Source organism: Littorina saxatilis, linkage group LG12, assembly GCF_037325665.1.
Source record: "Littorina saxatilis isolate snail1 linkage group LG12, US_GU_Lsax_2.0, whole genome shotgun sequence".
Taxonomy (NCBI): Eukaryota; Metazoa; Mollusca; class Gastropoda; order Littorinimorpha; family Littorinidae; genus Littorina; species Littorina saxatilis.
Genome location: NC_090256.1, coordinates 19,437,131 through 19,574,275, shown reverse-complemented (window position 1 = coordinate 19,574,275; position 137,145 = coordinate 19,437,131). Strand labels below are relative to the sequence as shown.

General features: G+C 42.7%; 5 protein-coding genes across 8 annotated transcripts in view; 2 read left to right on the top strand and 3 right to left on the bottom strand.

The window, feature by feature from the left end:
- Positions 1 to 10,883, top strand: part of LOC138981440 (3-ketoacyl-CoA thiolase A, peroxisomal-like) — a 29,208-nt gene extending 18,325 nt beyond the window's left edge. The window contains exons 11-12 of the mRNA XM_070354356.1: positions 7,896 to 8,097; positions 9,215 to 10,883. Of these exons, the coding sequence (XP_070210457.1) occupies positions 7,896 to 8,097; positions 9,215 to 9,293 (281 nt within the window). The 3' untranslated portion in view covers positions 9,294 to 10,883. The remainder of the gene's footprint in view (positions 1 to 7,895; positions 8,098 to 9,214) is intronic.
- Positions 10,884 to 15,463: 4,580 nt separating this feature from the next.
- LOC138981436 (protein AF-10-like) lies at positions 15,464 to 83,659 on the bottom strand. Of its 4 annotated transcripts, none has more exons than XM_070354351.1 (17): positions 83,447 to 83,659; positions 83,256 to 83,335; positions 80,870 to 80,924; positions 79,515 to 79,624; positions 77,874 to 77,980; positions 69,579 to 69,672; positions 68,147 to 68,230; positions 67,089 to 67,223; positions 63,863 to 64,581; positions 58,273 to 58,428; positions 56,389 to 56,471; positions 47,207 to 47,297; positions 45,973 to 46,058; positions 44,116 to 44,291; positions 21,920 to 22,025; positions 19,871 to 19,968; positions 15,464 to 18,131 (listed from the first exon to the last, which is right to left on the bottom strand). In XM_070354351.1, exons 1-17 carry the CDS (start codon positions 83,553 to 83,555, stop codon positions 17,997 to 17,999), a joined length of 2,424 nt encoding a protein of 807 aa, XP_070210452.1. In that variant the 5' UTR covers positions 83,556 to 83,659; the 3' UTR covers positions 15,464 to 17,996. The 4 variants fall into 4 exon arrangements, with proteins under 4 accessions (XP_070210452.1, XP_070210453.1, XP_070210455.1 ...); XM_070354352.1 differs by having other exon boundaries at positions 63,863 to 64,578; XM_070354354.1 differs by lacking the exon at positions 19,871 to 19,968.
- On the bottom strand, positions 37,571 to 40,549 carry LOC138981435 (uncharacterized). The gene is made up of 2 exons (XM_070354350.1): positions 39,958 to 40,549; positions 37,571 to 39,120 (listed from the first exon to the last, which is right to left on the bottom strand). Exons 1-2 carry the CDS (start codon positions 40,437 to 40,439, stop codon positions 38,910 to 38,912), a joined length of 693 nt encoding a protein of 230 aa, XP_070210451.1. The 5' UTR covers positions 40,440 to 40,549; the 3' UTR covers positions 37,571 to 38,909.
- A 7,962-nt stretch (positions 83,660 to 91,621) lies between the features above and the next one.
- Positions 91,622 to 124,743, bottom strand: LOC138981433 (protein C-mannosyl-transferase DPY19L1-like). Its single transcript, XM_070354348.1, has 22 exons — positions 124,587 to 124,743; positions 123,517 to 123,541; positions 123,047 to 123,134; positions 122,638 to 122,775; positions 122,007 to 122,127; positions 121,383 to 121,476; positions 117,888 to 117,945; positions 117,316 to 117,407; positions 115,378 to 115,450; positions 110,378 to 110,482; positions 109,359 to 109,445; positions 108,741 to 108,797; positions 107,535 to 107,615; positions 105,787 to 105,888; positions 102,993 to 103,064; positions 102,684 to 102,748; positions 102,229 to 102,262; positions 101,632 to 101,751; positions 100,810 to 100,990; positions 98,046 to 98,145; positions 96,342 to 96,467; positions 91,622 to 95,845 (listed from the first exon to the last, which is right to left on the bottom strand). Exons 1-22 carry the CDS (start codon positions 124,690 to 124,692, stop codon positions 95,692 to 95,694), a joined length of 2,079 nt encoding a protein of 692 aa, XP_070210449.1. The 5' UTR covers positions 124,693 to 124,743; the 3' UTR covers positions 91,622 to 95,691.
- A 234-nt stretch (positions 124,744 to 124,977) lies between these two features.
- Positions 124,978 to 136,590, top strand: LOC138981432 (protein SPMIP7-like). Its single transcript, XM_070354347.1, has 10 exons — positions 124,978 to 125,302; positions 125,719 to 126,031; positions 127,447 to 127,502; positions 128,005 to 128,096; positions 129,374 to 129,512; positions 130,382 to 130,449; positions 131,069 to 131,110; positions 131,358 to 131,465; positions 133,111 to 133,227; positions 134,284 to 136,590. Exons 1-10 carry the CDS (start codon positions 125,084 to 125,086, stop codon positions 134,405 to 134,407), a joined length of 1,278 nt encoding a protein of 425 aa, XP_070210448.1. The 5' UTR covers positions 124,978 to 125,083; the 3' UTR covers positions 134,408 to 136,590.
- The last annotated feature ends 555 nt before the right edge of the window (positions 136,591 to 137,145 follow it).

Below are 137,145 nucleotides of genomic sequence, written 5' to 3'. Positions count from 1 at the left end.
GGAAAGACCCTTTTGTCAATCGTGGGATCTTTAACGTGCACACCCAATGTAGTATACACGGGGGGTGGTTCGGACACCGAAGAGAGTCTGCACACAAAGTTGACTCTGTGAAATAAATTTCCGCCGAACCTGGGATCGAACTCGCGCTGACAGCGGCCAACTGAATACAAATCCAGCGCGCTACCAACTGAGCTATATCCCCGCCCCTGAATCACCTGTCAGGAGTGTGTCAATATTAACAAATTCTGGAGCTAATGTACCGATTGTTGCGGTTCTTGCATCATTAAACAGGGGACATGATAGCAAATAGTGATGAACAGTTTCAGCAAAATAACCAAAAATACAACTGTCCCCTTATGCCAATAGCGTATAACTTTTTCATCAAACCCTTATGCCAAACTCTGTCGAAAGCTTTTGACACGTCAAAGAAAATCGCCTGTGATGTTATCTTATCATCAAAAGCTTTGCATATATCATTATACAAACAAATGAGTTGGTATACAGTTGAATCACATGGAATAAAACCGGACTGAACTGGTGTTAACAGGTTATACTCCTTCAAATAAGCAAACACGTGACATTGTACACACCTTTCCATAACTTTCCATAACTTTACCTACACAGCTAAGAAGTGATATTGGTCGGTAATTTGAACATAATTCCTTTTCACCTTTTTTATATATCGGAATTACATTAGCTATCTTCCATATTGCAGGAACTGTGGCTTCTTCGAGAGATCTGTTGAATAATGCAGTGAGTGGCATCGCAATAATATCTGCACATGCAGCCAGAACTCTATTTGAAACAGAATCAGGACCAGAGGCTTTGCGTACATCAAGATTCCTTCATACCAGTCATACCGGCTGCATTAACTGATTGATCTATCAGGTCCCAATAACCAACATTTGCAGAAGGCGGTCTATAAAAAGTTCCAACTAATAAGCTTTCCTGTTGTATCTTAGTTTCAATCCTAATGGCCTCTAGATCGGGAATGGAGAGATCACTTCTCGTTTTACAATACAAATTATCTTTTACATATACTGCAACGCCTCCATGGGGGTTATTTGGTCTATCTTGCCTTATCGGTAAATTAAACCCTGACAAATACAAATCATCATTATTTACTATATTAGACAGCCATGTTTCCGATAATGTCACAATATCAAAATCTTGAACCTGAACTTCTAAAATGTCTAATTTATTTCTAAGGCTTCGTACGTTTAAGTGAATGATAGATAATTTCTTAAACTTTTCCTTGACCGGCCCGGGGTTCACATGAACATCGCCTGCTAAGATCAACATAATTTCTATTATACACATTATTCCAAAACACATGAAAAATGAACAATCTCCAGAACGTTCTGATATACAGACGCGTTTACCTTTAAGCTCTGCATTCACTTCTTTTAACAATACTCCACACCTTCGCATATTTGAAGAATAATCGTTTTTACATTTCATACACACATAAAGGAATAAGGCCAACTTTAAGTATTTATATCCACAAACAAACAACACAAAAAACGGAACAACTAAATCAGCAGCGAGGAAAAATAATTTTCTATTTGACAGTTGAACCGCCTTGGGCTGGAACATACCCACGCTGGCTCTATACTGTGTTACACTACTACCACTCATTCAGGTTACAGATCTCTGTAAAACTTCAAAAAGAAAAGAGACCAGCGCCGGCAGTTCCATGTTCGCATATATTACAGTTGGGGGGTCCCAGAACATTGTCACAAAAAATGAAGGAAAATGTTGATTCATTAAAAGTAATGTAACAAATAGAAGAAACTGACGAGGGAATAAAGAAAAAGCCAAAATATTATGGCTTGAATTCAAGGAAAACACTTGAAAATGTGTAGTGCTGTGCATATGTGAATAGACAACATGTTTTTCAAAAAATCATGACGTGACTCTTTATCTGATTAGAATATGTTGTGCTGGAGAACAAGGGAAAAAAAACAAAGAAAAACACACTACAAAACGCACTGAGACAGATATGGCAATCCGTTTGTAAAGAAATTACGTGTTTTCCTGTTGATCTAAATAATGAATTATTTAACTAAATAATTCATTATATAGCTAAATAATTCATTATTTAACTAAATAATTCATTATTTACACAAAAGTAAAAAGTGTGATTGTTGTAATTAAAGAAATCTTTTATTTACTAAACAATTCATTATTTAATAAAAAAATCCATTATTTACTATATAATGCATTATATACTATAGAATGCATTGTATACTATAGAATGCATTGTATACTATAGAATGCATTCTATAGTATACAATGCATTCTATATTATAGAATGCATTCTATATTATAGAATGCATTCTATATATATTATAGAATGCATTCTATAGTATACAATGCATTCTATAGTATACAATACAGTAACACAGAGAGAGAGAGAGAGAGAGAGAGAGAGAGAGAGAGAGAGAGAGAGAGAGAGAGAGACAATGACAATGACAATGACAATGACAATGACAAATCTTTATTTTTCGAGGGTGACAAGAATAAGCATAGATATGCTTTTTTGCATCTGGCCCTCGCCCTAAAGAGGGACTAAACTATTTTACTATAACTATGACTAGAAAAAGGTTACAATAAAAACATTAATGGTAGAACATATAAGTTTATGTACATGAAGCGCATTATGTAGAAGCATTGTAGATCATAAGGTAGTGTTCAAAATTGGGTGTAAAGCAATGAAGATAAACGGAAAGTAACCCAACAATACATTAGCTCAGCAAAACAATGTATTACAGAGCCAAATCTTCGTGATTTTGTCACAATAAACCATAATTCCGATAATGAACAACTGTATACAAAGAAAACATACCAACCAATCAAGTTTATTTGTTCATAGAGTTCATTAAATGGAAAGAATATTTGGTTCTAAAAGAATCCGTGTTGGTGGATTGCCGCAGGGCGTCCGGAAGAGCGTTCCAGAGGCTGCTTCCTGAATAAACAAGACTTGATTTAAATAGGTCTATCCTAGGAAGAGGAGTGTTTAGTTTTATAAAGTGGTGCGAATTCTTCAAGGAGAACTTTGAGCAAATGGTTTCGGGTGCATTTTCTGTCATAATTTTATGCATCATTATTCCTTTGTTGTAATTCATTCTTGACTTTAGAGGTAGGACCCCTATGTTGATGTAGTCTGAGTCGGTGAGAGTAGTCTGTTTGAGTAATACTACTTTTAGCGCTCTTTTGTGTAATCTGCTGAGTAGCTTTAGGGAATTATCACTTGCAGAGTCCCATAGAGTGGATGCGTAATCAATAAGAGACTGAATATGAGCAGTGAAAAATAACTTCCTGGCTTGACAATTAAGGAAGTGTTTAATTCTAGATAAGAGGTACACTTTCTTTGACACTAATTTACTAAGTTGTTCAATGTGAGTTGACCAAGACAGGTTGTTATCGATGTGGACACCTAGAACTTTGTGATGGTCGACTTTTTCCACTATATTGCCGCCAATCATTAAATCGGGACCAGTTGAGGTAAAATTCTGTCGTTTTTGTCTAGTTGTAATTATCATATATTTGGTTTTCTTTGGGTTAAGAGACATGTGATTTAGGTCAGTCCATTCTGTCAGCTGGTTTAGACTTCCTTGGAGGGATTCTGATAAGCGAGTTAAATTTTTGTTACTGGAGTGAATTGTGGTATCATCTGCAAAAAGTTCACATAAATGTTGAATATAAAGGGGGAGGTCATTAACATATATTGAGAAGAGCAGAGGTCCTAATACCGATCCTTGTGGTACACCGTAATCTACAGCTTGCATGCTCGATGCTCTAGTGTTTGTAAGAACTGTCTGTTGTCTGTCAGAGAGGAATGAACTAACAAGATTGATAGTATCATATCCGACGCCATACAAACCGAATTTTCTAAGCAATAATGTGTGATCAATTACATCAAAGGCTTTTGCAAAGTCTACGAAAATGGCACCACAGAATTCATTATCGTTTATTTTGTCCAACCACTGATCAACAAGAGAGATTAAGGCAGTGTGGCAGGAATGCTTAGCTCTAAATCCTGATTGTTTAGGATGGAATAAGTTGTTTTGGTTGAAATGTGTTAGGATGTGTTTGTTGATATGCTTTTCCAGTGGTTTTGATAACACAGACAAAATGGAAATTGGCCTATAATTTGAGGGGTCTCTTTTGTCACCTGATTTAAACAGAGGAATGACTTTAGCCTGTTTCAGGGCGACTGGAAAATATTTTTTGTCTAAACAGAGATTGTAAATGTAGGTAAGTGTTTCAGAAATTACGGGGGCTGACAATTTAAGAATCCTACCATCAAGCCCATCGAGCCCCCGGGTGCCTGTTTGCTTGAGGTGTGTAAGTGCGTGAAAAACTTCAGGTACTGTAAGAAGGGGAATTTTTGCTTGACATGAAATTTGTTTTGATTTGCAAAATTCTTCTAAAACTTTCAAATTATTTAATTTGGACTTGTCATTTTTAATCACATTTTCAGCAATTTTGGAAAAATGTGTGTTTAAATCATCGGGAGATATGTCCTTGATACAACTCGGATGACTGGCAGCCTTTTTATTCGTAAGTTCATTTATTGCCTTCCATATATTCTTTGAGTTTTGCTTTGAACTTGATGCTAGGTCACGAAAATATTTTATCTTTTTTGTTCGTTTAAGTGAATTTACCTTATTTCTCTGTTCTCTGTATTCCTCTTCCTTGCCAACCGACTTTAAAAAATCGCGATGGTCAATGGCATGTTGTAAATCATTATCAAACCATTTAGGTTTTACAATGTGCCTAACTCTCTTTATTCTCCACGGAGCATGTTTATCGTATATGTCATTGAAGGCACTAAGCCAATGTGTTAGGGCTTCGTCCGGATCCGTAAAATTGTAAGTATCAGATAGTGGGGAATTCCAAAGTTCATGTAGAAAGGTGTCTTCGTTAAATTTAGAGAGAGAGAGAGAGAGAGAGAGAGAGAGAGAGAGAGAGAGAGAGAGAGAGAGAGAGAGAGAGAGAGAGGGAGAGAGAGAGGGAGAGAGAAACAGAGAGAGTCAGAGACACAGAGAGACAGAGAAAGACACACACAGAGAGACAGAGAGAGACAGAAACAGAGAGAGAGAAACGGAGAGAGAGAGAGAGAGGGAGAGAGAGAGAGAGGGAGAGAGAGAGAAACAGAGAGAGACAGAGACACAGAGAGACAGAGAGAGAGAGAGAGAGAGACACACAGAGAGACAGAGAGAGACAGAAACAGAGAGAGAGAAACGGAGAGAGAGAGAGGGAGAGAGACAGACAGACAGACAGAGACAGACGGAGAGAGACAGAGACAGAGAGAGACAGAGAGAGACAGAGAGAGACAGAGACACTGACACAGTTTAATTGAATAGAGAGAAAGAGAGAGAGAGAGAGAGAGGGAGAGAGAGAGGGAGAGAGAGAGAGAGAGAGAGAGAGAGAGAGAGAGAGAGAGAGAAACATAGAGAGACAGAGACACAGAGAGTAGTTTCGTAACGTTATAGAATGCATTCTATATTATAGAATGCATTCTATATTATAGAATGCATTCTATATTATAGAATGCATTCTATAGTATAGAATGCATTCTATATTATAGAATGCATTCTATAGTATAGAATGCATTCTATATTATAGAATGCATTCTATATTATAGAATGCATTCTATATTATAGAATGCATTCTGTATTATAGAATGCATTCTATAGTATACAATGCATTCTATATTATAGAATGCATTCTATATTATAGAATGCATTCTATTGTATACAATGCATTCTATAGTATACAATGCATTCTATAGTATATAATGCATTATATAGTAAATAATGGATTTTTTTTTATTAAATAATGATTTGTTTAGTAAATAAAAGATTTCTTTAATTACAACAATCACACTTTTTACTTTTGTGTAAATAATAAATTATTTAGTTAAATAATGAATTATTTAGCTATATAATGAATTATTTAGTTAAATAATTTATTATTTAGATCAACAGGAAAAAACGTAATTTCTTTACAAACGGATTGCCATAGGCCCAGGCTAGTTTGCTAGTACAACAGATAAGACTGCCTATTGTTGGTAACTTTACAATGAGTCAGCATAAACAAGCAGAACGAGAATCAGCATATAAACGGCGATTGCTGAATCTCAATACAAACCGCACAAAACACAAGCATAAACATGCAGTCCACACGCACGCATCGTCCTCACTCACAGTTCACCGAGCTTGTTTTGGCAGAGTACATGTTTTGATGCAGCCCGGTACAGCTGTACCCTTGTCCACTGACACAGCTGCAGACCAGCACACACCACTTTAGCTTGACAACGCATGCTTCGTAGCCAGAGTTCATATGCACGCAGTCCTATATTATATCAAGGCCACTTCACGTGCAATCCTAACCTCAAGGATGTGTACTGGCAATAACAGTTCGCATGTACCCGTAGCAAATATTGACACAGGGGTTAGAGGCAGTTGACATGTTTATAACAATGCATGTTTGCAAATTTTACGCGACGGAGATTTCCAGTTCTCGTTTGGTCGTTATCTTTGAAATTCTGTCATCCTTCTTCAAAAAAATGATACCGTCTCTCGTCCAGGTGTCACTTATTTTGCCCTCTCTTTTGCTTTGCCGGGCCGCCGCAGCGACTTCAGCCCTCACTTTGGTGAGATCTTCATTCAGGTACACTCTCGGGGTTGATCCCTGCCTGCGGTTGGGGGGAAGGGCCCAGGGAAGGTTGGGGAAGGTTTTGGATAAATCGACTTCAGCTAGCTTTTTCTTCGCTCCCATGAGCGCGTGCTTCTGTCTGTAAGAGGACAGTTTGACCAAGATCGGCCGACAGGCCTGCCAGACCCCACCTCCCTCCTGCCTACACGGTGCGACCTCTCGATGGTCACGTCATCCAGGGGAACACCGATCTCGTGGCCGATTTTCTTTGCGATCGAGTCTGTGTCCTCCCTTGGTAATTCGGGAATGTTGCTGATTCTGATCGAAGTTCTACGACCATATTGTTCCAACTCGTCGACCTTGTCTTGGAGACGTAAGATGTCCCTGTCCTTCTGTTCAAGAGCTTTTTTCAGGCTAGTAATCTCATTACGTAGCTGGTGAGAGACTTGGGCTGCAATAGCTTTTGACAACAGTTCCAATACTTCGGGATCACTGAGCGCTAACTTGACCTGTTCTTTCACAGACCTACCTGCGTCACTGTCGATTACTGTGCTGCTAAGGAAATCACTGGCTTCAGACAAGCTATTGTCACCAAAGCAAGAGCGTTTGGAGTCATCCTGCAAGGGAGAGCTTGCTTCTCGCTTTTCAGCCATGGCGACAGAAGAGCTCCGAATAAAACAAAACTCAAGGGTGCTTGTGCAGAGCAAGACAAGGCAGATGTACTTAATATTTCGTGTGCCTGTTGTAACCCACTGTTAAGCTAAGTCACGGTTTGCTGAAGCTGGCGATACAGCACACTGAGGTCGCATGGGGTCAAGAGAGAAAAACACGAGAAAACACGAGCGCATGCTGGAACAGGTAACACCAGGTAAAGTCCTATCACTGTAGCAGTCTCAAAAAAGCAATGTCACCCATTCAGAAAAAGGAAAATCAGCTACTTACTAATCACACACGATGTCTCATCAGACCATATTGATGTTGGACACAAAGCAGACCATTACCAACCGAATGACTGAAGAAAACACCTCACATAATGCACAGCCAGACACTATAGGTCAGATATACCGGAGCCACACACACACCGAGCTCGAGCGGTCCGCCATCTCTGCATGTGTATATTTGTGAGTGCACATGTGCGAGTGCTTGCTTGCTTGGTTCCACACAGAAATTAGATCTAGTCCTTCCTCAGATTGTAGCTATCTAACACATTCAGGCTTGTACATTCTTAGGATTGAAAATCGATGACATCGACGTCTACGAGATCAACGAAGCGTTTGCCAGCCAGGCGCGATACTGTGTGGAGAAACTGGGCATTCCCTTTGAGCGTGTCAACCCCAAGGGCGGGGCCATCGCTCTGGGCCACCCCCTGGGCTGCACGGGGGCGCGCATGATTGCAACGCTGCTGCACGAACTGAAGCGACGGGGAAAGAGGTGAGGAATGGAGCCACACGTTTCTTTCTGTTTTATGTCAGTGTCAATGCTACTTTGTTGTCCTCAATAGATGAATTCTGAAAATATATGTCGGGTTTGTGTGGGGTGTTACAGAGTGAATGCCCTTTACTTGGACAAACATTGGAGAGGCCAATCATCAATGCGAGGGGTGTGTCAAAAACATGTGGACAGGAGCACATGTGAAGTTAGTTGTCAGAGGAAAAGCAAGGGTATTCAGAAAAGTATATGTATACTGTCAGTAATATGCATTAGCTTCATAAATTTTGTAATATTGTCTCATTTTTTGTTTTAACCACTTGCCTGCCTTAGGACGGGTATACCCGTCCTGCGCTTGTGCAGCCGCAGCGCCTTAGGACGGGTTTACCCGTCTTGACGGTTCCGGGATTTTCCAGAAGTGCGATGTCACTGCTGACACAAAAATAGCAGCCAATGGCTTGGTAGGATACCTCATTCTCATGAATAAACATAAATGGTGACGCGGTTTTGCGTCTGAAGGCTATTTTCGGCCTTGGCGACAGGATAGGGGAGAGAAATCTCGACTCGTCAAAATGGCTAACGGTGACAGTCAACCGGGCCACGGTAGGGAAAAACAAAGCCGGACTGACGCTACAGGCGGTGCAAATGACTATGGATACTGACAGGGGAAGGGGGAGATCTTCTTTCGGACGATTCGTTGCAAACAGGTAGATGATAGTGATTATAATCCTTTCTTGGAGCGAGCAAAACAGCCACCTGTGTTTGATCCACAGGCACCGGAAGATGCGCCGGACTGATTTTTCAAAAGTTCATATTTAAACATCATTATAAGCCAAACTAATTATTATTTCCATGATTAGACACTAAAAACAGATTCTTGGTTCAATTTCCCTTAAAAATAACATAGGTTTTACTTACCTACCTACTGCCAGTTTGGAACTAGAATTTTTTGTGAATTATTACACCCCGAACTCCAATATTCCCTGGCAGTCAGGAATGCACATACGCAAGTTTTGATTGGCAGCGTAAGGGTTAAAGAGTAGTTGACATGACAAGGACATGACGACATGAAAAAATAGATATTGTAATCATATTTCTGATATTATTTGTCTTTTTGAAGGAGCATGGGTATTGTGTCGATGTGCATGGGTACTGGCATGGGAGCTGCCGCTGTGTTCGAGTACGAAGGTGCAAACTGATCTTCTCTGCACTGCATTCCTGCTGCCACAACGACACTAAAGAACAGTCATTATGTGTGAACATACCCAGGGCAGCTGTTCGTCTAATCAGATTGATGCTGTGAGGAACAACGTGCGTATCTGTGAGAAATGAGAACACTGAAGCTTCCTCACTACTGTGTGCAAAGCAAGTGATATGCACTACTCAACAAATGTTGCACGTTGTGAGTTGAGTATCAATGAATATGCTTTAATCAGTTGTTGATCTTTGTGAGATTCTTGCCTGTATGGTGTGATTGATTGCAATGACTGAATCAAGGGTTACACATTAGCAAGTGAATCAAGCTCAAGGAATATATGCATTTATTAATCAGAGTGAAAGGAGTGTTATTGATATTTTTGTGTGATTTCGGCCTGTTAATGAATCAGATTTGCAATGAGTAAATGAACTTGTTACACATTGCAGTGTGACTTTTATGTTCATATGAACTCTTAGTGTATGATGACAAAAGAGTTTCTCTTGTCTCATGTTTCAGATGTTGCCAATGAGATGAGTTTTTCTTAGAGTTGGTTTAATTATCATTTTTGAGTCACTTGAGAAAAAGTGACTCTATGTAATCGGTCAGTGTTAGTCTGTCCGGCCGTCCGGCCGGCCGTCCGTAGACACCACCTTAACGTTGGACTTTTCTCGGAAACTATCAAAGCGATCCGGCTCATATTTTGTTTAGTCGTGACCTCCAATGACCTCTACACTTTAACGATGGTTTCGTTGACCTTTGACCTTTTTCAAGGTCACAGGTCAGCGTCAAAGGAAAAATTAGACATTTTATATCTTTGACAAAGTTCATCGGATGTGATTGAAACTTTGTAGGATTATTCTTTACATCAAAGTATTTACATCTGTAGCCTTTTACGAACGTTATCAGAAAAACAAGGGAGATAACTAGCCTTTTCTGTTCGGCAACACACAACTTAACGTTGGGCTTTTCTCGGAAACTATAAAAGTGACCGGGCTCAAATTTTATGTGAACGTGACTCCCAGTGACCTCTACACTTTGACGTCTGCTTTGGTGACCTTTGACCTTTTCAAGGTCACAGGTATGTCTTGAAGGAAAAAAATTGAAATATCATATCTCTGAAACTATTCATCGGATTTGATTCAAACTTTATAGGATTATTCTTTACATCAAATTATTTACATCTGTATTGTGTTGTGAATAGCAATTTCTTCCTGTCCATCATATAATATTCAGAACTGCGAAAGTGACTCGATCGAGCGTTTGCTCTTCTTGTATGTGATTGTGATGATCTTGAATTTGTGTACAATGTATGAAAGAGCTTTGATGAAAATTTGCTTTGAGTTTGTGTACGACTGTATGATTACAGTGGAAGACACTTTCAGGAAATCTTGCTTTTCTTTAACTGTTATCACTTTTTCAGTTTATACATATATCTGTGATCATTTTCTTTAAGTTCTTCTATGTGTATATGTTCATCAAATATGAGATGTTCAAAATATAATTTATGATGTATGTCAAAATGATTAATTCTATGTATGCTTTTTCACCATGTTGTGCCTGCCTTTTGCAATAAAAAAAATCACATTCCAAAGTCTCACGGAGTCACAAAATAGAACAGGTTGTAAACGGATAGAAATTTATTTGTCAATATCATTCAACACATTCAAGAAAACATGCACACATTCAGAAAAAACATCTGAAACCTAATTGTACACCTAATTTGAATTTGTGCACAAAAATATACAACCATAAACAAAGGCGAGCAACTCACCTTCGTTATAAGTAATAGAAATCAGAAATTACCCGACACTCTAGCTCCATATAATTATAAGTGTGAAATATCTAAGCTCCTGCTTCAAAAATGTTGAAGAAATTGATAATTTTTCTATATTTTGCTTTTAACCATTTCTCCGCTGTGACCTTGAAATTTGACAAAGGTCAACACAATTTGCGTCATGTCTAGAGGTCAATAAACACCGAATAAGTTTCAAAGCTATTGATTTAATAACATCTGAGAAATTCTCATTATTTAAGTTTTCTGTGTAGGGATAACAAGCCTGGTGAACTGATAACTGGCAAACTGCTCATTACTAAAGACTCTCCTGATTACTCACATGAGTCAACAAAAACAAGTGTCCTCTCTTCTTTGCTGTCCTCTCTCTCTCTTATAGTACATGTAATTGACGAACATGACCCATCTCGTTGGTGACATATTTATGAATAATTTATATCAACAGAGCTGTGAAGCAGAATATATTGCTTGCAGCACTTGCTTATAAGAGCAGTTGTCGCACAACTCATTTTTGACTCACATGCGAAGCAAAAGTGAGTCTATGTACTCACCCGAGTCGTCCGTCCGTCCGTCCGTCCGGAAAACTTTAACGTTGGATATTTCTTGGACACTATTCAGTCTATCAGTACCAAATTTGGCAAGATGGTGTATGATGACAAGGCCCCAAAAAACATACATAGCATCTTGACCTTGCTTCAAGGTCAAGGTCGCAGGGGCCATAAATGTTGCCTAAAAAACAGCTATTTTTCACATTTTTCCCATTTTCTCTGAAGTTTTTGAGATTGAATACCTCACCTATATATGATATATAGGGCAAAGTAAGCCCCATCTTTTGATACCAGTTTGGTTTACCTTGCTTCAAGGTCAAGGTCACAGGAGCTCTTCAAAGTTGGATTGTATACATATTTTGAAGTGACCTTGACCCTGAACTATGGAAGATAACTGTTTCAAACTTAAAAATTATGTGGGGCACATGTTATGCTTTCATCATGAGACACATTTGGTCACATATGATCAAGGTCAAGGTCACTTTGACCCTTATGAAATGTGACCAAAATAAGGTAGTGAACCACTAAAAGTGACCATATCTCATGGTAGAAAGAGCCAATAAGCACCATTGTACTTCCTATGTCTTGAATTAACAGCTTTGTGTTGCATGACCTTGGATGACCTTGACCTTGGGTCAAGGTCACATGTATTTTGGTAGGAAAAATGTGTAAAGCATGTGAGTCGTATGGGCTTTGCCCTTCTTGTTTTTCACAGTTGTGCATCATTGAGTTAATCTCTCCTCAGAGCTGACCCTCGCCCCAATAAAACCTTCCCCTGGATTTGGTCCTGTGTGAAATGTGACTTTTCTCACACACTATGATTACTTGTGTGATTACTGGTCAGGTGAATTGATTACTGGTGAATTATGCAGAAAAGCACAACCCCAGTCATTTTTCCCACCCAAATCTTTGATTGCATGCTGACTTTCTATCATTTTTTTATCATGGAAAAAAGTCAATGTTTTCAGTGCACCAAACAGTTTATAGCACTGCCGTGACCCTGCATCTATGATGCCATTTAACTGTACTTTCACTCCACACTCACTCTGTATTACTGTGTACTGCATTGCAATATTGGTAAATGAAAAATATGAAAATCCCTGTGGAAGATGAACATGGATACACAAACACAGCAACAGTAAAAGTACTGTGAGCAGCATACACAAACAAACACAAATTAAAGAAGGAAAACAGTAAAAACCACAAAGGTATTCCTAACAGATCAACTTTTTTGTGCCACAAAAAAAAACCCCATACAAGCAACAATGGAAAAAAAAGAACTTAACAAGTCACGTAAGGCGACAATACAACATTTAGTCAAGCTGTCGAACTCACAGACAGAATGATACTGAACGCACTGCATTTTTTTCAGCAAGACCGTATACTAGTAGCATCGTCAGTCCACCACTCGTGGCAAAGGCAATGAAATTGACAATCCAGAATAGCGCGGTAGTGTTTGCGCTGAGCAGGATAGCACGCTTTTCTGTATCTCTATTCTTTTTAACTTTCTGAGCTTGTTTTTATATGGAATCAGGAACCGACAAGGAATAAGATGAAATTGTTTTTAGATCGATTTCGGAAATTTAAAATTAATAATAATTTTCATATTTTTAATTTTCAGAGCTTGTTTTTAATCCAAATATAACATATTTATATGTTTTTGGAATCAGAAAATGATGAAGAACAAGAAAAAATTGTTTTTGGATCGTTTTATAAAAAAATAATTTTGATTACAATTTTCAGATTTGTAATGATCTAAGTCATTAATTAATTTGTAAGCCTCCAAGCTGAAATGCAATACCAACGTCCGGCCTTTGTCGTAGATTGCTTGACCAAAATTTCAATCAATTTCATTGCAAAATGAGGGTGTGACAGTGCCGCCTCAACTTTTACAACAAGCCGGATATTACGTCATCAAAGACATTTATCGAAATAATGAAGTCTGGGAATATCATTCCCAGGAACTCTCATGTAAAATTTCATAAAGATCGGTCCAGTAGTTTACTCTGAATCGTTCTACATACACACAGACACAGACATACACCACGACCCTCGTCTCGATTCCCCCTCTATGTTAAAACATTTAGTCAAAACTTGACTAAATGTAAAAACTAGCATCTCACCAGTACATGTTTCAGCATAAAAACTCAAGACTGCTCAATGAACAAAATTAACACTTTTAATGCTCACCCGTCCACAGCATAGCACTGTAGAAGCACTACTGACATGAAAATTACAGCCATGCTAAAGGTAATTCATAACATTTCTGTCTGGTCAGCTCAGTTCTAACAAAACAGACTTGGCAGACAACTAATTGCACATTATCCTAATTGTTACTAGCATGGCGGGCACAGTAAAATACCACCTATCCCCAGGGTCTACTCTACTATCGCGAGTCCCCCATTTGAATAAAAGAACAAGTGTTTTCTGGTTAAAGGTCCCGTTGTTCTAAAGTTACAAAGTTAAGAAGCAAGTGACTTTGATTTTGTATTGAAAAAACACGTCCAAGAAAACATAAGGTGTCCAGTTTTCTAAGTACATTGTGTACAGAAGCAATAAAAGTTGGACAAGGCAACTACTGTGTAATTAAAAAAGCTCTGCTGATAAAAATTCCACGTTAAAACAAAGAGAGAGACGTAAAGAGCTCAGAAAACTAACTGCAGAACCCATCAATAGACCCTTTTTGTTGAAAGAAGAAATGCATCCACCTCTTTACGGTATGGGGAAAACATTTTCTGCCTGATCATTGGCAAAAGAAAGAGTATTGGTTACTGTTTTACGTTTCACCAGAAAATCTACCTGCCATCAGCACCAAGAATGATACACACAATTAAAAAGCTTATACCAGTCAACCGTATGCACTTCAATTTGTTCAAATCTTTGTCAAAACTTCCCATTCAAAAAAATTCATGATATATTCAACGATAACTGTTATTAGATATATGTATTCAAGTCATACAAAATACTGCCCAACTATGTTCAGTGAACATGACAATTTGGAATGCTCTCTTCTCATTAGTAACTTAACAGTGAAAACAAAAAATATATGTGCGTTCAGACAGCCTATTACAGTAAATCATTGAATCCAGGAACCTTCCGACACTTGCACAAGAAATATCAGAATTCTAACATCATTATCATTATATTTACAACTTTATGAGTTGGCTTTTGTTCTCTTGCTGGTAGTAGTATGGTGTTTCTGTTCAACTTCAAGAGTACTCCACAGCATATTCGCACTATTATGCATCACCAAAAAAGTGAAAGAGCAACTGGTGGCTTTCAATTTGTGCACAACAAAGTGGCCAAGTCAATGCACACAGAATCAGCTTTTCCTTCACAATTAAAAGAAAGACCATATTCTCTCATAATATCCGATAACAGTAGCGATTGATGACAAATCTCCAACTCAACCTGTTCCGTGAAAACATTTCTAACGATTCATTCCTGGCAGATCTGTTTACCCCAAAAACTTGACAAGAGTAATGGTCAAGCCAAAAATAGTAATCTCATGACCAAATAGTAACCCAGGAGTTGCAAATGCCAACATTAGCAATATAAATCTAAGTTGAAGCACGTTTGAAAATCGTAATCCGGACTCAAATGGGAGTATTTTTTCCCAAAATCCTACAAAAAATTAGTAATAAATTACTCCAAAATAGTACGGGTAAACAGGTCTGTCCTAGCCATTTATACAGTGGAACCCCCTTTTCAGACCCCCCCCCCCCCCCCCCCAATTTAAGACTCCCTATTAAGACCCCTTTTTCTCAGACATTTTCTTTTTTTCTTTTCTTTTTATATTTAGTCAAGTTTTGACTAAATATTTTAACATCGTTTAACCTCAGTTGCATGCAGGTTTGCTACTCAGAAATTTTCTTGATAACCTCTGTAATGTTACCCCCATTTTAAGACTCCCTCCTTATAAAGACCTGATTTCTCAGATTTGTGGAGGTCTTTGAAGGGGGTTCCACTGTAGTACAAGTACTTTACAAGCACATGTTCAACAAATAGATGTGCAATAAACAAAATTTGGCCATCAGCGTCAGCTGCCTCTCCAGTCCTTCCAAGACTTACTTTCTTTCTTTATTTGGTGTTTAACGTTGTTTTCAACCACGAAGGTTATATCGCGACGGGGAAAGAGGGGGAGATGGAATAGGGGAAAGAGGGGGAGATGGGATAGAGCCACTTGTTAATTGTTTCTTGTTCACAAAAGCACTAATCAAAAAATTGTTCCAGGGGCTTGTAACGTAGTACAATATATTACCTTACTGGGAGAATGCAACTTTCCAGTACAAAGGACTTAACATTTCTTACATACTGCTTGACTAAAATCTTTACAAACATTGACTATATTCTATACAAGAAACACTTAACAAGGGTAAAAGGAGAAACAGAATCCGTTAGTCGCCTCTTACGACATGCTGGGGAGCATCGGGTAAATTCTTCCCCCTAACCCGCGGGGGGTCCTTCCAAGACCAACACGCACATACCTCAAAGCCTGCGGGTCAACGGTAATACTGCTACTGACCATCTCTGAGTTCACTTCTTCAACAAGCCATTTCATAACAGAAAAAAAAAAATCAACATCATAACAAACATTCTGTACAAACTGTTGAAGAATCACACCTGCTTTCGCTGTGGGCCTGCTAGATTTTCTACAAATGTGTTGTGAAATTTGAGATCAGAACAGATCTTGCATGAACCTTTGTTCTGTCTATGTTCAACATGCTTCTTAAAATTCCACGCAGTATTTTTTTTTAACAGTAAACAGCAGCTTCTGAACCATGCACTGGATTTCAGTATCCCACTTTCTCCATCCTTCATTCCAACTGTCCTTCACTGACCATTTACAGGAGTGGGGGTGGGGGTGGGGGTGGGGGGGATGGGAGAACCCATACAATTCCACCAAACCGGGCAAATTTTACTGAAATACCAAGACTTTTCAACTTTCCCTCTGAGGCTCTGTCTCATTAACTGTCACTAAAACAAAAATGTCACCGTAGGTAACAGCCACATCTCTTCCAAAAGAGAACAATATCTATAACAATCAGAGCTGTTTATTATATATATCTACTAAAACAAAAATGTCACCGTAGGTAACAGCCACATCTCTTCCAAAAAGGAACAATATCTATAACAATCAGAGGTGTTCATTATATCTATCTACAGCTTTCTGTGACACCTAACACCTGGTTGAACGTTGTTTTGCCTCCTCGGTTTACGGTAAGCATCATCAATACAATAAAACACAACGGAGTGAATAAAGTTTTGCATTAACATTAAACACAGACGAATGTATATGTATGAAAACAAACTTGATACAACCCGTAACTTGCACACACACCCACTCAGACACTGACCAACATTAATGGCTGAAATTCTTAACCATTTCTCCTCATGACACGCTGACAAAAAATGTACTGCACTTTGAGTCCTGCACAAAGCCTGACAATGATGAGGCTAGATCTGTGACCAGATTCTTACATGACTACAATGAAATTCAATGACTGAAATATTGTAAGGTATGACCGAATCATAGGAACATTAAAAGGACGACATTGGCAGGATCATGTCACTGAGATCAAAATACCGTGGTCAGAAAATAGTCAAATTCAGTCGGAATGACTCCAAACCTACCTTTCCTTCCCTTTTCCGAACCCATAAAAATATTGTTTCACTCTTTAAATTGTAAGGCCTCATAACAAGCTTTCCACACACCGATGCACACACATCTTAACACACTGAAAATATTACAGTAAAAAAACACCTTTTAAGACCTTGCTTTTTCAAATTGTGTGTTCATAACCTCTGTAAATGTACCATTATTTTAAAACTCCCTCCTTTTTAAGACCTCATTTTCTCAGATGTTGTTATGTCTTAAAAGGGGGGTTCCACTGTACCCCAGTCAGGCTCATCTCCCAGATATTTTTAAGGGGGATGCCTACCTTGACTGCATGGCTTTCCATTTTTTAAAGCTTAAACTGCAGATCTTGCAGTCTAAGTACATGGCACAAGTAATCTGTCACTACAAATACACATACATGAAAATCTAATAGAACTCCTCATACAAAATCTCTGAGGTTATTGTTGTTTTTGCATGTGGCTCCACTAAACAGGTCTTCATAGGGGTGGAAAATCAGCCATCTCGGTAGGCATCACCCTTATCCCCCCCCCCCCCCCCCCCCCCCAATACCAGTTTGTCTCTTCTTCTACCTTGGACTGTCCTCACACAAACAAGAAGAGAGAAAAAAGTACTTTCCTCACACGTCAACCTCAAAACACAGCCCCCCTCTCAAACCCAGAACACAAAAACCGCACATTGTTTATATTAGCAGACACTATTAGACCCAGCCAAGTGAAGGCTAGGTCAGGTCTTGTCTTTACTTTTGCTGTCGGAAACCTTTGTGCCTGCTGTCTGTACTAGCTGCTGAAAGGCTGGCAGAGGCACGTGAGGGGGAGGGGGGTGAACCACGGAGTACATCACCTGCTGGCCGTGGAGCTCCTGTAACAGATGCACACACACTTAAATAAAAAGAAAACACACCAGTAACCAGGTTAGGTACGTTTATATCTATAATCAATATTTCGGCACGTTACTGCCTTCTTCGGGATGGTAAGCTTATGGAAAAAAGCACACACTGTAAGACGCTTGTAACACAAGTCCACACCTTGAAGACAAAACAGTCACCCTTACTTGCACTTGTAAACACACACCTACAACAGAGTTTCACAATCACACACACAAAGTTAGACATATAGATAGTGGTTACCATAGATAGTCATACCTGTATATTTACTGGGGCACTGTTTATTTTAATGATTCAAAATAACTTTATAACTCTGCATTTGATCAATGATTACAGCTTTTGTCATTAAACATTGAAAGAAGCATTCGTTCTAAATGTATTGGTAAACTTTATAAATGGTTTGTTTGTTTGTTTGCTTAATGCCCAGCCGACCACGAAGGGCCATATCAGGGCGGTGCTGCTTTGACATATAACGTGCGCCACACACAAGACAGAAGTCGCAGCACAGGCTTCATGTCTCACCCAGTCACATTATTCTGACACCGGACCAACCAGTCCTAGCACTAACCCCATAATGCCAGACGCCAGGCGGAGCAGCCACTAGATTGCCAATTTTAAAGTCTTAGGTATGACCCGGCCGGGGTTCGAACCAACGACCTCCCGATCACGGGGCAGATGCCTTACCACTAGGCCAACCATGCCGCTTTATAAACGGTGCAACGGACGCGTGCAAAGCATGTTTGAATCATCAATGTTCAAATGTTGTGTGGAGCACACTCATTTGTCTGAAAATACGCTTGGTTGGTTGAGAATACTCTAAGTGCAAAACAGGGGTTCCCAGGTCTGCAATTGCTAACTTAAAATTTTCATTTTGCACCAATTTTATTAATAAAGTGAACTCATCTCAAAGATGACACGCTCCTAGTCCTAAGGCCTGGCGCTCACCTATGTAACTTCAGCAGGACCGACGACGCACTGCAGATTATCTCAGCCCGCTACACGTTGCGTGAAAGAAAAACGGGCCAAGTACTCGTCATAATCCCTATCGCAGCATCAATAATAGGAAGTGCGTCGTCTGTGCCGCTGAAACTGCGCAGGTATAATCTGCCCCTAACAGTGTTGGACTTGTTTCACTGAACTCTGTATAACCCTTTCGACCCTTTGCCTGACAGAAAAAGATCCTTTTTATGGCATAAGTTTACAAGCACTCATGAGTGGCCAGGCTCAGGTCATGGTGTCTGTGACCTGTGTGTAAAGCTCCTTTCACTTCCCTCTTAGCTTACCTTTCGGCCACTTACAAGGTCTGTCATACTTGTTTCCTAACCTTGTTCCTTTCGCAGCTCCAGACCATCCGAGTTCCAGACTATTGGTGCTAATTTAAATGTGTAATCAGAGACACTGTACATTAACACCCCCCCCCCCCCCCTCTTCCTGCAAGGAAAGTAACTCCATTAAGTTCAAACTTGAAAAAAATCGTGGCAAAGTAACTACTGCGAGTTTTCCAACATTACAATTGCTCAACCATCACAGAAAGCCAGTAGAAATGTAAACAGATATGAGTCATATATATTTATATATATGAAACACCCGCTATATACAATGCTACTTAGACATTGTGTATAGTGGGTGTTTCAGGGTTCTGAATATGGGAGCCCGGGAGGGCGGTATTGGGCACTCTCAGGGGCGAAAAGGGTCAAGACAGGAGCAGACTCACTGGCAGTGCAGGATTGTTTGCCATGGATGAGACTTGCCCAAAGCACATGGAGTCTGGCATCCGTAACGGCAGTGACACCGACAGAGGGCTCATAGTCTCTGCACAGGCACAGACACAGACACAGGTCATAATTGACTTACCACAATCAAGTCTGGCCTACTTTTTGTTTGTACCCCCCATTTGTTATCAAATACAGGGGAAATTGATCTGCCAAAACAGCACATCTCAAGAGAAGGCTAATGAACAGTGGAGAAAATCCTACCTGAAGGACCTGTGACCTTTTTTCCGCTGATACTGGAGAGTTTCTGCGAAATCCAGTGGAAGTGAATTCCAACCCTGACATAGAGTACTCATACAGCAGTCCCTCTCATGAACGGACACCCTTGGGCCATAGCAAAACTGTCCGTACATTGCAGGTGTCCGGTCACGGCAGGGGTGACCACACCACCCCCTCCCCCATACACTCACACAGACGGAGACACACAAACAAGAGGATTGAGTCTATGCTAATCACTTCTTGTGGCTACTAAACAATAATAAACTCCTAATACTTCTTTAAACGTTCTGTAAAAATGATTTGTATGAAAAGTGTTGAAAGGAAGAGATAAAATAAATCCTCAAGGCAGTGAACACACTCACCATGCACTGACATACGAAAGCAGCCACACAAACACAGCACAGAGGAGCGTGTGCAGATGCTTTGCAAGAATAAGCTTGAAAACCAGTTTGAATAAATAGCAGCAGATAGAGCTGCATGTCATAATCATGTAATTTATTTTCTTCTTGTCTGGCTTTATTGACTGCATGCCGATCATGTGGCATGGCAGTGACTTTTCACTCTTCAGTCGGAAATACACTGTACATAACACAGCTCCCACTCTCCCTCACTAATGCCTACCCCAAGCCGTGACAACTGATGCTTGGAAATTGTGTGGAAGAGTACACCTCTCTATTTCTCTCCAATGCTCTTCCTGCGGACATGCAGTGACACCGGACACCCCACAGAGCTTAGCCAGCTACCCCTCCACCCCCCCTCCCTCTCTCTCACCCCCTCCAGCCATGTACTGTTTGGGGCTGTGGCCAGAGAGGCCAGCTGCACTGTTCACTCAGAGCAAAACCAGTTGACTGTCGTAACTTTTGACAAAGCAAGACAACTGAAGGGTTCACAGATTAGGCAACCGACTCACTGGTCAAGGCTGAGGGGAAACAAGAGTATCTTGTCAATGAAAGAGGTTACACACAGATCGACACACGATGCTGAGAACTGTGGCCGCTTTTTTATTCTCTTTCGCTCAGGACCTTCATCGACTGTGGTTTCTGTTGTTTACGTCCAACAGACAAGAATAAAGAGCACAGTGCAGTTTCATGTTGGCATCTTCGCATGTACTCCACTCCTGACCAAAACTACCCCCCCCCTCGATCCTGATGGGTACACGTGCACTCAAGTTATCAGTGACTGTCATCACGCCATTGCGGCTGTGATCTTTGTACCAAGAGCCGGACTGCTCTGTTATCGATTTTGTTGTGGTGAAAATTTGACGATGGTCTGTCCGTACATTGGAGGTATGACCTGCTGTTGGGACCGAAAATGAGTGTCCGCGTCCACGTTTTGCAGGTGTCCGTTTAAGGGGGGGAAAATATAGAAGGAAAACACTCCGTGCCGAGCAAATGTGTCCGTACATGTCAGGTGTCCACTCATGCCGGGGGCCGTACATTGCAGGGACTGCTGTAGTATCATACCTTTCTTTTGGAAGATGAAGCCAAGATGTTGATGCAGCGAGACTGACAGTCACAAAACACTTACCACTCTTAGACTTTAGCCTTCTTCCACCCAAGGTAAACAAAGTGATGATAGAACTGACTGATTATTAAAATAGTACAGGGGGACCCAATACAGGCAGACTTGTTGACCATGCTTTCTCAATGGCACTAAGACAGCAGACAGGAGTTCACAACTGTATCCATAATCTACTCCATCATAGCCACACTTATCAAATGACTGGCACTAACAAGTTTCCAGCCTATGGAAGAGTTACTGCAGGTACCTACCAACAGGGCTGTTAATCTGTTCCACCATGGGCAGATGAGATGGACACGGAATGGAGAGATTGTTCAGGTGATGGGACTTGCTTTGTGGTCCCGTTTCCATCGGACTCTGCAGCATCAGAAAAATATTTCTCTCAAACACAGTCATAATCATAGTAACAAAAAGAACTATTTTGCAGTGTAACAGACTTGAGCACCACAAGTAAATGTCTTAACCATAAGCATTGACACCAAGTGCTAGCAACAATTATTATTACCCAAAGGTAGATCATAGAAATTACTGGGACTCATCCTTCCAGTAATGTTTCCGCAAATTGTGTGATTCGTATTTCGTTAATAGATTAAAACAAAGCAACAAACTGAGCAATGCAATGGAAGGGGGACATAACATTTAACAATTTTAAAGGCTCTTAAACGAAATGAGGCAATAACAAGCATTGAAATGAACGAGCGACTTTCATCCTCAAAAAAAGATACTCGCCGCAAGCTCATATGCTCATCATTCTCAAAGGCACTCCAACTAACAATTACGTACACAGTCATACACAAGAACCAGCTTTTATTCTCGACCTGACATAGTCCTTAGATCAAGGCTGGTTTTTAAACAGAACAAACACACACATTGTTACAGGGTCGACTCGAAAGTGTCAGTAAGAATCTTAAACGAAATGAGGCAGAGCGTTGTTAAGATATCAAATAACCAAAGGGAAGTAATCGAAAATTTTAAGAATAAATTTTCATTTGATTAATATCAGGGTTCGACACTAGCGGGGGCGGGGGGCGGAACGTCCCAGAGTTTTGTGTTCCGCCCCAAACATTGCCGAAGCTTGGGGCCCACTCCGCCCCAGGATAAATTCCAACAATGACAAACCGAAAATTCTAATGCCAGAGCCAATCAATAAAAATCGCCAGTCAAAGTCGTCACTGAAATTTGCGTTACGATCAATGCCGCAGTCAAGAAAAAAAACCATTGAAATCGTCGAAGGACAATGCCACAAGGGAAATAACTCCCAGATTGCGCTCTTTAGCGTGAGAGATAAGTATCGCCTTCAAATGCCAAACGCAAAATGTGGCGACACATCCCTGGTGTAAAAAGACATGGAAATGAAGATGAAGAACAGGGTGGAGAGAAACGGAAAAAGGAGACCGACGCAGCCAAAAGCGCGAAGCGCTGTCGTAATTTCAATCTCAAATGGTTGAAAGAATTTCCCTGGCTTCAGTACGATGAAGAAAAACAGACAATGCATTGCTGCACGTGAATACTGAGAGTGGGCCCCAGATTTTTTTTTTCCGCCCCAGCAATTTCCATACTGGCCCCAGGCCAAATAAGTTAGTGTCAACCCCTGAATATACTTACCCGAATCACATATAAGCATATAAGCATTGACGTAGTCAGAGATGCTAAGGTCTGAAAATCGCTACCCGTCTAACAATTTAAAAGCGAAGCTACCCCACAACAAAAAGTGTAAGAGGAAGCGTAGCCATGTACACCTGCCATGGGGGTTACCTCCCATTGGTGTGTACTACGTCAGTACCGCTTCCCGAGCACGTGGTAGAACTCATACGACTTTACAGAATACTTAGAAACTATAATGCGGGGAAGGTGGGAGGGAATTAACTATGTGATTCGGGTAAGTATATTAATCAAATAAAAATTTATTCTTAAAATTTTCAATTAAATTACATATTTTTACTCCGAATCACATATAAGCAGATAACTCCAACAAGGTGGTGGGAAAGATACAAATTCAAACTCACTTGTAAGTCCTGGAAAGGAACTGGCCCGCTGCCAACAAGGCAGGGAGGGACCGAGAACCATCCTGACGGACAGCCGCGATGTCTCTCAGATAAAAGTTGATAAAGACATCGTCCGAGCGCCAGTAAGCTGTGCGCAGTACATCATCCAATCTCCTGGACCGTAAAACGGCCAAGGAGGCCCAAGCCCTGGATTCATGGACTCGGGCCGAGTCAAGGGGGAAGACAGGCTGCGCCCCCCCCCCCCCCCCTATTGGAAAGGCTCCATTTGTATGCCTGCCTAATGAGAGCCGACACCCACCGGGCCAACGTCGTCTTAGAAATGTCCTTATTCCTTGCTGTGTTAAGGGATATGAACAGGAGCTTTTGCGAGCTTGATCTAACTGGCTGCGTACGGGCAAGGTAAGTATCAAGGGCTCTGACAGGACAATTAACCAGATCTGGATCTCCGGGAGCCAGGATGTTGGTAAGGGGTTTGACCTGAACCAGCGGGGAAGCTTGATCTGGCACCTGATTCTTTGCCAGAAAATCAGGGCAAAATCTCAACGAAACAGAGCCGTCCGGCTCACGAGAAATGTCCTCCGGAATTCCGGAGAGGGCATGTATCTCGCTCCCTCTACGTGCTGTAGCTAAGAGCAACAGAAAAAGAGCCTTGCGAGTCAGATTGGAAAGGCTAGCATCCCGCAAAGGTTCAAAGTCCGCTGTGCGCAAAAACTCAAGGACCAGAAAGAGATCCCACTTGGGGATGGGAGTGCGGGTCTTAACTTCTTTAAGGGCTGCGCCCTTAATGACTCCCGAAATGACCCCGCTGACCCTGATAGAATGCCCTATCTGTCTCAAAGTAGAGGAGATCGCCGATCTCCGGACCTTCAGAGAGGAGGTGGAGGCTCCAGGCATGAAAACAACCGGAGGTGAAAAAAGAGGAAAATAAAGTGGGGGCCTGGGGGCCGCAGTAGGCCCCCAGTGGGGTCGAGGGGCAACGCCCCTTGTGGGGGCCAGGGGGCTTTGCCCCCTAAAGCTGAAGGGGTTTCAGCATTTCTGAGCCTTAAAATGGGCATATTTATATATACACAAGCTTTATAAGGCCCCCTGAAACTGAAGGGGCTGTAGGCATTTCAAAATCTGAAATTGGCATTAAATAACCATACATACGAACAACCTTGCATGGGGCCCTTGAAAATATAGGGGCTCTAGCTTTTCAAAATATTGAAATGGGTATTAAATTGTTAGCTTGTATGAGGACCCCTTTGAAAACTTTAACACTAAATTGGAATCTAAAAAGATTATAAAGAATATCAGTATTATTGACACACAATTCTCACAGAAATTTAAGCAAGACAAAGACATGCTCAAACATAGCATTTTGTTGTTCATGTCTGTCATAACATACACACGATTGTTAGTACAGCAGTCCCTCTCATGAACGGACACCCTTGGGCCATAGCAAAACTGTCCGTACATTGCAGGTGTCCGGTCACGGGAGGTGTGACCACACCACCCCCTCCCCCATACACTCACACAGAGACACACAAACAAGAGGATTGAGTCTATGCTAATCACTTCTTGTGGCTACTAAACAATAAACTCCTAATACTTCTTTAAACGTTCTGTAAAAATGATTTGTATGAAAAGTGTTGAAAAGAAGAGATAAAATAAATCCTCAAGGCAGTGAACACACTCACCATGCACTGACATACGAAAGCAGCCACACAAACACAGCACAGAGGAGCGTGTGCAGATGCTTTGCAAGAATAAGCTTGAAAACCAGTTTGAATAAATAGCAGCAGATAGAGCTGCATGTCATAATCATGTAATTTATTTTCATCTTGTCTGGCTTTATTGACTGCATGCCGATCATGTGGCATGGCAGTGACTTTTCACTCTTCAGTCGGAAATACACTGTACATAACACAGCTCCTACTCTCCCTCACTAATGCCTACCCCAAGCCGTGACAACTGATGCTTGGAAATTGTGTGGAAGAGTACACCTCTCTATTTCTCTCCAATGCTCTTCCTGCTGACATGCACTGACACCGGACACCCCACAGAGTTTAGCCAGCTACCCCTCCACCCCCCCCCCCCTCCCTCTCTCTCTCACTCCCTCCAGCCATGTACTGTTTGGGGCTGTGGCCAGAGAGGTCAGCTCCAACTGTTCACTCAGAGCAAAACCAGTTGACTGTGTCGTAACTTTTGACAAAGCAAGACAACTGAAGGGTTCACAGATTAGGCAACCGACTCACTGGTCAAGGCTGAGGGGAAACAAGAGTATCTTGTCAATGAAAGAGGTTACACACAGACACACTATGCTGAGAACTATGACCGGTTTTTCACTCTCTTTCGCTCAGGACCTTCATTGACTGTGGTTTCTGTTGTTTACGTCCAACAGACAAGAATAAAGAGCACAGTGCAGTTTCATGTTGGCATCTTCGCATGTACTCCACTCCTGACCAAAACTACCCCCCCCCCCCCCCCTCCTGATGGGTACAGGTGCATTCAAGTTACTAGTGACTGTCGTCACGCCATTGCGGCTGTGATCTTTGCACCAAGAGCCGGACTGCTCTGTTATCGATTTTGTTGTGGTGAACATTTGACGATGGTCTGTCCGTACATTGGAGGTATGACCTGCTGTTGGGACCGAAAATGAGTGTCCGCGTCCACGTTTTGCAGGTGTCCGTTTAAGGGGGGGCAAATATAGAAGGAAAACACTCCGTGCCGAACAAATGTGTCCGTACATGTCAGGTGTCCGCTCACGCCGGGGGCCGTACATTGCAGGAACTGCTGTAAGTATTTTAACACACAAACAGTGATGACAACACATATAATCATGCAATTTACTTTGCACAATGCAGCTCCCTTGTAGCTTAATATATCCTCACTTTCATATCCTCAGTCCAATTGATCCAGGGTAGAAATCAGGCTATTTTCAAAAGTTTCATCCAGTCTAGTAAATGTACAATGCAAGGAAGTTCCGCTTGTGGCACTTTGTGTCAAGGTGTGCCTGAAGTGCCACGAACCCACGACTGCCGTACTTCAATGTCTTCGTACATGTATTACGACACAGAATGCCTTGCCTCTCACCTCCACTTTCCTGATAACGTCGCCAATACGACAGCCATCGTATTCTCGGTCAAGCCAGTTCCACCTCCAATCGTTCTTCAGTCCTTCTATGATCCGATTCGCGGCCCCACGCTGTTGAAATCGCCACATTTCATCTGTTAGAGGGTCATCGCAAACTTTGGAAACCTCCGAATTTCCAAGAGAAAAATTTGTTCAAGCGCGGCAGGAAGTGAAGAAAGGCTCGAATCGATCCGTTTGCGGACTCGGCAATTTACGGTTTATCCAATTGTCTGTTGAGCAGTGGCGGGGGTAACGCTTGCCACGTCTTTCGTTTTGCCTCTTTCTTTGGGGGGTCTTCTTTTTTTTCCGGCGGAAATTAAAAAAAAAAAGCGAAAGTGTGACAAAAAAACGGCGGAAATTCCGCTGAAAAGAGAAAGTTTTCATGCCTGAGGCTCCTTGAGAGGACAGGTAAGAAAGGTGGTTGGCCACATGCATAGAGCATGGGGCCACGTCATTCAGACCATGAGCCTGACACCAGGTGGCCCAGGCCTTCCAATGTGATGCGTATACAGACGAGGTGGAGGCTCTGTGGGAGCGCTGTACCAAGTCCAAAGTCAGTTCTGATGCCCCAGAACGCCTCAGCAAGGACCGAACAACCTCCACACGTGAAGATTCAGTGACTGAGGCTCCTCGTGTGGAACGCCGGTTCAAGGCTGCACGAGCTCCCCTCTCACCAGAGAGAGAGGGATGGGAGGGCCGTGAGCAAGTCTCAGTAGGTCCGGGAACCAAGCCTGAGAGGGCCAAAGGGGGGCGACCAGCAGCAGTGACGGCCCCTCCAGATCCGCTTTTCTGATTACTCGGCCGAGCAACTGGTAAGGAGGAAACGCGTAAGCCTCCAAGCCCGTCCAGGGAATGTCTAATGCGTTCATCTGCCAAGCCTCCGGGTCGGGGAAGGGCGAGACGAAGATCGGAAGACGCCTTGAGAATCTGGTGGCCGGGGTCAGGCTATCTCCAATTAGGTGGCGGGGCGACCATCCCCAACCCGGCGGGTCCCCAGGTGGCGGATAGGGGGTGTCCCTTAGATATAAGGGATTGCAGCGATATAAGTCGGGCTTGCCCGGACGAATAAGCTGTCCTGGACCAACTGGCGGTGTTCCTATCAGAGCGGGGTGGTTAACAGGTGGCACTGTTGACCAGTAAATACCCTATGTGCTCATACGGGTTCATCACGCGGGTAAGAGGCGCGTTAAACCCCCTGCTACCTGTGCTCCCAGGTAAGGTCCCTGACCAGGAGCTAAGGGTGGGGTAACCCCGACAGAAACCTCTAGTGCTGAAGTCGGCGGTACTGAGCGAGACAGCGCACTTTAACGGATCACAGTACCACGCACACCATCGCCATGAATACACGCAGAGACCAAACCAATCGAAATGGTGCTCGCCCTGTGAGGACCCCCCAGGCAAGTGCAGCGCCGGGCTCCGTGCCTCAAAGGAGCCCACCCTCAGCTACTGGAGGTCCCTTCGTCTTGTCCTGTGGAGCCAGGGGACGAGCAAGGAGAGCGACTGGCCGAAAACCAAGCAAGGTCAAGGAGACCCCTGACATCAACATCATGCAATGGAATGCAGAAGGGGTCAGCAACAAGAAGGAAGAACTCGAACACTTTCTTCATAAGAACAGTATCAACATCTGCTGCCTACAGGAAACACACCTGCAAGAGGGGAAGCCGTTCAAGATCAGAGGCTACCAGGTGTTTTCAAATGGACGGAAAGGGAGAGCAAAGGGAGGAGTGATGACACTGGTGAGAAACAACATCAACGCCACTGAAGTCAAGAAACTTACAGGCGAAGCTGAGTACATAGAAGTCAAGGTCATTATCCAAGTTAGCACATTTAACATCGTCAACTACTATTGCCCCGATGACAAGATGCTGTCCCTTGACACTATCCAGGTCCCAGACAGCGGCTTCCTCATCGCTGGAGACTTCAACAGCCGGTCCCAGAGTTGGGGATACAGCAACATGGACAACAGAGGAGAAGAAGTTGAAGCCTGGCAAGATGAACACCACCTTATCCTTGCAAATGACCCAACTGACACACATACCTTCTACTCGCGCCGCTGGCACACCACCACAACTCCAGACCTGGCCTTCTGCACCGATGACATCCACAGAAAGATCAGCAGAAAAGTAGAAGAACAGCTCGGAGGTAGTGACCATCGCCCAGTTGTCCTTACCATGCGTGCTAAAGCACCAGAACACTCGCAACACCCGCGATGGAACTACAAAAAGGCCCAGTGGGGCTTGTTCAGCGTACGCACCAACGAGCTGACAAAGGGCATAGAAGTTACAGAGAGGAACATCAACAATGTAGTCAAAGACTTCAACAACAGTATTTCCCAGGCAGCCAAGGAGTGCATACCCAATGGCGCAAGAAAAGACTACACCCCTTATTGGACAAGTGAGCTGCAGAAGGCGCATGATGCTCTGACAGAAGCAAGAAGAGAGGCTGAAACCAACCCCAGCCAGGAGAACAACATCAAGCTCCAAGAAAGAAAAGCAAAGTTCTTGCGAACCAAACTGGAGAGCAAAAGAAGAAGTTGGAGAGAAAAAACAGCAAGCCTCAACATGGAGAAAGACACAACAAAGCTTTGGAAACTGACAAAGGCCCTGAACGACGAAAGCACCAAAGGCCAGAAGATCACCCTGGAAAATGAAGGAAACACTCTTACAGGAAGGGCTGCCGCCAACAATTTTGCAACAGCATATGCAGCAGAAAGTAATACCACCATACCCCAGCACCGCCAGAAAGAGATACGACAGGAAGAGAAGGAAAGAACAGCAGGAGAAAATGAGGTACCAGACGCCATGCATACTGACATCAGCCTGGCAGAAATGAAGAAGGCCATCAGGAAGTTGAAGAAAAAGAAGTCTCCAGGACCTGACAACATCACAAACGAAATGCTTCAACATCTAGGAAACACCGCGCTTCAGAAGCTACTAGATATATACAACCTCAGCTGGAAGCAAGGCCAGGTACCGCAGTGCTGGAGAGAAGCCACAATGATTCCCATCCTCAAACGTGGCAAAAACAAAAGCAAAGCCCAAAGCTACCGTCCCATCAGCTTAACAAGTTGTGTCTGTAAGACCATGGAGCGCATCATCAATCAGCGCCTACAACTCTACCTGGAGACACAGAGCATCATTGCCCCAGAGCAAGCTGGCTTCAGACAGGACAGAAGCACAGAAGATCAAACGACCCACCTCTCACAGGTCATAGAGGATGCTTTTCAGGCCAAGAAGGCTGTCCTGGCAGTGTTTATTGATCTACAGAAGGCATTCGACAAGGTCTGGAAGGATGGTCTTCTAGTAAAACTCCTACGGTGTGGCATCAGAGGCAACATGTTCCAGTGGACCAAGTCCTACCTTCACAACCGAAGAGCCAGAGTGTCGGTAGATGGTCGCTGTGGCCAGAAGGTGTTACTGAGGCAGGGAGTTCCCCAGGGAGGCGTCCTCTCCCCCTCTTTGTTCATACTCTTCATCAACGACATTGTAGCAGAACTATCAAGAGGTGTCCACGCAGCGCTTTACGCAGACGACCTGGTACTCTAGTGCAGCGAGGAGTATGCAACCACAGCAACATACAGAATACAGATCGCCCTAGAGAGTGTTGCAGCATGGGCTGAAAGCTGGTGCGTAACAATCAACAGGGAGAAGTCCACCGCCACTCTTTTCACACTGTCAACAAAAGCCAAACCTGGAAAACTTACCCTGGGAAATACCACACTAAAGTACGAAGACCAACAGACGTACCTTGGTGTCACCTATGACAAGAAAATGACCTGGAAACCTCACATCAACCAGGCAGAGGGAAAAGCCAGAAGGAAGCTCAACATCTTAAGGAAACTGGCAGGAACTACATGGGGCGCAACTGACAAGATTCTGAAATCAGTTTACCAAGGTACTGTAAGACCACACCTCGAGTACGGGTCCAACTCTTGGATGACAGCTGCCAAGACGCATCTACAGACCCTGGACAAAGTCCAAAACCAGGCACTTCGAATAATCAAAGGTGCCATGAAGACAACACCTATAGTGAAGATGGAAGAAACATCTAGCATCCCACCACTTGCCAAGAGAAGAGAGCAGAAGGCAATGCTTCAGGCCAACAAATTCAGATGCTCAGAGAACCACCCAATGAAAGAAAGGCTCCAAACGCTATCATCAGGCAGACTAAAAAGATCAAGCTTTGCTGTGGAGGCCAGAGCACTGAACAGGAAGCACCAAGAAACCCTCCCTAACCAGGTCATTCCCATCTCCTTCTCCCTCGACGCCCCACCTTGGGAAGATAGAGAAGAAACTGTCACTGTCCAAACAACAATACCCCACATCAACAACAAAGGTGAACATAGCGACCAAGCCTTGAAAGCCCTGACGTTGGCAACGCTTGAGGAAAGATACCCTGATGATGCCTGGATCCGCGTGTATACGGACGGCTCAGCCACAAATGCCGTCAAAAGTGGAGGAGCTGGGGTCCACATCCAATACCCCGGTGGAGAACGGACGGAAGAGACGCTTCCGACCGGCCTTAACTGCACCAACTACAAGGCAGAGGTAGACGCTCTCATTCAGGCAGCACACACCATCGCGACAAGAGCAGACCAGAACACAAATGTCGTCTTCCTAACAGATGCCCTCTCTGTACTGCAAGCCTATAACAGTGACAGTCAACCCTCATTGAAGAAGGCCCTCAACAACATCAAGAGCCTACGGACAGTGCTTCAGTGGATCCCCTCACACTGCGGCATAGAGGGAAATGAGAAAGCCGATGTCCTGGCAAAATCCGGTGCAGAAAAAGAACAAGAAGACAACGCTGTGAGCCTTGCCGAGCTAAATACCATCACTAAAGCCCTGTTCCGAACCCCGGCTCAAAAAGACAGCCTTCACCTGCTCACAAGACCAGAGCAGGTTACCATCTTTAGGCTGCGAACAGGGCACAACAGGCTGAACAAACACCTCCACTCAAAGCTGAAAGTTGTGCCGTCCCCGATGTGTCCCTGTGGAGAAGCAGAGCAGGACACCCACCACATCCTACAAGACTGCGGGAACTTCCAGTTGTTGAGAAGAAAGATGTGGCCGGAGCCGACCCCCATCCAGGATAAGCTGTACGGCACGGCGGCGTCCCTGCAGATGACCACTACATTTCTAAATTGGACTGGTCTCCACGTGTAGCGGCAACAAGAAGAAGAAGAAGAAGAATCTGGTGGCAAAAAGATCCACCAGAGGCTTCTGGACAAGGGCCCAAAGGCGTAGCAGCGCCCCATGAGTGATCGTCCACTCTGATTGAAGCACCTTGTCGGAGCGACTGAGCGCGTCCGCAAGAGTGTTCAGACTCCCCGGCAGGTACCTGGCTGTGAGGGTGATCTGGTGTTGGGCGCACCAAGTCAAGATCTCGCAGGTCCTGCGCGAGAGAGAGGGGGACCGAGAACCTCCCTGCTCGTTCACATAGGTTGCCACTGTAGTGTTGTCTGTGAAAAGACAAACGTGTTTGGCCTGGAGTGAAGGGAGGAACTCGGCCAGAGCTAGAGCCACTGCCTCTAGCTCCAGAGAGTTTATGTGCCACCGGCTCTGTTCTGCCGACCACAGACCGGACGCTGTGAGCCGGTCCGTGTGTGCACCCCACCCCACCAGGGACGCATCTGTAAAGAGGTCCGTGTCTGGGAGGGGCAAGGCGATCGGTACACCCCTGCAGACCCAACCCGTGTCCAGCCACGGAAGGGTTGCAGCCTGGAACCATCCCCCGAGAGGGACAAGGGCGTTCCAGTCCACGCAAGGAGAGTCCACAAACGGTTTCAGCGCAAGCTGAAACGGTCGCTTGTGAACTCTCCCCAGGTGTGAACAGAGCCATGGACTCCATCTGCCCCAGGATGGAGGCCAGAGTCCTGAGGGAAGCCCGCAGGAGAGGCAAAGAGGAGCGAATGAGAGCTTGGAGCTTGTCCACCCGCTTCCGCGAGGGCTGGGCAGACCAAGAGACCGTGTTGAACGACATCCCCTAGTAGGTGAACATCTGGGACGGTACTAGCTCCGACTTAGTTCGGTTGATCGAAAACCCCAGCAAGCTGCCCTTTTGAAGAACCAATGGATATGCTGCGAACAGAGTGTCTCGCTTTGACTCATAATCAGCCAGTCGTCGAGATACGCCCGCAGTCGAATACCCTGCGACCTTACCAGCGCGCAGAACTGTCTCACCACCATGGTAAAAATCCATGGAGCGAGAGACAGCCCAAACGGGAGAGCGCGGAACTGGTAGATCTGATCGCCCCACCGGAAACGAAGCCATTTCCGGTCGGCCGGATGCACAAGAATGTGGAAATATGCGTCCGTCAGATCTATAGAGGTCGCCCAGTCTCCTGGGTGGAGAGCGTCTCGGACCGAGGCTGGCGTCTCCATCTTGAATCTTGTTCTCAAGAACGTATTGAGAAACGATAGATCCAGGACGGGGCGCCAAGCTCCTGAGGCCTTGGGAACGGCGAAGAGCCGCCCGTAGAACCCCGGAGAGCTGTGGTCGGAGACATCCTCCACCGCGCCCTTCTCTAGCAGAGAGGCAACTTCTGTCTGGAGGACGGCCTTTGCCTCTTGCGAGAAGGGGGGCTTGAAAGCCGGAGGACGCCTGGAAAGCGGGGCCTTCTCTTCCAGCCAAAGTAAGCGGAAGCCCGACCTCACCACTCCCACTATCCATTGGCTGTGCGTAGAAGCCTGCCAATGAGACAGTGCCCAGGAGGGGCCCCCCGCCATCACCAAAGTGGAGGGCGGGAGGGGGTGAGATCGGGAGCGCTTCATTGGGGGTGAGGCTTGCCGCGAGAGCCGCCTCTACCCCTGCCCGTCGAAGACCTCTTGTTCGATCCTCTGGAAGGAGCACGAGGTCTCTTCTGGGAAGCCGGCTTGGCCTTGTGCTGAGGCGGCTTGGTCTGCTTTAACCCTTGCAAAGCGAATGTAGAGAACTGCTGATCTCTATTGGTTTCTATCTCCTGCCTTCTGGCGTCGAGCGCCAGATGGCCGAAGAGAGAACCATCAACAAAGGGTGAAGACCTCAGGGTGTTTCTCGTCGCTTCCTCAGTAAACTGAGAATGAGAGAGAAACAAGTCCCTCCTACACATGACCGAGTGGGCAGAGTGTAAGGAGGACAGCCTTATGTGCTCCTCGTTCACCCTGGCAAGGGAGGACAGGAGGGTAGCAACATCCTCGGAGTCCTGCTCTTTACTGAGAGTAAAGGTGTCCAGGGACTCCTTCAGAACCCGAGAAAGCGCTCTGAGGATTGTCTCGGAGATGGAAGCCAGCTCCAAAAGTTGCCGTCCAAGCTCCTCCGAAGAGGAAAGAGTCAGCTCAGAGAGCAGAAAGCCCGAGTCCCTCTTCAGCGGTTTAGCCAGAAGAGGGAGAAGCTCCTGCGACACAGGCAAAGGCGGGAGGGCATAGGACGACAACAAGTTCGGACACGCCTTGGGCAAAGAAAGCTTCTCCTGCGCGGAGGGCACAAAAGTCGAAGCCAGGGCGGGAGAGGCTAGCCAAGGTTGTGCCTGTTCCGGAGCTGAGCCATGTGGCAACAAGCAGCGGAACCGGAACTTGAGGCAGACCGCTGCCGGAAGGAGCGGGTTTGGCCAAAATGTGAGAGAGGTGGAAAGCCACCGAAGGAGACTCCTCAAAACGGAAGTAGGAGTCCTCCTCTTTCTCAGACCGGAAGTCAGCCATCGCCGACGGAGCGACCGAAGAGGAAGTCACCGAAGACGAAGCCCCTTCAGGAAAATATCTGGAAGTAACTTTCGCCGCAGCTTCAAGCGCCACCTTGAGACTGGTCGGAAATCCAGAACGTGTCTGCTCATCGTCGAAGGACTGAGAGTCCGACGCGGCAAGCGAAGGGCATGGCTCAAAGCCGTAGTTGCCTGTGGTAGAACGCTGAGAGGGGCAACCAGAAGCTGGAAACCCTCCCTGCCGGAAATCGTCCCGCCTCGCCCCATGACTAAGATGAGGGTGAGAGGAAGAGGCATCGAAAACTGAAGGCACAGGGACTGAGGAGACAGTAGTCCCCACCGCGGACGGGTGGAGGGACTGCTGCCCCAACTGAGGCTGGAAGCCTGCATGCCCGTAAGCCAGTCCATGGTCCGCACTCACCGACGTCCAAGAGGAAGCATTGGGAAGAGGACCGGAAATTCCGGACAGAGCCGGAAGTGCGACAGAAGCAGCGGCGTCATGCCGAAGCGGGTGATGCACGGACTGAGGGCGGAAGCCCGAAGGCCCGTAGGCCAGCCCTAGATCCGAACCGGATGGGACTATTACATGTCAGCTAGCCGGTGGACCTATGCTTCCGGTGAAAACCGGAAGCGCAGCTGCCGAGAACGGCTGCTGCTTCTGCCCCGAAACTCCCGAGAACTGGTTACCAACAGGAGAAGGGGCAGACGTACCTGGCAGGGGGTGATCCTGCGATGACCGTATCCCCGAAGGGACGTGCGTACCTGCGCTCCCGCAAGCGAGAGACAGAGTATGCCGGTCATGACGAGAACCGTCTCCTAAAAGGGAATGTCCTATAGCGTCACGAGCGCTGACGGACCGGTTCGAAGGGCCAGGGACTCCAGGAGAGGAGGGCGAAGGCGGAGAACCAGGGAGATCCCCTCTGGAAAATGTAGCCGACGGCTTCCTAATAGCAGCCAAGGAACACGTGCCCCCCACGCCTGAGGGGAGGACGGAGCTGGTAGACGGCGCAGAACGCTTCATCTCCTCCCGCACAAAGCTGCGTATCTCTGGAATCAAAGAACTAATCAGGGCAGACACCAAAGCCCTAGGCTCTGGTGCCGAAACGGGAGGCCGAGGACAAACTAACGGTAGGCTGTGCCGCAGAGCGAACATTTTCAGGGGCAGAAATGGGCACAGAAAGCACGGTACAGTAGAGCCTCCCTATTAAGACCTTCCTTATTACGACTTCCTCTAAGTTAGGACTTTAAATTTCATGACCGATCCTTTTTACTCTGTTTACATCCTCTGTACTACGACTACCTCCTTAACCCGACATACGACTGACAAATCATGGTCAAATGCGACTTTGTTATTCCCAAGAAGAAGTTCAAAACTTGTGCAAACCTTGATATTGTTTTGGAAATTGAGCAAACAGTTGACGAGCACATCGCAACTGCGATGTCGTCTGCTCAAATAGGCTCCATTCTCTGCAAGCGTTATTTCCCCTGTTGACATATTCGCGACTGTACTTTATTTTGAATAGATAAAGGTCATTGGCCAGATATCTGTTTCATTTAGCAAAGAACTGTGCAGGAACTCCTACCTTTTAAACACGCAAAGTTACAGAAACGTTATGAAAGCAATCCGATCATCGAACCAAAACCGAAAGTTGTGGTGACGTCATGTCATTTTGCGATGTACGTATGCAAAGCGTGTGTAACATTTTCGGTCTAGCTAACAATGGCGGCCGACGAACATGGGTTTTGAAATCTGGAATTGTTCTTGGTTTTCCCCGATCCGTGACCGAATGACGCGATATACAACCACGCGGCGTTCGTTTGAATCAATAAATTCTCAGAATCCCGTCAGTGAAGTTTGAAGGTGAGTAGTGGAGTACGTGTCCTAAATTACTCAACTCTGTGGACAGTCCGTAGTGCAGTTGTCCCCAAGTTGAATGAGTGAGTCAAGTTTCATCGTGAAAACTGACGCTTTTGGCTACAATTTTACATCAGTTTCAACACACTGCCGCGGTTCTTATTCGTTTTGTTCCTTGCGTTTGGGACACTTTTCTTTTTCAACCAAATCGTTGCTGGGTATCGTATGACTATGATTAGTAGCTGGTATCGACATCGATGTGCATGTTTTGGGACCGCTGCTTTCGTTCGACCTCAGTTTGTTTATTAAACAAGCAAGAAAACTGTTCAAATGCAATAATGTGTTGAGCTGGCAATCGTGGCATTAAAAAAGAACTGAAACATCATTAAGGAGTTTTATTTACATTTTACACTAGCTGTCTGTCCTTCAGGTTTTGGTTCAGCCTCCCTATTAAGACCCCTCCCTATTAAGACCTGATTTTGTCAGATTTTGGGAGGTCTTAATAGGGAGGTTCTACTGTATTGCGTGCTTGATCAGAAACAACAACAACCACAGGAGGTTTGGAAGCCGAAGCCGAAGATATAGGCTTCGACGGACCCTTGCCCTTAGCCTTCGAATTACGTTTCTTTTCATTGTCGGCCATGCTGCCCAAAATGGCTACCAAAATGGCGACCAACAACAAACTACTGACAAAATTTCAAAGTCCAGAAAACGGACGAAACCTCAGTAGAAACAACAAAAACGCTAGTCGAAACGACTAACTGGAAAGAGCTCACAAACTACGAAGCAGCAAGCAAGAAGACGGGTAAGTGGCCGGTGGGTGCCAAGCAAACAGCAAGCAGACAGCCACGAGAGCGAAAGAAAATGCGACCTTCTCCTCTGAGCTGAAAAAGTCGTATGAGTTCTACCACGTGCTCGGGAAGCGGTAGTGACGTAGTACACACCAATGGGAGGTAACCCCCATGGCAAGCGTACATGGCTACGCTTCCTCTTACACTTTTTGTTGTGGGGTTGCTTCCCTTTAAAATTGTTAGACGGGTAGCAATTTTCAGACCTTAGCATCTCTGACTACGTCAATGCTTATATGCTCATATGTGATTCGGAGTAAGAATATGTAATTTAATCGCTCTTTATCCATACGACATGTGTAATGGAGTAAGTGAAAGTTGTACGGAACCTTTTTCCTGGCACCTGAGAGAATAACAAGTGGCGATCATCCTTTTTTGAGGATGAAAGTCGCTTGTTCATTAAGGGGAGAGGTGGCACGAAAAATGAAATCTGAGTATTTGTTAGTTTTCTTTGAAGTTTTGGGGTACTTTATAAAAAGAAAGCATAAAAAAGCACCTGCATGCCCATTTTTTGACCAAGCAAGTAATATTTTCACAAAAAAATACCAATTTCTTCAAAAAAATACGAAAATTACACACCACGCCCCATGAAATTCAAAAGACATTTTTGAAGCTACAGGCTTCAAATGCAGTGAAAATTACTCCCAGATATCAGTTTCAGACTTATACAGAGCCATTTTGACCAAATTACCCCAGTTCGAATTCAGCAGCATAAATTGAGAGATATAAATTTTTGCCCCCAAAATACCCAATCAGGCTTATATTATATTCTCTAAAAAAAAATGTTGATGGGTTTTACAAAAACCGCTCTGTAAGAGTCTGGCAAAATCAAATCTTACTCCTGTAAAAAAAAAATTATAACTCTACCACAAGTAGTTCTGACGAAATATCATTTCCCGCGTTGATACCGTCCTTGAAAACCCACATTCAGAGAAAATTGCATTTGAAAGTTTGTAAAGTGTTTCTTTACACATTATGAAGACACATTGCCGAAAAAAGAGTCTGGGTGTGTTCATGTATTGTTCCGAGTCTTCTTCAAATGATGTTGGTACTTATTCCCCTCCATCCCCCATCAGTCCAGCACCGTACACCTCCCCCTCCTGGTCTTCTCGCTGCTCCAGCTGACGTTGACGACCAGCACATCTTGCCCTACGAGCTGCTACAGCGGCCACATCTGTTGCTCTCTCCGCCTTCTGGACCCTCACCTTGTCTTTTTTGGCCAAAGCAGAATGAGTAAGCTCAGTAATTGGCAAGCTCATGTGGTCCATGACCTGTGCCAGTGCAAAGTTGCCTCTGTTGAACTTTGCGACAGCCTCAGCGGTGGCGCGGCTGCTTCCACCCGGTCTTTCCCAACAAAGACTTCTTTGGGGCAGTGTCCCCACATGACATTGTGGAGAGACTCATTACTGTTCTGAGTCTTGCCATGGGCCGCGCGCTTGAGAAGAATGGGATTTGTCATTCTCCTGTAGATGGGCAGAACAGCATGTGATACTTCCCTGGACAAGGCAGTGCCGTTGTGCCCTGCGTGTGGAGGTGGTGGTTGCCCTTCTGCCCTGGCTCTTTGAAAAAAGCACCATGAGGCTGGCCCGGCTGGACATCTGTCGTGGTGAGGGTCCTCGTCAGTTGAAGTCACATGGAAGAAAGTGGCCCAGATCGCCTGCTCCATGGCTCGCTGATCTTCAAGGTTGTTGAGGATCGCGCTACGGAAGTAGTTTTGCAAGCGTTGACACTTTTTCTTGGTTAGTCGCCCCTCCCCTCTTCCACCAAGCCTTCCATCCTTTGATGCCTTGCGGAGAGCTGTGCCCATTCTCTTGGGGAGGTGGTTGGTACATTCCAGCTTGTGATGGGACGTGTGGGACCGTAGGGCTCAGCTGCAGCCAGAGCATTGAACGCTGTGGAATCTCCGTCCGACAGCATAGTTCTGTACCTGAGGTTGTGACGCTCAACAGACCTGCAGCATAGAAAAATTAAAAAAACTTAGTGTAAAGTACTGGCTGGATAACTACTGTCTTGAAAAAATATATGAAAAAGACTGGGGTTCATGGGCCAACAAGGTCCTGGTGAGATACAGACGCAGACCCACGAATGAAAATGATTTTGGATATTACTTTAGTGAAGAGTATCAGGAGGCCTCTCCTAGCAGAAAATACATACATGTATTATTATTACTGGAAAGTGTGCCAATTTACATTGGCTTGTTTACTAAGTCTGTATTAAAGTGATCTTTTCATAGAGGGTGAACATTTAACTTGTACTTGTTAGAATATATACATACACACATCTCTCTCCCTCTCTCACACACACACACACACACACACACACACACACACACACACACACACACACACACACACACACACATACACACACACACACACACACACACACTGACAATGAGTTTGATCCCAACTTGTTTGGGACACTTTTTCTTTTCAATAGAAAAGTTGTCAGGTTTCCTCTGAAATTTGCAGATTCAATAAAAAAAATGTCCCAGCCTAGCTGATCCTTTAGGACATTGTGAACATTTAATGATTATCAACAAAAGAAAATGTATTTGTGAAGGGTTTGTGGACAGTGTTTTGTTGCAAAAATATGTGCTTCTGTGTTGTGTTTTGTTGGTCTTCATCTTTCTTTGTAAAGAAAAACAAACACCCACAATGTACCATGCTTTATACAATTTTAAATAAAATTTACTTTTTAGCGCAACCTTATTCATGTTGTCTTATTCTGTATTTGAAAATAAAGGATATAGGGAAGAGTGTATAGGCTATTAGAACAATATTCTTACCTTCCCCACAACTCCAAGGCTGCATCCCTCTCCATAGACTTGGCAGATCCCTCATGGTTAATGCTGCAGTCAGGCTGGTGAAGCTGCTTCCACTGTAGTTGCTCGGCAGCGGTCATCCCCTCTAGTTTTTCTTTGTTCATCGCACATGTGTGACAGTATGTGGATTTCACACAGAAGTCCAGCACATACCCAGTCAGAACATCAACAACAACGCCAACTCCATAGTGTGAGGAAAATCCTCTCTTGTGCCATGTACCATCAAAGGCCACATCCACCCAGAGAATGCCATCATCATCTTCCCAAGCACCGTCTTCCTCACCATCATCATTCACAGCATTCACTCTGCCTTGAGGAAATGTTTCCCTGTGGGCTTCCCTCACAAACTCCACTGTTTCGTTAAGTGTGGCATCTGTAGCTTCCACAATGCTGGCATTGACTCGTTTGTCTATGCGATGATAGGAACTCTTGTTCATCGCTGGCATTCCAAAGACTGTGCACAGTTTGTCCACACTGGAGTAGCCACTACCTACCTATATAGCACAATCTCTTTGTTCACTTCAAAGGGAACATTTTGTCTGTGGTTGAGGTTGTTTTCTCTTGGTGACGAATACTCTGTGCGTGAATACTGGCAGCTGTCGCAACACAGCACTAGTTCTTGTGACAAGCCCATCGAGTCACCAACTCGAATTGTCACATGTCCTGCCTCGCACTCCGGGCACTTCACATCAGAGAGAAGCGAGTTCTCAGTTCAACTGACTGCACTCGGCAAAACACCACGAACGGCGATTTAGCTCAGCTGGTGGTTGAGCATTCGGGTCGATGCCTGCACCACTAAATCTCCTCAGTTTCGTCGCCGAAGCAGAAATACCTTCGATTTGAGGCTGATTACGGTTCACATCGCCCAAAACTGGCCGAGGTTTGACTCCGAGTCGATTCGAAACATCCGCGTCACCACTATCTCTCAAAACAACTGTCTCTGCTCTGCCAACTTCAGGCGCGTTCTCGTCGCCTGCTGGTTTTTCCTTCCTCGTTGTTCGAGCATCTGAAAGCTGATTCTTCCTTTTGCGTTGGGAAGATCCTTGCGAATTTCGGAGTAGACATTGCTGGTTGATAGTTGATATTGAGTTACGTGGAATCGACACTGTGTTTACAACGGATAAGGCAGTTTGCGCATGCGCGTCACTGTGGTCATTGACAACGACCAACCAGAGAAGTTTCTCAAAGGTTAGAGGTTGTTCTCATGAATATTCATATTACTGTCTGAAAAAGTTGATGCGCGATCCGGCCGTTGTACGGAAATAACGGACTGTTCATGTCTATTTTTAACGTTCACAGAAAACGGGAATTCCCGCTCAACCGTTCGATGTGTTACTGCCAAGCTTATTCGGGGAATCGTGGTTGTTGCAAGGACTTGAAAACATAGATTGTTCAGCAATTTCTCACACTTGCAGCACTCACACATGTACACATACTTTGAAAATCACCACTTTATTGCAAAATAAACGAGGAAATTGACAAAATAAACAACACACAGTGATTCTATGATGTTCAAAGTACCTAAAAAAAACAAAAACCCAAAACACGTTTTTGAACAAATGTTTGCTAAAATTCCGTGCCACCTCTGCCCTTAAGGCAAGCTACACGTAACATTGTGGGCCAATCACAATCAAGCGTCGTGGCTATGCATGTGGTCAGTGATCTGTGCCAGCGAAATCATGCGAATGACTCAGTGTTTCCAAGGTAAAGCATCTCATTCACAGACCCATAACGACCCAAGTTATTTCCAGAATTCGTCTATATGGTAGCCTGTCCTACCAGCTAGAACATACAGAGAATGTAATGTAATCGGAAGTGGACTTGAACAGATTGCTCCATAATTTTCTTTAAGGAAATGTTATTCAGCTGGCAAAAATTGTTCTCACTCAAAAGTCAAAAAGACAGTCCATGGTAAAAATTTTCTCACTCAAAAAGACAGTCCACTTTCCTTGGAAAATCACAAATTTAAGGAGAGTTTTCCAGCATGGTAAACATTTTCTCACTCAAAAAGACAGTCCACTTTCCTTGGAAAATCACAAATTTAAGGAGAGTTTTCCAGCATGGTAAACATTTTCTCACTCAAAAAGACAGTACACTTTCCTTGGAAAATCACGAATTCAAGGCGAGTTTTCCAGCATGGTAAACATTTTCTCACTCAAAAAGACAGTCCACTTTCCTTGGAAAATCACGAATTCAAGGCGAGTTTTCCAGCATGATAATAAACTTTTCTGAAATAACCGTGGCAACAATGTGCAGATTATTGAAAAAATAAGACATCATATTGAGCGAACACTGCACAACCTACACATCAGCGTCAGTTATTTTAAAGAGCAATACATAATTCTGGGACACATTTATCTTCTTTCTCAGTGCTTATTTACTTCAAACACGTGTTGGCCAGAAGTCTAAATATTTGTCCTTGATTCAAGCGGGATAACTTTTCCGAATGTTCATTTTGCAGTGACAGAGTTGTTTCTGAACATCGTCTACTGTAAAGGTACTTGAGACAGTGACCAGACCTGTTTACCCCCCAAATGAAAATCAGGAATGCAGCTGGTACTTTTCCGTAATTTGAGGCATCTTTGGGTAATCTTTTTTATCAACCATAAACCAGCTCGAAAACGATTAAACGACACGTGTATTCGCGCGCTACCATGCAAAACAAGTACAAAATTGATAACCATGTTTAACAGTATTGTACTACACAGACAGAAGCTCGATGACACACACACACAAACACACGACACCTGATATATAATATGCAAGTTAACTAAGACAAGTTTACTTTATCTAAAAAAACAAAACCCCACAGTAGGAGCAAGAGAGCTAGAGGGTGGGGGGGGGTACAACCTGGGGTCCAGGGGTTGGGGGGGTCTGGCTGAAGAATTTTAGCTATTTTATTAACGATTTGTAGCTTGTCCTTGATTTTAAACATGATAAATTGGTGTCAGCAGCCACTCATTATTTCTTTTAAAGTTAGTATTAAATAATGGCAATTTATCTTCATTGATATCTGCTCCCGACAACAACAATTTCACAGACAGAAAATGTCTTTAGTTTTTTTTCCCACAGACTGAATTTTGTTTTGTTTTTTTGCTTTTTTGACAGCAAGGGGGGGGGGCGTCCGGAACCCCTGTAACATCCCCCACCCCTCCGCCCTTGGACTATTTACAGTCACTTGAAGATGCATGTGAACAAAACCACCTTACATTCTGTCACATCAGACATCCTGCATTAAAACCAGTCATGATAACTCTCTCCAGAAGCTACCTTTAATCAGTTTTAGAGGACCGATCGATTCGTTTATTTCATTTAAACATTATTTTTGTTGTAAGTTTTTCGATTCAAAGAACTGTGATCTTTGCTATATTGGAGAAATATTAATGGAGATCAGTTTTAGGCTCAGAAAGACTTGAATTTCGGCAACAGCCAAGTAACTGATGAGCGCGACCATAGACCTACACATCTATGTCTCTGGCGCGACTGACCGTAGTGAGAGATCGGTTCGCAGGTCTGAGAGATTCTGTGGAAGTAGAGACCTAGGTCAAATAAACTCGATGCGAAGCAGGCTCATGTTTTGCCAAACATAATTTCGTGTTTTTGTTTGTTTCCATGTTCATTTGTGTACTGCATTTTGTTAAAACTAATGCTGCGTCTAACCTCGGGACACGTGCCGCGACGTGACTCGTAACTGACTAGCTTTGTTGGTGCACTGATCTCAAGTTGATCACCAAAATGAATGTGGTTCGCTCTTCTTAAACTTCACCAGACACCGCCACTTGACTTAATAGTTTTGCCGATATTTCTGTACAACTTTCGCTTTTTTGGTTGGCATTTCGTCCCCACAGAGATCGGCCTTATATTACCCTTCGGACCAATGTCGATCTCAAATCCACGGAATCCGACAAATACCTTGCTATGCACATGAGCAGAAAAGGCTGTTTCGGTCAGCCTTGAAATCACAGTCCTGGTGACTACCACAATTTCGACTTCGAATTTTCACGCACGAAAAAGGTTCTCTCACCGGAATTTCCGGTAGTATTCCGTAATACCGGAATTTAGCCCCCAAATCCGTAATAATTCCGGACAATCCGGGAGGGTAAACAGGTCTGAGTGACTCACCTGTGATTTCTCATGTGTAGACAGGAGGACGTCTTCAGGCCCTAAGGTGAAGGGAATGGCCAGACGGGCGTTGGTCGATAGCAGGTGATCCCGGTGAGACTGAAGCTGCTTTACATGTTTCTCTAACCTCTCGTTCTCTGTCTTCAGGTGGTTCATTTGATTCAAAAGTGTTGCCACTGAAACCGCAAGGGAAAAGACACGTAAGAAACTACCATCATATTCTGAAATCAAAATGCTGTGCTCTGCCTTTTTTTGAGCACTTCCTGTGACGCCAAACTTTTCTTCCCCTTAAAAAAACAACAACATACTTATGCAGCTATATCAGCACAAGCTAAAGCAAGATACATGACGGTCCCGCATAGCCAAATAGGTTGAAGGGACCATAAAAACCAACTACATACATGTGTGTGTGTTTGAGTGTATGTGTGTGTGTGCACATGTGTGTCTGTGCACGCCTGCACATGCTCACAAGTGCTTGCATGTGTGTGTGTGTGTGTGTGTGTGTGTGTGTGTGTGTGTGTGTGTGTGTGTGTGTGTGTGTGTGTGTGTGTGTGTGTGTGTGTGTGTGTGTGTGTGTGTGTGCAAGGATGTGGTTGTGAATCAGCCTGTGCTTTCAGAGTTCTATGGTTCCAACCATCCTTCATTTATACCTCCTGCTAAAAAGAAACAACAAGAACAAAACAAAACAACAAAGCAAAAAACACAAGCAAAATAAACACAGAAAAAACAGATGGCTGCCATGCGTGTGTGTGCATAACATTCTTTTGTCATTAAAGCCCTAGTTTGCTTGGTGTTTTATTCCAGTTATTTGTATGCTTTGTATGCTCGTTAAATGTTTGCTCGTTTGTTTTAGAATGAAATTGTAAAGCGCCTGGAGCCAATTGCCGGGACTCTCACTTATAGAAAAGCTATTCTTCTTCTTCTTCGTTCATGGGCTGAAACTCCCACGTTCACTCACAATTTTGCACGAGTGGGTTTTTACGTGTATGACCGTTTTTACCCCGCCATTCAGGCAGCCAATTGCTGGGACTCACGCAATAGAAAAGCTATTTATTATTGTAATTGAATCGAGTTGGCGTTTTAATGAAACAGATCCTGTGATTGGTCAGAATGCCCCAACTCATTAAAAATTACCGGTCATTAATTGTCGATAACCACTCGCTAAAAAAGCCATTAACAACCTGCTGGTGAGGCGCATTGATACAATCTCAACTAGTCTCGGTTAGCTTTGAGGGTCATTTTACAAGTAGGAAATATGAAGTACCAACGAAATACCGAGACCATAAGGTATGCGAAATGATGACGTCGAATACGTGACGTAAGTTGATGCATGAATTCTTTCGGACTACGTCAGTCAATTCCAAAGATCGCTTTTGTGATGAAAAGAATTTGTTTTGAGTTTGCTGTCCAGAAACCCATCAAAAAAGAAGGGAAAATGTGTGTGAAAGAAAACAAAACAGGAGGAGAGTGATACGATAGGAATACAGAGACATATTTCTTGGGACTTGACCCTTGCAGGTAGGTGGACTGAAAGTAGTGTGTGAACAGAACAGAAATAATTCTGTCTGTTTACCATCGCATGAAAGCAGGAAAGAGATCGTCGTCAGATTGAATTACAATAACATTAACACGCTTCAATTTGAAACTTCTCGGTCTTCATCGTGGATTGACGCCCTCCCAAAGTCTAATTGAAGCCCTCCGTCACGCTTTGGTCGGGCGTCAATCCACGATGACGACCTCAAAGTTTCAAATGGAAGCATGTTAATGTGTAATTATCATTATTATAATCTTCTTCTTCTTCTTGTCGATCACTGTTATTATAATGAAGGGTAAGAAACACCAGCCCTACAAGCTTACCATCAAAGTGCTGGCTCTGCTCCATCAGAAACTTGGCGCTATGCTCCCACTGCTGTTCCAACAGCTCTTCCATGGAGAATGGCATCCTAAAAAGATCAAGCAGAGAATAGTACATAAACCGCACACACAGGCGATGAAATGTGTTGTCTTTTACTCTAACATTGTGTTGTTAGTAACAACAATCTTTTTATAAAATTAATAAAAAACACACAAATAAAAACATACAAGAAAACTTCTTACTACTCAGTCAAGTTCCAGTGGAAAGGTAGACTTAACTAATTCGCTACGTGTCTGAACTGGAATTCCGACAGCTGTGCTTAGCGTTGCCGACACGTCTGAAGTTTAGTTCCAACGGATATTACGAATTTTTAACGGTGTGAACGGCCCCGCTGACCAAGGGAAACAACCCCCGCAATAAACTTCTGCCTGTCTACAGTGGAACCATTCACTGTAAACAGTTCCTTCCCTTCAACTGTTGGGAATAATTTGATTTTTTTGACGGTGTGCGACCCACGTGTTTTGACTTTTCCAAGATGGCGGATCGTTCTGCCACAAGACGTATTAACTTGAAAAGAGTGCTAGAACTTGTTATTCAGGACCGTTCTGATCTTGACCTTAGTGATGATGATAGTGGAGATGATATTTTAGATTCTGATGACGAGTTTGTGCCAATGGACGATGATTTGGGCGATGATTCGGACAATGAAAGTGTTGATCATGACATTGTGTATGAATCTTGATGAACCCATGACGTAGAAATTGTTTTTGTTTTTTTGCTGCAAAGAGGTAGTTTGACTGGATGTGAAGACAACAAAAGGTATGTTCTTTCAAATGTTTCATATATTTTTTAAAAGAGCAAGTTTCAAACTTTGCAAAAATGTAAGGTAGGTAAGGTTATTTTGTGTTGTTGATTTTCAAATTTTTTTTTTAAATGGGTCAAAATCGTGCGCTGGGAGGGAACACGAGGGACAAATTAGACGCGTCCCGAATGAGTTAATGCGCTTGCAGCATGTAAAGGCCTGGACGGACCTGCGATGGTTTAACATTGCATGTACCATGATTGAGGAGACCTAGTTAAAACCGAACAGAATACATATCTTTTAATAATGGTGCATACATGGCTGTTAAAATCAGTGATTCTGATGATGTCCTTTATCTAACACAGATGACATGTATGAAGGAAAAAAGAAGAAAAATCCAAAACAGAAGCAAAACACAATTATTAAAAGCTCACCCTCCATGAATATCCTCTGGCTTGTTGTGTAGACTGGGGAAGATTCTTGGAGGTGGCACAAAGGCAGAGGTACCGTTCACCATCTCTCCATCTGCAAACAAACAGCATGATTTCATAAACAAGCTGCACAAATCTGCACTATAGGGACACAATGCATAACAAGGGTTATTGACCTTTCCACTGGACAAGTGCCATCACAAACATCTGAAAGAGCAAAGACGCAACAACAACAAAAGGCTTGGTCTCCAATGCTGTCCCCACTCCAAAAACTTTCATGCTCTTCTGGTCTGCAAAATACATCCAATTGTGATTGAAAACATCACACTGAATAATAACTCTAATTCTAAACACTGGATTTACCAGCAGCTGGACTTGGCCAAGAACAGACACAGATATAAAATTATTGCAAAGCAGCAATCCAGCATAAGTGAGTTATGTTATGTTATATGGAGTCTTATATCGCGCGCGTATCTCCAGACTCGGACTCAAGGCGCAGGGATCTATTTATGCCGTGTGAGATGGAATTTTTTTTACACAATACATCACGCATTCACATCGGCCAGCAGATCGCAGCCATTTCGGCGCATATCCTACTTTTCACAGCCTATTATTCCAAGTCACACGGGTATTTTGGTGGACATTTTTTATCTATGCCTATACAATTTTGCCAGTAAAGACCCTTTTGTCAATCGTGGGATCTTTAACGTGCACACCCCAATGTAGTGTACACGAAGGGACCTCGGTTTTTCGTCTCATCCGAAAGACCAGCACTTGAACCTACCACCTAGGTTAGGAAAGGGGGGAGAAAATTGCTATCGCAACCTCTTGCTTCCGAGCGCAAGTGCGTTACCACTCGGCCACCCAGTCTTTGAGTGAGTGAGAAGATGTTTCTCTGTGCCATGTTGATGATGTTCGGCAAATGACTTCACTATTAGAACTGGTTTTTGCAAGAAGTATCTTAGGTCACTAAAGACATCAATACCGAATACTGTGCCATCTGAGAATATGAAATTGAAAGTGCTTATGCATTCCACTACTTGATTCTATTTGTTAAAAAATGTTCATGTAGTTTCCACTTCTTATTCCAGATTCACTGAAAAATGTCGGCCTTTATCATTCACTGCCATTGTGCCAAATCTACAACTGGCAAAACCAGTTGATTAGGCCAAAAAGAAAAATATGTCCGTTTCCGGTAACATCGCCGAAAAAAATAGGGTCGGTCGTTCTTTTTTTATATTTTTTTTAACCTTTTTCTTACGTTTTGTTAACGTCTTTTTACGTGGGTTTTTTTTGCCGGCGTCATTGGCCGCCATGGTTTTTTTGCATGACGACGGAAACGGGAGGTAAGTCTCTTCGATTGTGAAGTCTCATTGACCGATTACCTCCCGTTTTGTTTTGTTTTTGTTTTGTGTTTTTTGGTGCGAAAAGCGAAAAAAAAACTTTAGGGTCGCCGCTTAAAATTAGGGTCGGTCGGGTTACCGGAAACAGACATATTTTTCTTTTTGGCCTTAATGACAATTAAGAATAATAACATACATCATTACATGTGACACTGAAAGTGAAGAAACCACAGCCCAAAGAGTATACATGCATGTGCAGCAACACCACATCAATTTCACACTGAAAACGTAGGCAACGATTGACTGAATCATCATGCTATGATGTAGGAATGCAGCACTTGACATTTTCTAAATTCCCTCTTCCCTATCAATTTTTTTCACTTATACATGCGTGAAAACATCAACAGTGTTGTCGGAAGTCAAAAACAATTTCCATCCTGTATTTAGAGAAATGCCTTTCCCTGCAACAGTACATAAGCCTGCTACATGTACTATCATTCATAACAAACCATACCCACAAAATGAAATTATTGTGCAGCTTTTTTTTTTTTTTAAACAAAGACAGCAATTCAAATCTTGTGCATTTATACCAAAGACATTACATTCACCAAAGAACCCAATTGGTGCAATTTGGTGTCATCTGAGCTCCAAGTTTGCCATTAAATTCAGTTTTCAGAAACCATTTTTGCCTCCCCCATTTATTTTTTCGGCGGACACTTGCTTTTTCGGCGGAACAAAATAAAAAAATCGGCGGATATTTGCCTTTCGGTGGACAATTCCCATGCCTGCATGTGTCTACACACAACAGAAACTTTTTGTCGTGAAAGTTTCAGTGGCATGCAGTAAGTCACAACACTTAGTGATGCATCAGGACAAACCAACCATTTATTCAACATAAAATCTACAACTGAAAGGGGTGCTGTCAAACAAACACAACTGTTGTAAGTACATGTATTGTATAAGCCACCTCCAAAAGGTCCTAAATTAATCTCAGCTTCTGAATAATTAAAAATTTTAAGAGTAAATTTTCATTTAATTAATATACTTACCCAACTCACAAATAGCAATTAACTCTAGTTCAGTGCTGGTAACGCTGTACGCGTCCCCTTGGTAACCAAGGGAGACCACTCTAAAAAAGAAAGTGATCCATCCCATAATGCCAGACTATCAACAGTCCGACATCCGTATGCGCGCGCATACGCCGCCATCTTATCATTCCAAAACGAAGCCCAACTCACTCTTTTTTAGACCCCAGTACCAACCACAGCGGGGAGGTGGGAGGGAATAAACGTTGTGAGTTGGGTAAGTATATTAATTAAATGAAAATTTACTCTTAAAATTTTTAATTAAATTACATATCCATACCCAACTCACAAATAGCAGATTGCTACTATAGGTGGCGGGTACTCACCAAAAATCAACGTAGAAGGGCTTGTCCTGCTGCCACCATAGAAGGTAGTGCAAAACTGCCGTCTTGACGCAAGGAGGAGATGTCTCTCAGATAAAAATTCATGAAGACATCCTCCGATTTCCAATAGGCAGCCTCCAAAACATCAGCCAGACGGCCTGAACGGAGCACCGCCACAGAAGAGGCCCATGCTCTCGCCTCATGGGTTCTTGCCGAAGTCAGGGGGAGTACTGCCCTAACCTCTCCGGACTGAGTATGCCACCAGGCGTAAGCTTGCCTGATTAACGTGGAAACCCACTTGGTCAAAGTCACCTTAGCAATATCTTTGTCCCTTGCCGTATTGGGAGAAATAAAAAGCAACTTTTGATTTTCAGAACGAATGAACTTTGTTCGAGACAGGTAAACGCTGAGCGTTCTGACCGGACAGTTAACTATGTCAGGGTCTCCAGGAGCAAGGATGTTGCTCAAGGCAGGAACGTTAATGACAGGAGAAATATGGCCTGGTTTCTGATTCTTAGCTAAGAATTCTGGCCTGAATTTAAAGAGATATGGAACCATCCTTTTCGGCTGCAATATCTTTAGCTAAGCCGGATAAAGCATGAACCTCACTCCCTCTACGCGACGTAGCGAGCAAAGTTAGAAAAACGGCCTTGCGCGTCAAGTTAGCCAAACTAGATGACTGTAACGGTTCAAACTCGTTAGAGGCCAAAAATCTCAACACAAGCATCAAATCCCAAGCAGGGAGTGGAGACTTCACACGCGCGGCCTTAAGGGAGGCGCCCTTAATAACGCTAGCAACAACCCCGTCAAGAGTAATCTTATGGCCCAGCTGCCTAAGTGTTGACGAAATTGCGGACCTTCTAACACGAAGGGAAGAAGCCGAACCCCCCTGTCCAGCTAGCCAGGCTAAATGATTTGCTACCTGCATGGACCTTGGTGCCAAAGGCTTAACTCTGTTAAGACCACACCATTTCACCCAAGAAGCCCAGTGAGACGAGTAGACCGAACTGGTCGACTTCCTATGGGCATGCTTCACAAAGTCTATAGTGGCAGAAGAGGCCCCTGCCTTGAGCATAGCGCTTCTGACAGAATCCACCCTTGAAGGTTGAGGGCCTGAGGGTTCTCGTGAGGGATGCCGGACCTGGGTTGTAGGAGTTCTCCCTTTCTTACTGCGATGGGGATAGGCGGTCGAACCGCCAGTCGCAGCAAGTCCGGGAACCAGTGCTGGCTTGGCCAAAGTGGGGCAACCAGAACCAGCGCTGGCTTTTCCAGGTCGACCTTCCTGAGCACTTTGCCCAACAAGCAAAAAGGAGGGAAGGCGTAAGCCGTCAGCCCTGTCCAATCCAGTTCTAGCGCATTCACGCCCCACGCCAGAGGATCCGGGAAGGGGGATACAAACAGAGGAAGCCTCGCTGAATACCGAGTTGCGAACAAATCGATCTGAGGCTTCTCTATCTGCTCCCAAAGACGGTGCAGGGACTGGTGCGACAGAGTCCACTCTGAATGGACCACCTTGTCCCCCCTGCTCAGCGCATCTGCAAGGACGTTCAAGCTGCCCTTCAGAAAGATGGCTGACAGCAGAATATGATGCGAAGCGCACCACTTTAGAATGAGGCACGCGCTGTCTGAGAGGCTGAGGGATCTCGTTCCGCCCTGCCTGTTCACGTAAGCCGCGACAGTCCTGTTGTCGGTGTGCAACCTGACATGACTGTTCTGAACGAACGGCAGAAAAGCTTGGAGGGCCAAGGCAACAGCCTCCAACTCCAGAGCATTGATATGGCGCGTGGGAAGAGACAGGTCCCACGCCCCCGAAGCCACATGCTCCCCCAGGTGAGCTCCCCACCCCGTCAGAGAAGCATCGGTGAACAGCTCGTTCTCTGGCGCCGGGCACACTATCGGGACCCCCTGTGAGACCCAGGGAAGGAGCCAGACCTGCGTGGTCGCGAAAAACCAGGCTCCCAGAGAAATCTGGGTGTCCCACCCCTGGGTTGACTGATCCCACCGGGCCTGAAGAGCTGCCTGAAACGGCCTCTTGTGTACCCTGCCCAGTGGGATAAGAGTAGCCATAGACTCCATCTGGCCTAGTACTGATGTCAGAACCCGTACACTGGCCAGATTCTCTCCGTGAAGCGCACGGAGCAAGTCCTGAAGTTTGGCCACCCTCTTCTGAGACGGGCGGACCGACCAACTGAGCGTATCGAACTCCATCCCCAAGTAAGTGAACGTCTGGGATGGAACCAGTTCTGATTTGCCCAGGTTCACAGAGAACCCGAGCTGGGCAGCCTGACTGAGCACCATGCGAGTATGGACGTGGCACAACTCCCTGTTCTGATGCAGGATAAGCCAATCGTCTAAATAAGCTCGCAGACGCACGCCCTCCTTGCGCACAAGAGCGCAGAGCTGACGCACCACGATGGTGAATATCCATGGCGCGAGAGAAAGGCCGAACGGCAGAGCCCTGAACTGATAGGCCTTGGCTCCCCAGCGGAAGCGCAACCACTTCCTGTCCGTAACGTGCATCATGACGTGGAAGTATGCGTCTGTAAGGTCCACCAAGGTAGCCCAATCGCCTGGACGAAGCGCCTCTCGCACAGAGGCCGGCGTCTCCATGGTGAACTTCACCGTCCGGAGATACAAGTTCAGAGTAGACAAGTCCAGAACTGGTCTCCAAGCCCCCGAGGCTTTCGGTACAACAAACAGTCTGCCGTAAAACCCCGGGGACCGTAAGTCCAAGACCTCCTCTATCGCCCCTTTCGAGAGAAGGGCTGTCACCTCCCCTTGCACCGCGGCTCTCGCCTCCGGATCCCTGGGGGGTTTGCAAAGCGGGATTATCCTGGTCAGAGGTGCTTTTTCCCCTGACCAGAGAAGTCTGAACCCCGAACGAACGATCCCGGTAACCCACTTGCTGTCCACTAGCTGCAGCCAGGAAGATAGGGCCCTGGACGGGCCGCCCGCCACAACCAGTGCGGGGGCTACCGGGAAGGCCTGTTCGGGGGAGTTTCATTGGGGGTGGGGCTTGCGCCCCGACCCCCTAGAACCACCAAAGGACTGACCCCTCTTAGGGTAGGGCGCACCGCGACCTCTACCCCCTGAAGAGAACGACTGTTTCTGAGCCTTACCGCCACCACCAGACGAGGATGTCTGAGGTTTGGCCGTAGACTGCGTCTGAGTCCGTGACTGAGACTGAAACTGAGGTTTGCCCTGAGCCTTAGGCAAACCCTGAAAGGCAATGCGGGCTATAGCGAGATCCCTCGCGTCCGCTGTCTCCTTCTGGAGAGCATCCAAAGAGGCCTGACCCAACAACGATCCCTCTAAAAACGGGGACACTTTCAAGGACTCAATCGTGGACTTATCACAAATCCTCGATCCCGTTAAAAACGCCGACCTCCTTGAGTGCACTGCATGTGCGTAAAGGTTGGCTGAAAACGACATCTGTTCCCTTGTCACCTTGGCCAAAGTGGCCAGAAGGGTAGACACGTCAAGCGCCGAAGCGTCGAACCTGAATTCAAAGGGGTCCAGCGAGGTCGCAATCGACCTCCCTGCTTCTTCAAGAGCCATCATCGAAGCCTCCGTACACGGAAGCGCAGTGCTAGAACCGTAACCGACTTCACGCAGCGAAGCAAGCTCAGGCGTCACCGGCAACACAGCCGTAGGCAACGCGAAATGCTCAATCAGCTTAACAGGCCGGGGAGCAAGCTTCAACTTCTGAATACCAGAAACAGCCCGATCCCCCGCCTTAGCCAACCACGGGAGAACGTCCTCAGGTGCATCGCCACGTTGCGACAACAACGGCACCTCCGGTCCGTTCCTCCCCTTGAAAACCTTTGCCATAACATACGCAACAGAGGAAGATTCTTTAAACCGGAACTGACCAGAATCATTCTTGGCAGACCGGAAATCGTCAAAAGCCGACCTGGGTGGCAGAAGTCTCTCCTTGCTTCTCACCACCCCTTCCGGAAAGTATTTGGAAGCCGTCTCCGCTGCCAGAGCCACCGCGCTCGACAGCTTCGCCGGCAGGTTGAGAAGGGTGTCATCCACGGCCGTGGCATTGCCCTCCTCCAACCCTCCTTCCTGGTCGCTATCACAGCCAGGTGGGTCAACGCCAGAGAGACTTGCAAAGTCCTCGGAGTCACACCCACCATCCGTCCCCCGGGACGGAAATAGAACCGGCATACCCGACACTGAATCAGAGGTATATGCAGAGTTCATACGATTCACAGGGCTCCCTGCAACTGCTGGACCGGCGCGATGCCATTGGCCAGAAATTGCAGGAGGGCTTTCACCACGCACGTGGCTTACTCTCTCCTGTGATCGCACCCCACCGTCACCAGAGAACCTGGTAACTTGTGGGGAAGACATACCTTTAGAGCGCACCGGCTCATGCAGAAGGGACACCAGTCGACCATCACCATGCTGAGACGCATGCGCTTCCGCCCGAACCACGGTAGGAGCAGCCACAGCGGAAGCCGCAGCGGAAGCTGAAGCGAAACCGGAAGTGGAAGGAGTCGGTGAGGACCTGACTCTACCCAACGAAGAGACATCAAAGACGCCAGCCGGAAGTGCGCGAATCTCTGCTTTCGTCGACCACAAATTGGCCGCCAAAGTAGAAACCTGTGTACTTAAAGTCAAAAGCAATGACGCAATATCGGCGGGAGACACACCTGAATCACCAGGAGCCCCCGACGAAACAACCGGTTTAACAACATCCTTATCCTTATCACTACGTGTGACCTTGTCCTTCTTCGCGGACAAAATGGCGGACGAAGGCTTGTCAACAACAACATCAACATCACATCCTACATTTCCCGGTTCTATCTGAGAAGTGGCGGAAATTCCATCACTCTTTCTTCTAGACGAAGAACTTCTCTTAGAGGAAGAAGTACTAGCAGCCGGAGAAGCTGAAGCAGCAGCCTGTCTCGAACTAGTTCTATTCTTGGCGCACTCCGCCATGTCAAAGCGAACTCACAAAAATTTTTCGAAACTGAAAAATTTTACAAGTTCACAAACGTGCGACAGAAACGTCGCCAAAGTTACATAAAACAAGAAAGCTCTCACCCAAAAACAGCCAGGGTATTGACAAAGCTCGGCGGCAGACCAAGGGGCGAAGTCAAAGTCAGGAAACAAAGACCAAGGCTGAACACAGCCGGAGCGTACAACAAAACGCGACCAGACACGTCGCTCGCTGAGAGTGGAATGATAAGATGGCGGCGTATGCGCGCGCATACGGATGTCGGACTGTTGATAGTCTGGCATTATGGGATGATTCACTTTCTTTTTTAGAGTGGTCTCCCTTGGTTACCAAGGGGACGCGTACAGCGTTACCAGCACTGAACTAGAGTTAATTGCTATTTGTGAGTTGGGTATGGATATGTAATTTAATGTAATACATGCAGACCCCAGCTAAACAGTTATCATTAGAAAAAGGCCAACACCACAAACACTGCATAAACAAAATTACAAATAAACTACATAAACCCAGCATTCAACCCAAATGTTTCAGTTTTACACCGATCAAAATCGGACCAAACGTAAAAACAAAAAAAAGTTAACCCCCTTAATAAAAGACACACACAATGACACACAAACAGCATGCTTCTCCTCAACCGTACCCAGGCAATGTTAAATAGTCTCCTTCCCAAAGCAATAAGTAAATTATGCATGCCCACAGTCACTAAGTCTTGCTAAACAAAGCCTTTTCTAAATTCTAGTTTTCAATGTCATGACTACTGCAAAATAGCCAAAGGTCAATTCACTAGTTCAAATTATCAAGGTCCTGACACTTCAAAACTGTTCACACCAAGAAGTTCCATGCCAAATTGATGAGGTCACCACAGAAACAAGACCGTAAAATCATGCCACCAGCCAACGACATCTAGAAAGTGGCATATAATACATGTCACATACCATGGTGGTAGAGAGAAGGTATACTGGGGTAATACTGAGAGTGAGACAGCCCATAGGACCCAGACCCATGAATATTGTTTTCATACGCTGCAATGAATATATAACAAAATATCACATTTTCACAGTCTGGAACTTTAACAGTTTAAGATCCTGTTCATGTAGACAAACATGTGAGTACTAGACTACAAACTCTCTGAAGAGAACTGTGCATTTTCCAGAAAGAAGAAACTCAAGAACTAATCATGGTAATTCAAGTAGTTCAGAAAGGATGGAGGCCACTGTTGCATCACTTGGTAATTTTCCAAACTTATATCCATTTCCAGCAACTTTAACTTGTTTAAGGTAAAAAAAAAAAAAGTGTTAAAACTTGCATTACTATTCTCCGCCAACTACACTCCGGCACTTTCATGCGGAGCTTCAACAGTCTTTTGTACAGATTGCAGATAAAATTTAAAATATGTACACATCATTGCAAAAACCACACAACTCGAGGGCATTGCTATAACAGTAAGATTACGTAGTGTACATACCAGGTGGTGAGAAGTTGGTGAGCGAGACAGGACTCTGGAAACAAGGTCCACCGCCAAACACACTGCTAGCGTAATTGTGGTGGCTGCAACAATAGCACATAATCATTTGAGGTTACATGTATCTTCAGTGTGCACTGATTCTGTCAATTGCCATGCTGACAGTTTTCATCAACAATCAAAATTAAAGCTGAAGAATAACAATAAAACTAAGAATTTGGGTTTTTGAGAAAAAATGAAGCGGGGGACACAATGCAGCTCCGATCTATCTATAAATAGCGTGGATAGTGTTCCCCGATGTGTGTGTGTGTGTGTGTGGTGTGTGTGTGTGTGTGTGTGTGTGTGTGTGTGTGTGTGTGTGTGTGTGTGTGTGTGTGTATGTATGTGTGTGTGTGTCCTAATTCACTGTCCTCCGCAAGTCTCCCAATGCGAGCCCCTATAAAAAGCCTGAGCAGTGGAACCAGTGCTCCGTCTGACTGCTCACCTTGAACTCGTCACGTCTATCAAAAGAAAGCCACGATGAAACTTTCTTTTGTGCATTGCACAGCACAGCTGCTCTGGTGTTTTATAGGGGTGCACAGTTGGAAACTTGGGGAAGACAGTTGGGACACACACACGCACATCAGGGGACACTTTCCACACTGGTCATAATCTCATATAGGCCTGTACCTGCATTGTGTCCCCTCTGTTTTAAAATGCAAATTGGTGAATTATTTAAGTTTTATCTGTATTCTTCAGCTTTAACATTCACATATTATGATATTTGACAGTCAAATCTGAGTTGCCAGCTTTTCAAGTTACATTAACACTGCAGTAAACCAAACAATTACTTTGCCATGCAACAGCACAACACTGAACATGCTCACTGGAACTGGAAGCTAGAGGTATGATCTCCCTCAACAAAAGTTTGGAACCAAGGACAAGCTTACACTACCCTTGAGTATCCAAGTAACATTAACACAAATACATGTAGAAAGCAACACAGAGATACTAGTGTATATCGTTATGAGCTCATAATACTAAGGCAAAAAAAAAAAAATTGTCTGTTTCTGTTCACCCAACCGACCCTAAATTTCGGCGCCGACCCTAAACTTTTTTTTTCCAAACTCAAATTTTTTTTTTTTTTTTTTTGGTGGTAAAGGACAGGGTGAGAAAATGAACAACAAAAACGTGTGAAAACGAAAGTCCGCTGACGATTTGTAAATGTGTTGAGTGTCTTGTCTCTATGTATAGTGAATCCAGTCTCTTTGCGCGATTTTTAAAGTTAGTTTTATTGGTCTACATTTGGGGTAAAAAAAAATTAAAAAAAATAAAATAAAATAAAAAATCCCTTCCTACCTACCCTACTTTTTTTTAGCCATGTTACCAGAAACAGACAAATTTTTTTTTTTGGCCTAATAATGATTAAACAACAACACAAAACTGAAAGTAAAAAGAAGCCCTACACAACAGTGAAAAGTTCTGTTTATGAATAAAATTAAGATCATAATTTAAATTTGATCAGCTGCTTCTGAGGGAATCTTCTTCAATTCTGTTGAAGACTTTGTTTTTTTTTACTATTATGTTAAACTGCACTGAATTACTACAAGTACAACTCACACGTGTACACAAAACCCTGATGATCATTGATGATTTGCAATAACAAGAGATTTCAGACAGTATAATCACAAACAAAACTGCGGTGATGAATCACCCTTGATAAATAGTAAAGTACTGTATGTTCAAATATGAACTCCTTTCTTGTTTTAGAGTTTGATCGTCTTTTACCTTCAGTTTTACATTGTTGTTAATGTTAGTATATTTGTTAGCTTTTGTTTTTAATAAAACCGTTAAACCAAAGAGCTCTACTAGTAATAGTGGTAATACTCAAAGGGGTCAAATCCTCACCCTAAAGCAGTGCCCGTTACTGAACGTCCCTGGGTTGCATCCTTCTTGCCTCTGTTGCTACTGCCGGTCTTGTGGCCAGCACGGGAACCTTTGCTCTTCACTTCCCCACTGGGCTTTCGCGGCTTCTTCTCCTTCTTGTCTTTACGATCCACAGATCTAATCACCAAATATAGGGCCTTATGTTATCACAAACTGGGTCAGATGTGTATTCAGTTTCTTTCTTTCTTTATTTGGTGTTTAACGTCGTTTTCAACCGTTCAAGGTTATATCGCGACGGGGAAAGGGGGGAGATGGGATAGAGCCACTTGTTAATTGTTTCTTGTTCACAAAAGCACTAATCCAAAAATTGCTCCAGGGGCTTGCAACGTAGTACAATATATGTATGACCTTACTGGGAGAATGCAAGTTTCCAGTACAAAGGACTTAACATTTCTTACATACTGCTTGACTAAAATCTTTACAAACATGGACTATATTCTATACAAGAAACACTTAACAAGGGTAAATGGAGAAACAGAATCCGTTAGTCGCCTCTTACGACATGCTAGGGAGCATCGGGTAAATTCTTCCCCCTAACCCGCGGGGGGAGTGTATTCAGTTCAGATGTATACATTATAGTTAGTTTACAACTTACATCTATAGATGTAAGGGGTTGAGACCTAAACTGGGCTAAAGCAATATATATTATATGAACAATATTTGTCATTTAGAGAACTTGCCTTTGGAGCAAAACAAAAAGCAATGAACTCTTTTTTACACTTGGAATCGTACATTAAAGGCTAATGTAAGCTAAATTGTATGCACTCACCATTCCACATGCTTCATTACAATACAAGGACTGGAAATTGAATAAACCAAAGCAAAATAAAACTATTACTACTAAAACAACAACAACAAAGCCACCAAGATAGTTAAAAAACAAGAGAACTGGTATTTAATCAAGCTCACAGTAATTAAGTAAAGTAAGCAATGAAAAAAGCCCTTTCTTGCTTTCATCAAATTCATTTACCGTATTTTCCGGGTCATAAGGCGCGACTTTTTCCCTTGAGTTTGACCCCTGCGCCTTGTATAACAAAGCGCCTAATCCGTGTATGAAATACGAAAAAAAAAATTGGGAACCAATCATTGGGAACAAAATGTGACAAGAACTCACCTCCATCTCGAATACCGGTAGTCGTTTTTACATTTAGTCAAGTTTTGACTAAATGCTTTAACATAGATGATAGAGGGGGGAATCGAGACGAGGGTCGTGGTGTGTGTGTGTGTGTGTGTGTGTGTGTGTGTGTGTGTGTGTGTGCGTGGTGTGTTTGTGTGTGTGTGTGTGTGTGTGTGTGTGTGTGTAGAGCGATTCAGAGTAAACTACTGGACCGATCTTTATGAAATTTTTCATGAGAGTTCCTGGGTATGATATCCCCAGACGTTTTTTTCATTTTTTCGATAAATGTCTTTGATGACGACGTCATATCCGGCATTTTGTAAAAGTTGAGGCGGCACTGTCACACCCTCATTTTTCAATAAAATTGATTGAAATTTTGGCCAAGCAATCTTCGACGAAGGCCGGACTTTGGTATAATGTATTGCATTTCAGCTTGGAAGCTTAAAAATTAATTAATGACTTTGGTCATTAAAAATCTGAAAATTGTAATCAAAATTGTAATTAACAGCTTTGTGTTGCATGACCTTGGATGACCTTGACCTTGTAACCCGGAAAATACGGTACAATAACAGGGATGCCAAAATACACTCGCCCTCGTTGGGTAAAATGTTCCTGGGCGACTGGAATTGGAAAAGAGTAAAGCACTCGCCCATTGTGTGAGCAACATGTTTCTGAACTTACGAAGTAGCAGTTTCTAATTTCCAACTGTACAATAATGTAACAATTGTTCACTAAAATAGTGTTGCAAAATATATCTCTGCTGCTAAAAATTTCTCTTACTCTCAATCTTATTTGCCTACTTATCAAATTAGTTTGACCAACAGCTTGTTCTAGGCCTTGAAAACATGTTAAAAGACATACTAGTTCTAATTACTAGTTCTCTCAAGTGAAATCAATTGAAAAATAGTGGCATGGCCGTTTCTGTGGGCTAGCGAATTTTAAAAAGTTACTGGCCTGTTGGGCTAGTGCAATGTTTTAAACTTCCACATTCCTGATTTAACAAGCAACAACACATTTTAAATAAGCCAACACCCAGAAACTGAGAAAATGTGTTGGTTACAAAAATAAAAACAAAATAAGCTGAACATTTCTTGACAATGTCAGTCACACATTGTGAATTTTCCATGCAATTGTGCATTTAAATTGTAATGTTCAGATCAATTAGTGAAATAAGGTGGGGCAGGTGTCATACATAACACAACAAAAAGGGCAAAGCCCATACGACTCACATGCTTGACCTTGACCTTTACATGACCTTGACCTTCAGCTAAACCTAGCAATGACATCATACACTAAGAACTGCTTTACACATTTTTCCTACCAAAATACATGTGACCTTGACCCAAGGTCAAGGTCATCCAAGGTCATGCAACACAAAGCTGTTAATTCAAGACATAGGAAGTACAATGGTGCTTATTGGCTCTTTCTACCATGAGATAAGGTCACTTTTAGTGGTTCACTACCTTATTTTGGTCACATTTCATAAGGGTCAAAGTGACCTTGACCTTGATCATATGTGACCAAATGTGTCTCATGATGAAAGCATAACATGTGCCCCACATAATTTTTGGCTCACGTAAGTGTAGCCTATGCGATGGTAAACTTTGTCTGTCTGTGCGTGCGTGCGTGCGTATGTATGTATGTGTGTATGTCTGTGGTAGAAACTTTAACATTTTTGGCTAAACACCGAAATACTCATTTCACGTGGTTAATTTTCAAGCACCATCTTCAAATTATTGAAGCAATGATCAACATTGTGTCGGCATGTGTGTAGTTAAAGCGTGTATCCAAAGAAAACGGGTGGTGGGGGGTTTTGAAGGGGTACAAGCAGTTGACTGATTTGTGTCGTGTTTGGCATGTAGACGGCAGGTCAGGTGTCAAGATCAGGTCAGGGGTCACGCGAAGGATTGTGGTCCAGTTCTCACCTCGCCGATTCGCCGGGGAAGACGATTTCATGTTGTTCGGTTTCTAAGCTCCAGAAAAGTAAATAAAGAAGATACCAAAGGGAGATTTCCTACAATTTGATCTGCACAGCGTGTTTCCAATGTCCACGCGAGGAAGAGCTGTCGAAAGCGCGGCAGTCAGTGTCGATCTTGCAGCCGTATCCCGGTAAGTTCAGAGACAGATCTAGTGTCTCCCACTCTGATAACGTGTCACCTACTGTTAATCCGTTTTGTTTTAATTTCTTTTTATTTCAGCAGACACGGATGTCAAACACAGTGCTAGGCAGTCACCTCTAGTGAAATGAGTTGATCTAAAGTGCCTGTTATGTTTGGATGTCTTTGCTCGTGGTTCGATTTATGTGAATTTCAAGACTTGCAGTAGAGTCTCAAGTTAAGTTTACTCTGCCCGAAAAAAACTGTCCACCATTTACTTGAACATGCAGATATAAGGAAACGGAATGAATCTGTTCTCAAAGTCAAAATGATCACGATTTTTTCCTCAGATTCAAAACATGCACTGTCATGGTTTTGTCTGTACAATTTAGTAAGTCTTAAGTACTTTGCAACAACTTCCTTGAACGTGAAAGACAGTTTTTGAATGCTAGATCTGTATCGCGTTTCATTCCAGACTCGATCCTCTCTTTGATTGTAGATCTACTGTTTGCTGTTTACGCACTATCATATGATTCGCTATGTAACGTTTGGTAAGCTTACCTTGCCACAGCTTTCTTGTCTTTGTTGGCATTTCTGGCTGTGTTGACCGTCAGAATTATTTTAAGAACCAGGCTGCTGCAGTCGACATGTTTCGCATATTGTAGGGTTACCATGCTGCATAGGTAAAGTGGCTTGTATAACCTGACTATTCTGTTTCAAAACACTGTTTATATTTGTGTAGGTTGTAGTCATCATAACTAATCGCATTTTGCCATTTGTTTCAGAAAGGAGGTTAACCTACAACAAGATCGACGCTATGTCAGATATATGCCTCAGCCACATGAAGACTTCCGAATTTAGATCTACTCGGCATGGTGACAAGTCTTGATGAAAAGTATAGGACTGAGGACAGCAGTGGAAAAAGTGCCCACATGGCAGGTACCTAACCTATTACCCTAGTCATTTTATCTGTTTGCCTTCTTTTGAAAATTATACATGGAGTTGATATGATGCGTTAGTTTTAACTGTGTGTGTGCGTGCGTGTGTGTGTGTGTGTGTGTGTGTGTGTGTGTGTGTGTGTTTGTGTGTGTGTGTGTGTTTGTGTGTGTGTGTTACGGAGTGAGTGAGTTTGTGTTATGTTACTGTTTGTTGATTTCTAACGGGAGCCTTGAAGGCTTCGCCTCTTGTTAAGTTTGAAACAGTTATCTTCCATAGTTCAGGGTCAAGGTCACTTCAAAATATGTATACAATCCAACTTTGAAGAGCTCCTGTGACCTTGACGCAAGGTAAACCAAACTGGTATCAAAAGATGGGGCTTACTTTGCCCTATATATCATATATATAGGTGAGGTATTAAATCTCAAAAACTTCAGAGAAAATGGGAAAAATGTGAAAAATAGCTGTTTTTTAGACAACATTTATGGCCCCTGCGACCTTGACCTTGAAGCAAGGTCAAGATGCTATGTATGTTTTTTGGGGCCTTGTTATCATACACCATCTTGCCAAATTTGGTACTGATAGACTGAATAGTGTCCAAGAAATATCCAACGTTAAAGTTTTCCGGACGGACGGACGGACGGACGACTCGGGTGAGTACATAGACTCACTTTTGCTTCGCATGTGAGTCAAAAATGGTTGACCTCAGGCCTTTATTTTAATGATCTAGTACTGCTAGTGCTAAAATAAGATTAAGAGTAAAGAGATCATGTATCGATTGGACATTGGATTTCCCTTCTTTGAGCCATGTGACGTCAAAGGCCTACAAAACTTCCTATTTGGGCGTTTCAGGTTGACAGAAACTTCAAAGGAACTACAAAACACACGTCATGTGTTTGATTGCATGTGTGTGTGCTCGTTCAATCGTCAAAACAACAAAAAAGTCAGTACATGACGTGTGTTTTGTAGTTCCTTTGAAGTTTCGGTCAACTTGAAACGCCCAAATATGAAGCTTATGTATTTGCTTGCATGTGTGTGCTTGTTCAATCGTTAAAACAACAAAGTCAGTACCTGAAAGGAATTCGATCGGTACATAAATGTTATTTGCGTTTTTGACCAAAATATGACATTGTTCAAGGTCTCGGAGAACAATGACTGTCTCAATCTGTGTAAAATGTCATATTTTGGTCAAAAACGCAAATAATGTATAATATTCATAATGTCTCTCTTTAACAGCCCTTCCCTCTCCCAAATGCTGTCTAACCACATCCTCTTTCTATTCCACACCAAGGCATCTGAAAAATGTAAACCAACAACATGAAGCAGGGTACTGAGTGATTGACTTCAGCCCAAAGCTAGAAAACATTGAGGCACAGAAACGAGTACCACAAGGACAACTTACTTGGAGTTTGACCGTTGTCTTTTGGCTGAGGTCACCTCGGGTTCTGGCACTGCAGGTGTAACTGGTGTAAGGCCTTGTGATGCTAAAGGCGCATTGAGTAGTCCACTGAGCCCTACCCCTCCCACTGTGCTGTTCAGTCCAACACCACTGCTCGGAAAAGAGTTCTCGTACACAGACGACGACACAGGGTGGCTGGCAGGCACACTGCTGTTGGATGCGCTACCAAAAATCCCACTACTGCTGCTAGAACTGTGAGAGGAATTGCACAGAGGAGCAAAGAGGTTCTCCGAGGCAGGGAACGAAGCCTCCTGCCCCGGGCGAATGTCCCCGTGACTGTTGGAGCAGGAGGAACTGAGCGTCAAGTTTTCCACACTGATGGCGCTGTGACTGCGGGGAGGAGGTGGGACGCTGCTGGCTGAGACGACGGCAGCGCTAACACCCCCGCTGGCCACACCACCACTGTCATGATTCAACGAGAGTTCCGAATCTCCCACAACAGCACCACCACTTACATCACCAACAGCACTTGTGGAGTTCTTTTTCAGCTCCGGGTCTGTCAGTCCCTGAACTTCGGCGGATGCGTGGGAAGAGTCTGAGTTGATAGAACTGGTGCTGAGAGAGGAGAGGAACACCGGACGGGCTTTGCAGGGCTGGGGTTTGACGTGACCGTTGCTGTCTCCGCTGCCGCTCACCTTCTGCTCTGCTGCCTTTGGCAACTGCTGGGGAAAAATGTCAACATATTGTGCATTAAAATAACAAGCATCAAAAGAAAATTTCATGCAGTTTTAAAATGGGGCAGTTTGGCGGCCATCTTGGATTGCTACCATGGCAACCGATGGTCCAATTTTTTTCATTTTCTCAGGAGATGGACTGAGGACTTAAATTCTAAAAACAATTGTTGACCCAAGAGTTATGAAACAAACAAAAAAAATCACTTTTAACACCAGTGCCTCCCCTTAAAATCACATCAAGGATACAAAGTAAAAAAGACAATTGTATGTACAGGGGAACCCCCTTTAAGACTCGCTCCTTTCAAATACATTCCTTCCTCAGATGTTCTGTTCATTAGGCCTAAAAAAAAAATAGGTGTGGTTACGGTAACCCGACCTACCCTATTTTTAGGGGCCGACCCTATAACTTTTTATTACATTTGTCAAAAAAACACAAAACAAGAAGAGCAAACGCTCGATCGAGTCACTTTCGCAGTTCTGAATATTATATGAGGCATCAGATGGACAGGAAGAAATTGCTATTCACAACACAATACAGATGTAAATAATTTGATGTAAAGAATAATCCTATAAAGTTTGAATCAAATCCGATGAATAGTTTCAGAGATATGATATTTCAATTTTTTTCCTTCAAGACATACCTGTGACCTTGAAAAAGGTCAAAGGTCACCAAAGCAGACGTCAAAGTGTAGAGGTCACTGGGAGTCACGTTCACATAAAATTTGAGCCCGGTCACTTTTATAGTTTCCGAGAAAAGCCCAACGTTAAGTTGTGTGTTGCCGAACAGAAAAGGCTAGTTATCTCCCTTGTTTTTCTGATAACGTTCGTAAAAGGCTACAGATGTAAATACTTTGATGTAAAGAATAATCCTACAAAGTTTCAATCACATCCGATGAACTTTGTCAAAGATATAAAATGTCTAATTTTTCCTTTGACGCTGACCTGTGACCTTGAAAAAGGTCAAAGAAACCATCGTTAAAGTGTAGAGGTCATTGGAGGTCACGACTAAACAAAATATGAGCCGGATCGCTTTGATAGTTTCCGAGAAAAGTCCAACGTTAAGGTGGTGTCTACGGACGGCCGGCCGGCCGGACGGCCGGCCGGACAGACTAACACTGACCGATTACATAGAGTCACTTTTTCTCAAGTGACTCAAAAACGAGTGCAGAAAACGCAATGAAAGCGAAAGCGCTCGAGTCGCACACTTATTTCCCTGTCAAGTAGGTTTAATTTGTACACATTAGAAAAAAAAGAAAAGAAAAAAAAATGTAATTGCCTACCTTCCTACCCTATTTTCTTTGGCTATGTTACCGTAACCACACCTATTTTTTTTTTTGGCCTAACCCCTGTAAATTTACCTCCACTTTAAGACTCCCCATTTTAAGACCTGATTTTCTTAGAATTTTGAAGGTGATAAAAGGGGGTTTTACTGTACAGCTTTCAATTACTGATGTCCGGTCGGCAAAATGGTCATAAGAGATGCTGCAGTTTTCAGCAGTCCTTGGTGTCAGTTCAGTCACCTTTCCACCATTGTGAAAAATTTCAATTCTGCCCAAATGATAGCAACATTTTGGGCAATTTGAAATAAGTCTCAGGCAAAGGGCTGCCTGCGTGCCTCAAATGACACCAATGTACCTATGACACATACTTAGTCTGCCAATTACCCAAGCAAACTAACAAATATGGGGTGCACAAAGACAGCACTGAGCACACACACGCACAGTGCACAGACCTTAGAAGAACATATTCGCATCACTTCGAATCATTTATTTATTTTCAACTCTTATTTTTGTGCACCAACATCATCCGTCTTTGAATATCACTTATCTCGGCTGGCTGATTTTTACTAGGAGTAGGAAACTGGAAAGCAGCAGAAACAGAAAATAACCATTATGATCAAGCGCACTTACATCAGGATCCCATACCTGCCAAAATTTATTAAGTCGCTTGTGTAGCAATTCAGAATTTTTGGGAATTTTCAGCATAGCTAATGGTGTTCAAGCGTAGCTTTTTCTAACATTTATCCCCACATCTGCATTTATGCCATCTTGCTCAAGAATAGAAATTTGTAATCAAGTTTCATGAGAATGCAGGAACATAAAATGTCTATTAGAGAGTAACTACAGTGCCATTTTTCAGTGTAGACGATGTTTTATTACCAATTTTGTGATCGCGGCATGGAGTGGAAAGCAGAAATGAGTACCTGGACTAACAAGAAAGATGGAATTGATGCATGCTTGTGATAATTTGTTTAAGCGTAGCACTCTTTAGCTTGGTGTAGCAATTGCTCTTAAAACGTAGCATGCTACACTGAAAACGAAGCATTTGGCAGCTGTAGGTATGTCTTTTTGTTTAAGCGTAGCACTCTTTAGCTTGGTGTAGCAATTGCTCTTAAAACGTAGCATGCTACACTGAAAACGAAGCATTTGGCAGCTGTAGGTATGTCTTTTTCAGACACACAATGCATGTAATGTCAACATCATTATGCACCTTACCCTCTTCTCCTTTTCCTGCTTGGGGGGTCCAATCCCTGCTTTCTCTGGGGTGGTATCTGGTGAGGCGCTGTCCGCTGGAATTGGTTTGAAGGCTGGAATGACTTTGATGTTGGCATCTTTCTTCTGCGCAGAAATCTGGAATACAACATCAGGAAGTTCAGACAAGCCCACCATCAACGCCTGAGCAACAAAGAAGGCACCACATTCTGTAGCAACAGATTGGGGTTATTCTCCAGAGCTGTGTACCATTTTGTGACATGCATTTTTAGTCCTTTAAGTGATCATAACGTAGTATATAATTATTAAATGGCAATTAAAATGTATTCTCTCGACTTTTTTTTCAGTAATACGCCAGTTACGAAATTATACAGACATGCAACAAAAACATAGTAAATATTTGTGTCTTTTTTTTTTTTTTTAATAATTGTTGATGTTCAAATCCATGTCACAACCTTTGGTTTCCATGTTACAAAGTTGACATACATGTACTTTAAAACCTTTGTAACTTACTGAACGTAGACAACAAAATGTGCAAGTATTTCTAATTCTTTATCTGCAGGCCAAGGATAGATGGAACCAGTTCTTATTAATTAAACCAATTTGTATGGTTAAAAATTCTCAGTTAAGTAAAGCAATGCCAACTTCGTAACACGGTTTTCACTGGTACACAGCTCAGGACCATAACCCATTGATAAATAAGGCACATCACTGAACACAATCATAATACTTACGATTTTAACTACTTCATAAATAAAATAAGAGAACAAAGAAATAAAAAGAACTACACAAACGGAATCATACAACAGCAAAATCTTAAGAATAAGCTTTCCTCCTAGTCCTACAGGGCAGTGCGATAACGCTCTCCACAGTAAGCCTGAAAACGTCGGTAGCAACACAGGGTATCACCCGGTCATTCTGTCAACGGCTTAGGTAACTTGACATGTGCCCCAGTGCTGCGGATGAAACCGAAGTAGTGAGTGAACGACCTTTAGTAAGCCAGTGAAAATGAAAGCCAAAGTGCATAGTTAGTCGCCCCTGGTAGAGCTGCCAGTGTTCACCTCTACAGTATCTGACGCGTAGTTCAAGGGCCGCTCTGCACACTTTCGTTTGCTTCTCCCCCGCTTTGCAGATGGTCCACTCACCTGGAAATGGACCGCAAGTTCAAAAGCTCTTCAGTAAACAAGGAGATAAGACAGTTTTACACACACAAATAGGGAACAGAAGGGCAACTGCCACAATGCACATGAAAGGTCACAAACACACACGCTGCTGACAGCACCATCCCTGCATGACTGGTAAACACAAACACAGCTGACAGCCTACAGGAAAAATCAGGACTGACCGATGCTTTACAACAGCCTGCTTGTCTTGCCTGTTGCCTGGAGGCACAACCCCGTACCCTGCAAGCGTGTCACAAAATCTTACACAGCAACAAATTCCAAGACTACCATAGACATGAAAGACCCTTCTGAGACTACCATAAGTTTGACATATGTTAGTATTACTACATCAGTACATCACTACATGTATCAACACAAAGAAAAACTACTGTGAACATTCACAAACGGTAATCTTTTTTCAAGAAAGACAGACATGTATCCATTTGTTGATAAAATGTGACAAAACTTACATACTTTTTTTTAAGACATGAAAGAAAAAAACCCACCCCAACAACAACAAAAACCACCAAAAGTAAACAAAGCAAAGCAGACTGGGATGAGACAACCTGTTGGTCACCTACTTGCTGTGTAGGATGAATAAGACTTATAATGTCCAGGTCTGGGAATGAGTAAAAGTGGTTTGGGAGTACTGACGGACACATTTTGCGTTTCAAGCATTTTTAAGGGCACACGGAGGCTTTTTTCTTACACAATTAGAAAAGGACTTTGTCGTATTTACGACGAAAGGTGTATCATTCCCAGGCCTGAATATCGAATGTCTTATTCCCACCTAGCTACACTTACAATCTGTAAAGTGGAAGCTATAAGTGATTGTGTTCTCAATCATTTGCAGGATGCCATGAAAAACTTGAATCAATGCACTTCAGAAAAAATTTGAACTAAAACAACTTTTGTGCAGAATAGAGCACTTTGAATTCCATTTCCAATTGTGCGGTGAGAATCATGAGGCATTATTTTCCCCAATACATGTCAATAATTACATTCAATTCCCAAAGGCATTACACTATCTACAGTTACATTGTCTCTTTCAGTTTCAGAAAAAAATGGGGCTCTGGTAGAGTTGTTACTATTAATACCACATGTATACATCCTATCTCTCTGTAGTCCTGAGCTCAGATATATATTTATGCGTTATCTTCACCATACCATAATTAGAAAGAAGTTCAGAATGCTTGTGCTTTTAGTAATGACAAATCTGAGAGCCAAAAATGGAACTGCATACAATGTAACACTAGCAATATGTCTCCAGTGTTTTTCACAACAGCATGTGTGTTCCTGCACTCATCATAAAATAGTACAGCACACTCACCACTTTCTTATAATGATAAGAACAGTAGCCGCAGTATCGCACGTTGTCCCCTGAGTGTCCTGACTCCTCACAAAGCAGTCCGTGGCCCTGCGCGCTGAGACAGAAAACACTTAAACTGTTCAAGTTCTATTTGTTGCTGCATCCGTCAATAGTTCTCCTCTACCCATATAATCAGTCTTTCTTGCTTCCGTCTCTCTGTTTGAACGTGTTAATGTAATAGAAAATATACATGTGACCTGCTGGCCAGCCTTCTGATAAGTTTGTTATCATATGGCCAGGATTAATCAACCAGAGTTGTACAACATACAGTGGAACCCCCCTTTTAAGACTTCCTCCGTTTAAGACCCTGTTTTTTCAGACTTTCTGTTCATAACCTCTGTAAATGTACCCCCATTTTAAAACTCCCTTCTTTTTAAGACCTGATTTTCTCAGATTTGTGGAGATCTTAAAAGGGGGGTTCCACTGTATTCCCAATATTGAATACAGACATAACCTAAGACGGTCTTGTGTGAACGGCAAAGACTGATTTTGACCATTAAATTTAGTATGAATATTGTGTGGTATCACTATCTTGCAGAACAAAGTATAGAGTGCTCTCCATACCCCTACACCTCCCCCATCCCCGAAGATTTACCAGAACATTTCACACTAGCAGTAACAACAGGTAAGGCCTAAAAAAAAAATAGGTGTGGTTACGGTAACCCGACCTACCCTATTTTTAGGGGCCGACCCTATAACTTTTTATTACATTTGTCAAAAAAACAACACAAAAACCAAGAAAACGAGTGCAGAAAACGCAATGAAAGCGAAAGCGCCCGAGTCGCACACTTATTTCCCTGTCAAGTAGGTTTAATTTGTACACATTAGAAAAAAAAGTTTTAAAAAAAAAAGTGATTGCCTACCTTCCTACCCTATTTTTTTTGGGCTATGTTACCGTAACCACACCTATTTTTTGTTGTTGGCCTAAGCACTCATGCAAGCACACATACTGCTGTGTACAAGCACGCTCACATACAACAACTTGTCTTCTCATCATTTTCTCCTTCAACAGTATTAAAGAGTACAGTGATATCTCCATTGTAGCAAGACTTAAAATCTGAAAAAGTAGGTCTGTACAGAGAGGGAGTCTTAAACCAGAGCAGCCTTTATCACGTTACAAGAATATCTGAGCCTCCAGAGAAATCAGAAAAAACATGATACAGTGGAACCTCCATTTTAAGACCCCCCAATTTAAGACTTCCTCCTTTTTAAGAGCTTGCTTTTTTTTAGATTTTTTGTTCATAACCTCTGTAAATTTACCCCCATTTTAAGACTACCTCCACCGGCACGGTTGGCCTAGTGGTAAGGCGTCCGCCCCGTGATCGGGAGGTCGTGGGTTCAAACCCCGGCCGGGTCGTACCTAAGACTTTAAAATTGGCAATCTAGTGGCTGCTCCGCCTGGCGTCTGGCATTATGGGGTTAGTGCTAGGACTGGTTGGTCCGGTGTCAGAATAATGTGACTGGGTGAGACATGAAGCCTGTGCCGCGACTTCTGTCTTGTGAGTGGCGCACGTTATATGTCAAAGCAGCACCGCCCTGATATGTCCCTTCGTGGTCGGCTGGGCGTTAAGCAATCAAACAAACAAACAAGTCGCGTAAGGCGAAAATACAACATTTAGTCAAGCTGTCGAACTCACAGAATGAAACTGAACGCACTGCAATTTTTCAGCAAGACCGTATACTCGTAGCATCGTCAGTCCACCGCTTGTGGCAAAGGCAGTGAAATTGACAAGAAGAGCGGGGTAGTAGTTGCGCTGAGAAGGATAGCACGCTTTTCTGTACCTCTCTTCGTTTTAACTTTCTGAGCGTGTTTTTAATCCAAACATATCATATCTATATGTTTTTGGAATCAGGAACCGACAAGGAATAAGATGAAAGTGTTTCAAAAATTTAATTTTGATCATAATTTTTAATTTTCAAAGCTTGTTTTTAATCCAAATATAACATATTTATATGTTTTTGGAATCAGAAAATGATGAAGAATAAGATGAACGTAAATTTGGATCGTTTTATAATTTTTTTATATTTTTATTTTACAATTTTCAGATTTTTAACGACCAAAGTCATTAATCAAAAATTTTAGTGTAAATTTTCATTTGATTAATATACTTACCCAAATCTCATAAATAGCAATTTACTTCCGTTAAGTGCTTAAACGTTGAACACGCTTCCCTGGTAACACAAGGGAAGCCACTCCCCTAAAGAAAAAATCACATAAACAGTCACTAGACCACGTGATACCCCAGGGTAGGCTCCCCTTATCGCCACGTGACACGCGGCCGCCATCTTCAATTCACTTCTTGACAAGCCTGAGCAAGTCTGAAAGCGGGGTAGGTGGGAGGGCATTTGATATGAGATTTGGGTAAGTATATTAATCAAATGAAAATTTACACTAAAATTTTTGATTAAATTACATATTACTTCCCCAAATCTCATAAATAGCAGATTGCTACTTAAGGAGGTGGGATCATAAAACATGAATATAAACAGACAGATAACTCACCCTAATTTCTGGGTAGAGCCTGCCCGGCAACCACGACCGCAGGTAGGACGTTGCATCCATCAGGACGAGTGGCAGCGACGTCCCTCAAATAGTAATTCAGGAAGACGTCTTCTGATCTCCAGTAAGCGGCGCCCAAGACCTCAGATAGACGCCTGGATTTGAGGACAGCGAGAGATGAGGCCCAAGCACGGGTCTCATGAGTCCTCGCCGAGGAGAGAGGAAGGATGAACTGAGAAGACCGTCCACCATCATTCTGCTGCCACCACACATAGGCTTGTCTAATGAGAGTGGAAGCCCATTTTGCTAAAGTGACTTTGGCAATGTCTTTGTGTCTAGCTGTGTTCGTGGAGATGAATAACAGCTTCTGACTACTAGCCCGAATGGGGGTTGTACGAGATAAGTAAGTCGTTAGCGCACGAACCGGACAGTTCATAAGATCTGGATCGTTTGGAGCTAAGATATTAGACAGTGGCATAACTGTGATCACTGGTGATTGCTGATCTGGCCTCTGATTTTTTGCCAGAAAATCTGGTCGAAAATTAAGTGAGACGGAACCGTCTGCTTGAAACGAAATGTCTTTCTGCAGGCCAGATAAAGAATGTACCTCGCTACCGCGTCTGGCCGTAGCTAACAGCAGTAACATTAATGTCTTGCGGGTTAGATTTTGTAAGCTTGCCACATGCAAAGGCTCAAAGTCTGACGATCTCAAAAATTCAAGGACAAGAAAGAGATCCCAAGCCGGTACTGGTTGTTTGGTTTTAATATCTGCAATCGAGGCGCCTTTCAGCACTGAAGCTATTGGACCGCCAAGATTGATAACATGCCCTAATTGTCGTAATGTTGAAGATATAGCTGATCTTCTAACCTTAAGGGAGGAGGCAGAACAACCTTGTGAAGACAACCAAGCCAAATGATTAGCGACTTGCATGGACCTAGGCGCTACTGGGTTGACGTTGTTTAACTGACACCAAGTATTCCAAGCCTTCCAGTGTGAGGTATAAACCGAACTTGTGGAAGCTCTGTGAGCTTTTTGAATCAACGAAACAGTGATGTCCGAAGCACCTGCGTGCAGAAGAGAATTTCTCACAACATCCACCCGTGAAGACGCAGAGACTGCGGATTTCCGTGAGGAATGCCTGTTCTTGGTTGTAGAAGCTCTCCCTTTACTAGATTGAGAGGGACGGGAGAGCCTCGAGACAGGCGCAGTAGGTCCGGATACCAGTGTTGGCTTGTCCACAAAGGAGCTACTAACACCAGAGAGGGCCGCTCCATCTCCACTTTTCGTAACACTTTCCCGAGCAGGGATGGTGGAGGAAACGCGTACGCAACCAGGCCCGACCAATCCAGTTCCATGGCGTTCACTGCCATTGCCTCTGGATCCGGACACGGGGAAACGAAGAGAGGAAGTCTCTTTGAAAACCGTGTCGCGAACAGATCTATCTGTGGCTTGTCGAAATGGACCCAAAGCCGCTGGAGTGCGTGATGCGTGATAGTCCACTCCGTGTGAATCACACGGGAAGACCGGCTGAGAGCGTCTGCCACAACGTTCAACCGTCCCGGAAGATGTTTCGCGGACAGAACGATCCGCTGTTGTTGGCACCAGGTCAGAATCTGACACGCTCTCAGCGACAGGGAGGGAGAGCGAACTCCGCCCTGGTTGTTGATATAAGCCGCAACCGTGGTGTTGTCCGTCAGGACACGCACATGTTTGTCTTGCAGATGCGACAGAAAAGCCAGAAGGCCCTGCGCCACAGCTTCGAGTTCGAGTCTGTTGATGTGGGATTTCATTTGGACAGCATCCCAGAGGCCTGAGGCCGTGTGCTGTTCCAAATGAGCACCCCATCCCACCATGGAGGCATCTGTGCAAAGCTCTGCACTGTAGGACGGAAGGACAAACGGAACGCCCTGCAAAATCCATTCCGTCTGCAACCATTGATTGGTTGTGCGACGAAACCAGTCCCGAAGGGGAACAGACACCTCCCAGCCTTGAGAGGCCGGATCGCAAGCCGCTGCTAGAGCTGACTGAAAAGGACGCTTGAACACTCGTCCCAGCGGTACAAGTTTGGACATTGATTCCATTTGTCCTAACACGGACGCCAGAATCCTCATAGGAGCACTGTGCTGCTTGTTCAGATTTCTGATTAAGTCTTGGAGTTTGTCCACTCTCTTGAGAGAGGGCCGAACGGTCCAGGCTACTGTGTCGAATCTCATACCCAGGTAAGAAAACTCCTGAGCGGGAGTGAGATCCGACTTGGTCTGATTGACTGCAAATCCCATATCCAATGCGAGACGCAGGACGACATGAGTGTGAGAAAGGCAAAGACCTCGATCCTGATGCAGAATCAGCCAATCGTCGAGGTACGCCCGAAGACGTACCCCCTTCTGCCGGATAAGAGCACAAATCTGTCGGACAACCATTGTGAAGATCCATGGCGCTAGGGATAGGCCAAAGGGCAGGGCCCGAAACTGGTATGCCTTGTTTCTCCACCGAAACCTCAACCACTTCCTGTCGCAAGGATGTATGAGAAGATGAAAATACGCGTCTGAGAGGTCGATGGAGGTGACCCAATCGCCCGGGCGAAGGGCGTCCCTGACCGTAGCTGGTGTTTCCATGGTAAAGCGTATGTCCCTTAGGTAGGCGTTCAGGGAGGAAAGGTCCAGAACTGGGCGCCACCCCCCTGAGGCCTTGGGTACCACGAAAATCCGGTTGTAAAAGCCGGGGGAGGAATGATCTAATACTACCTCCACCGCTTGCTTCCGTAAAAGGGCCAGAATCTCGGCATCTATGACCATGACTGATTCCTTGTTGGCCGGAAAAGAAAAGTGAGGGAGAACTCTGGTAAGAGGAGCCTTTTCCTCTTTCCAGAGAAGCCGGAACCCCGATCTGACTATCCCTACGATCCAATTGTTGGATACGTTCTGCATCCAAAATTCGATCGCCCGAGACGGACCGCCCACCATCACGGGAATGGAGGCTGCAGAGATAATCAGATCGGGGGGGAATCATTGGGGGTTGGGCTTTCGCCCAGACCCCCGAGACTTGCCAAAGGAAGGCTTCTTGTTGCTAGAAGAAGCACCCCTTCCACGACCTCGAGAGGAACCAGAGTTTTGCTTAAAGCTTCCTTTAGCCGCAGGGGCCATGTAGGTAGCAGAGCTGGATGGTTTGGTATGACTAGCGGAGCGTTGATTGTATCTGGCAAACTCCAAATCCTTTGCCTCTTGGGTCTCTTTGTGAAGAGCATCAAGAGCCAAAGGACCAAAGAGCGCCTCCTCCGTGAAAGGAGATGTGCGCAAAGAGTCAATAGTTCTCCGATCCTGCAGTCTAGACTCGGAGAGGAAGTTATCCCTTCGAGTGAAAACTGCATGAGCGTAGAGCCGTGCTGACGAGGCCATTTGTTGCGCCGAAACTTTAGCCAATGCCGACAAAAGTGCCGCCACATCCTGTTCGCTTGCATCTTGCCTGAACTCAAAAGGTTCTAGGGAAGAAGTAAGCGCCCGCGTCAAAGACCGCAGCAGCGTATCCGAGAGGGATGCAAGTTCCAGTGCAGATCTGCCTGTTTCCTCTAACCCCAGAAGAGAAGATTCAGTGTAAGGAAAAGCTTTATCCTTCTTGAAATGCTCAAAACGCAGGAAGTCAACAGCTGGAGTCACCGGAAGTGGAGCCCGAGGTAGGGCAAAAGTTTGAATCAACCCGCGATTGGAATGTTTCAACACTAACTTCCTGTGTGTGGCATGACGAAACACAGAAGCCTGCTGCTCTGTGGCCAGCCATGAATCCACTGAAGGGGGAACCGGTCCATGCGCCACCAGAAGTGGCACTGGTCGAAGAGGAATGTTACTACCCAGAGGTGGGTGAGTAGCCAAAACTTTCGCCATTTCATAAGCCACCAAGGGAGATTCTGAGAAACGAAACCCCGAGGCGACAGGTTGCGATGGTAAAAAATCGTCAACCGCTGATTTAGGAGGAGCAGAAGCGTCTACACCTGCGACCACCCCTTCCGGAAAATACCGTGAGGTCACCTCTGCTGCAAGCGCAAGAGCCTGGATAAACCTTGCCGGTAAACGGAAAACTTCCTCATCCTGTTCGGAATTAGCACTTCCGTAAACAGACGAAGAGTCCTGCGCAAAAGCGCTTCCTTCCGGTAAGAAACCGCGTTCAGTACACTCAGTATTACTGGCAGCGGTAACCGGAACCGAGCGAGGTCGATCACCGGAAGTGACCGCCTCTCGAGACATCTGGCCAATGTCCTCTTCCGGTTCCTCAAGCGGACCGGAAGATGCCTGTGCTATCGACGAAGCGTTATGTAATATACGCTCGCGACGCACCCCCAGAGGGGTGGCACAAGAGACGTCCGCAAGAAAGGAAGGTGTACCCGCTATTGGACGCTCTTGTAAGACACGCTGGTCACCCACTGTCGCGGAACGACAGCTGACTTCCTGTGCCTGACCAGACATACCTTGAAGGTGAGGGACACCTGAAGCCAGTTCCGGAAACGAGCATGGCCACTCGTACCGACCGGAAGACGGAGACTCAACCGAGACGTCGGCCGACGTAACGGTAGCTGAAGGTGTACGCAATTTAGCCAAAGATTGCACACCACCAACCCTAGAAGGAAGAATGGACGTACCACGACTAGACACTCTCCTTTCCTCAGCAAAAATGTCTTTAAGCTGACCAGCAAAGGAATGAAAAATCTCCATCATTTGCTCCTTGTCTAACGGAGCTTTGTCTGCCGGATTAACGCTAAGTCCAGGAGCGGCAGAATCAACAAGAGACTCAGGAGGATCAATAACAACACTAAATGAAGTATCATTGAGAGGGTCCGTAACAAGAACAGTAGGATTGGCTTTCGTTTTCTTAGCTGACCGCTTAGAAGAAGAATCTGAACTCGCTTCTTTTGATGCAGACGCACGTTTCTTATGTTCTTTGTCAGACATGTTGACCGAAAAAGTTGTATCAAACAATTTCTACAACAGAAAACGCTAGCCACAATACGAAATAGAAAGGTCTCACCCGAACGTAGAGAAAACCAGGGAACAACTCAGCTTCAAAAAAGCTGAAACGGCCACAAAAGGCCGGAGCGTGAACCAACACGTCTGAGCAGCTCAGGCGTTGGAAGAGAAGTGAATTGAAGATGGCGGCCGCGTGTCACGTGGCGATAAGGGGAGCCTACCCTGGGGTATCACGTGGTCTAGTGACTGTTTATGTGATTTTTTCTTTAGGGGAGTGGCTTCCCTTGTGTTACCAGGGAAGCGTGTTCAACGTTTAAGCACTTAACGGAAGTAAATTGCTATTTATGAGATTTGGCGTAAGTAATATGTAATTTAATTAACTTTTAAGCCTCCAAGCTGAAATGCAATACCAAAGTCCAGCCTTCGTCGAAGATTGCTTGGCCAAATTTCAATCAATTTGATTGAAAAATGAGGGTGTGACAGTGCCGCCTCAACTTTTACAAAAAGCCGGGTATGACGTCATGAAAGACATTTATCGAAAAATGAAAAAAACGCCCAGGAACTCTCATGTAAAATTTCATAAAGATCGGTCCAGTAGTTTAGTCTGAATCACTCTACACACACACATGCACAGACAGACAGACAGATACACCACGACCCTCGTCTCGATTCCCCCTCTACGTTAAAACATTTAGTCAAAACTTGACTAAATGTAACAAAATAAGACTCCCTCCTTTTCAGGACCTGATTTTCTTAGATTTTTGAAAGTCTTAAAAGAGGGGTGTTACTGTACTGCTCACCAGGTGACATGAAAAAACTGCCTGCATCCTGTCTTATTGCACTGCATGCAAGCACCCGGGTAGTTCTTTGTTGTTTCCTTCTTGTTCTCCTCACAAATGTAGCACACCTGCACAAAGGTTCTTGAGTTGTGCAAATGTATCTTTGAGTGTTAAACAGTAAAGCTGCACTACATCACTACATGTACAACATTTTCAACTAAACCATGAGAAGGAATATAATTATAGCAGATCTGACAAAAAGAGAAAGAATAAATATTTCTATATTACATGAAATTACACAGTGGAAAAGTCAACACATAAATTTAATTTCTAATCAAAAAGTGCTGCTGACTAAATATTCTCAACATACAGGCATCACTTGAAAGACTTTTAGGTAATGATCACAAATTAATGATAAAAGATGGAAGTCAAACTTAAAAAGTAAAATACATTTGAGAGAGTAACTAAGTGAACCTAGGCAACAATGAAGAGTTTACCTACAATTTAGTACTAAGACAAGTACAACCTGTCAGTGCCTAACCATAATCTAACCACCTAGAAACATGCATGACATCACTGGGATCGTGCAGACGCACAATTTCTGTGTATTTGACGCATTTAAAAACTCGCTGATGTGGGTTTTCTTCATGACCTGAATGCCATACACAAAATTAATGCGCCTCTTTTTTTCCAATGCTAAATCAATGTGGATAAATGCATACCCTTGGCTATCAAACACACAGCTGTTCTTCAGTGATTACTGCATATTTGGCAAAGAAAACAACTCTTTCAGAAAATGTTATTTTGACATGCGAAACTCAGAAAGCAAAATATTACTCAGTGACATATTTTCTACTTATTGTTGCATTGCATTTCTTATGCATTTTTTTTCCAAAGCTTCCACGACCCCTGCATTACAGATTAATTCAGATTAATACTGTGCACCGATTCAGGCATGGGAATTGAGAAAAGTAAAAAAAGACTGAAAATGTTTAAATAATACTAATAGCAATCGAAGACACAAAGTGTCAAGTCGACTGCGCAAAGCGCCCAGCCGATGGCGCTAAGTGACGGTGCAAAGCGCCTAGCCTTACTAGGAGGGTCCGGGGGTGCTTGAAGGCTCCGACTGGCATACGATACATCCGTGTTGCAGACAATGCACCATGCTGATCCATGATTTTTCAAAATTGGGTGCTGACGCGCTGTTTGTCACCGTTCACATCCACAACAGCCGCCACCCACTTCCTTTTCCACTTGTTAGCGCATCCATAGTCATCGAACTTTTGCCCACGGTTGACTACACGTGCAATCGATATTTTGACTGGTAGACTGCGTTCAATGCTATCGCGTGCCAGCTAATCAACAGCGAGTTGTTTCTCTAAAAGTTCAAGTAACTGAGGCGGACAGTAGCAGTGCGTGAACAAAGCACAGACTTTTGTGCAAGGGCAAAAGTAACCGGTGCTTTTTTTTTTTGCCTCCCCCATTTATTTTTTCAGGGGACACTTTTGCTTTTCCAATGGAACAACAACAAAAAATGTCGGCGGAAATTTGCCTTTCGGCGGACAATTCCCATGCCTGAGATTTTCTTCACCTGAACATCAGTCACCTGCAATTCAACCCTTCAGACCAAAGCGTTATTATCAACTGTCTAACTAGTCTTACCTTGTTGAACCTGTCCTGAGGGACGGATTTGAGGACGATGGGTTCCATGGTGTCAACATCAGCAAACCAAGCCTCCGGTATGTATAGTGCACACACCACATGACACCAACCTGGTGGAAAACAGATATATTCACAATCACATTACATCTACATAGCTTACGTAAAGACTAAAGGTTAAACTCAAACATTCATTGATTCAATCACTGACTGTCTTGCAGAACTTTACATCCACTATGTGTGAGCTATTGTTTATACTATGAGTCTTCCTGACCAGTCGTCAACTTCACAATTATGCCTTCTGGGGTCATTTCAATGATCCATTTGCACAATGAATAAATTAAAATTGAGTAACTTTTGTAATTTTTTTTAAAACAGAATGACTTTTGTAACTCACAAACTCAGTACAGTGAAACCCCCTTTTTGGCTCACGTAAGTGTAGCCTATGCGATCATAACTTTGTCTGTCTGTGCGTGCGTGTGTGTGTGCGTGCGTGTGTATGTCTGTGGTAGAAACTTTAACATTTCGTCATTTGAAGACGTCACATTATGACGTAAGAGGGTTAGACGTCACGCGAAGGAATTACTGAAAGTCTCGGTCATTGTTATTTTGAGCGGGCCGAGACTAGTTGGCAGTCGTGTCCCTGTAAGTAGGCTACATGCAGACAGACAGATCTATCTAGTGTCTCGCTTTCTTGCACAGTGTCACCTATGCTTACTGTGTGTGTGTGTGTGTGTGTGTGTGTGTGTGTGTGTGTGTATGTGTGACGGAGTGATTGAGTTTGTGTTGCTGTTTGTCTATTTCTTATGTGAGCCTTGAACTAGTTGAAGGCTTCGCCTCTTGTTATTTAAGACTCTCTCCCTTTTAAGGCCTTATTTTGTCAGTTACCTCTGTAATTGTAAATGTACCCCCATTCTAAGAATCCCGCCTTCTCAAGACCTGATTTTCTCAGATTTTTTTAGGTTGTAAAAAGGGGGTTCCACTGTAATTGTAACTTGTAAGTGAATGTAAGCATGCTGAGATGATATTGACAGGACACAATTGCATGAAGAGCTTCTAAAAGTGTGTCTAGTGTATATTATTAATCAGGCAAAAAAGAAAAAAAAGAGTCTGTTTACGGTAAAATAGGCCAAACAAATAGGGTCGGTAGGTCGGGATTTTTTCCCCATTTTTTCCCTTAAAAAACCCCATATTTTCAAGTTATTTTGCCAAAAAACAAAGACTCCCCCCCCCCCCCACCCAAATGCCAAAAAAAAAAGTCTAGGGTCGCGCGAAAAAATAGGGTCGGTCGGGATACCGTAAACAGATTTTTTATTTTTTTGTTGCCTCAGGAACATAAATAATCAGAAACCACATACCTCCTGAATCAGTCCTTTTCAGAGCACCATCCTTTTGAGGACACAACTCACACCTCTGGAGAGAAAAAAAAAGTTTGAAAGATTGAAAATGAAAACTTCAAAAGGTGGCATTCTCCTGGATTTGATTCACTAATGCCTAGCCTCAGTCACTGATAGGCAAAACAAAGGACAAAGTAACTGTCTGTATAAATAAATGCCCCTCCCCCCCCCCCTCTCACTCTCAGTCCTAAAGAACTCTCTACTGACTAAAAGGATCGGGCAGGGTTGCAGAATTGGGGTAGAATTACAACGGTTTTACTACTTTTAGTAACATAGTTCTATCTACTGCTTGACTACAATTGTTCTTACAAATTCTCAAAGAGGGGTAAACAATGTGAGGAACATGTCTGCCTTAATTGCTGTGGTGGGTGTGGCATTGGCATGGCAGTGGTGGTTCTTTTATTTGCTTTAGTTTTAGTTCTAGAGGTGTCAGTCTCACTATCAGTATCACTCTTGGACATGAGCTTAATAAAGTTAATAAATGTCAATACTGCAAATTAAAGGCCATGCAAATCCTCTTTCAGTTAATCTTAACCATGGTAGTATTACTATAAGAACCCGCTACAGGAACTGCAGTGCAGATTAATTTCCTTTCAGTTTCAACCCCAAGACACTGACAGACCTGTATGAATTTTGACATTTAATAATTAATCCCAGCGAAGCTGGAGGTATCCCACGAACGCTATACTGTAATCGACTTGAGAAATTTTTATACCGATAATACATGATAAAGAAGGATTCTTTGTGCCCGGCTACGGGCTACAGTTGAAGATGGAAGTTCACCAAAAATTGGGACCATACTAACAAAAATACGGTGGGTGCAATAGGCGCCCCCATTTTTTGAGCAAACGCCACCCAAGGCCGCTTTGGACGGGTAGAAATTCCGTAGTTTCCAAGACTATGGATAAAGCTCGCGTAAGAAGATTACGTCACGGTTGAAAGTCTTTGACGTCAATTAATGCATCATGACGTCATGCCTCCCTGTAGTCTTTTTCTCTCGCGCGGTGTGTGTGTGTGCGTGTTCATTTTGTGCACATGTGTTAGTGTTACTGTTTGTGTGTGTGTGTGTGTGCGCGTGCATGAGTCTGTACTTGTGTGTGTGTGTGTGTGTGTGTGTGTGTGTGTGTGTGTGTGTAAGAGAGAGAGAGAGAGAGGGAGAGAAAGTGTGTGTGTGTGAATGTGTTTGTTTGTTTGTTTGCTTAACGCCCAGCCGACCACGAAGGGCCATATCAGGGCGGTGCTGCTTTGACATAACGTGCGCCACACACAAGACAGAAGTCACAGCACAGGCTTCATGTCTCACCCAGTCACATTATTCTGACACCGGACCAACCAGTCCTAGCACTAACCCCATAATGCCAGGCGGAGCAGCCACTAGATTGCCAATTTTAAAGTCTTAGGTATGACCCGGCCGGGGTTCGAACCCACGACCTCCCGATCACGGGGCGGACGCCTTACCACAAGGCCAACCGTGCCGGTCTATGTGCGTATGAGTGTGTGTATGAGATTTGTGTGAGTCAATGTGTGTGTGTGTGTGTGTGTGTGTGTGTGTGTATACATGCGTGCGTATGTACATGTGTGAGTGTGTTTGTATGAGAGAAAGGGAGAGGGAGAGAGAGAAAGACAGAGAGTGGGTGTGTGTGTGTATACATGTATACATGTGCGTGTGCGTAAGTGTGTGTGTATGTGTGTTTGTTTGTAAAGGTGTGTATGTCCATCTGTCTTATGTGCGTATGGGGGTGTGTTTTGTGTGTATGAAGTGTGTGTGAGAGAGTGACTGAGTGTGTGTGAGTGACTGAGTGTGTGTGTGTGTACGTGTGTAACTTGGGGTGTGTGTGTGTGTGTGTGTGTTTGACTTTGAGAGAGAGAGAGAAAGTAAGAGAGAGGTTTGTCTTTTGCAGGGGTATGCAGTGCCTTGGCGTTGCACTTCTACTTAATTATAATGATTTATTTGAGGTTGCTCCATATTGTGTCAAATCACAGGGGCATCATATTACAGGTAACACAATATTTTAGTGCAGAACACAAACTTACACTGTTTACAGTAACAGTGACATTAAGTAACACCCAACACAATGTTACCATGTATTGTATTTAATGTATACCTCCAAGAGCTCTCTTGGTTTTACACTACTCATATATATTCATAATCATACTCATAGTCATAGCCTGGCAATATTACGAACAATTATGACAAGGTTATACCACTATGCATACTCTAATCTAGTAATGCTACATATGATAAAATGTTCTCGCGCGTAAAGCATTTCAACTTGACCGTAATGAAACCCATGTGCTTCTGTTTACATTTTCTGGTAACGTAGAAAACATGGCGGCATACACTTACCACACGAGCTGCTCTCTCTTGCGATTCGCATTTCCGACAATACCACGGTCCTGAAGGCACTGCCACTATGCCATAACATGCTGCAAATCAAAATGAAAAATGTGGTTAAGTCATCCAAGTGCACAGAAACTGAAATTGGCAAGAAAACGTGGGTTGTGTTCTGCCAGAGTGAAATACACGAGTTGTCTTACCTTGGTGGACAGCTACATTGCAACCATGTCCGTCACAGTAAACTAGCGGGTTCTCGGCCCATCCACGCTCGTCGGAGCACACACAACACCCACCAACCATCTCCTTCATTTTACCATCAGATACGCAAAGAGAAAAAGACCAGTTCCGAAAATATCTTTGGACTCAAACATAGTTCTTATTGAATTTGACACTGCTTTTTCGCTCCATTTTCTCTTGCCTCATTTCTAAACAAGGTCAATGCGCATGCGTGGTGATTGAAAGTGACTTGGATAGAGGAGAGTATAACTATGAGTGTAAGTGTCAGAAACCGTACCAGCAGAGAAATCTTCCACAAAGTGACAGAATATCGCAGGGTTCTGGACATCTTGGTCAGCCAATACAAAACACGGCACTTGCCAAACCCGGGCCTCAGTCAATGAGTGGAAAATCGGACCAAAACTCAGTTTCTATTCACCCTCCCCTCCCTCTTGTTTTCGAGAAGCGCAAATTCACACGCGAACACACTCTCTTTACCACTTTCTCTCTCTTTCGCCCCCCCCCCCCCTCTCTCTCTCTCTTCGCCCCCCCCCCCCTCTCTCTCTTTCACTCACACAGTGTGTTTTGTTGATTCTTAATGGCAAAGGCTTTAATTTACACAAGTTATAAGCACAAATAGGAAGAGTTGCTTCCCTTGGCCGGTCTTCTAGCACATTTTAATGGACGACTTCTACTATTAAGGTTCCTCTCTAAAGACCGATTGGTCGAAGTTCTAGTGAACGTTTCCTTTTCTCCATAATTAAATGTTCCATAAACTTACCTCTCTTGTTTTTAATTTTTGTTTAACCATCAAAAATAAAAAGAACACACGAAAACGGACACACAGCAGGGGCGGACGAGGGGGGGGGTTTCAGGGGTTTCCGGAAACCCCCCCCCAGCCAAAAAATTTTTTTTTAAATGGTGTTTTTTTTGGGTATTAATCAGTGACAAAATCTGCTGCCTGAAACTGGTAATGATCATCCTCAAAATGCACCAGATTGCACCATTTTGCATCCTTTTTTACAAAATTTTCCGGGGGGGCATGCCCCCGGACCCCCCTAGCAAGCTAGGCGCTTTGCGCCGTCGGCTCGGCGCTTCGCGCCTTCACACCCATATCTTCACAATATACTTTTGGAAACCCCCCCCATAAAATGAACTGATCCGCCCCTGCACAGGCTACCCCCACTGCACTGATGCACGGACAACACACACACCAGGGGCGGACGAGGGGGGGGGGGGGGGGGGGTTCTGGGGTTTCCGGACCCCCCCCCCCCCAGCCAAAAAAAAAAATTTTTGGTGTTTTTGGGGGTATTTAGAGAAGGAAATTGTAACATGAGGGAGGTTCAGAGGGAGGTCCAGAGTTTGATAAGGAGGGGGAAGGAAGAGTTTAAGAGGAAGGTAGAGGGAAATTTCACGGGGAACAACATGAAGAAGGCATGGGAGGGGTTGAATGTCATGAGTGGCTACAAGGGGAAGAAGGGTGGGAGTAAGGAAAAAAGCAACGCTACGCAGTCAGATGCAAATGATCTCAACCAGTTTTATGCACGCTTCGATAAACATGACTTCAGCGGGGAAAGGAAGGCAATGCGGGACAGGTTGACCAGTGATAGTGGGCTTACGGAAGGGGATTCCCCAATAGTGGTGACGGAAGAAGAGGTGGAGAGGGGGCTGAAGAATGTTAATGCTAGCAAGGCGGGGGGACCAGATGGGATGATGCCCAAAGTTTTAAAACTATGTGCAGAGCAACTTAGTTATATTTTTTCAGTCATTTTTAACATGTCGCTTGGTGCTAGCAGGGTACCGGCCCTATGGAAAACTTCATGCATTGTTCCTGTGCCAAAGAAAAAGACTGTGATAACCATGAATGACCTGAGACCTGTGGCACTTACTTTATGTATGAAAGTCTTTGAGAGAGTTGTTTTGTTCAAATTGAGTGATTGTGTGAAAGATTTTATTGATCCATGTCAGTTTGCATACAGGAAAAACAGGAGTGTTGATGATGCTGTGTTGAATGTTTTAAACAAGATCTACTCTCATTTAGAAAAGCCTGGCTCTTATATTCGCTTGATGTTCTTTGATTTTTCCAGCGCTTTTAATACTATACAGCCTCATTTAATGGCGGAGAAGCTTTTTAGCATGAATGTCCCAGCAGCCACCATCCTCTGGGTTATGGACTACCTGACAAACAGGCCACAGTATGTTAGGGTGGGGGGGCAATCAGTTTCAGACACAATCTGCACAAACACAGGGGCACCACAAGGCACAGTACTCTCACCTTTTCTTTTTTTCTCTCTACACAGCAGATTTCAGAAGTTCTAGTGACTCCTGCCCCATAACCAAGTTTGCTGACGACACTGGACTGACCGGACTGCTGACTGTTAACGACGACTCTGACTACAGGCAGGAGGTAGATAGGTTTGTGGGGTGGTGTGAAAACAACTATTTAGAGCTTAATGTGGGGAAGACAAAGGAAATGATAATGGACAACAGGAGGGGGGAACATGTACACAGGGAGATAGTGATCAAGGGGGAGGTCGTAGAGAAGGTAGAGCAGTATAAGTATTTGGGGGTGATTATAGACAATAAGTTGACATGGAAACCAAACTCTGATGCCCTTGTGAAGAAACTCCACTCTCGCCTGTACTTTTTGAGAAAACTCAGGTCTTTTAACATCAGACAAGAAATCCTTCAGATGTTTTACACTTCAACGTGCAATAGTGTGTTGTACTTTGGCTCCGTGTGTTGGGGTGGCAACATCAACAAGCAAGACAGGGATAGATTAGATAAATTCATCAGGAAAGCAAGTGGGGTGGTTGGGAGGAAGCAGGACAATTTCACATCAACACATGAACGACGACTGACTGACAAGGTACAGAAGATTTTGGCTGACGACTCGCACCCACTCAGACCGGAATTTGACAGTAGACGGACAGACAGGAGCAACAGATTCAGACAACCAACCGCAAGATCCACACGCTACAGAAATTCGTTCATTCCATCTGCAATTCACATCTTCAATTCTCAGGTGGGGCGGTAGATGCTGGTGTTGTCGCTCTGATGCACGGGGTCAGTGTTCTGTATTGTTTCAGTATTGTTGATTTTGTTTTGCATTCTACTCTCTTAATCTTAGACAATATGTGATAACCGGCAAGGTGCTGACTTTCTTTTGTGCATTGTTGATGGTGAATGCATGTTAATTTATTTTTAATATACTTTCTTATGTGATAACCAATGTGCTATATTTTCTCAGGACAAAGAACAAATGTTTATTTTGAATGTTTTATGTATGTTATTATTACGGACACAAACGCTCAGCAATGTAATTTCTCTTTTAGAGATTAATAAAGTTATTGTATTGTATTGTATTGTATTGTATTAATCAGTGACAAAATCTGCTGCCTGAAACTGGTAATGATCATCCTCAGAATGCACTATTTTGCATCCTTTTTTTCAAAATTTTCCGGGGGAGCATGCCCCCGGACCCCCCTAGCAAGCTAGGCGCTTCGCGCCCTCAACTCGGCGCTTCACGCCTTCACACCCATATCTTCACAATATACTTTGGGAAACACCCCCCCATAAAATGAACTGATCCGCCCCTGCACACCGTGACACAGACACACTCACACACATTTTTAAATCCTCCAACCACCTGTCACAAATAACATGTTCACTCCAACAGAGATGCTTCAAAATAGATTTTTTATTCATAAATAATTATGGCAGTGAACACATTTACAGCGCATGCAACCAACTCTCACTTATTGGTGTAGTTTTCGCTTGTATACAATCACAATAAATGCATGAGCAGGTGTATGTCCAATGTAAGTTACGTCAAGGTTGGCAAATGCAAACAACAGATATTACATCTAAAAGTTTTCTTGGGGTTCTTGCAGAAAATAATTGTTATTATGGTTCCCATGCAAACACAATAAAACTCTGCCTGTGGTGTACATTTTTACATTTAGTCAAGTTTTGACTAAATGTTTTAACATAGAGGGGGAATCGAGACGAGGGTCGTGGTGTATGTGTGTGTGTCTGTGTGTCTGTGCGTGTGTGTGTGTAGAGCGATTCAGAGTAAACTACTGGACCGATCTTTATGAAATTTTACATGAGAGTTCCTGGGTATGATATCCCCAGACGTTTTTTTCATTTTTTCGATAAATGTATTTTATGACGTCATATCCGGCTTTTTGTAAAAGTTGAGGCGGCACTGTCACACCCTCAATTTTCAATCAAATTGATTGAAATTTTGGCCAAGCAATCTTCGACGAAGGCCGGACTTCGGTATTGCATTTCAGCATGGAGGCTTACAAATTAATTAATGACTTTGGTCATTAAAAATCTGAAAATTGTAATTAAAATTATTTTTTTATAAAACGATCCAAAATTACTTTTATTTTATTCTTCATCATGTTCTGATTCCAAAAACATATAAATATGTTATATTCGGATTAAAAACAAGCTCTGAAAATTAAAAATATAAAAATTATGATTCAAATTAAATTTCCGAAATCGTTTTAAAAACTATTTCATCTTATTCCTTGTCGGTTCCTGATTCCAAAAACATATAGATATGATATGTTTGGATTAAAAACACGCTCAGAAAGTTAAAACGAAGAGAGGTACAGTAAAGCGTGCTATGAAGCACAGTGCAACCGCTACCGCGCCAAACAGGCTCGTCACTTTCACTGCCTTTTGCACTAGCGGCGGATTACGTTCAGTTTCATTCTGTGAGTTCCACAGCTTGACAAAATGTAGTAATTTCGCCTTACGCGACTTGTTGGATATTGCAGAGAAAAATGGCTCGTCTACTACACAGAATGTGGCCTACTGAGCTATCACCTTTTGGTTTCACTGGGCCATGGGATATTGCATTTGAGTTTTGTTTCCTAGTAATCTGCATTCACACGGAGTTAATTGTATCTACATGTACATGCAATTTTTGAGCTCCCAAATCTTATCAGCATCTGCGAATGCTTGCATGTGCATCATGTGTGTGTGTTTGTGTTGCTTTCCTAATTGTTCAAATTTAAATATCAATGCTGGTTTATATGCTTATATGCACGTGCATTTGTCTTGGATATTAAGCTTTGCTTTTTTTGGGGTCTGTTTTTCAGATTTGGAGTCTTCTTCATTTATATTATGCAATACACTGCTAACTAGTATAATTCTATCACTCAGCTTAAAAAATAGTCAAAACAAACAGATCAATGTTATTTTTTGTGCAATCAGCTGGTGGATGTTTAAAAGGTGAACAAGCTGTGACAAATAAAATACAGTTAACCCTTTACCACTTGACCCAAAGTCAAGCTATCCTTATCTGATTCCTGGACGATTTGGAAAAATCACAGTTCAAGATCGGTTGATCGCATCTGCATGACTTTGATCGCATCAAAGTACATTGAAGAATATAGTTTATACAAACTCTGATCGCACGTTGTTGGTCTAACCACCAAAGTAAACCGGAAGTACGTCACCGTTCTTTAGTTCTACATCCGTTTGATCGCGAAAGTGAAAGTGCGCGCAAGGTGTGTATCGGGCGATTTCGGGCGATTCAGGGAACGCATAAGGCACTTCCTCCGGGCGGTTTCGGGCAATTCAAGTGGTAAAGGGTTAAAAAAAAAAAAAAGAACATCAAAGCTACATGACAATGTCAGATCTCTGCAGAAAATAAAATAAACAAAAATAAAAAATACAATAATCCATTGATATGATATACCAAATATTCAACACATGTATACTTAAACAAACATATGGAGAAACAAGAGTGATGCATAATCATAAGAAAATTATAATAATAATTGACAGAGTATTCCTTGTGAATAATATACTACCCGTCATAAAAAAAAAACTACAGGCACATGCATTTGAGTGCAGCCAGATCTTTTTGATGAGGCTGTTTATTGTAAAACCAGTTATACAACCATATGCAGTTACAATAAATGATCTCATCACAAAGATGTGTACTTTATCTGCCTAATTTTTTTTAAGACGGGTAATGTAAAAGTGTGGAGAAAACGTTAAACCGGCTAAACAAGCATATAAAAAGATCAGAATTGATAAAAAAAAATTATAAAAAAATTGAAAACATCCATAAAAAAAATGCCCTGAACACAAATCAACCATACTACAAAAGTAACAATATACATTAACATAAAAACACTAAATGCTTAAAAACGAAATTAATTGTGACTGAAACTTCCAGAGGTAGAGCTCAAAGCAACACAAAAATCTGAGTAAAATGCAGAACCTTGAGGAAAAACAGCACACAAAAAAAGAAACAGAAAAAAAGATCACTGGTTGTGAACATGCCAAACAGCATAGCGAGCCAATCATTCAGCAGACATGAGTCAGTGACGCAAAAAACTAAAACTTGGCTTCAGATCTTCAAATCAGTGGGCTTTTTCCGTATACAAATTCAAATTCAAACCCCTCATTTGGGTTACTTGAAATGACTGCATAAAAATGTAAGAGTCGAGAAACAATTTAACCTGCTAGTCCTACACAATCGTCATGTAACGAAGAACATGTTTGGCTGGTCAGTTAAAAAATTTGGAAATACTGTACATGGATATCCTTTTAAGGAATTCTTAAGATTAATGGATTATGCACATCAGTTCATACTGTGCACGCCATCCCCCTCCCCTTCTTCTACTTCTGGTGGGGCCAAAAATGAACCTTATCGTGGCATGTAAACTCCTTGCTCCACATCTGAGAGCAAACAAATGTCGAACAGTGTAAACCAACACTTTGTCCCCATCATACAATCTCAGAGAAAATTGTGTTTTGTAATTCATGGAAAGACAACAACTAAACCGAAGCCAATAAAAATCAAATTATGAGAGACCTGATAAAACAAAATAGGCAAACTATGCAACAAGCAACCAAACAGGTTTAAAACTTGAACCAGAACAAGCCAAGAAAATGAAACCAATTGTTTGATTTAAGTAATCCAAGATATGCAGGTGTACATGTATATTTATTGCTGATGAATGACTGGCATTTTGAATTCGATCTTTCTCATGAAAAAAAAATTATTATACTGCCATATAGAAAACTTAAAAGTAAGTTACCGGTATATAGAAACTTATAAGAAACTTATACTTATAAGTTCTTATGAGTGTTTTATAAGTTCATATCATCTCCCATAATGTCTATCTTACTTCATCCACAAGTACACCCTGTAGTCTGTTGAATCAAATGGTATCATCAATTAAGTACACTGTACAGTGGAACCCCCCTTCTAAGCCCTCCAAAAGTCTGACAAAAAATCAGGTCTTAAAAAGGAGTGAGTCTTAAAATGGGGGTAAATATAAAGATGTTATGAACAGGAAATCTAAAACATCAAAGTCTTAAAAAGGGGGAAGTCTTAAATTGGGGGTCTTAAAAGGGGGGTTCCACTGTATTCTGACAAGCCAGAAATTTTGTTCTTCACGTGACCAAAGGGCAATGGAAAACATTTTGACCATGCACATTTTGCCTTCACAACCAGCAACAGGAAAATGGGACTCGGGACTGAAACGGGTAAGTACAAGATTGTAATTTATATTATCAAACAAATAATATCAATCAATCAGTGATCTCAACATCCAGTGACAATACCCCACCCCGCCTCCACCACAGCTGTTTGCTTTTACTATTCACAAGCTTACTGCCAAATGAACTTCACACTCTATTTTTCTCCAATCAAATCTAGCATCTGCTTCTGCTTTTCATGCCATTTATCCCCTTAGAAATGCCCAGGTTTGCTTTACAAGAGACAGTCTTATGCAAATTCAGAAGATTGAAACTAGTCCAATACATAGTAAGCTTTTCCTTAATGCCAATACACATTTGAAGCAACCCTGTTACAATATTCCGTCATGGTTTGTGCAAATATGTCCGAGCAATCCAAGTGCATTACATTTGTGACAGCAATAAATACACCCTCTCCCATAAACCACATACTGCTTGTGATTTACTTCTGTAACCTTATGAAGAACTCGACCTTCACCCATTTTGTACACATTTTCAAAAGATAAAACAGTAAAAAAAAGAAGAAGGTATTAATGCACGAGAATCACATGTCCTCCCCACCAAAGAAGAGATCAACAAGTAAACCAAAACATCATCTCCCACCCCACCCCACCCCACCCCACCCCACCCCACTCCGCAAAAAACAAACAAACAGGAAAAACAACAACCAAATATCCATCATATTAACGACCACCACCTGGAAAAAGACAAAAAACAAAACTAAACATCCCACCATAGAACAAAGGACAAGTCAGCGCTTCATGCCCTTCCATGCACTATAAGGCCCCCCCCAAAAATAGGTCTGTTTCCGGTAACCCGACCGACCCTAGTTTTTAGGCCCGACCCTAATCTTTTTTTTGGATCGTCTGAAAAAAACAACCCACCGCATCCAAAATAGAGCTGTTTGCGCTCAAACAGCAGACGACAGAAGGGAGGTAAGCTCAAAGTACTGTTTATAGTTATGTTGGGCAAAAACAGGGATTGATGAGAAGAAATGAACTGTGAAACATCATAGAGAGGGGAGGAAAAAAAAAAAAAAAAAAAAAAGAAAGCCGACCTACCGACCCTATTTTTTCACCCTATGTTACCGTAAACAGACCTATTTTTGGGGGGCCTAACTTCTTCTTCTTTGTTCATGGGCTTAGACTCTCACGTTCACTCATGTTTTTAGCACAAGTGGATTTTTGTAATATTTGTTTAAATATCATGCATTTACAATATTGTCCGCCACATTACTCGTTTGTTTCTAAGAGCGCATTTATAAGTTTATCTTGTTGTGCTCCCTTAATTACAATTTTCAATTACGGCTTTGTATTTATGCAACTGAATAAAACTGTTTAAACCAAGTGGATTTTTACGTGTATGACCGTTTTTACCCCGCCATTCAGGCAGCCATACGCCGATTTCGGGGGAAAGCTGCTCTATAACTCTCTTGAGAACAAATGCATGTATGTAAACAGACAATCCTATATATATTTCCCAAAATAACCATTTAAAAATATGTACATAAAATCAAACGTTCTTCCCAACTGATCAGTACGGTAAAAGAACTGGTGCATAAAATAACTTAAGTATACATGTGCAAGACTATCACTGCAACAAAATTAATGGCAAGAATGTGAACACATCACTGCAACATAATTAATGGCAAGAATGTGAACACACGTAAATCAACAGTAGATCTGGTGGACTCCTTTTTTTACATATATCAAATATCAAAGCACACACAGGCTCAATGCCTTTTACATCTAAACCGAAAATAGAAAATAATGGTGGGACACTTTTATCTATAAGTAAAACAAAGTGCAAGGAAATAAAGATATCACACTAGTGTGATCTCAGTTCTAAGGGAGTTCCATTTACTTGTAACTTGCATTACTCTATCACAATGGATTAGCATGGATGTACTGTTGAAGACTTCTGTTGAAATTCTTCACACATGAAGATGGTAAAATGGACAACACAGGATTTCTCTTATCACTGGCACATTAAAAAAGATTTCTAAAATATTCAGTGGGCAGACATGCACATACACACTCTCTCTCTCAAGTCACAACATATCATCTGATGATCTACATTATTCACAAACAATTTTTACAAAACATTGCACGCACACGCACAGACACACACACACACACACACACACACACACAGAGCAGTTCTTTGGGTCAAGTGCCTCTCGGAATTTGGATAACAAATTCTAACTGTAAGTTTGTTGAACTGGTCATGCTTCTTTTGATCAAGTTGATCTTTGGCAGCAACTAAAACTGTTTCCTCAAAGGTGAGAAAGTAATAACATGAAAACAATAAGACAGTGCGATAATATACTGTCCCCATTTTGATTCACTCTAACCCAAAAAAAACCACAAAAAAAACAAAATACTGTACACCGACAAAAATAGCAGCAGAGGTAACATTACCAATCCATTCTGCTTGTTAGAACATAAGCTTCCAATTTATGGATATCATTAAGCAGTGACGCAAACCCTGTGTCTAACATTATAAGATGTTTGGTGGCTTGTTGACAGACCAGTTTTTTTGTTGGTCCAAGGGGACCATATCGTCTTTTGTTTCATCTTTATCGACCAAGGCCGAAGGCCGCGGTTGATAAATATGAGACAAAAGGCGATATGCTCCCCGAGGACCAACAACAAAGTGCTGGCTACCAAACATCGTTTTTGTCATCATTTTGGACAATAACCCACAGGGAGACGAATTTTTAGAATCCAACTCCGGGCCACAAAGCATCGTCACAGTAGCACGAGATAACACGTCAAACTTGTATGTGACGTCAAACATAGCTTGTTGACGCTTTTCTTCCAGTCTGAAAATGTACAGAGCTGCGATCATACCTGTGAATTCAGTAAGTGTTGAGCATATTTCTTTTCTTTTAAGTGTTTATGACTTTTCGTTGTGGATTTTGCGATTACAGAGATAAGTTGCAAATTGACCATGAGTCGCCGCGGTAATTATCAACATTGATTGGGTCTTTGAGAGTGAATGCTTACAATCGTTGTCCTCGGAAACACAAATCCAAAGCCACGATGGTTCCACACATCAAACAATCAGCCTGATTGGCTTTTACTTTGACAATCCACGTTTCACCTGAAAGCTCAAACCCATTCACCACCTCGAGTTATTGCATGGGGAACATGAGATTTATTTACCAGGTGTTTGTGAATGAAAACTCGTGAAAATGATGACAAAACACAATGTATCGATTGGACATTGGATTTCCCTTCTTTGAGTCATGTGACGTCAGAGGCCTACAAAACTTCATATTTGGGCGTTTCAGGTTAACCGAAACTTCAAAGGAACTACTTACTTCATATTTGGGACACGCGGATTAACCCACAGATCAAAACACACGTCTGCAAAACTGTAAAAATGAAGCGATTTGCAGATCTATCTCGGGAAGAAATTGAAAACAAAAGACGACTTTTAACTCCGATCGAATACCAACACACTTCAGCTGAACAAAAGATGAACATGGGAGACACCCTCCATCAGCATATGATGCAGGCAACACACAACTCCAAGTTTTTCCGCGACCAAATTCAAACCCCTCGCGAAGTTCACTCAGCTCTGTCGCACACACAGCCACCGGCCGAGTCGATAATTATACGCGGGGCAAGTAGTTTCGACATGTCCTTTGAAGATATGAATTTCTTCCTCAGTGCAGAAAATTAACCTGACATGCCACCATCCACGACAATGCAAGTTCTGCCTACTTTCCACAACTGTACCATAAACAACTTGAACATCACCATAACAAAATAAGACCAAACGTGTTGATTGTCTCTGCTGTTAACCCCACAAGCTTACTCAATGAACTCGTCCAGTCTTGATCGCGAGACAGGGTGACGACAAGTGTGTACAACAGTTACTGACACTGACAGTGCAAAGAGATGTAGCAATTAAATTTGATGTTCATGAATTTTTCGTTCCTTTGATTATGTTCTGAACAAAATGTTGCGATAATCAAATATTCTAATGTTAATTGAAGGAGTTAAATAAACTTTTGAAGTTGCACTATTTTTGTGGCGCATTGAAGTGTATACATGAGTTTGGTGTAAACAGGTGTTCTTGGTGTGTGTGTTTGATTGCATGTGTGTGTGCTCGTTCAATCGTCAAAACAACAACAAAGTCAGTACCTGAAAGGAATTCGATCGATACATAAATGTTATTTGCGTTTTTGACCAAAATATGACATTTTACACAGATCTCGACAGTCATTGTTCACCTCGACGGCTATCGCGGTCTCGGAGAACAATGACTGTCTCGATCTGTGTAAAATGTCATATTTTGGTCAAAAACGCAAATAACGTATAATAATTATAACCCTCAGCAATCTCAAAAGGCAGAAGTCCAGATATCAAACTATAAGCATATGAGAAGAAAAAAAAGTTTGGATATCAGCTAATGTGTATTTCAAGCAATACAGTCTATAGGCGAAACTCTGGAACTTGAGACACCTGGAGTGATGTGCATGAGAAGTTGCCCAACTAAGTGGGAACCAAGTGCATGTTGGTTCGAACAGGTTGAAAACTAAAACAATTCACTTTCAGCGCTTGGTTCCAACCAAGTTGGGACATTTCTTGGACTAGGTAATCCAGTATTCTTTCAGTCAGAATGAAAATGTTGTTTATTTTTCCAGTCATCCCTAACAAGCAAAAACACACTTTGGAAAGATGAATCACTGTATGACTCGGAACTATGTGTTGATCTTAAGTACGTCATAGACACTGTTGTGAAAGACACGAGTGAAGTGAGGTCCTGGTTTCTCTTGAAGCGTTACACAGATGGGCTTCTTTCCGCGGTTCCCCTTGTCCTCCAAATCCCAGATGTCAGGCATCGTGCAGCCAGGTCTGAAAGAAACATGTCTGGTCAGTCAGGCCTTGAAGAGAAGAATGCTATGTGTAACGATCTGACAAAGAATAAATGGAATTAACATAAAACTTATCATGCAGTATTTCTTTTTTGCCTGAATTAAAACCAGTCACTACAGTATTCCTGCATAAGGTATACAGCTACCACATAAATGTGAAACTTATTATCTTGAACTGAGCTTGTACACACACACACACACATATATTACATACATAAATGTGCAAGTAAGTGCATGCATTCAGTTCAAAGAAAACTAACCCCACAACAGTGAACACACAAAGACATTCAAGCTAATTCCTTGGACTGATGCACACACACACACACACACACACACACACACACACACACACACACACACACACACACACACACACACACACACACACACACACAAAAACACGTGAGTAAATCAAAAACAGAGGTCTCGCCCCCACAACAATGAACACAGAAAAAAAGACACTTCAAACTTCTTACTTGGATTGACGCACACACCAGGAGTTTTCCAGGATGGCATACTGGACACCAAGGTCCTGTAAGTTGCGCTTGACCTCTGATGCAGGCTTGCGACTGTACATTGTGTACACCTTCTTGGTTCTCTCCCTGTACAAGCAAACCAAACATGGTCGAAGCACTGGATTTTTCAAAAACAGATTTTTGTTGTTGTTGGTAGCCATTGTTGACAGTACAGTTGCAAGCATGACTATATGTATACTACATTGGGTGTGCACGTTAAAGATCCCACGATTGACAAAAGGGTCTTTCCTGGCAAAATTGCTTGGCACAGTTAATAATTGTCTACCATACCCGTGTGACTTGGAATAAGGCCGTGAAAGGTAAATATGCGCCGACATGGCTGCAATCTACTGGCCGTATAAAATTTCATCTCACACGGCATCACTGCAGAGCGCCTAGAACTGTACCCACGGAATATGCGCGATATAAGCCTCATTGATTGATTGATTGATTGAGTCGTCAACCCAATACATGTATTAGTTGTTACTTTTTCCTCAAGAGCACACCAATAAGCTAAGCGTGTTGTGCTCCATTGCTATCATTACATGTATTTGGCATTGTACTTTCTAAAAATAATTTAAATACATTGTTAAAACCATCTGTATTCCTCCCTTAAGTAAAACACAAAGAACAGCACACAATCAGTCAACAATGACTGCATTAACTGTTTAACATTGATGTGAGCAAGACATCATAACCTGGCTTGGACATTTTTTCAAGCTATCAGTATCATGACAGTTTCTTTTCTATAATAAGCATAACAACAGTGAAAAAAATACAAAAAGACAAGGAAACAAGTCGCGTAAGGCGAAAATACAATATTTAGTCAAGTAGCTGGCATTTTTCAGCAAGACCGTATACTCGTAGCATCGTCAGTCCACCGCTCATGGCAAAGGCAGTGAAATTGACAAGAAGAGCGGGGTAGTAGTTGCGCTAAGAAGGATAGCACGCTTTTCTGTACCTCTCTTTGTTTTAACTTTCTGAGCGTGTTTTTAATCCAAACATATCATATCTATATGTTTTTGGAATCAGGAACCGACAAGGAATAAGCTGAAAGTGTTTTTAAATTGATTTGGACAATTTAATTTTGATAATAATTTTTATATATTTAATTTTCAGAGCTTGTTTTTAATCCAAATATAACATATTTATATGTTTTTGGAATCAGCAAATGATGGAGAATAAGATAAACGTAAATTTGGATCGTTTTATAAATTTTTATTTTTTTTTACAATTTTCCGATTTTTAATGACCAAAGTCATTAATTAATTTTTAAGCCACCAAGCTGAAATGCAATACCAAACCCCGGGCTTCGTCGAAGATTACTTGACCAAAATTTGAACCAATTTGGTTGAAAAATGAGGGCGTGACAGTGCCGCCTCAACTTTCACGAAAAGCCGGATATGACGTCATCAAAGACATTTATCAAAAAAATGAAAAAAACGTTCGGGGATTTCATACCCAGGAACTCTCATGTCAAATTTCATAAAGATCGGTCCAGTAGTTTAGTCTGAATCGCTCTACACACACACACAGACACACACACACACACACACACACATACACCACGACCCTCGTTTCGATTCCCCCTCGATGTTAAAATATTTAGTCAAAACTTGACTAAATATAAAAAGAGTAAAAGTACAGGTAGAGTAGGAAACATACCTGAGTCCTGCATCCTCATAATGCGGGTGGTTGACAATTGGACGCTCTGTGCACAACTTCACAGTAGCCATTGTAGGCATGGGACCGGCAAATACTGCATCTAAAATTAACAGAGACACAGGTTAGCTCCACATAAAATGTGTTGTTTTATGCTGCAGATGTGTGTGTGTGTGTGTGTGTGTGTGTGTGTGTGTGGACACTGTGCACAGTGTGTGTGTGTGTGTGTGTGTGGACACTCTGTGCACAATGTGTGTGTGTGTGTGTGTGTGTGTGTGGACACTGTGTGCACAATGTGTGTGTGTGTGTGTGTGGACACTGTGTGCACAATGTGGGTGTGTGTGTGTGTGTGTGGACACTGTGTGCACAATGTGGGTGTGTGTGTGTGGACACTGCACAATGTGTGTGTGGACACTGTGCACAATGTGTGTGTGTGTGTGTGTGTGTGTGTGTGTGGACACTGTGCACAATGTGTGTGTGTGTGTGTGTGTGTGTGGACACTGTGCACAATGTGTGTGTGTGTGTGTGTGTGTGTGTGGACACTGTGTGCACAATGTGGGTGTGTGTGTGTGGACACTGCACAATGTGTGTGTGTGTGTGTGGACACTGTGCACAATGTGTGTGTGTGTGTGTGTGTGTGTGTGGACACTGTGCACAATGTGTGTGTGTGTGTGTGTGTGTGTGTGTGTGGACACTGTGCACAATGTGTGTGTGTGTGTGTGTGTGTGTGTGTGTGTGGACACTGTGCACAATGTGTGTGTGTGTGTGTGTGGACACTCTGTGCACAACTTCACTGTAGCATGGGACCAGCAACCACTGCATCTGAAATAATTAGCGATGAAAGTTAGCTACACATACAGGGCTCCCCACAATGCACGTCCCTGCGTCCTATATGCACAAGAAGCCCAAATTACACACTGAAAATTCATTGAGAGTCCTGGGATGCACTAAACATATTAAGAGTCCCGGGACGCACTAAATTTCAGCTATCGTGCGTACCGTAAGTACTCTTTTCAGACTGTAGTCGTCAGTCAAGTATAGTGCAAGCACAAATGATTTAACAAGGTACAGTCGAAGTGCTCTCTTAGAATATTCTGATGAAAAAAGACAGTTTATATTACACTATTCGCAAACACAATGCGTTATATGAACACAGGGGGTTGGGGGACCATGGACTCTTGGGACCCTCTTAACTTTATAAGTGGGGGTCCCGGGACCCCCTAGGATGGGCGTCCGTGGGGAGCTCCGACATAAAAATATGTGGTGTGTATGGTGCAGAAGTGTGTGTGTGTGTACGAGTATGCTTGCGTGCGTCCATGTGTGTGCACGAATGCATGCTTCCATGTGCAAATCTGGATATTCATCTCTGCATGTTGGCACAATACAAAAGAATGAGCAAAAAGCGGCGGGCGCAGTGGCATAGTGGATAAGACATCGGTCTCCTAATTGGAAGGTCGTGAGTTCAAATCCCGGCCGCGGCCGCCTGGTGGGTTAAGGGTGGAGATTTTTCCGATCTCCCAGGTCAACCTATGTGCAGACCTGCTTGTGTCTTATCCCCCTTCGTGTACGCAAGCACAAGACCAAGTGCGCACGGAAAAGATCCTGAAATCCATGTCAGAGTTTGGTGGGTTATAGAAACACGAAAATACCCAGCATGCTTCCCCCGAAATCGGCGTATGCTGCCTCAATGGCTGGGTAAAAACGGCCATACATGTAAAACTCCACTTGTGCAAAAACATGGGTGAATGTGGGAGTTTCAGCCCATGAACAAAGAAGAAGAAGAAGAAGAAGAAAGAGCAAAAAGCCATCTTAAACTGACCTTTTTTGTGCTCATGCTAAAGACTTTCAATGTCCAGTCATGACTATAAGGAATATAACTTGGCACAACTACAAATCCTGAACTGATCAGAAAGACTGAGCCAAGACTGTCAATCAGGTAGACTCATACCTGCCAACCCTTGTCAAGCCTCAAGAGTAGCAATTTAGATTTTTTGGAATTTTCAGCGTAGCAAATGGTGTTTGAGAGTAGCATTTTGTAAAATGTATTCCCACATCTGCAGTTTTGCCTTCTTGCACAAGAATAGACATTTGTAATAACGTTTCAGGAGAATGCAGGAACATAAAATGCCGTTTAGAGAGTATCTGCAGGACCACCTTTCAGTATAGAGAGTATCTGCAGTACCACCTTTCAGTATAGACTATGTCTTATGACCGCCACACGGAGTGGAAATCAGAAATCAGTACCAGGACTCGCAAAAAGTTGCATAGTTGTCATTATTTGTTAAAGCGTAGCAATCCTTAGCTTGGCGTAGCAATTGCTCTTAAAACGTAGCATGCTACGCCAAAAGCGTAACAGTTGGCAGCTCTGTAGACTGGATATCCTTCTCCTCATCATCATCACCACCACCACCACCACCACCACCACCACCACCACCACCACCACCACCACCACCACCACCACCACCACCACCACCACCACCACCACTATAGTGGAACCTCCCTTTTAGGACCTAAACAAATCTGAGAAAACCAGGCCTTGAAAATGAGGTATATAGTCTTCAAATGGGGAAGAAATGTACAGAGGTTATGAACAGAAAGTCTGAGAAAACAGGGTCTTAAATGGGAGGAAGTCTTAAATTGGGGGAGGGGAGGGAAGGTTCCACTGTTCTCCAGCCACCACTGCCACCACCACCACCATTAATAAATATCTATAAACTAAGCATTAGCAACACGCACAACAATAAGCACAATTTGCGTGCAGACCCACTTTTTGGTGTGGAGTGTTTGATCCATTCCACCAGCTCTTCCATAGGGTAGTTACTGAACTCCCCGACAATACTCCTCTGGTCGGTCAGGTTGCCGTAACCAGCCACCGCCATCCCTGACAGCAGGACTACCAGTATCGCTGAGTGGACCCCTTCGTTGTATGCTGGTAAAAACTTCAACAGCTGAAACAGAGCAAGAAACCAATGAAACGGTGAGAAATCTCAAGCCATTGTATAACTCTCACCACTGTTCCCCCTTAATTCATTGCAGGATAGATAGCGTTTCACTTTCACTGATATATATTCTCCCCCTCCCCCAAAAGACACGCAACATTTTCTTTCAGGCAACTTGCCTTTAAGGTCTATGCGGTCAAGTTGTCAGCAAAGCTAACTCTTAGTCAAGGTACCATTGAAGGTATCAGGCACCCTGCACTTCAACACGTTGAGTAACTTGAAGATAGAGGTGCAAGTTACACCAAGTCTCATCAAGTTACCTTGGGCATCTCAAACATACAAAGTTACACTGCATTCAGTACAGTGAAACCTCCCTTTTAAAAAACCCAATTTAAGACCCCCCCCCCCCCCCCCTTTTTCAGACCTTGATTTTTCACATTTTCTGTTCATAATCTCTGTAAATATACCCCCATTTTAACTTTCTCTTTTTAAAGATCTGATTTTGTTATTTTTGTGCAGGTCTTACATTTATAAAAAGGGGGTTCTCTCTATTGTCATACTGCAAAAAGAAACCATGGAAACCAGCAGTTACTCAACAAAGCCATATATTTGAGAAGAGATCTATGACAAGACCGACAACTTTTACTCACACGTCTTGACGCTAACAGTGAGGAAATAAGACACAGTTGTGGGGTCCAGAATAACTTCAGTCTCATGATGAGCACCGCCATTGCAGTGAAGGCAGCCAACTGAAGGACGTGGTAAACAAGCTGCAACAATCATGATTGAATCTATTAGTATTTTATATCATTGACAATGAAAAATGTGTCTAACACAAACAAGGCACGATAAACATTACCGTTCCAGGCTATGACAAGTCTTTTGAAATCTTGAAACAACTCTGCAAAGAGCTCTGAGCTGATCATACCGAACAAGCAAAACACACACACACGCACGCATGCACTCAGACACACACACACACACACACACAAACTCACACCACCACCAATACAAGCGGAAACAACAACAAAATATACACCTGAACGTTAAGAAAAAGTACAAACTTGCAGAAGGTATGTGATAGACAGCAAAATTAAATCCCCCCATTGACTGTCTTTATGGCAAGGGGAAAAGGCCATACACGTAAAAGCCCACTTGTATAAAACACTAGTGTATAATATTAGTATTAGTGTGAGTTGCAGCTTATGAAAGCAGAAGAAGAAGGAAGCAAAAACAAAAGTTCTCACCTCTGCTGTGGGTTTTGAAGAAGTTTCGTTGTAACTGCAGAAGACAAAGTTTTTACATCAGAGCAGCATGTGGTATGCAAGGTAGAGGCAGATGGGCAGAAAAAGCCAGAGACAGAGAGAGCAACAAGACACAGAGAAAGAGAGAGAGACAAAGTGTGACAGACAGAGAACGGAGAATATCTGGGTGAGGAACAAAAAATAATAACTAGCAACATCTTACAATCTTCACAAAAAGCACATAATGCTAACTTTTTATACAATACTACACTACCAGAGCACTTCCATCCAAACCTACTTTCAGGACTTTTTATATATATATATATATATGTTTTTTGTTTTTTGTCATTTCATCTTTATAATATTGTGGTCATGAAAACAGTGAACATTATCAGTGAAATTGAGTCAAACATACCCCACTAGAGGTGATCATACTATTTTCATTCAACATCACTAACCTGTTGTGATCCAATTCTGAGGGTTCCTTTGGCGGTTTCAACAGTGATAATTCGTATCTGATGATCTGTGGCAACAAAAAACAAACAATTACTGACAAATATCTTTGATTGATTGATTGATTGATTGATTGATTGATTGATTGAGTGTGTGAGTGTGAGTGTGTGTGTGTGTGTGTGTGGCATGTGTGCGTGTGTGCGTGCATGTGTGCATAAATGCATGCATGCGTGCGTGCATATGTCTGTGTGTGTGGCTGAGATTGTGGGTGTGTGTTTCATTATGTTTACATACATAAGACATTGTAGCCTTACATGGAATAGAACCAGGAGAACCGCTGCCACAGCACTCGGGAGAAGCAGAGACTTCATTAATTTGGTGATTGTCTGAAAAAAGGAACCACAAACAGGTCATTAGCAAAACAAAATCATAATTTTTCACACTGAACAAATTGATATAGAAAATATGCAGGTGATCATTATTCATGCTGAACAACACAGAATACAAAGAAAGACCCTTACACAGGTAATTATAATTAGTTAAAGATATATTGTCTAAGCAGCCATAATGGAGAGTTTTCTGACGATTTGGATCTTAAAAAGTTCAAGGGACATTCGCTGTACTGTAATTTAGAAACACCTGCAATGATTTGCTCAAAACGGCTCCGAAACTATGCCAAATAATTAAATGAATTTTAATTAGCGAGCGGTTTGCATCGCCCAGCTCTCCTGTCAGGAGTCAGGACTTCCGGTCGTCATCATTATTTATTGAGTTTTCATAGATACCCATTCGTCAAAGTAGATCCAGACCATTGGATTAAGGAAGTCAAATGTACAGTCTAACTTCCGCATGCAAATTCTGTGCCATACAGCACTAAAATGCTTTCCACAACAGAAACAGACACAATGTCGGTTGGAGAATATAAATGTCTGCAATGACTACCAAACACAGCACTCAGATTTGAAAAATAGAACGCTCAAACACTAATTCTAAGACCTTCCTCGTGTGTATTGTCATCTATTCAACTCCCAAAATGAACTCTGTAGCTCTCGGCTCAATTTCAGATCTGTATCTCTATGAATAGTGCATGAAATACTCAGGGTCGAAAAGAAGGACGAAAATTATGACTCGCTCAAAGCACGTCCCGATGAGAATTACAGTCTCGGATGCCAACTCAATACACAGCCGTTTTCAATTTGAATAACTCAGCGCTCAAACTTTTATTTTAAGGTATTCCTGGTGTGTGGTCACATAATTACAACCACCGACCTGAACTTGGGGCAATTTGAGACAGTTTTCTAGTTGGACATAATTTCTTTAATCTGAAGGGTGTTTTTTTCTCCACTGAACAATGACACAGAAAACAAACAAGTCGCGTAAGGCGAAATTACTACATTTAGTCAAGCTGTGGAACTCACAGAATGAAACTGAACGCACTGCATTTGTTTCACAATGACCGTAGTCCGCCGCTAGTGCAAAAAGCAGTGAAAGTGACGAGCCTGTTTAGCGCGGTAGCGGTTGCGCTTTACTGCATAACACGCTTTACTGTACCTCTCTTCGTTTTAACTTTCTGAGCGTGTTTTTAATCCAAACATATCATATCTATATGTTTTTGGAATCAGGAACCGACAAGGAATAAAATGGTTTTAAAACGATTTCGGAAATTTAATTTTAATCATAATTTTTATATTTTTAATTTTCAGAGCTTGTTTTTAATTCGACTATAACATATTTATATGTTTTTGGCATCAGAACATGATGAAGAATAAAATAAAAGTAATTTTGGATCGTTTCATAAAACAATAATTTTAATTACAATTTTCAGATTTTTAATGACCAAAGTCATAAATTAATTTTTAAGCCTCGATCCTGAAATGCAATACTGAAGTCCGGCCTTCGTCGAAGATTGCTTGGCCAAAATTTCAATCAATTTGATTGAAAAATGAAGGTGTGACAGTGCCGCCTCAACTTTTACAAAAAGCCGGATATGACGTCAGACATTTATCGAAAAAATTAAAAAAACGTCTGGGGATATCATACCCAGGAACTCTCATGTAAAATTTCATAAAGATCGGTCCAGTAGTTTACTCTGAATCGCTCTACACACACACAGACACCACAACCCTCGTCTCGATTCCCCCTCTATGTAAAAAGGAAACATACCCATGTTACTATCAACCATGACAAAGAATTAGTTAAGTAATGACAAAGAAGACAACTATTAACGTAAAAATACGGGGATATAGCTCAGTTGGTAGCGCTCTGGATTTGTATTCAGTTGGCCGCTGCCAGCGCGAGTTCGATCCCAGGTTCGGCGGAAATTTATTTCACAGAGTCAACTTTGTGTGCAGACTCTCTTCGGTGTCCGAACCACCCCCCGTGTATACTACATTGGGTGTGCACGTTAAAGATCCCACGATTGACAAAAGGGTCTTTCCTGGCAAAATTGCTTAGGCACAGTTAATAATTGTCTACCATACCCGCCGTGTGACTTGGAATAAGGCCGTGAAAGGTAAATATGCGCCGACATGGCTGCAATCCACTGGCCGTATAAAATTTCATCTCACACGGCATCACTGCAGAGCGCCTAGAACTGTACCCACGGAATATGCGCGATACAAGCCTCATTGATTGATTGAAATACAAAGCAGCACATCAAATAACAAGAATCACATACATTGCAATTTTTGTGTGTTCCACTGTTGTTTAAAGGCGAAGTATTGGCTGGAACTCCCACATACACTCATGATTTTGCACAAGTGGGTTTTTACGTGTATGACCGTTTTTACCCCGCCATTCAGGCAGCCATACGCCGCTTTCGGGTGAAGCATGCTGGGTATTTTTGTGTTTCTATAACCCACCGAACTCTGACATGGGTTACAGGATCTTTTCCGTGCGCACTTGGTCTTGTGCTTGCGTGTACATAGAAGGTGGATAAGGCACTAGCAGGTCTGCACATAAGTTGACCTGGGAGACCGGAAAAAAGGGAAGTATAAAACAGTTTGGAGTTTAAAAAACAACAACAATCCTTGCAAATTGCCTTTTAGTGTCTTAGCTTATTCTAAGATCAAGTTACCTCTAGCCAATGGCATCAGAAGTGTCCCTTACCTCTGCTTCCAAGAAATCAAACTCTTTGGCACAAGTGTAGAGCATTGTGTGGAAATTCTGAAAGTCAGTAAACTTGCTGCGAAATATCTCCCCAATGTGAGCCTGAAGTAAAAACAAAACCAATGAATTAAACTAAAAGCCTTCAATTGAAAAATAAGCGCATTCAATAAATACACTAAGAAACACTTTGCACTAGCAGTTTACAAGTGTGTGAATCACGGAGACGCAAAGTTGTCTCCATGATACACATATTTGCTCTTGCTGTCTTAGAGTACACTGCAACCTGTTCATTTACTGCAGTGTCCCATCATTGCAAAGAATCATTCAAATTGAGACATTTCCTCCCCCCCCCCCCAAAAAAAAACCACTGATTGCAGAATAAGTCAAATAAACTTGTTGGTGCTATGTTGGATTGGTTTTTAGTTTTTTTTTTTTTAATCTTTCGGGGGTTTGAATCCTATGCCTTTCCTTTTGTGAGTGGGGCATAGAAGAAATTCTGTGCTTAAAGAGATCTATACCGGGGCAAGTCTTACTTTTGAGCTCTTATTTACTTTAAAAAAAATTAACTCTCTATATACTGTTTATCTATTTGTAAAGTTTCAAAGTGCAAAACTGAAAACACACTGCTTCAAATCTAACAGTTTCAAATCTAACAGCTTCAAATCTAACAGTTTCAAATCTAACAGTTTCAAATCTAACAGCTTCAAATCTAACATTTTCAAATCTAACATTTTCAAATCTAACAGTTTCAAATCTAACAGCTTCAAATCTAACAGTTTCAAATCTAACAGTTTCAAATCTAACAGTTTCAAATCTAACAGCTTCAAATCTAACAGCTTCAAATCTAACAGTTTCAAATCTAACAGCTTCAAATCTAACATTTTCAAATCTAACATTTTCAAATCTAACAGTTTCAAATCTAACATTTTCAAATCTAACAGTTTCAAATCTAACAGTTTCAAATCTAACAGTTTCAAATCTAACAGTTTCAAATCTAACAGCTTCAAATCTAACAGTTTCAAATCTAACAGCTTCAAATCTAACAGTTTCAAATCTAACAGTTTCAAATCTAACAGCTTCAAATCTAACAGTTTCAAATCTAACAGCTTCAAATCTAAGTACACTGGAACCCTCCTGTTTGGACCCCCCAATTCAAGACTCCCTCCCTCTTAAGCCCAACTGTTTTGTCAGATTTTCTGTTCATAACAACTGTTACTTTATCCCCCCCCCCCCCCCCCCCCCCCTCCATTTAAAGACTCATTCCATTTTAAGACATGATTTTCTTAAATGTTTAACCCCTTCACTGCCCACCCCGTGTGTAATACGTGGTCATTTTCGGTTTGTCCTACGCCCATAACCGTATCTCATACGTGGGATTTGTGTCAACAACATTTCAGGACATTTCTGAAAACTAAATGGGAGGTAACCACTGTCCAAGTACTTGTAGGGGTTCTAAACACAGTTCTTTCCCTTAGACCGTTCGGATAATGCTGTTATACTGTGGCAGTGAAGGGGTTAAAGGGGTCTTGAAAGGTGATTTTCACTGTATCTGAAAATATTGACAGTTTCAAAGTCAAAACATGGCTGTTATCATCAATACTCTGTGGGGTAAATACCTCTTCAATATCTTAATCTTTTGGCTAGCGCTAAGACTACAACCGCTGCAGATACAATTTTGTTAACATTAATGCACGATACTCCCCAGGCTTTCAAACAAAGATACCATGTAATTTCATCAGCGCACTCACATCGTCTGCCACATGAAGAAGTCTGCTGATTGCCATTTTGAGTCCAAGCGTTCCAGCGGCCAAGAGTGACCCTTGTACAGCCTGCAAAAGATGAGACCATCACCACTGTACGCTTGTAGCTTGTTGTTGATTCCTAAATGTTAAATCATGTACAGTACAAATGGACGAGTGAATGAAACATGATAATTAAACCAAGACATGACTATTCATATGAATGGAACACACTTTAGTTTAACAAAGAAAAATGAAATAAGTAAATAAATAAATGAATAATCTATATATATATACGACTTGTGTCTGTCTGTCTGTCTGTCTGTCTGTCTGTCTGTGTGTGTGTGTGTGTATGTGTGTGTGTGTGTGTGTGTGTGTGCGTGTGTTCGCGATGCACGGCCAAAGTTCTCGATGGATCTGCTTCAAATTTGGTGGGCATATTCAGGTAGACCCCGGACACAACCTGGTCGATGAGAATTTTCAACACGTGCTCTCAGCGCGCAGCGCTGAACCGATTTTGGTTTTTCTGTTCATCTTCCCAGATCCATTCCCAGTAACTCTTCCTTATCTTCTCCAGTGTTTTGCGTTTATCTCCCTTCCTTCGTGTGGCGTCAATCCATATTCCCGTTACTAGTTTAGAAGGTCACTGTCCACAACGCTTTCATTCCGGCGAAGCCGGATATTCCCGTTACTAATTTTAGAAGGTCACTGTCCACAACATATTCCTTTACTTCTTCCAGGCGAAGCCAGGTACCCGGCAAAGCCAGGTATTCGGCTCTACTTCTTCCCGGCGAAGCCGGGTATCATTCGGCTCTACCTCTTTCCGGCGAAGCCGGGTACCCGGCGAAGCGGGTATTCATTCTAGTCAAAAATATACATATAAAGGGAATGCTAGATCAAAAGTGACACTGTCATATTTCTTACTCAAAATATTGTTTATGGCCAGACGATATTCCACAGGAATAAATGAGTGCACCGCACAAAAATAAGGAGAAGAGAGCAAGTACGGGCAAGTCTAATGTGAATATGCTATATTAAGGCACACAGTTCTAGAGAGTGCAAAAAACCATTGTAATACTTGAAACTCTGACAGAATTTTCTGTGTTGAAATACATAATGCTGTCCCTGTCATAATGCAGTTATAAAGACCATTATTTTTTTTTTTTGCTACTGAAAAAAGATAAATTGTGTGCAACCATGATGTTACAAACTTACCCATTTCAGCACACGGAACTTCAGTTTGTCAATGACAGGTTCAAGCAACACAATAATCTGCAAACAGAATATAAAATACCCAACTTATTAGCAGATGCATCTACTCAAGCAATCAGAGAAATATTACGTACACATGAGACAACTGTGTCTTTTCGCACAAATTGCTTTCATAATCATTACACTTAGTTTGAATCAGAAGAAGTTTTCTTCACACATAAAGTAAACCTCATCAAACCACAACTTATCATTACTTCATGTTCTAAAATATGGCAAAACACAGCTCCTTTGAGGAGCTCTTAATTTGAATGGAAAACAAGTGTACCGCTGATAGCTTTTCCTCCTTGTATAAGTCTATAATTCTGTGGGTTATTTTAAACTAATAAATGTCTGAATAAGTTCTGTAGAAAAAAAGCTTTTAAAATAAGTCTGCCATGTGATAAAGTTCTCAACGGAGAAAATCTTGAAGACAAAAATAATAGCATCATGTTTTGCGGCATCCTTGGAACACTGTCAAAAGGATATCCTAGGCATGGTGCCCTGTATATATGCCACAGGCCATAGAGGGCAGTAAGTAAGGATACTCGTATACTAGGCATAGTACGCAGCAACTAAACATACCCAAACTGTCAGCATACAGGTAGCAAAAAAGGAGGCCAGCAACATCTCGTTACCAAACAGCAAAGCATAACCACCAAGAAACCCAACCTGTTGACAAAAAGACACAAGTTTGATTTCATTCCTCAACTCAACGGACACAGCAGCCTGATGAATAAGACATTGGCCTCTCGTGTGGAAGATTGGGTGTTTGAATCCCAGTCGCACCTGGTGGGTTGAGGGTAGAGGTTTTTCTGATCTCTCAGGTCAACTATTGTGCAGACCTGCCAGTGTTGTATCACGAGCACAAGACCATGCGAGTACATATGGAAAAGATCCTGTCATCCATTTCAGAGTTTGGTTGGTTAAACTACATATAGAAACACAAAAATACCAAGCATGCATCCCCTAAAAGGGCAGGAAAAAAACTGTCAAACACTTAAAAAAAAAGAAAGATGAGTGTGGGTGGGAGTTTCAGCCCATGAAAATAATGATTAAAGCAGAAGAAGAAGAAATAATTCAGTTCTTAAGTCAGTATTTCAGATTGTCGTTGTACTTACAGTTACACCAAACCATATATATACATGTATACATGTATACAAAAGTTCCAAATTCATTTTTTACTTAAGAATTACTGAATTTCAACGCTGTCTACGCTTCCACGATAATATGGCCGTACAATTATCTTTGAACATCGAACGCAGAAGAAGAAGAAGAACTGAATTTCAACTGCACCTTGTTCAACTGTTCTTATGCAACATCTGAACTAACACAGAGAGAGTTTGCCACATTGTCATGGCATTCAACAACAAAAAGACCTGGTTAATGTTAAGAACTCAGCATAAAGGCATTAATCTTAACCAAAAAAACAAACAAACAAAATTGGATGCACTAGCTTACTCTTGCAAGCATGACCTAAAACGACAAATACAGGTGCCTTCACAATTTTGATGCCTTTTTTGAATTCCCAGAACACTTATACGGATTTGTAATTAATTAAAAATACAATTATTTTCATAAATCATTGAGGTCATAAAACTCACAGTCTGTCCAAGCAGCACAACCTTCAGCTGCTGAGCGGTGGCATACTGCAGGACGTAAGTACCGAACACAGCAACTGTCTGCGTCAGTAGGGCAAACTGGGCAAACTGAAACAAACACAATCAAAGCAATCAGACATGAAATTTTACCGGCACGGTTGGCCTAGTGGTAAGGCGTCCGCCCCGTGATCGGGAGGTTGGGGGTTCGAACCCCGGCCGGGTCATACCTAAGACTTTAAAATTGGCAATCTAGTGGCTGCTCCGCCTGGCGTCTGGCATTATGGGGTTAGTGCTAGGACTGGTGGGTCCGGTGTCAGAATAATGTGACTGGGTGAGACATGAAGCCTGTGCTGCGACTTCAGTCTTGTGTGTGGCGCACGTTATATGTCAAAGCAGCACCGCCCTGATATGGCCCTTCGTGATCGGCTGGGCGTTAAGCAAACAAACAAACAAAAGACATGAAATTTTAAAAAACAAAAAACAAATGAGGCAGAGTGTTAATGTCAAGATCTACATTCTTAAATAAAGAAAATAAATTCATTAATGACAGCTGAAGTCAGAAGCTTCATTGATTTTGATTTGAATGTATGCAAGTTGAATCTAGACTTATAATGAAAAGAGATGCAACATGCCAAGTTTACCTTCTGTCATCTGGGACAGGCTGATCTTTCTTAACCCAGTGTGGGATTTTCAGTGGGGCGACCACCCCCAACCCAGCGCGTCCCCGGGTGGCGGATAGGGGAACGGTCTTCAGATATGGAGATCAGCCGCTTGCGGCCGCGGACCAAACTGGCTCCGGGTGGGATCCCGGAAAATCCTCCCCCCTGTGCTCTCAGGGTAGGACGTACGGGCCATGAGCTAAGGGTGAGGTAACCCCGACAGAAAACCCCGAATGCTGAAGACGGAGGACCCGGGCCGCACGGCGCATTCTAACAAACCACGGGTACACGCACTTACGCAAATGATGACACAATCAACCAGCACAGATGGAAATGGCGCTCGCCCATTGAGGACCCCCCAGGGTGGAGCAGCGTCGGGTCCCATGCCTCAAAGGGACCCAGCCCCAACTACTGGAGGTCCCTCCCGTCCGTCTTGTCACGCCAGGGGACGCGGGAGGAAAGTGACTGGCACCACCACAACCAGGAAGAAACCCAGTCAGCAGCGACCTTTTCAGGTCATGCACTGGAACGCAGAAAGTATCCTGAACAAGAAGACAGAGTTGGAGCATATCCTGCATGAGAAGAACATCAACATCTGCTGTATTCAGGAGACGCACCTGACACTCGGTCCGACAGAACAGACCGAAGCAAAGGAGGAATCCTGACCCTCATCAGGAACAACATCAATGCCTGTTTGATAGAAACGCACATGGAGGACTCCGAATATCAGGTGATTCGAATCCAGACGAAGACATCAGAATTCCATCTTGTCAACTTCTACTGCCCCAATGATAGACACCTCGCCCTTGACACGATCCCCGCAAAGGCCTCCAACTTCATTGTGGTGGGTGACTTCAACAGTCATTCACAGAGTTGGGGATATGACCACCTGGATCGGAGAGGAGAAGAGGTGGAGAACTGGCAGGACGACAAAGGTCTCATCCTTTTGAACAGTCCCTTTGACTGCCCTACATTCTACTCCAGAAGATGGCACACTACATCAACTCCTGACCTAGCCTTCTGCACGGAAGACATGCACCAGCTAACCAGCAGAGAGGTCGGAGAACAGCTAGGTGGAAGTGACCATCGGCCAGTCTTTTTGACCCTGGGCATGGAGTCCTGCACTGAAGCTTCCTTCCCACGGTGGAACTACAAAAGAGCGAACTGGTTCCTCTTTAGACACCGCACCAGCGAACTCACCAAAGACATCAGAGTCGAGGGTCGAGACATCAATATGGTGGCGAAGGACTTCAATATGAGCATCCTCAGAGCAGCGCGTGAGTCCATTCCCAGGGGTGCCAGGAGAGACTATAAGCCCTACTGGAGCAATGAATTGCAGGAACTGGATGATGATCTGGCAGACGCCAGAAGGGAAGCAGAAGTCAACCCGTCACAAAACAACAACATCCGCCTCCAGGAAGCCAAAGCCAAATTTCTCAAAAAGAAGCTACAGGCAAGACGGAGAAGCTGGCAAGAGAAAACAAGCTCTCTGAACCTTGAGAAGGATGGCAGAAAGCTCTGGAGGCTCACCAAGCAGTTGAATGATGAGAACACCAGCAGAGGAAAGATCACATTAGAAGAGAACGGGAAGGTGCTAACTGGAAAGCATGCTGCCAACCAATTTGCTGAAAGCTATGCAGCTGAGAGCAACCTCCATGTTAGCCCCGAGAAACAGAGAGAAGCAAGAAGAGAGAAAAGAGAGAGACCTGCCAGACAGTCGACAGTGGACGCCATGAGTCAACCACTCACACTCCACGAGCTGCACTCAGCTCTGAAAAAGTCAAAGGCGAAGAAGTCCCCTGGCCCAGACGGCATCACCAACGAGATGCTAACCCACCTTGGTAGTGCAGCAGAGAACAAGCTACTCGAGGTCTTCAACAGCAGCTGGCAAGAAGGATCGCTACCACAACTCTGGCGAGAAGCGATCATGATCCCCATCTTAAAAAAAGGGAAGGATCCAAAGAAGGCCACCAGCTATCGCCCAATCAGCCTCACCAGCTGTGTTGTGAAGACCCTGGAGAGAATTGTGAACGAGCGCCTCAGGTGGTACCTGGAATCCAGGAACCTCCTCGCCCCTGAACAAGCTGGATTCCGACAGTTCCGCAGCACTGAAGATCAGGTCACTTACCTGGCGCAAGAAGTTGAAGATGCCTTTCAGGAACAGAAGCTGGTCTTCGTCACCTGGATAGATCTTCAGAAGGCCTTTGACAAGGTTTGGAAAGATGGACTCCTTGTAAAACTGCTGAGGAAAGGCGTGTCCAGCAACATGTACCAGTGGATTCGCTCTTACCTCTATAATCGCAGGGCAAGAGTTAACGTCGACCAGACCAAAAGCAAGAAGTTCCTCCTTCGTCATGGCGTCCCTCAGGGCGGAGTCCTCTCCCCCACACTCTTCCTTCTCTTCATCGACGATCTGGTGTCTGAGATGCCCAAGGGGATCAAAGCTGCTCTCTACGCAGACGACCTTGTGATCTGGTGCAAGGAGGAGCATGCAAGTACTGCCACCTACAGAATGCAGCAAGCGGCAGATAGGCTGAACGCATGGGCAGAAGATTGGTGCGTCTCCATCAACAAGGAGAAATCCTCCACCACCCTATTCACACTGTCGCCAAAGCAGAAAGCCGGAACCATTAGGCTTGGTGGAACTCCTCTGAGAGAGGATGAAGAAGCAACGTACCTTGGTGTCACCTTTGATAGACGGCAGACCTGGAAACCACACATTGTACAGGCAGAAACGAAGGCCCGGCGCAAGCTAGCCATACTCAGGAAGCTGGCAGGTACCACCTGGGGAGCGAACGAGAAGATACTGAAGACAGTATACCAGGGAACAATCAGACCCCACCTCGAGTACGGCTCCACAGCGTGGTTAACCTCAGCCAAGACAAACCTGCAGACCCTTGACCGTGTGCAAAACCAGGCCCTCCGACTCATCACCGGTGCAATGAAATCCACGCCCATCAAGGAAATGGAGAAGCTTACCACCATCCAACCCCTCTCTCAGAGAAGAGAAGCCAAGACTATGGTACAGGCCGAGAAGCTCAAGTGCCTACCCGACCACCCCATGAAGCACAGACTGAGCAACCTCACCAAGAACCGGCTTAAACGGAGCAGTTTTGTACACGAGAGCAAGAGACTTTCTCGACAGTACAGGGAAGTCCTTCCACAGAACACTCTACCTCTGACTCAAGAAGAAGAGGAAACCCCCAAGGCAACAGAGAAACCAGGCATCCAGATCTGCACCAGTGTTCCACATGTTACCTCAGGAGAAGATCAGAATGACACAGCTCGACAGGCACTCACCTTAGCCCTGATCGACGAACAGTACCCAAAAGAGGCGTGGATCCATGTATACACCGATGGATCAGCAACTAACGCCGTGCTCAATGGAGGTGCAGGCATTCTCATCCAGTTCCCTGGGGGACATACAGCTACATCCAGCGTTGCCACTGGCAAACACTGCACAAACTATAAAGCAGAAGCAGAAGCTCTCATGCAGGCCGCCTCCTTCGTTCAGGACTCCGCAGACCCTTGCTACCAAGTTGTCTTCCTCTCGGACGCCCTTTCAGTCCTTCAGGCCCTAGAGAACGACAAACTCCCACAGCTGGCCAAAGCATTACAGATGGTCAGACAAACCAGAAGAGTTGTCCTCCAGTGGATACCAGCACACTGTGGGATACCAGGAAATGAAAGGGCAGATGAGCTGGCAAAAGAAGGAGCCGTGGAAGACCAACCTGAAAACAGTGTCAGCTTTAGTGAGCAGAAGACAATCATCAAGGCATTGATGAGGCCAAGGACAAACAGAGATGACTACCACACAATGTCCAGAGAGCAGCAAGTCAACCTCATCAGGCTGCGTACTGGCCACAACAGGCTCAATGCTCACATGAACCGAAAGTTCAAGCTGGCGCCATCACCAACCTGTGCCTGCGGTCAAGAGGACCAAACAGCGGAACACATCTTACAGCGATGTCCCTTACTAGATGAGGAACGAAAAGAAGTGTGGCCGTCACCAACTCCCTTGCAGACCAAACTATACGGCAGTCGACAGGAGTTGGAGAAAACGACAACATTTATCACCAGTGCTGGACTGATTGTGTAACCTCTGCGAACGCCAAGAAGAAGAAGACCTTCTGTCATGAAGTCTGATTTAAACAGGAGACCATTCTTGCAAATATTGAAGATTTGCAAAGTGACTAACAGAAAAGCACACAACAGCTTAATTAGATAACCAAGATTTTGCTGAATCTTATCTCTGTGGGAAAAAAAAGTACATTACTATAGCAAAAAAGTCACAATCTACAAAAATCAATCATGCAAATAAACAAACAAACAAGCAAACGTTACCTGCCAGCATGCCATGAAGGTGGTGTTCAGAAGGGCAACCATCACGCTGAATTTGTAGGACGGTCTTGGAGTTCTGAAAAAAAAAAAAAGGTTCAAAGAAAAATATGCAAGGGTGAGAAGAGACAGAGAAAGAATGGCTGCAAAGTACAAATGAAAAATGTATAAGTGATGATAAAAACTGTCACAAGAAGCTCTGAACTGATTTGATCAGAATGACTCATGCTCGCTGGCCACCGTGTGAATCAAAAAGTAGAAGATTTCACAATGAAAATCGAAAGAAAAACAAAGATGTGTGTGTCTGATACACATTTGTTCACCTCAGTTTGTGTGTCGGTTATGGGATTTTATTCTTTTCTCACATATGCATGTGGATTTGTTAAAAGAAAAGTATATTACATGCACAAAAGCGGGATACAATTAATTATCTGTGTTTGCTTACTTCTGTCCGTGTCTGTCTCATGGTATCCTTTGTACTTACACAGGTGCATGCTTTTTATATTTAGTCAAGTTTTGACTAAATATTTTAACATCGAGGGGGAATCGAAACGAGGGTCGTGGTGTATGTGCGTGTGTCTGTGTGTGTGTCTGTGTGTGTGTCTGTGTGTCCGAACCTCCCCCCGTGTACACTACATTGGGTGTGCACGTTAAAGATCCCACCGGCGATTGACAAAATTGCTTTGGCACAGTTAATAATTGTCTACCTATACCCGTGTGACTTGGAATAATAGGCCGTGAAAGGTAAATATGCGCCGAAATGGCTGCAATCTACTGGCCGTATAAAATTACATCTCACACGGCATCACTGCAGAGCGCCTAGAACTGTACCCACGGAATATGCGCGATATAAGACTCATTGATTGATTGATTGATTGTGTGTGTGTAGAGCGATTCAGACTAAACTACTGGACCGATCTTTATGAAATTTGACATGAGAGTTCCTGGGTATGAAATCCCCGAACGTTTTTTTAATTTTTTTGATAAATGTCTTTGATGACGTCATATCCGGCTTTTCGTGAAAGTTGAGGCGGCACTGTCACGCCCTCATTTTTCAACCAAATTGGTTGAAATTTTGGTCAAGTAATCTTCGACGAAGCCCGGACTTCGGTATTGCATTTCAGCTTGGTGGCTTAAAAATTAATTAATGACTTTGGTCATTAAAAATCTGAAAATTGTAAAAAAAAATAAAAATTTATAAAACGATCCAAATTTACGTTTATCTTATTCTCCATCATTTGCTGGTTCCAAAAACATATAAATATGTTATATTCGGATTAAAAACAAGCTCTGAAAATTAAATATATAAAAATTATTATCAAAATTAAATTGTCCAAATCAATTTAAAAACACTTTCATCTTATTCCTTGTCGGTTCCTGATTCCAAAAACATATAGATATGATATGTTTGGATTAAAAACACGCTCAGAAAGTTAAAACGAAGAGAGGTACAGAAAAGCGTGCTATCCTTCTTAGCGCAACTACTACCCCGCTCTTCTTGTCAATTTCACTGCCTTTGCCATGAGCGGTGGACTGACGATGCTACGAGTATACGGTCTTGCTGAAAAATGGCATTGAGTTCGTCCCCACGTTTGGCGAGAGATTTATTTCTCAGAGTCAACTTTGTGTGCAGACTCTCCTCGGTGTCCGAACACCCCCGTGTGTACACGCAAGCACAAGACCAAGTGCGCACGAAAAAGATCCTGTAATCCATGTCAGAGTTCGGTGGGTTATAGAAACACGAAAATACCCAGCATGCTTCCTCCGAAAACGGCGTATGGCTGCCTAAATGGCGGGGTAAAAAACGGTCATACACGTAAAATTCCACTCGTGCAAAAAAACACACGAGTGTACGTGGGAGTTTCAGCTCACGAACGCAGAAGAAGAAGAAGAAGAAGTTTTGTTGTTTGCACGAACCAGATTATAAGACCAGATTCCACCAACCTGAGTATATAAGAGACAACCAGGATCTGCAGTACAAAGAAAGGATAGGCAAAGCTCTCCCTCAGGGGTGGAGTCCACTGTACTCTGGTACACTGCAAATCATCACAAAGTCCTTTATTAAACTGCATCTCACAAGCGTTATCTCTCTGGCATGTAGGGATATGTGTAAAGAACACATACAATGAAGCAGAAAGATGCAGGTGCAGATTATGTTAGCGTGTGAATGTCATGCATCCAGTTGGTGTACAATTTTGATCAAAACCAACCTACCCAGCTCCATCCCTACAAATGACTATAGCAGTACCCTCCAATTACCTCCCCCACCCCACCCACCCCTTACAAAAAATAAAAATCTAAGAAAATCTGGTAATAACAGGGAACAAGTCTTTAAAAAGAGGTACTTTTTCTGATAGTATGAATGTAAAATTTGATAAAGCCGGGTCACTTAAAGTGAGAAGACTTTAACCTGGTAGTGGTGGGGTGGGGATAAAAGGGGATGAGGGGTGGGGGGGTGGGAGTAGGGAGTTCACTATTTAAGCAAGCAAGAGCTTGAAAAAGCACAAAGACCTTACCTCTCCATGGTTGAAGAAGATGGCAGCCACTGTAATGACTCCGCCAAAAGGACAGCCACTGGGACAAGCAAATATTTTTTCTTAGGTAACTAAACAAGGTAAAGACTAGATACTAAAACAAACATAGATTGTCCCTAAAAACGCATCAAGCTGCCTTTACCTCAAATCACTTTAAAAAAAAAAAGAGCTTATCTTATAAATTCCTCCCGAACACCAATCATTACAACTTTTTGATGGTGCTTATTTAGCACACAATACATGTAGTTCACTCCACCATTCATCCCCTCTGTCAGAATCAAATAACCAACAAAACTGTTTTTAGTCTAGTAGGCAGGCATATTCAAGTATCTTAGATTAAGAAATAATAATTAACTTTTCAGTCACAATGTTAAGCAATGAAAGTCCAACAAAAAACAAAGACACAAAAATGTGTAAAAAGTATTAAAATTATAATTCTTACTGAAATGATTACCTCGAAGGCAGTTACGATTTTTTTTAAAGACAGCTCATGAATAAGCTGCGAGTGCTTTGGGTTTTTTTCAATGAAAAATGTGTCCAAAAAGAGTATGCAATTACATATGTGCAATACAAACAAAAGTACACTGCAGTTCAGTTAGTACAATTGGTAATTCAAAAAGTTTAGTTCCAGTCAATACAAGGGGATTAAACATTCCAGTGACACTGTAAACACGGTTATAGCACTGTAAAAGTCTCATTAGGGAGTACAGAGACAAAATATGATGGCTGTAAACACAAGGCAAATACATACAGCAAACAAAGCAGTCTCCTTCAACTTGGCCCATTCCAAACTCTGTAAAATTTTTATATATAGTTCTTTATTGTTGCATGCAATGTTATCTATCACATGGAGACAGTAGGAAGATCCTTATAACAAGTTATTTCTTCCTCTTCTGTTCTTTTTCTGCATTCGTTGGCTGCAACTGCCACAAGCACTAGGTGTTTTTTTGGCATGAGTGGGCTTTAACATTTTTTGGGTGTTTTTTCACCCTTTTATCTAGGCAATCATACAACATTTTTAGGGGAAACATGCTGCGTCTTTTTTTGTTATTATAATTCATTGAACTCTGACATGGTTTACAGGTTTTTTGTGCATATTTGGTCTTGTGATTGTGTGCCGTGTATGTGTACACACAATGGGTGATCAGGCACTAGCAGTTCTGCACATAATTTGGCCTGGTAGATCAGAAAAATCTCAACCCTTAATCCACCAGACACAGCCGGGGATTGAAAACCCAAATCTGCAACCTAGAAGCTTGACGTTTTCACCACTAGGCCACTTGGCCTGCCAGTCCCTTATTTGAACCCATCAAGTAACAGTTCAGAGCGAAGCACAGTTCTTGAAATGCTGGTGAACAGTAAACTTCTTTTTCACAACAGTCTTACATGCATTAATTACAAGAAGAACTAGTAGGCTGATGTGAAATAAAACATATATATATATATATAAGTTAATCAAATTTTAGGGCACACATGAGGAAAAGTGAAATCAAACCATGCTTTTTGTTTTACTTATGATGTTAGGTATTTCAGGCATCAAACCATGCCACTTACAGAAGAGACCTGCTTGTTGATTCCTCATAACGGGCATCATAACTATGACACAGGAAAATGCATTCAAACAACGTACATGGCGTAAAAGCACAAATTTAGTCTTCAGAACAGAAAATGTTGTCTTCTTTATGTGATAAAAAGGAAATCCATTATAAATCTGTTCACAGATTACCCTCTTCTGTCAGGAGCTCACATCCACGTCGGACATCGGACATACACGGATATTTTTTCCAAACGGCAAATGTCCCATACATTTTTCATGCAAGAGGACATAATTTATGTCCTATTGTTTTTGTCACAAAGTGGTCATTGTCCAATTTTGCTTTCATTTGATCCGGACATTGTCAGTACTTTCCAATTTACAGTTGTTTGATTTGCTATTTTATCGATGTTTTGCGCATCGATGTGTCTCTCAAAACAGACGAAACTTGGGGAGACTTTATGTGCTTTTTGTAGAGCTTCCAAGGGTCGCACCTCTGAATGTTCCAAGTCAGTTGACAGTTGCCTCCCTTCGCGGTTTTCTCTCCGAAAAAGCAACTTGCTGCCAAAACAAAAATTGGTGCCTGAAAAAGGCCAAAAGCGTTTGTACTTCAAAACTCTGCCTTCATCAGCGGCTAGTACCACCGAAGCTGAGCTCCCTCCGGCCTCTGAGCAGCCAGAGCCAGATGAAACCGTCGCTCTAGAAGGTGAAACTTCGGCGCCGAAGAAAGAAGTTACCCCCTCCCCAATCCCCGCGCGTGGCATCGTTTCAAGCAGGCGACTTCATTCCTGTGGGTGTTCTGTTACCTTTGTCACAAGAAACTAGTCCAGTTTAATTAAATCAAAAATTTTAGTAATAAATTTTCATTTGATTAATATACGTACCCAACTCACATATAGCAATTAACCCTAGTTCAGTGCTTACTTTCTTTTCTTTATTTGGTGTTTAACGTCGTTTTCAACCACGGAGGTTGTATCGCGACGGGGAAAGGGGGGAGATGGGATAGAGCCACTTGTCAACTTCTTGTTCACAAAAGCACAATCAAAAATTTGCTCCAGGGGCTTACAACGTAGTACAATATATTACCTTACTGGGAGAATGCAAGTTTTCAGTACAAAGGACTTAACATTTCTTACATACTGCTTGACTAAAATCTTTACAAAAATTGACTATATTCTATACAAGAAACACTTAACAAGGGTAAAAGGAGAAACCGTTAGTCGCCTCTTACGACATGCTGGGGAGCATCGGGTAAATTCTTCCCCCTAACCCGCGGGGGGCTAGTTCAGTGCTGGTAACGCTGTACGCGTCCCCTTGGTAACAAGGGAGACACCTCTAAAAAAGAGTGACCAATACCCATACTGGTATCAAGGCCAGACCAATACTGAGTCTGTCTTCCGTATGCGTGCGCATATGCCGCCATTTGTATTCACCGCTGTGGTGGTATTGGGGTCTAAAAAAGAAGTGAGTTGGGCTTCGTTTGGAATGATACAAATGGCGGCGTATGCGCACGCATACGGAAGTCGGACTTGTTATTAGTCTGGCCTTATGGGATTGGTCACTCTTTTTTTAAAGTGGTCTCCCTTGTAACCAAGGGGACGCGTACAGCGTTACCAGCACTGAACTAGGGTTAATTGATATATGTGAGTTGGGTAAGATATGTCATTTAATTTACCTTTTGTTGCGAAAAAAAAAAGTCCTATTGATTTATTTTTGTTCAGGACAAATGTCCTATCACTATTGTATTGTCCAGGACACGTGTCCTATGCCACCTCTCATTGATGTGAGCCCCTGTTCTGTATGAAACCAGTCTGAAAAACAGAGAGAGAAAAAAGACAGAAAAATGCAACCATCTAACTGGTATTGCAAGTACAGGTGTAAAGTCATGTTTGAACTTATGTTACACATAGATCTACAGATTAAGACAAACAGTTTCTCTTTACCTGAGGAGAGTCCCAAACAAAAAGAAGACGCCCATCATTATCCCGTTCAAAAGAAATGCACTCTCAATAAAGAAGTAGGATGGTTCTCCAAGACCTGAAATGCACCAACAATGACAAACTTCTATCTATTGTAAGACGCAAAATCAAAATTATAACCCCTAACAATGCGAATACCCAGCCACAAACTTCTCAGAAAAAAATGATCTCATGCACACAGACGTGCACCCACAAACTTTTTATTGCTGTTTTGAAAACTAGTCCTTCTACATTGTTCCATTTGTTTGTTTGATCTTCAATCTTAATATCACCTCTGTGTGTTTCGCCAACATACTGGCAGTCAGAACTGAACCTTCTTCGAGTAATACTCCTTGACAGCGTGGCCACATATCCTGTCAACACACACACATCCCCTCCCCCATACACACATAATTATGCACAAAAACAGACAGATAAAAACAAATACATTGCAATAACCTGATTTAGCCCCGTGTGAGGCTCAGCGTACTACCGAGTGAATCTCAAGCTGTTGCTCTTCTTTCAGTATGTGACGTCACTTCCACTGGGTTGATGACAAATAAAAAAATAAAAAATAAAAATAAAAAAAGAAGCTTTTTATTTCCGTACCTTCACAGCTCTGTACAGGTTCGTATCCCTCGCCACGGTTGACAGTGTAGCACACTTTGGTTTGCCAGTTCATAGCACTGCTGATCTGCTCATACATTCGGAATGCCAGGCCAAGGGTCACCTAACCACAGCAAAGGAAGCCATTATTAGGAGAACAATTCTGGTACATGCAATGACAAAAGTTAACATTTGAAAGAAAGAGAAAGTTGCTGTTGCATGAATTTCCCGCTTAAATTCTTCAAACAGCCATATATTCTCCCCCTGTTCCCCAAAAAGCAAGCCAATAGAAAAAGCCAAAGGTTTTCCATCTTCATGTTATCTGCAATCGTGTCATGTTTGTCATATTAAGAAGCAGAAGAAAACAAAACAAGAACAAAAGCAAAAACAAAGTAAAACAAGAACAAGCACACATCTGACCTGTATTACAACATCACAGTACCAGCTAAAAAATCAAATCAAGATACTTTCCTTGAGTAACTGAAAATGATTTGTTAAAAAGCAAGTATAGAGTAGATAGTATGTACAGTTAAAAGATACAGAACATTCCAAATAAAACAATAACAGCAATACAATAATCACGACAACACTGAACAAAAATGTGTGCGATACTCAGCATAAGAACAATTCCAACCTCTGGGTACAGATTGAAGCGTTTGAGAGTGTTGATGGTGGAGGGGTACTCTGTGATGTTGTCGTACATTATTGCTCTCATTCCATCCAAAGCAGTGTCGGCCGTGATTATTGTCTTGAAGTAGGAATAATACAGTCCCTGCAAGAAATGGAGGGGAAAATCTTGTACTTCAGAACATTCTGTAATTTTGTCTCAAACTGCCCCTTTGACGCAACACATCTCCTTCCTTCCACACAATCCTGGATATTTTCTTCAACAGTAATGACTCATTGAGTCATTGTCAGTTTCTTATCTCCTTGCTGTATAAATTCCATTTCCTTCATACAATCATACAAACTCAGTAAATAAAACTAAAAGTTGAAGATATCAACTTCAGCAAAACAAGAGCAGTTCTCAATTATTTACTTACCATTTCTGTTCTAAAAGCCAGTTCTCGTTCCAGTGTCGACAGATGTGAAAAATGTCTGTCGCTCTCAAACATGTTGGCAATATGGTTTCTGTTGAAAAGAAAACATGTTATTTTTAGGCTTAATGAAATGCATTACCACAAATCCTTCCATCCTTGCACCCCCCCCCTCCCCCCAATCCTGATCAGGTAGAATAAAATCTGATGTTAAAAATGAATGAGCTGCCTCTTGACAACAAACTGCATGACTGCAGATAATAGGCTTTTGATTATTGTTTGTTTTCCAGTTCCACTCATGAGATTTTACTGATCTTAATATCATTTGCACCTTGTTTAAATATCTTTCTAGGGTATTTTTGGCATGGTTTTCTACTACATGTATACTGACTTAAAAGGAATATACTGCAGCTTAATTTACTGATTCTCAAATTTATACAAACAGACATGTGCACATAAGTACAAGAAATCCTTACCTGTGAACTACGGAAATACCAATTGCTGCAAAATAAAGATACAGTTGATAATCACTGATAGGTATCATAAACAACAACAAACAAACAAACAAACACACACGCACACATACAACAGAACAACAATAAACAATCTAGCCTGTACCATCAAATGTTTGCAATGGCATGTACTTTCTGAGCCAGAACCAAAAAAGCTTCTAGTTACATATATCAGTATCATATTCAGATTCCAAACAAAGCATGCACATGCAGGCATCATCAATCAATGCACTGCACCTGCTAGCCGACAACTGATTTCCAATAATGGGATGTAATGGTGATAAGCAAGGCAATGACTACAACCATGCAGCTTTGAGTTTGGAAGAAAAAAAATGAAACTATGAATTCATTTGTTTTCAAAGTGTGTGAAAAAATGCTTCAAAAAAAGAAACTCGTGCATGAGTTTATGATGCAAACAGATTATATTATATATAATTATATATGACACTACATTTTTTTAATGTTTGTTTTTTTCTCAACAAATTAAAGCGAGGTATTGCCCATTTTGTCTGAGAACAACGCTGTACAAACTACAATAGAAAATACTCAGTTCCTTGGAAATATCACTGCTAGTAAATAGTATTGAACAAGTTTACTGTTTAGTTTAGTTTAGTTTGTAGGGACAAATGGAATAGGCCGTATGGTATAACCCATAAATCCTCCCATCAATATTTGTTCAAAATGTTTGTTTATAATTAATGTTCAATTCATTCATCAATCAAAGTCGAATTTCATTTTGAACATTTGAATATCATCCAATCGATTCTTGAAGGAGTTTAAACTTTAACGCATTGTGTGCTTTTTTTTTAACAAAACAACTGGAGTAAGTTTAAACTTTCAAACAAACTATAACATTACTAGAAAGAAAAGCGGCGTATTGTGGCATTACACATTAGTGCTCCGAAATAAGCAAACGTTGCTGGACTCAGTCTCCAATAATCGATCTAGCAGGTTATAAATTCTGTTTTGAACGTGGGCCTGTGGTTTGCACTAGACTTTTCAACGAAAGAACGATGTAAACAGCACTAACTTACCAAACGTAACGACGAAGATCGTTCTTGGGATCGTCCAGAACTTTCCGCTTTCATTCTCTTTTGCAGTTTTTGTGTCGTTCCGTTTGGTAAAGCGAGATCGCCCCATGTTGCGCTTACTGCTGGAGTCATTTTGGTTTGGATGCCGCTTGGTGACCGCCATCATGTTAAACGTCACACAGGAAGTGTCAATAAGAGTTACTTTCTCTTCCATACTTTCTAATAATGCAAATGTATTTTGATTTCGTTGGCCAAACACGCCTTTTATACAAAAACTTAAAGAATACCAAAATATCAATTGTTTGCGATGCTTACATAGAAAACTTCTTCATACTCCGGAATCCGAGAACTTCCTTTTATGGCAAGTTCCGGAAATTGCTACTAGCAACACCATGATGTACACTTCCTCGGAAACATGGTTGCGCGCACCTGAGATGTGATACTTTCCAGTGTTTTACCACGGGTTTTTAAATATCAAGCGAAGCATCAAGTTTGTTAAAATGGCTGAAGCAGTTGCAAGCAGGACAGTTCTTGCGGATTCTAATGAGAAAACGCGGCCCCAATTCCAAACTTACTTGATGACAGATGCAAACGCAGGTGGTCATTCGGTTTCACAGATTGAGGCTAAGCGCAGAATCCGGCACATGAAGTTTCCTTCCTTGCGAGGAAGGCACGACGTCGACTCGTTTCAGACCGAACTTCAGGATCCAGGCTTCAAGGTGTGATTTTTATTTATATTGACTATTTTTACACTGTGCTCTATACTTTTACATTCAGATCTGAATTCTGAGGTAATGTGCCATGCGTGCATGATTGCTTACCTGTGTCAGTGTGTGTGTGTGAGTGTGTGCGTGTGTGTATTCATGTTTTATATTTCATCATCACAGCAGCTTAATTGTTTATAAATGCCCTGTGTGTACGTCATCACTAATTCTACCCCATTTGCTACCCCTTAAACCTACTCACGCACCCAACTCCACCTCCCCCCCCCCCCCCACCTATCTACCCCCACCTGGCACCATCACTGTACCCACTCACAACCATACCACCACCCCGCAACACACTTCCCCAAGTGCCCAGTCTCACTCACCCTGTGCAATATCATGCATTCACATTTTCGTATGATCTGTTGCAGAGATGGAACGATGATGGGGATCACCATGCCAATGCTCCGTTCCGCAGCTATGACAACATCATCGACCCGGTCTCAGGTTTTGTCAGCGCCGGTGGTGACGTCGATCGAAATGCCGGACATGATAGGATTTGCTCCCTGGTTCAGCTGAACCGGACGCCACAGTCCGCCGCCCCGAGGGATCATAATTCCGTACGAACCAGTGAACCAGCAGCTCCTCCTGAGCTGAAGAGAGATCACACGTGGGTGCCTGGTGGACCCACAGCTTGGAACAGTCGCAAGACTTCTGATGCATGGATAAAGTCTCAGCTAGGAGGTACAGTGGTTTTTATAACTTTGCTAGCCCTCATTTTTATTAAAGCCGTAGCTGGAGTGCCACAGTAGTTAGTGCGCGCGCCTCTCACGCTGGAGGTCATGGGTTTCATTCCTCCCTCTTGGGCGAACGAATACAGACACCCAATTTTTCTGAGCGATCTCCTGTCCATCCAGCTTGAAATATTTAACTACCTGACCCTATTAGAAAGCAAAGGCAGCGCCAGGACTGGGCACAGCCCTCATAAAGCTGGCCTGCGAGTAGTTGAGAACTTGGTTCTAATGGGACTTACCTTTACCTTTTACCTGTGATTAGAGAACAATCTCTGGATCAGCCTGAAGTGTCTATACATGTGAGGTATTCTTTCAAGACGGAAACTATAATCAAGATAATGTGGACCTAGGGACAACAAGAGGTGTCCTCAATAGGGCGTTGCCCTTCTCATTGGAAGTACCTGACAGTACAGGTATCACAGCATAGAATTGTTGACCCATTTTGTGTTAATTTCTAGTGCTAACGAACATGAACACTCTTTTTTTTACAGAAAAGCTTTTTTTCTAATGAAAATCAGTACACACTCTATGCATTCAAGAATAATCTAATAACATCAGAAAAATGTGTCTGGTGGACACATGAACATTTTGTTTTGTTTTTGGTTATGATAAGAAAACTACCAAATTCCATGCTGTCAACTGTACCTATTTGTTTAAACCGCCAAAATTAGAATTTGAATGCGATTCTTTACTTTTACAGAAAGGCTTTTTTTCTCTCATGAAAATCAGTACACAATGTGTGTGTGTGTGTGTGTATGCGTGTTTGTGTGAGTGAGGATGTCAAACATTGCATAGAACTACTTACTTAACTGCTTTAAACTTTTGTTATCAACGAACTTTGTAGAGTTACAATGAGCTTAGGCTGCTGCTAACACGCCATTACTTGGCTGGTCAAGTGGCTTTGACCTCAGGTCAGCTGAATAATTGATGAGGCCAAAAAAAATAATAGGTGTGGTTACGGTAACATAGCCAAAAAAAATAGGGTAGGCAGGTAGGCAATCACTTTTTTTTTTTTTAACTTTTTTTTCTAATGTGTACAAATTAAACCTACTTGACAGGGAAATAAGTGTGCGACTCGGGCACTTTCGCTTTCATTGCGTTTTCTGCACTCGTTTACTTGTTTTTTGGGGTATTTTTTTGACAAATGTAATAAAAAGTTATAGGGTCGGCCCCAAAAAATAGGGTAGGTCGGGTTACCGTAACCACACCTATTTTTGTTTTAGGCCTGACTACAACTGCATGTGTTACCTAACACAGATTAAGTGGCACATAAGGACTTGAGTACACCAGCTTGGAATTGTTCCAGGGTATTAGTATACAGTGCCTTTGACTGGCTTGATTTGTGATCATGAATTGTGTCAACAGGTTGGACCAGTGATTATGATCCACGTAAGCCAGCTCCAGAACTTACAAGAAGCAAGGTAGGAATTTCAGTGCTCACGATAAAAGTTTGCAGTTTGAAACTGATGCTTCAGAGTTGAAAACAAAAAAGAATTGAAATAAGGTAGCCACATTAACTCATGTGCGACCCTGAGGCATCTTCTTTACTTGCCTGTACAAGCAGGTTAGATGTGTTGAAGAAAATGTGTCTCTAAAGAAGGGACGTTCCACTGTATTGATTTTAATGGAAAAATGTTATTGTTATTTAAACAATTTGCATCTTGGTTATTCAATGAAAACTTGGATTGGATATGGATTTAACATCTTACTGCTTTTCATCCTAGAATTTAAAACCTCCATCAGAAATAATTTTTCACATAAATTATATATATTTCTATGCTATGCTCAGGAAGTCATCAGTGAAGTCAGATTTTTAGTCAACATAAAACTAATTCATATGAGCATGTCATTTTGTGTGTAAGTTTGAATACATGTATACATCTTTGTCCTTTGAATGAACTATTGGCCTGTTCTGTCTTGCAGTCTATGTATGTTCCAAAGCCACCTTCAGAGGAAAGCAAGTCATCACGTGACCACCTAGCTCTTCAATATATGTATGGCGCTTCAACACAAAGGTAAGCTTTTTTTCTTATTCTGCTGTTGCAATTTTTTGGTTGTCCAGAACATTATTGTTATTGTAGTTTTATGTATGCCACCGTGTGTGTGTGTGTGTGTGTGTGTGTGTGTGTGTGTGTGTGTGTGTGTGTGTGTGTGTGTGTGTGTGTGAGAGAATGGGGTGGGAGTGGGGCCTGCTTAATGTGCTTGTTTGCAGAGATGGATGAATGTGTCCATGTGTAAGCTGTGCAGGAGATTCAGTGCATGTATCTGAAGTATGGGAGTGTGTATCATATATGTGGACATGTATTGCAGCTTAAGGATTTTGCATGATGATGATGGTGGTGACAAAAATGATGGTGATTATGTATGTGGTTGTGTGTGTCACATTTGTAAGAGATTTGATTTGACGATTTAATGAGAGAGAGAGTGTGTATGTGCGTGCGTGTGTGTGTGTGTGTGTGTGTGTGTGTGTGTGTGTGTGTGTGTGTGAGAGAGAGAGAGAGAGAGAGCACAGATCCATGCATGCAAACAAGAATGAGAGATATAATACAAAATGACCCCAAAAAAGCAGAGCCGAATTATAATAGAGAGATTAAGAAGCACTACCACATTCGTTTCGTTGGCATTTTCGGTTGTAAAACGTCACACCTTTTTGAGTACACGTGACTTCCGATCTCTACGAACAGAAATTCGCTTCGCCAAGAGAAACGAAATTCGTAGAATTGGTCATTCTGACGAAAGTGACTTCGGTCGCGTTTTATATTCGAATAGTCATAAAATATGCCTACCTTGTGTAATCGATGTATGCTCTGACATCTTTAGGCGCGATTTATCATTGAAATGTTTTTAAAAATCAAGTTTAAAAAGCCGTAAAGCAGGCTTGAATTGGGTAAGTGAGTGACTGAGCAGACGAAAGAAATTTCAAGATGGCGACCCAAACATCAGGCCGACTCAACTTTTCAGTCGGCTGGTCAAGCCGCCTAGAGGAGAAAAATGCATGAAGCAGTTAAAGTTTATGATGTGTTGAGTTGTGGCCTGAGTATCTGATGCGTTTCAGCAGAAGTGAGGCAGCTGGTATTATCTGACCGACACTTCTGAACCGGTGCGTCCAGCGAAACGAAATTCTTCTGTCCTCTTAACCGCTGTACTAGCGACACATGGTGTTCCCCCGCCGAGTGTCATTTGCAACCACGAAAATGCCAACCATATGAATGTGGTAGCCCTTCTTAAAGTCTCTAATGACCGCAAATTTCGTGTGAACATACAACTATGCCATTTTATCTTTTTTTCAAAGATCGTATTGTGAAGTCCCATGGGACACCATGCTGGCTCCCAAGTGCTGGGCACCAACAGGCACATCTGAAGACAAACCTGACATGATCTCTCACCGCTGGTCCAACAAAAAGTATGACCCTGCAGCTCAGGAGTGGCAGGTCAGTTAAGTGTGTGTGTGTGTGTGCATGTGTATGTGTGTGTGTGTGTGTGTGGGAGTGTGTGTGTGTGTGTGTGTGCGTTCCAACAGAAAATATGACCCTGCATCTCAGGAGTGGCAGGTCAGTAGTGTAGTGTGTGATGTGTGTGTGGTGGAGTGTGTGTGTGATGGAGTGTGTGTATGTATGTGTGTGTGTGTGTGTGTGATGGAGTGTGTATGTGTGTGTGTGTGTGTGTGTGTGCGTTCCAACAGAAACAAGAAATTCCTACGAGGTAGGAAAAACACCCCCGTCAAAGGGAAATAACCTTCTCAGTTGGTGGCAGTGACTGAGTGAGAATGGTTATTTCCCTTTGACGATGTCCCTCTATAAGTCCTTGTATAATTTTAATCCACCATTATAACTCCCTAACCGTGTGTTTGACGGGTCCCAATTTTTGTAAGGACCGTCTCAGGAATGTATAGAACCTGTTCACCAAGTTTGGTGACGATCGGTCCGTTCATTCTTGAGATCTATATGCGAACACAAACACACAAACAAACAAACAAACACATCGACCGAAACCTATACACACCCCTATACCGGGGGTGTAAATATGACCTTTTAGCTCAAGAGTAGCAGCTGGGTGCTTTGAAGTCATTCTTTGTGAGTGTGTTTGTGTGCACACATGTGTACTTATTGTTATGTTGTTAGTCACGATCTGCAGCTCTTACTCTGATAAAGTATGCAAAGAAATGGAAAGTTGAGTCTCCTGAAAAGATTGAACCCTCAATTGGCATGTACAAGGAATTTTCATGTCAATTTAGAGTTCAGAGAAATGTGACAATATTTGACATTCTATAAGTACTGTTTAATTTTTCTTCTTCTTGTAGTCTACAGGCCGTTCTTGGGACTGGTTCCAGAGGAGGCGAGGTTACTACAGAACTGAGCCAATTAACTTGTGAGTGTGTTGTGTCTGTAGAAAAGTCTCATTTTCTCAGAGTTACCCTAAATATGTTTGTGTGTGTGTGTGCATTTGTGTATTTGTGTGTGTATGTTTGTGTCTCTCTCTGTCTGTGTGTGTGTGTGTGTGTGTGTGTGTGTGTGTGTGTGTGTCCATGTTCAGTGCTAGTTTTTGCTGTGTTCCCCAAGTTAGATTTTGACAAGTTGGTTGAATATGATTCAGGCAGATACCTGGGATGGGGGTGAGAATGGGAATGGTGTTTTGTATCGGCTAATGCTTTACAGCTGTTTCTTACAAGCTGTTGCTACAGGGTACTGCATGTGTCACCAAAATCAATCTTAACACGTTTAGCTTTTCCATTTGTCAATATTTTAAATGCTGATACTTAAGGTCCTGTTATTGACCCTCCTCCCCCCCCCACCCCGCCCCACCCCCTGCCCAACACCAACACTACCTCTAAGCTCAAGATGTGAAGAGAGTTATAAGATTTGTTGGTTTTGCTTAAATCTGTATCTGTTAGAATGGCCCATCTAGCTGTGTATTTTAACATGAATCCAGTTGTGATCGACTTGGGGACTTCGTCTGATTTCTGTTTATTTTGTTTTCTTTGTTACAGTTCAAGCCCTTGCCCGAGAGTGCAACAAATACCCCTTTATGGGTAAGCCACTTGTTAATATTTAGCATCAGTAGCTAGGCCCTCTTGGACTCAGAAGTGACTATAAGAGAATTTCTGCAACTGCTTTGTTAATTTGCGTTAATTTTGTGTGTGTTCTTAATTATACATTTATGTAACAGCTAGCATAATATTGGTAATGAATGCGTGCATATGATTTTGCATGTGTTTTGTTCTAGCATCTGTCCAGAATTATTTGTTAGATGATGTTTTCTTGTGTTAACAATAACAGTGGGTGCATAGGAGCAGAAAATCTGGAAGAAATTGACAACCAGCGGGAAGCATTCCAACCATATACAGTAAAGCGGGTTCCCATCCCACGACCCAGTGAAACAGCACAGTAAGTCGTACTCATTTTTCTTCATTTTCTTCCTCTTCTTCTTCTGCGTTCGTGGACTGAAACTCCCATGTACACTCGTGTTTTTGCACGAGTGGAATTTTACGTGTATGACCGTTTTTACCCCGCCATTTAGGCAGCCATACGCCGCTTTCGGAGGAAGCATGCTGGGTATTTTCAGGTTTCTATAACCCACCGAACTCTGACATGGATTACAGGATCTTTTCCGTGCGCACTTGGTCTTGTGCTTGTGTGTACACACAAAGGGGGATAAGCCACCAGCAGGTCTGCACATAAGTTGACCTGGGAGATCGGAAAAATCTCCACACTTAACCCACCAGGTGGCCGCGGCCGGGATTCGAACCCTCGACCTTCCGATTAAGAGGCCGACGTCTTCCCACCCCGCCACAGCGCTTTTCTTCTTCTGAATCCCATCGTAAGGAGCAGGACCTTAAAGGGTGAAGAACTTGCAAATATAACCAACAAATTATATGCAGCTAGGTGCATTGGTAAGAGATGTTGCACTAGAAACAAGTAGTTCAATATCACCATCTAATCTCATGTAAATTTCGGCCTGGAAATAATTAGAGCATGATTTTCTCCTTGCGTTGTAAATTTTAGACGAGAAATCATGAATTCCTCACTTTTCTCTTGTAAGACATTTTGTAGGCAAGAAATATTTTTGAGGTGCCAGGAGATTGGTTCCACACAACTCTCACTTACTCTTGTTGTATGCATTTAGAGTGCTTAAGTCCCTTTGTTTCTCAAAAGATAAAAAGGAGTTCATCATCTTCAATCAATCAATCAATCAATATGAGGCTTATATCGCGCGTATTCCGTGGGTACAGTTCTAAGCGCAGGGATTTTTATTTTTATTTTTTATTTTTATTTTTATTTTATGCAATTTATATCGCGCACATATTCAAGGCGCAGGGATTTATTTATGCCGTGTGAGATGGAATTTTTTTACACAATACATCACGCATTCACATCGGTCAGCAGATCGCAGCCATTTCGGCGCATATCCTACTTTTCACGGCCTATTATTCCAAGTCACACGGGTATTTTGGTGGACATTTTTATCTATGCCTATACAATTTTGCCAGGAAAGACCCTTTTGTCAATCGTGGGATCTTTAACGTGCACACCCCAATGTAGTGTACACAAAGGGACCTCGGTTTTTCGTCTCATCCGAAAGACTAGCACTTGAACCCACCACCTAGGTCAGGAAAGGGGGGAGAAAATTGCTAACGCCCTGACCCAGGGTCGAACTCGCAACCTCTAGCTTCCGAGCGCAAGTGCGTTACCACTCGGCCACCCAGTCCTTTGTGTTGTGAATTTGAGGCAAGAAAAAATTCTGAGATGCCAGGCTAGGAGATTGGTTCCACATAATTCTTACTTGTTGCACATGTCGTTTGCATTTATAGCTCTTAAGTCCTTTTGTTTTTTAAAAGAAAAAAGTAGTTCATCATATTGTGTTGTGAATTTCAGCCGTCCAAATATTCATGGATATTCTTGTATTATCCATTTCAGGCAAGAAATAATCATCTCTTGTATGGTGAATTTCAGCCGTCCAAATATCCCTAGATATTCTTGTATCATGAACTTCAGGCCAGAAATAATCATCAACTTGTGTTGTGAATTTCAGCCGTCCAAATATCCCTGGATACGAAGGCTGCACTCTATGGCAAGGTCGCTATGCTCCAGCCAACACTCAGCCGCCACCTCAGCCACCCACCCAACCAACCACATCCTTGATTCACAAGTGTGTTAATTCTTCCCTTTCTGCTGAAAATTCAGTTTTTTAATTTTTGTATTATGTGCATGAGAGAGCGATGACTTCTATTTTCTTATTAGTTTTGCAGCTTTTTGTTTTATGCGAGATTCTGTTCTTCCCCTCTGCTTTCTTTTTAGTTCCCCACCCTCCAACCTTACCCTGTCAGCCCCACCCCACCCCCTTTTCTGGTGAAGAACTAGAGCACTTTTTTTCTTTTTTTTTCTTTCCAAAATTGTAATCAATCAATAAACACGTGATAACAAACATGGTAACTGTGTGTTTTCTGTTTGTACACATAATTTCTCATTTACATGCTTTACCTTAAATCAGAGACAATAAACACTTTGTTTCTAATTAATAAAACGTTAGACTAACGAAATCTCAAAACAACATGATTTCCAAAAATAATTTCCAGAGTTAATCGTGAATCGGTTTTTTTAAAAAATGCTTACGCACATCTTTGCGATTAAAATAATATGATTAATCTTCTTCATATTTTTGCTGTTACTTTTAATACCAAAAAGCACATCTGTAACATTCAACCTAATTCTTTCGCCAATGTTTACTAATATGTACATTTCAATATATTCAATATATTTCCAAAACCTGAGCACGGTTTGGCATTCAAAGAAAAAATGCTAGAGCACTTGATGGGGATCTAATTCCTTCTTTCTACATCCCCACCCTCCAACCTTACCCTGTCAGCCCCACCCCACCCCCTTTTCTGGTGAAGAAGAGCATTTGATGGAATCTGTACGTCCTCTTTACTTTCACATCCACCAACCTTACCCTATCACCCCACCCCATTTTGATGGTGTGTTTGTGTGCAAGTGTTATGTGTGTGTTAGTGCATGTCTGTGTGTGTGTCTGTGTGCATGTGTGCCTGAAAAGGATTGCATGTGTAAATTTAAAGTGTAAGTGCGTAATTTTTATTTTGTTTTTTTTTAGAGGGAGGGGAGAGGGACCTGTCGCGAAGTAAAACATCATTAACAAATTTTGACTGTTACAGATGCAATTAACTTATGTCTGACTATTTTCATTCAGGTCATTCCCATTGCCTCAAGACTCAGGACGCAGACGCGGGGCTGAGATGTCGCGCATGGTCACTCTCGTTCCGCCGTGCAACCCGTTCAACTCTATGGACAAGGAGGAAGTGGTCACAGCTTGACGAGCACTACCTTAAAATCATACATGTTTACAGTCTGATCTTGTGCACCAGCCTTTTGTCAACATGTCTGAATGATGAGGAAGAAAGACATTTTGATCAACTACTTTGACTGCTAGTGGATGCCGCACTCTTCTCTGTAATCCTCAGAAAACTGAAGCAGACTTTTTGGTTTTCAGCTTTAACGATGATAAGGACGTTATCTTGTTGATGTGACACAAAAATCATTTTCAGTATAAGTCTTTACAGTCTAAGCTCAGAAGGCTTCTATTGTTTTCCCCCTCTTTGTAGTCTTGCGCAACTCAAAGAGACTCATCTGTTGTAACGACGTACTAGCTGCTTTTAAAAAAACTGAGCCTTAAGAATAATGAATTCACCAGTAACTGCAATAAATGATTTTATGATATCGTCTATCTCTGCTTATAATACTCAGACAAGCTGTGAAAAATATATGAGGAATCAGCCGCAGCAGATATACCTCGATGTAATTTATGGCTCTGCTCTAAATAGGCAATATTTGCCTAGAGTGGATTGATAGAAAATCAGAACATCTTGCTTTTGGAATTATTGAAATAATATTGGCATCCTTGAAGTAGAGAACTTCATGGGCAGTTTGTAAATAATCATCTTGAGTAATCTTTGTGAAAGCAGTGTTATGTCAGTGCACAAGTTTGAAAGAGTCCAGCCATTTGTTACAGACCAATAGCCCCTTGTGAATGTAATCATGGTGTAAATTAATCACCAGAGGAATGTCTTTGTACAATTATTACTCTTTTCTGTGAGCTTGAGCATACGATCCTCACAAGATGTGCAGAGCTCTGTATTTCTTTCATATAGCCAGCCTCAGTTTAACTTAGTGAAGATACCCTACCATGCAAATTCTAGGCAAAAGCAGAGAGAAAGACATTGCAGGCTTTTGTCTAGAACTTGCATATTAGGGTATCTTTACTTAGTTATACTGAGGTGGGTATATTTCAGAAATAGTAATTTTACTAGAAAAAAAATATGGGTTTTTTTGTGCAAAAGATCTAGTCCTGTAGTCTGTAAATCAACTTCTGTGTTTCATGTTGCATACGTCAATCATTCATGCATTTATTTTGCCATTTTATTACCACCTGTGATTATGTGCCTTTGAAAGTTAGCATTGATATAGTCTGGGTCTTTTATAATTATGCGCTTTTAAGGTTGAAAGTATTGTTTTCTGTGCAATTTTCCTTATGTTCAGTTCTTTTAGGTCACTAAAGAAATAAATCAATCATGATGTAAGTCTAATGGCAAGTTCAGCTTTAAATAATTGATACTCACAGAGCTGTTAAAGTCAGCATATATACTTGTACATGTAAGCATGTTAATGTTAGATCAACAAGATTAGGAAACTTGCAGTATTCAACAGCACATGGTCCAGACCGATATAAGGAACAAGCAGAGACCAACAGTGCCTTTAAATAACATGATCTCTTGGAAGCATCCTGCCTTCCACCTTACTCCATGACTATAGTCGGCCTGAGAATTACTGTTTTAATTTTTGTTTATAGAAAATAATCTGATAAAAAAACCTTGCATTTGATATTATTTTTAGTTACCTGATCATTGTTTAAATCATCATGCCAAACATTATAACTGTTACATATTTTTTGATTTGATGAATTTTTGAAGTTGTCTGTATAATCTCTTTCGATTAACTATTCATGTTCTCTCTGTCTTTAAAAAAAAAATCATTGTATGAATCTTATATTATTGTACATCATTGTTATTCCTGCCTCAACAGTATTACATTTATAAGAGAACACTGGTTGCAAAGCACTTTCTAATTCTTTGATATTTTTCCTGCTGCTGTTTGTGTAAATAATAACCTCTCCTTTTTACTTGCTCATGTTTTGCTGTACAGCACTGTTTTCAGTGTTGTTATTTTTGGCTGTTGATTCAACCTGTGATAAAAATACAGCATTCCTGTTAACAATTTCACCTTTCAGCATTATCTGTATGTGGAAAACCACTCCTTGTGTCCTTATGGTGTGATAAAACGGACTAATTTCTTTTGTTTTGTTACCCAATATCTTCTTCATCCCTGCTTTGGATTTTGTGCTGATTTCTAAGATCATGTATGAGAAACACTCATTATGTTTTTGTACTGATTTTGTGTACACAGATATTTTGCATAATTAAAATATCCAAACACCTGACAATGATCTCATGTCTTTTCTCTAAACAGAAATATTAGTGTTCCCACTCATAAACTATATGCATCAAACATTCACTTTCAGTTAAAGTGTTCAAAATAAAGATTTATAGGCCTCCAAGCTAGCTGCCATGTACAGCAATCAAACTGTCATTTTTTTCCTGTACAATGTGAACTTGATTGAGTCACTTGAGAAAAAGTGACTCTATGTAATCGGTCAGTGTTAGTCTGTCCGTCCGGCCAGCCGGCCGGCCGTCCGGCCGGCCGGCCGTAGACACCACCTTAACGTTGGACTTTTCTCGGAAACTATCAAAGCGATCGGGCTCATATTTTGTTTAGTCGTGACCTCCAATGACCTCTACACTTTAACGATGGTTTCGTTGACCTTTGACCTTTTTCAAGGTCACAGGTCAGCGTCAAAGGAAAAATTAGACATTTTATATCTTTGACAAAGTTCATCGGATGTGATTGAAACTTTGTAGGATTATTCTTTACATCAAAGTATTTACATCTGTAGCCTTTTACGAACGTTATCAGAAAAACAAGGGAGATAACTAGCCTT

Excerpts from the sequence above, each read along its gene's own strand:
- LOC138981433 (XM_070354348.1), bottom strand. The coding sequence starts at position 124,692 with ATGGGGCGATCTCGCTTTACCAAACGGAACGACACAAAAACTGCAAAA. Across the intron at positions 98,146-100,809 it reads CAAACACTCCACACCAAAAA|ATGCAGTATTTGCCGGTCCC; the intron begins GTGGGTCTGCAC and ends TGTTAATTTTAG. Across the intron at positions 96,468-98,045 it reads TATGAGGATGCAGGACTCAG|GGAGAGAACCAAGAAGGTGT; the intron begins GTATGTTTCCTA and ends TTGCTTGTACAG.
- LOC138981436 (XM_070354351.1), bottom strand. The coding sequence starts at position 83,555 with ATGAAGGAGATGGTTGGTGGGTGTTGTGTGTGCTCCGACGAGCGTGGA. Across the intron at positions 64,582-67,088 it reads AGCAGGAAAAGGAGAAGAGG|CAGTTGCCAAAGGCAGCAGA; the intron begins GTAAGGTGCATA and ends ATTTTTCCCCAG. Across the intron at positions 47,298-56,388 it reads CACCAACTTCTCACCACCTG|ATGGAGAGATGGTGAACGGT; the intron begins GTATGTACACTA and ends GTTTGTTTGCAG.
- LOC138981435 (XM_070354350.1), bottom strand. The coding sequence starts at position 40,439 with ATGCCAGCGATGAACAAGAGTTCCTATCATCGCATAGACAAACGAGTC. Across the intron at positions 39,121-39,957 it reads GCCTTGGAGTTGTGGGGAAG|GTCTGTTGAGCGTCACAACC; the intron begins GTAAGAATATTG and ends TCTATGCTGCAG.
- LOC138981432 (XM_070354347.1), top strand. The coding sequence starts at position 125,084 with ATGGCTGAAGCAGTTGCAAGCAGGACAGTTCTTGCGGATTCTAATGAG. Across the intron at positions 128,097-129,373 it reads TATGGCGCTTCAACACAAAG|ATCGTATTGTGAAGTCCCAT; the intron begins GTAAGCTTTTTT and ends TTTTTTTCAAAG. Across the intron at positions 131,466-133,110 it reads CGACCCAGTGAAACAGCACA|CCGTCCAAATATCCCTGGAT; the intron begins GTAAGTCGTACT and ends TGTGAATTTCAG.